We start from the raw sequence: 144,179 nt of genomic DNA, 5'->3' as shown, positions 1-144,179 counted from the left end.
TGATAGTATACCTAGAAAACCCGATAAACTCCACTAAAAGACTACTCGATATAATAAGTAAATTTGGCAAAATAGCAGGGTACAAAATAAATATGCAGAAATTGAAGGCATTTCTGTACACCAACAATAAAATATCAGAGACAGAGACAAAAAAGAAAATATCATTTACTATAGCAACAAGAAAAATAAAGTACCTAGGAATAAACTTAACCAAAGAGATAAAAGACCTGTACTCTGAAAACTATGTAACATTGAAGAAAGAAATTAAGGAAGATACAAATAAATGGAAGCAAATACCATGTTCTTGGATGGGAAGAATCAACATCATCAAAATAGTCATACTACCCAAAGCAATTAACAGATTCAGTGCAATCCCTATTAAAATACCAATGACATATTTCACAGACCTAGAACAAATACTCCATAAATTCATCTGGAACCAAAAAATACCCCGAATAGCTACAGCAATTTTGAGGAAGAAGAACACAGTAAGAGGAATCACAATACCAGACATCAAACAATACTACAAAGCCACTGTAATCAAAAGAGTCTGGTACTGGCATAAGAACGGACATATAGATCAATGAAACAGAATAGAGAGACCAGAAATAAATCCTGGACTATACAGTCAACTAATATTTGATAAAGGAGGAAGAAACATAAAATAGAGTGAAAAGAGCCTCTTCAACAAATGGTGTTAGGAGAAATGGACAGGGACGTGCAAAAAAATGAAATTAGACCACCAACTTACACCCTACACCAAGAATAAATTCAAGATTGATCAAAGACTTAAATGTAAGTCATGACACCATAAAAGTCCTAGAGGAAACATAGGCAGGAAAATCTCAGATATCCCACATAGCAATATTTTCACCGATATATCTCCTAAGGCAAGGGAAATAAAGAAAAGTATAAACAAATGGGACTACATCAAACTAAAGAGTTTCTGCTCAGCAAAAGAAAACATCAGCAAGATGAAAAGGGAATCAACCATATGGAAATATATACTTGCCAATGATTCTTCAGACAAAAGATTGAGCTCCAAAATATGTAAAGAACTTATATGACTCAACACCAAGAAGACAAACAGCCCAATTAAAAAATGGGCAAAGGACCTGAACAAACACTTCCACAAGGAGGATACACAGAGGGTCCATAGACATATTAAAGTATGTTCAACATCACTAGCTAACAGAGAGATGCTAATAAAAACCACAATGAGATACCACTTTACACCAATCAGAATGGCCATCTCCAACAAATCAACAAGCAAGTGCTGGTGAGGATACAGAGAAAAGGGAACCCCCAGTGCATTGCTGGTGGGAATGCAGTCTGGTGCAGCCACTATGGTAAACAGTATGGAATTTCTTCAAAATACTAAAAATGGAACTGCCTTTGACCCAGGAATTCCACTGTTAGGATTATACTGGAAGAATCCTGAAACACCAATTCAAAAGAACCTATGCACCCCACTATCATAGCAGTGCTACATTTATGGAAAAGAGTGATAAAAACAATTAGTTAATTATTCACCTGTGATTACCTGGAATGGCAGACTTTAGGAACAAAAAATCCACTAATCTAGGACAAGGATTGCGGATTAGGTTGGTTGTTTTTAAGTCCATTGAAGAACATATAGAAATTAACATGCTCAACATCCAAAATTCTTCTCTTGTTGCATTCAAGAGTAGAATATTTTCTTCATCATGCAAAATGATCTCTAAAAATTTTTGTTAATGGAACTGTTATAGTTGAAAATCAAATTCAGACTTTTATACTGAGAGTTACCAAATTGCAAACTCAGTTTAACTTGTGATCTGTTCTCATGTAAAAGTTAGGGCATTTTGGGTAAAATGGAAAACTATGTATCAAAAGAGGCCTAAATGAGAAGAATCGGGTTATTAGAGCATATAAGCTCCCAAGTTTTGCAGAATGTCCTCTATCAGTAGACATCTATTTTTCTTCTTTCTGTCATTTATTTTTCCTTGGCTTGCCTGGAGGCTTGTAACAATCTTAACTAAGACAGTAGCCTTGCAAAGTGAAGCTGCTTTTTCTCAAGACTGCTGTACAACCTCTCACTGATGTTAGTATAACTAGAGTCATATATTGGCATGTTCTAGCCTGTCAACTTTCAAATAAAACAGGGAAGGGAAAGTTTATATGCTAGATAATGTGGCAGAATACATAAATGCTGTGCTTGCCTCTTCCCACAATCACATCGATATTATAACTAAACTATAGAACAATAACCCTTGAGAACCATCTGAACACTAGCTGGACAGAGCTCCTATAACTAAGGATATGAAGAAAAAGCCACATGAAGACTACTAGGAAGGGCAGAGACCAAAATAGATTCATCCCTCACCCACATGGGCAGTTAAGAATCTAGAGAAATATCTCAGCTGAAGAGATTCCCCCTTGAGTAGAAAAGGGTCCCAGCCCCACACTGAGCTGCCCAACCCTTGCACCAGTGCCAGGAAGAGGAGTCCCCACAATATCTTCTGTGAAGATCAGCAGGGATTTCAACCTGGTAAGATAAAGTGTTGCTCTAGACCCACACATCTTAAAGCTTTGAGCACAGACTCACCCACTCACAAGCACTTGTCCTAAGCTCCAGTGAAGAGATAATTGTTTGAAAAGCACCAGGGACTTATGAAGAGGAACTGAATATCTGGTTTTATCACAGGGCCTGCAGGGGCTGTTCTTTCCAAGACAGATTTATTGTCAGGTACCACCATTTCTTTGTTGAGCTCTTACCCTGCATAGCATGCAGGCACAGGCAGGCCCCAAATATGCGTCTCCATTAACCTGAGTAACATGCTAGCTTCACTCTGGTGATTCTATTGACCCCTGACCCTATTGACTCAAACACCAGCCCAAACCTCTTTCAGAAGCTGTTTCTCAAAAGTGGCCAGCCTCAGCTGCACTGAGGAATTTCCTAAAATTTCTTAAAGATCCACAGATCCCAAACAAGCAGTGGTTGGCCTTGGCATGCCCTATACCTCTTGCTAAGCAGCCCCAAGTCTAACATTAGTGGCAGGCAACCTTGATTCACAACATAACCTCTTTCAGGCGTCTCCAAGCCCAGGACAAGAAATTACTAACGGCATATCACTTTATAGCTCCTACAAGGTGGCCCTGGGCCAGGCACAGGAAGTGGTTGACCTTGGCCTTTACAGAAGCCCTTTGCAACAGAGCTGGTAGCTGGCTTTAGAACACTCCAGAGCATAACACAATTAGCTTCACAAATTACACTGCCCAAAGGTGAAGTTGGCAGACATTAGAGTTCTGATAAAAAGCAAATTCCACTCTGTGGGGTCAGATGCTGCACAACAGCTCATCTTTTGTGGTCATGGCCAATCTTTACAGTCTGCTTGAGGGTCAGTCTCATCCACTTATATAACAACAGCAATCAAGTCTCAACTATAATAAGATGGTGCACACTGCCCACACAAGGGATACCCCTTGAGCACCAGGCTCAGGTGACAGGGGAGACTATACCACAGGGTCCCAAAGAGTATCTACTGTATAAGTTAACTCTGCCAAGACTGGGATATATAGCAGATATGTATATAATACATAGAATAAACACAAGGAAGCAATGAAAATGAGGAATAAAGAAACATGCTCCAAATCAAAGAATAGGACAAAACTCCTGAAAAAGAACTAAACTAAGTGGACACAAGCAATCTACCAGATACAGAGTTCAAAATACTAGTTATAAGGATGCTCAATGAACTTTGAAAAAAAAATAGATGAACTCAGTGTAAATTGACACCAAGACATAGAAATAAAAAAAACTGTGGTACATTTACACAATGGAATACTATGCAGTAGAAAGAAAAAAGGAACTCCTACCATTTGCAACAACATGGATGGAACTAGAGAGAATTATGCTTAGTGAAATAAGCCAGGCAGTGAAAGACAAAGACCACAGGATCTCACCTAATACAGGAATCTAATGAACAAAATAAACAAATCAGCAAAATAGAACCAGAGACATGAAAATGAGAAACAGACTGACAATGACAAGAAGGGAAGGGGGAGGAAGATGAGGAGGAAAACAAGGAGAAGGGTTTAGTCAAAGAACTAGTATAAATGACCCATGGACATGGGCAACAACGTGGGGATTGACTGTAAGAGAGGGGCTGAGGTGGGTGGAGCAGGGGAGAGCAATGGGGGAAAAAAATGGGATGACTGTAATAGAACAACAATAAAAAAAATTGTGACAGGCACAAAGGAAGCACACAATAAATAGTATTTATCATTATTTAATAAAAAAATAACTAAATAAATCATAGCTGGAATACTGGAAAAAAAGAAGATAGAAACCATGAAAACATCAGAAATAAAGAATAACTTGAAATCAACAAGATTAGATGAAGTAGAAGATCTACTGTGATTTGGAAGACAAGGTAGCAGAAGACACTCAATGGGGAAACAGAAAAAAGAATGCTTGCCAAATAAGAATAGTTTAAGGAACCTCTGGGACAATATTAAGTGTAGCAACATTTGCATAATAGAGTTATCAGAAGAAGAGAAAGAGCAAGGAACTAAAAATATATTTGAGGAAATAATGACAGAAAATTTTCATAATCTGATGAAGAAAATAGAAATACAAACCCAGGAAATGAAGAGACTGCCAAAAAAGATGAGCCAAGAGAAGTCCACACCAGGTCTCACCATAATTAAAATCCTAAAAACTGAAGACAAAGCAGCAAGAGAAAAGCAGTTACTTACTTACAAAGAAGCTCTTATAGGACTGTCAGCTGATTTCTTAACATAAACTTTTCAGACACAAAATATTAAGTGTGATCAAAAGTAAGGACCTACAACCAAGATTACTTTCCCCAGCAAAGCTATCATTTAGAATCAAAGGACAAATAAAGAGCTTTCTAGACAATAAAAAGCTAAAGGAATTCATTACCACCAAACCAGTATTATAAGAAATGTTAAAGGGACTTTCTTAAGAAGGATAATTTTTTAAAAATCAAAAACATAAATAATAAAATGGCAATACCTACATAGACCTATCAATAATCACTTTAAATGTAAATGAATTAAGTACTCCAATCAAAAGACATAGTATTGATAAATGAATTATTTTTTTTTTTAATCACTGTGTGGTTGCCTCTCACTCACACCCCCAACTGGAAACCTGATGTGCAACCTAGTAATGTGCCGTGACTAGGAATCGAACCTGAATTTAAAATTTTTTAAAAGATTCATACATATGCTGCTACCTACAAGAAATTCACTTCTGATTGAAAGACCCATACAGACTAAAAAGTAAAAGGATGGAAAAATATATTTCATGTGGGCGGAAATAAAAAAGCTGGGATAGCAATACTTAGATTCAGAAAACACAGACTTTAAAACAAAAGATAAAACAGGAGACAATAAAGGACATTTCATAATAATGTAGGGCTCAATTCAACAGGAGAATATAATCCTTGTAAACATTTACACACCCAACACAAGAGCAACTAAATGCGTAAAGCAAATATTTGATGGACATAAGGGAGATATTATTGATAGTAATACAGTAATAGCAGGGAACTTTAACTAACACTTTATTTACATCAATGGATAGAGCAACTTGATAGAAAATCAACAAGGAAATAGCCACTTTAAATGATACATTAGATAAGATGGCTTTAATTGATATTTTAAGAGTATTTTACTCCAAATCAGCAAAATATACATTATTTACAAGGTCAAATGGAAAAAAAATTTTAGGATAGATCACATGTTAGGCCTCAAAACAAGTCTCAATAAATTTAAAAAGACTAAAATTATTGCAAGCATTTTCTCTGATCACAGTGGTATAAAACTAGACATCAATTTCAAGAAGAAAGCTGATAAAACAAACAAATAGAAGCCACCAAACATGCTTCTAAACAATTAATAGGTTAACAAGAAAATCAAGTAAGAAATAAAAAGATACCTTGAAGCAAATTAAAAGGAAAATATTATGATCTGAAATCATAGGACAGAGACAATGACATTGTAAAAGGTAAATTTAAAACAATACAGGCCTAGCCCAAGAAATAAAAACAAAAAACCTCAAATAAACAATATAACCGTATACCTAATGGAACTTGAAAAAAGGAAAGCAAACAAAGCCGAATGTAATTGAAGGAAGGAAATAATAAAGGTCCCAGAAAAATAAATAAAATAGAGTTTAAAAGTACAAAATATCAATGAAACCAATAGCTGGTTCTTTGAAAAGATTAACAAAATTGATAAACCTTTAACCAGATTCATAAAGAAAAAAGAGAGAGAGAACCCAAATAAAATCTAAATAAAAGAGAAGTGACACTCACACCACAAAAATATAAAGGATTATAAGTAAATACCATGAACAACTATATGACAAAAAATTGGACAACATGGAATAAATTGATAATTCCTAGAAACCTATAATTTTCAATACTAAATCTAGATGAAAAAGAGACTCTGAACAGACCAATAACTTCTAACAAAATTAAATCAGTAATAATAAATAAAACTTCCAAGAAACAAAAATCCTGGACCAGATGGCTCACAGCTAAATTTTGCTAAACAATAAAAGAAGAATTAACACCTACCCTTCTCAAAATATTGCAAAAATTGAAGAAGAAGAAAGGTTTCAATTTCATTTGAGGTCCCCATTATCCTGATTTTATAAACAGACTAAGATGTTAGAAGGAAGTAAATTATAGGCCAGTATCCTTGATAAACACAGGTACAAAATCCTCAACAAAACATTAGCAAACTGAGGTTAGTAATACACTGAAAAGATTATACACTATGATCAAGTGGGATTTATTCCTGGAATGCAATGTTGGTTTTAAATCTGAAAATCAATTGGCATGATACAACACATAAAATTAAGCATACAAATTATATAATCATATCAATAAATGCAGAAAAAGATTTAACAAAGTCTAGTACTAATTTATGAAAACATTCTAGACAAAATGAGAATAGAAGGAACATATGTCAGTATAATATGTACTCTGTATGACAAACCCACAAATAAATTATACTCAAGTGGGAAAATCTAATATTGTTTTCCTTCAGATCAGGAACAATGCAAAGATGTCAGTTTTTACCACTTTTATTCAACATAGTACTGGAAGTTTTAGCCACAGAACCAGACAGGAAGGAAAAATAAAAAGCATTCACATTGTAAAGGAAGAAGTAAAACTATCATTATATGCAGATGGTAAGATACTGTATATAGAGAACTCTAAAGATTTCACCAAAAAGCTATTAAACATAATAAGTGAATCCAGTAAATAGCAGCATAAAAATTAATATTCAGAAATTGGTTGTATTTTTATACACCAATCGCAAACTATCAGAATAAGAAAGCAAGAAAGCAATTGCATTTACAGTTGCATAAGAAGTGAAAATATCTAGAAGTAAATTTTAACCAAGGAGGTAGGAAACCTGTGCACTTGAACAATTATGACAATGAAGAAAAAAATTGAAGAAGATACTAATAAATAGAAGCATATACCATATTCATGGATAGGAAGAATTAACATCATTAAAATGTCCATACTACCCAAAGCAATTATCAGAGAAGGAAAACTCTGATTCCAAAAAACCTCCGCTGCCTTGCGGCATACCTCTTCAGGGGAAAGGCTAAGGGAGTAAACCCCGACAGAAAATCCGGAGCCGGAGTCCCTAAGGCGGTTTGACGTTGTAGTCAACACCGGCAACTCCTGCGGCGCACCTGAAACCAAGCTGTATTGACTCCGTCTTTCCCTTGGACCCTTCAGCTGCGAAGAGAGGGGGGGTCTGCTGCATGGGCAACAGCAGACCCTCCATATCACCCTGCCCAGGCTCTGTAGCTTCAGCTTCACTGGAGAGGACACTCCAGCATCATCGCAAGATGTCGATTCAACACGGGAGGAGACAGATACCGTGTCACTCCCGAGTCGGACTGCACAACCATTCTTGGCGGTGCAGATAGACTCTTAAGAAGCTACACCATCGTCTCTCGAGACGGACGGCTGCCGACGACGACCCAAAGCAATTTATAGTTTCAATGTAATCCCTATCAAATTACCAGTGACATTTTTCACAGAACTAGAACAAATAATCCTAAAATTGATATGGAATCACAAATGACCCCAAATATCCGAAGCCATCTTAAGAAAGAACAAAGTTTGGGTTATCATATTACACCATGTCAAACTATATAGATCAATAGAACAGAACAGAGAGCCCAGAAATAAACCCACACCTATATCACCAATTTATCTGTGACATAGGAGGCAAGAACATACAATTGGGCAAAGATAGTTTATTCAATAAACAGTGTTGGGAAAACGGGGCAGATGCATGAAAAAAAAATGAAACTAGACAACTTTCTTACAGCATATACAAGAATAAATTCAAAATAAATTAAAGACTTAAATGTAAGAACCAAAAACATGAAACACCTAGAGGAAAGAAGAAAAGATAAGCAGTAAACTCTTTGACATAGTTGTTAGTAATTTCTTTTTCTTTTTTCTTTTTTAATTCCTTTTGGATATAACTCCTCAGGCCAGGGGAAATAAATAAATAAACAAACCAACAAATGGGACTACATCAACTTGAAAAGTTTTTGCACAGCAAAAAAAAAAAAAAACCATCAACAAAACGAAAAGATAACCTACTGAATGAGAGAAGATATTTGCCAATGATATATCTGTTAGGGGTTAATATTCAAAATATATAAAGAACCCATGCAATTTAACACCCTCCCTCCAAAATAACCCAAACAAAATTCAATTAAAAAATGAGCAGGGGGCCTAAATAGACATTTTTCTAAAAAGGACATACATAGGAAAAGATGTTCAATGTCGATAATTGCCACAGAATGCTAATTAAAACCACAATGAACTATTACCTCACATCCATCAAGATGGCTATCATCAATAAATTAACAAACAAGTGCGGCAAGGATGTGAAGAAAAAGGGACCCTCATGTGCTGTAGGTGGGATTGCAAACTGGTGCAGCCACTATGGGAAACATTATGCATGTTCCTCAAAAAATTAAAAATAAAACCACCATATGACCCACTAACCCAACTTTTGAATGGGATCCAAAAAATTTGAAAAGACATATACATTTTTATGTTCATTGCAACGTTACAACAGCCAAATATGGAACCAACCTAAGTGTCCATTGATAGAAGATTGGATAAAGAAAAGGTGGGATATATATGTATATATATATATATATATATATATAATGAAATAGTACTCAGCTGTGAAAAAAATAAAATGTTATCATTTGCAACGTTATATGTGGACCTAGAATGTATTTTGCTAAATGAAATGTCAGACAGAGAAAGACAAATGGTTTATATTTTATTAATATGTAGAATCTGAAAAACCAAAAGAAATAAAAAAACAAAACAGAAACAAACTCACAGAGAAGAAACTGGTGATTGCCAGAGTGGGGAAGGGTTATGGAGGCTGAGTGAAGAAGGTGAATGGATCAACACATACAAATTGGCATTTACAAAATAGTCACAGAGATGTAAAGTACAGCATAGGCAATATAATCAATAATGTTACTATTCCTATGTATAGTGACAGGTGAGTACTAGACTTATTGGAAGGATCACCTTGTAAGTTATAATGTCTAACCACTATGCTGTACACCTGAAAGTAATATAATAATGAATATCAACTATAATTGAAAAAAAATTTTAAATACTTTATTAATTCATGTTTGCAAAAATCTGGCAGTTATATCTGGGAATGAATTCTGAAGGGCCTAGTTTCATGTGTGTTCATTTTGCAAAAGTCCATTGAGCTGTTCGTTTATTATATATCTCCTTTATTTTATGCATATTTTATGCATATTTTATTTCAATAAGGTTTTAAAAGATCAATTAATCTGCTGTTCAATCAAATCTGAACATGATGCTAACCCAACTAAAGCTTTGTCACAGATAACCTCTGACTCTCCCCAGGTCTCCTTCCCTCCTGGGAGTCTGATACATTGATTGCTGATGCCACTGTTACATTCCAACTTGTTACCACCTGACTCCAGCACAGAAAAACCATTTCAGTTGCTTCCACTTAGAAAAATTGACAGGCTGTATTTTCAAAATAAAATAAATTCCAATAAGTAGGAATAAAGAAGTACAAATAGAAATCTAGAGAAAAAAAAAAGACAATTAAAATAGTTGAGTTTCCAGTATGTATTTCTGATCCTATCACAACTCACTTATTAGACCCCTCCATCACTCCCATTTTCCTACTATTTCATGGCTGGAAGGTTAGGTGGTAGCTAACCTTAGTAAAGTCCATAGCTTACAAAATATACAGACAGAGTCACGATGGAACTAGAGGGATAATGAATATTTCCGAGGACTCCTGACTTGGAATGAAATGTAGTAAATAATGAGATTTGAATTGTCTCATTTAACATAGAGTGAAAGCATTATAGTCACATGATAATTACTGACAATATTGATTGAGAAAATAGTGTTTTGCAAGTTTAAGTAAACAGGGGTAATTGTTGACATTAGGCAGCAAAAGATAATGGACATGCCTCACGTTTGTGGCTGACCTACTATTTTTTTGAATACCCTTGTATACTTTAGGAAGCCATAACTTTATTTCCCAGTCTCCTTTGCATCTAGGATTTAGGTATGTGATTCAATCAGATGCATTTATAAAAGTAATTAGGTGAATTGAAAACATCGCTTTAAGGCAAAAAGAAATAGAGGAATCTTTTATTTTCTCATGAAATACATCGGTTCTGATTTTAGAGTGTGGTCTCAACCTAGAATCTGTATAAACCAAAAGATAGGTATGGAGCTGGGAGGAAATGAAGCTAAATTTTATCAATTTCTGAAGCTGTACCAACTTATGAAAAAATCCATATGGGCACAAGTTCTGCTTTATATTTATCCTCTATTGCACTTCCAGTTTTAGAGGTACTAGAGGTTCAGCGAGGATTGTATGTATTATTATTTTAAAAATCAACCTAGTATATTGGAAGATACTCCATGTCAATGTTAGTTTAATACAATATATGTTAATATATGTTAAACAAAAATATACCAAGGGATTTAGTAACATTTGTAGTTTTAATTCCATAATAGTGGGGTAAAGAGAGAGAATGTAAGGGGGGGGAATCCTACTCTGGAACTGGGAAATATTTTGAATATGACATCACAATTAATATGAAGAGAAAATAAAATTTTCCCAAAGCATGAATTCAAAATTTTACAGTTTCTTGCCATGCAGCAGCAGGCCTTGGTCCAGCTGCAATTGTCGTATTAGAGCCACACTCTAAGGTAGAAGAGATAAGAGTAACACAGGAACCAAATATATAATTTAGAAAAAGTGGAGGCTTTTTAAAGGAAAACTGTGAGGTGCCCTAGAAGTCACATTTATCAGAATGATATTTGACATTCTAATAAATTGAAATCTCACCTGTCTACAAGTAATAAAAGATCAGAAGTTATTTCAAAGCCTGTGCCCTTCCTAGTAAGCCATTAATCAAAATCTCCAAATGGATACTCGGAAAGTCACATACCTTTTAATTTCAATTAAATTTTATGCTTGAATAAATACATATGAATATCAGACTTTAAAAATATATATACTCATTTCTCATATTATTGTGATGAACAATTTTTTCTTGTCAGCTTAGAGATGGAGAGAAATGGTCATTCTTGAAATAATGTTATGGGAACTATTTGATAAATTTAAGTTAAGGTAAAGTATGTGGGGACTGAGACTAATAACTTATGGATTTCTTTGCTTCTCTTGTTCACATCCTTTTCATGAATTTCAATGAGATTAGTTAGTAAAGGTTTTGAAAATAAAAACCTACCTTAACCATTCATTTTTATTTTTCTACAAATCAAAGAGTGGTATTTGCCTCATTGTTGTTACGATTTGGAGAAAAAGCTTTTTATGAAATGGTATATTTTATTTGATTCATAAAAGTTGGTGAAAAACACCATTCTCTCTAGTTGACACATGCAATCTCTTCGTCATACTTGTGGTTTAGTTACTTGGCAAAAGTGTCAGAAAAATAGCCTATTGTTACCCATTCATTCATCACCCATCAAAGGAGGCTTACATGCTCAGTAGTAGTGAGTGTGTGAGTCAATTGCTTAAATGAAAAGCATGCACTGTGTCACCATCAGTTCTACTTCCAGACGTTTCTGAAAAGCTTTAAAGTACCACTAAGCCCTTTGAGCTATTGCTGGTAGTATTGGAATAAACAATTTTGCTCCACAGTTGTTTAAGGTTAGACCCAAGCATGGTAGTCATTTTACCTAGTCACAGTTTGGGCCTTGCTAGTATATGTTCAGAAACACTAAAGTCATGTTTGCAATTGAATTTTATTTTTCTAAAATTCTCTTACTACCTGCTCCAATTGCTCAATCATCTCTGTGCTTGATCTGGTTGTGATTGCTAACAAGACACCTGGCAGCTAGCGGTGGTCTGCTCTAGGTCTGAATCATTCAGCAAATATTTATGAGCAACTGCAAGAAGCCAGACCCTGTGCTTGTTGCTAAGGATGCAGAGCTAAATAACATCCACCTCAACCCTCTTGAGTAACCCACAGTTTACTGGTGTGGAAACAGTGATCTCTTCCTTTCTCTTGACAAATTTCTTTATGTCTAGAAGGTTTAAATATAATTATAGCAATTAACTGAAGTGAACAAATTCAAAGCAAAAGACACCCTAAAAATCACACTTCTGAGCTGGCCTGGAAGGCTTTTAAAAGGCAAAATTTTACATTAAGTTAGATTTGGGTCAATAGAACCTGTAGAATTTTGAGTTCTAACCAAAATCTGAGACCAGTTTTATCACTTAGTGAAGATTTCCCACCTGGTCCTAAGTGATGTTACATCTTCATTCTCTGTGGTTCTTGCCCTAGTTCCAGCATAAAATGACATCATCCTCTTTTGCTTCTGAGTATTTTTCCTTTGTGTTTTACAATACATTTAAATGACCTTGTGATGTTTTCTCTTCTCTTACAGAACCTTCCCTACCACCCATAGATAGCCTTTTGCTCTTCTGGCTTATTCTTACAGGTTGTCTCCTACTTTCTTAAAGCCAACTCTATCCAATAAAGTTTGGCTTTTCCACCTACTGCTTCAAAGCCATAGTGCTAAAATACCAATTTTTTTTCTTTATTCATATTCTTTTCTTAGGAAAAATGTTTCCCAATTACAAGCCCCCAAGGGGTGCATCTTCATTATCACTTGGACCATGATAATAACTGATTATACCAGGAATGGGCAAATCGGAGTGTGCAATGTTAGGAATTTGACATTGAGACACACCTGTGTCAGGTAACAGTGAAAAGCTCATAGCAAGGTCATAAAAAGTCCAAGCTGGAAACAAAGCCATAGTGAGCCAAAAGTACATATGAAAATTAAAATAGTGAGGGAAGCAGGGGAACCATGATGAAGGCCATGTTGGAGAATCTTCCGACAAGGGGGTTAGGGGGTAGGCTTTAACATAAAATGTAAGGAAATAGGAAGACATTTGAGTAGGAATCCTATGGTTTCAATTGTCAGATTTTTCCTTGACCTTCACAAATCATTTGTTTCTTTTGTGCTCTGAGTCCTCTGGGAGAAAGTAAATTTAAGAAATGGCGAGCTAACTATAGGTTTCTATTTATATTTTTGCACACTAAAATTAATACATAATTCATAGAATTAACTTAAAGAATTTCCTCAGTGTATATGAAATCTGATGATAGAAAGATTAAAAATTACTCCAGCTGTCTATTTACTAATGTGTAAACTGCTTAAGTTGCTCAGTGTCTCTAAGCCTCCATATTTCCATCGCAAAGTGAGGATAAATTAAATAAAAATTAAACTAAAAATTAAACTAAACTATATATATATATATGGGCTTATTAGTGCTTGGCTCTTGGTTAAGCACCCTAGAAATTCTGGTCATTGTTGGTAGTAGCATGATCAACAGTGGTATTACCAACATCATTTTTATCATCAAGTCTACTTCCATCACCATTTCTTCACATCTTTTCTGTATCCTGACACACAATGTCTCTCAGACATCTAAGCTGATGATGGGCTCCTGGATCAGCTCTCTCTCGGTGTCATATTCTAAAATTATCTTTGTTCATTATTTCACCTTCCCTTAGCCCTCTACTCTCCATCTACAGTGCATTGTTTGAAAACTCAGAGCCTTGGATGGGATTAATCCAATTAAAGTAATTCATATTAAAGCTAGGATATCTAAGCTACTCAGGAGGATTGGCATTTTAAAAATAATACTTGTTGAGGAATTCTTAAACTGGAAAAACTTCAGAGAGTATAAAGAAAGAATGAATTGTTTCTGGAAGATTTTAAAGAAACAGAAGAAGATTAGAAATAACTGAATCTAAACTGTTTTAAAAATGAGTTGAAATACATGTAATGGCCTATTTTATAGTAATGTATTTATAACATTTATGAGAAATGCAATGTTCTGGACCAGAAAATTGAATAATTTCTGAGACCTGCTATTTCAATCTAAAACTTAAAAAATAAAATGGAGCCCTGGCTGCTGTGGCTCAGTGGATTGAGCATCAGCCTGTGAGCCAAATGTTGCTGGTTCGATTCCCAGTCAGGGCACATGACTAGGTTGCATGTCAGGTTTCCAGTTGGGAGTGTGAGTGAGAGGCAACCACGCAGTGATATTTCTCTCCCTCTCTTTCTCCTTTCCCCTCTCTCTAAAAATAAAACAAACAAACAAATAAATAATTTAAAAATAAAAAAGAAAGGGCAAGAGAATTCCAGTGCCATTTAAAAAAAAATTAAAAATAAAATAAAATGGGGGGGAACCCCTTTATATTTTTATGTAAGCGTTTCTAAATTGCCAGGTAGGTGGGAAGGAGGTATTGTGATGGAGTGGAAAAGATGAAATATGTCACCCCAATAGTTTACAATATGGTCTTAGGTACTTAAAGTCTTTCCCCGCAGTTCCTCATATGCAAAATAGTGACAATATTTTTTACTCAATGTGGTATTTTATTAATATTTTAATTTTATTATTAATATAAATAATGGAAAATACCATAGCAGTTAATTGTCATTATTGAAGTAGTCAATTATTATAATTTTGAAAGTATGTATATTGAGTAACTAGAGTTAGTGGGTTATTTTTCAGAATTTCTATGAGCAGCCCAGATATGATATCACTACATTCTACATTTTGAAATTTCAAGATGCTTGGTGATATTTGTGTCTAAAACAGTGCTGGAAGTATAGCCTACATTTAGTAAATGCTTTCTAACTTATGGATATTAACGTGATAACTTTTTCATTTGCCAATAGTGTTTATAATCTGGCACCTTCATTAATGGTAATAAGATTTTACTATAAAATTGTTAATGGCAATCAAAGGGAATATGTTTTTAGTATTGTATAATAAAATACAAATTCAAATTCAAATGTTGAAAGCTTTATAAAGCATATTGCATTTGATTTAATTCCTGGCTTTGTGGGTTACAAAAACACAAACTGCAAAGCAGTATAGGAGATTTTCACATTTTTATTACAGTCTTTTAAACAATTCAGACATCAGAATATGCTCATTGTAAAGTCTAATTTGTTGAGAAGTATACCATCAGTACTCCTTAAGCATCCCCTACCCAGTTCCTTGTGCCTTCTCAAAGTATATTATAAAATAGTTTGTGGTATATACTTCCAAAGCCCTTTTTAGGTATGTATGCACATTTTTACAAATGAGTCAGACTTTATGTATTGTTTTGGAACCCCATTAAAACATTTTTAGTGTCTTATGGATCTCACATGTCAGTACATAAATCTTACTTATAATTATTGCATAATATTTCATAACTTAGTTAACCCTTAAGTGACTAGCATTTTGATAACTGCCTATTTTTTGCTCTTAAAACAAGGTTCCATGAACACTTATGTTCTTTTTATCCTGGAACTTGTTCTGACATTTATTCAATTTTCATGTACCAGAAGTCTCAAAAAAAGAAAGTGAGCCCAAATCTTTTAAAATTACTTTAACAGCTTTATTGAAGTATAATGATATACAAAGAACTGTATATATTTAAGGTGCACAGTTTGATGAGTTTGACCATATGCAAATACTTGTGATACCATCACCACAATCAAGGTAATAGACTTAAGCAACACCCCACAGAATTTCTTTGTGTCTTTTTGGGGATGAGGGGCTCTTGTAAGAACACTTAACATGAGATCTACAGGCTTAACAAGCCTGAAGTGCACAGTACCATATTTTTAATGCTCATGTATAAATGTTTTTCTAGGATAGATATTTGTAGGTAGAACTGCTGGCCCAAAGGGTATGAAAATTTTATTTTATTTTATTTTATTTTTATTTTTATCTTTATTTTTTATCCTCATCCAAGGATATGCTTATTGATTTTAGAAAGAGGGGACAGGAGACAGAGAGAGAAGGAAAGAGGGAGAGAAACATCTATGTGAGAGAGAAACATTGATTGGTTGCTTCACATGCGCCTGTCCAGGGACCAAATCTGCAACGTAGGCATGTGTCCTGACCCAGAATTGAACACATGACCTTTTGGTTTACCAGATGACATTCCAACCAACTGAACCACGCAGGCCAAGACCCAAAGGGTATGACTGCTTTAAGTTTGCATAAGTCCAGTCAACTTGGGGGTGCCATTTTTGTACTCCACTTCCAGTTTTTTAACATATTTGAAATAAGTCAGAACACCCTCAAAATCTTTGACTGCCTTGCTGAACATATTCCTAGCATAATGTGGGCTTTGCAAAGTTCTAATATGTTGCAAGGGCTCTGGGGAGTCATCTAGGGTCACAGCATTGAACAACTCTGCTGTTTCCATTGTTTTTATATACACATATGGACTCATAAGACCTGGGGAAAAAATCAGATGTGTTGCTTCTGTTACTGGGGAGATTCAAGTCAGGGGGCTTCCCCTCCTCAGTTCTTGCCTTGATCACAAGAGGAGAATTCAGGTGAGAGACAAACACATATAGTGGAACAGAGATAGCAAGTTTATTTATGAAATATACATGAGCACAAAACCACAGACAGGCACCCAGATAGTCTGAATGCCCTCTTCATAACTAGTTTAATGACTTACCTATAGAGGAATAAAGTTGTTAATAAGTTTGTTACTAAGTTTGTTTTATATACTTGAGCCAGAAGATACAAGCAGGCACTCACTGAGCTAATCTGAGTGCCTCATGTACATTGGAAAATGAAGCTACAAGTTTGTCTATACACTTGAGCAAAAAAGCTGCAAGCGGGCACCCAGCTAATCTGAATGCATCAACTATCAAGACACCAGGAGTTACATACATATTATACTTTAGTCACCTTCTAGGTTCTCCCTCCTTCTCCTCCTTCCAGACCTTTGGATTAATATATAGTTACAAAGACTTTCTTTCCTAGCTAGAGAAATTGTTACAAATGCTTTTTCCTCATGGAACCAATATATATAGCAAATTTCAAGGGCTCCCCTCTTCCTTGATTTAGCTTACTGTCTATACTACGTAATATTCCCCCCTCAAGCATTTGGTGGAAGGAAGTGTTTGTCTATCAGCCCATGATAGATGTCCAGAGCCTGGGGTCTCAGGAGTTGATTATTGTATCTACTTCAGGTTGATTAAGCTCATAGAGTAGATTCTGGGACAGTGTTACTTGTTCCCTCTCTGGGCAGGTAAGGTTTAGGGCTTTGTATGAAACATGCCAGCAGCCTGATCTAAGGCAGATAAGGAAATGGGATTTGAGACACTGAGACAAAGAGACTGTTGGCTAGTTCTCTCAAAGTAGGGATGGGCTGGAATCTCAGAAGAGTCATCATCCTGACATGGAATTGTTGTATCCTAGAGGCAACAAATTTGATGAGATTAAAAAGGTATAGTCCAAAGATGAGTAGAAGAATTATAATTGTTTCCAAGGAGCAGTAAAAATCAGGTAATGGGGGGAAAGCAGACTTTACATCATCCCAGATTGAACTGGTAATAGGGTTCCATTTTCTAAAGTTAGAGAGCCAGGTAGCCTTGTCATGGATCCTTTTGATGTCCTCCTCTAGTTGACTCAAAGAGTTGATATAAGTGTAGCAGGTTTTGTTTATGACTGCACATGCCCCTCTCTCTGATGCTAACAGATAATTGAGGGTTAGTCTGTTATCTAGCACAATATTAGCAAGAGAATCTAGAGACTGTTGTAAGTTTTTGAGGGTATTGCCAGTACTTTTTTCTAGAGTAGCTTTACTGTCTGTTAAATTTCTTAAGGTGGCCTCATGGTAGACAATTCTCCCCATGGAGCTCCTAGGCCAATGGCTGCCTCTATGCTGGCTATAATGAAACCAATAGCCCTTTTATTTGAGGTTAAGTGGCATTGTGTATAGTGACAGTAACCCTTCGGGGACTAAGGAAACCTAAGGTGCATTGACCTTGAAATTGTGTACTTTCAATACATGGGCAGGGTAGAACAGATAACAGTTTGTGGAACCTAGTATAAAGCCTGCCATTGTAAGGTAAGCTATTTTGAGGGTGTCTGCAGAGATAGAGGCATCCAGGAGAAGCACATACCTGCCAGGAATAAGTTGTTGAAAACCAGGCTTGTAAGGTAAGACCATGGAGGAGTTTCCCTTGTAGTCAGGGAGAGAGGTCCTCCTTTTAAGAGAGGGTCCCTTGGCCCTGTGGGTGCTCTATGTGTTGTGGAGACTTGGTAAACAAGTTTCCACTTAATATTAATTTCTCCCTGCCAATAGCTGCAGGTCTTCTGGGGGTTATTTAGAGAATTAATATCCTAGATACCTGGTTGACCCCTGTGACTTAGTGGACACCAGTGGGTCAGATTAGGGGTATAAGAAGTATTGCCTTAAAAAGTCATTGGCTATATTAGAGATGGGACAAAATTATCTAGTTCAAGCTTATTGATGCGTTTATTTGATGTAAAATAATGACAATAGGATTATTTTAGGGTCTTGCAGAAAAGCCTCAATGCTGACCAGTTATGGGTCTGATTAATGATCAGGGTGAGATTGGTGCAAGAGAAGCCACATAGAACTGGAGGGGGGTCTACTAAGAAAGGACTGAGTTTACTAAAAATTTTGGGGCACCCTGACAATAGAGGGTTGCAAGTTGAAACTGGGGTGGGGGTGGGGGGCTCATTGCAAGTGGCTGTCTATGGCAGATCCAGCAATTCAAAAGTTGATTTCCAGTAGCAATGATTTTGGAAAAGTTTACTAATATATTTGCTCCTTATTCTCCTTGTAGAGGTACTGAGTACAGTAGGGATATGAAAACAAGAAAAGCAAACATTGTTAGTTAATGGAGAGGGGTCTAGGACCTTATCTGAAATATGATAGAGATAATTATACTAAAGTCCTAATTATTATTTTACTTATCTATAATAGATTTTTGTTTTTTTGAAGAGGAATTTGAGGTTCTCTACTGGCTCACAGAAGTAGATAGTATTGTCCTGCTGTTTTGGAGGTGCCTTTGGAGTAGAGCAGTCAGACACTCTGGGACTAAGAGAAAAAAATATGTAAAAGAATATCCATCCCAGAAGTGTCCCGAAGGAGGAGTGCGAATTCCTGGTTGTAGGCTTTCCTGCTGCTCTTAGGATGGTGTAGAATTGTAAGGAGAGGGTTCCACAAAAGGAAGTAAAGAGACAGTAGGTGGCTCCAGTACCTAGTGAGAAAGTTACTGTGCTACCTGCCACATCCATGAGCACCCTGAGCTCCAGTCCGGTAAGGACGACCTCTCTGAGGTGGGGCTGACTGAAACAGGCAGCTTCAGTCTTGAGTTACTATAAGCAAGGCAGTGGGGACTTAAGCCTGTGGGCCTTTTGGCCTGAGGGTAGAATGTCACCAAGTGGCATGCCTTCTTGCACTTATGGCATAGTGCCTAAGGTGGCTTTTCACTAGCTGGACATTCCTTGGTCCAGTGTTCACTCTTTTGATATATCAAATACTAAAATGTCCTTGGTAGTAGACTTGGAAGACCTAGTGGGATGTGGCTGTCCCACAAGGGTGGCTGAAATTTGGGTATGTCTAACCTCATTCCTTTTTTCCTTCTCCTCAGGCCTTCCTCTCCTGATATCAGCTGGATGAGCTTCTGGAGTTTTCTTCTAATATTAGAGGCAGATTGGGTTAGAAACTTATCTTTTAGTATGACCTGGCTTTCAAATAATTCTAAATCTAGGTTGGTATGCTTGATAAGTGCCTCTCTTAGCCTTTTTAAAAATGTTGTGGCATTCTCATCTAGGCGTTTGCTGATGGCGGAGACCTTGGAATAGTTAACAGCCTTTTGCCTGCCTGCCTTGAGGCACACTTTAATACAAATTAGAAAGTGATTCCTTTGCTATCTTTGGGAGGAGTTATTGTATTCCCACTCAGGGTCTGCCATGGAACTGCTGGCTCGCCTATGGACTATTTGCTATCTGATAGGTATAAATTGTTGGCAAATTTCCTGGATTCCTTTATTAATCTTTTCCTGTTCAAGATCTGATAAGGTCTGTCCCAAGATAACCATAATATCCTTCCAGGTTAACTCATAAGCTAGGGTAAGGTGTAGGAATGTATTTATGTACTTATGTGGGTTGTTGAAGTAGCTTTTCAAGTCTACCATAATCTGTTTAAGTTAGTTTGTGGAGGGAGAGGGAAGAGGGGAGAGGAGACAGAGAGGGAGAGAGAAGGGTTTATGTACTAGCTGAGGGCTACTCTCTCCTGTGGCCTCAATAAATGGTAAAAGCTTAATGGGTGGAGAGGGCCTAAGGCCGGAAGGTGTGAGGGTTGCTAATTGAGTTGGAGGTTCCGAATATGGCAATAGTGATAAAAATGTTGAGGGTGCCTCTTTTAAAGTGGTTTTTCCTAAAACTGGGGGTGTGGATGGAGAGGTGCATATGGAATGACCACTAGATGGCATTGTGGTAGGAGTTAGCTTCTATTTGAAACATAGGTTCCTCTGCCCCTAAAATAGAATGCTTGTAATAGGGGATTCCTTACTACTTGCCTAGGCATTTGAAAAAGAGATCAAGCTGGAAGCTTTCGTGTAGTGGCCAGGATTTCCTGTTAACTAACTGATATTGAGGCCAAGCAGTATGGCAAAAAAAAATACGTCTTTTCTTCTTTAGAGTTTGGAGGTCAAATTGTGACCAGTTTGAAAGGATATAGCCCAGTGAGGTCCTCCTCGAATGGACTCCTGATTTCCCATCTGGAAGGAAGAAACACCAGAAGGTTAAATAGCTCAGCATCCTGGAGTCATAACCTGATAACCTGAGGGCTCAGTGTCCCAAGGGCCTGAGTATCCAGAACTGACATCTCCATTATGGATAGATGTAGAGCAAGGAGTTCAGTTCCTGTCTGGAAGGAGGAAAGAAGGTTAGAGAGCCCAGTGTCCTGGAGTCATAACCTGAGGGCTTGGTATCCCTGGACCCAAGACCTCAGTATCCAGAACAGGCATCTCTGTTATGGATGGGATACCTCCAGGGGATGAGAGTGTTTGTCCCTATTTTCCTTTGACCAATGAGAAGGAGCTTACTAATCAGTGGGATCCCTGAAGTTTAATGGTCACTTTTGGGAGCTAGAGAAGCTCAACCAAGGGGAAGAGGAGAGGGTAATGGTTGGAATATAAGGAAATACTAGTGGTCGAAGGCATGGCACCAGTTTTAAGATATCCCTCCTTTGTTCTACTCATGGTTATGTTAGAAATTAGAGACATGGTTTGAAAAAGTGTGCAGGAGGCCCCCTGAGGAGAATAACTTTATGAGATTTTTAAAGGCATCCCCTCTCAGACACTAAGTTTCCAGAATAGTTAGCCTTACTGTGTAACCTATACCTGGCCTGCCTTGGTTCAGGAAACCTCCTTCTCCTTTACCTAGTCTTCCCCTGGAGCAGATTTTAAAGAGAACTTCTATGTCCTCTGGGTGTGCTCCTTCCTTACATAGGTGGTAGATCTTTATATTATTGGCCCTGATTTACTGCTAGAACCCCTGGCAGATATATGTGATGTTGAGTATAATGGCCAACTAACTTATTAGTATAAGCCCTAGCAGCCCATATGTGCTGCTTTTTATTTATAATGTTAACAGTAGTAGAGAACAATTTGTACATCACTCCAAGTTAGGTCACAAATCAGTGATTATAATTCAATAGACAATAGAATTTGTTTTTTGTAACAATATTTTGAATTAATTAATTTGTTTCCCACTGTCTAATTGTACCCAGGGTTTCTTTTGGGAAATGACAATTGGCTTTGGAAAATCAAAGGAGCTCTTGGTTTTTTCATTTGTTATTAAAATTATCTTTACTATGTGTCTTTCATTTTCCTTCTTTCTTCCTAGTTCTCCTTGTTTCTATTTCCCTTCTTGAGTTTCCTATTCCAATGTCTTTTCTTACTATATGTCTCTTTCCTTTATCCTTCATCCTTTCTCTACTTATTTTTACTTCCTCAATTCCTTTATTTCCTCCTTCCCTCTACACAATCCCTTTTAACTTGTATAGACCCTCTGCAATGTACCCTGCAACTTTTCTAGTCCCTTCTGCAAGAAACAACATTCTAAAATAACCATCAGAATTATAAAAGAAAGTATATTAGAACTTTATAGATTCTTGGAGGTCTTTATATAATTTCTTTATTTGACAAAGCTTCCTATGCATTTTAACTACATTAAATAAGCCTGATTAGTCTAAAATTTCTCTTTTGTGAGAAGAAAGAATAAATCCTTGAGATAATTCAGGGACCCTTTGAAATATCTCAAAGCCATTTCTAGGTTAAGAAAAAGTCTTTTAAAATTTAAACCCTGGAAAGCTTGTCAATCATAATTGACCTAGGGATATATTATAAAATGATATTTGACTATTTAAGGTGATAATAAAAGGTATGAAACATCAATATAGGCTGATAAAACTTCAGTTCTATAATTAACCTTTATTACTAAAACCATATATTCTTTCCCAAACTGATTAGAATTTTTAATTATAGTGACAGTGAAGAGTATTCTTTAGCATTCTTTACATTAATACATTTATGACTATATTTCATAACTTTCAGAAACAGTTCTTTTCTCCATTGGCAGTTACACACAGAGCTCAAACGTGAGCTTTTTTATTATCTAGTGACTTCGAGAACTGCAGGAAGGCTGGAGAAGGTGAAGTAAATATCAGACTTGGATAACTTTCAGCCACTTCAGTTTTAAAAGTACCAGTTTTTCTTTTGCAGCTTGAGGGAGGGGGAGGTATTGCTTCTGGGGACAGTGAAAAAAAGGAAAGACTTAGGGTGGAGGAAGTAACAGGAGAGAGCCTAGGCAGCCTTCCTTGGAGCCTTAGAAAAGTTATAGGAAAGGAGTGAGCCAAGGCGGTGCTGCCTTGGTTCACCTGTAAGTCAAAGGAAAAGGGGCTCCTGAAGACAGGATCAAGGGGTAAGCCTGGGTCAAGCTGCTGCTGCCCGCTACTCCCTGGCTGCAAGTCTCCTTAGGACCCTTAGAATTTAAGAGAAGATAAAATGTTTATGCCCAAGAAGGGGTAAGGCTGTTCCTCAAAAGGGAGAGAGCAAGACACTGACCTGGCAAAAACAACACTGCTCCTTGGGGGAGAAATGCAGTGGGTTTACAACTGGTCAGTGATTTAAACTTATTATTCCCTGGTCATGGAAAATGAGGCATAAAAGACGAGGGGATTTTGTAGTAGGTCAAAAGCATGCTATTTTGTGAGAGGGGCTCCCAAAGGCCATTACACCTTTGGTCATCCCCAGCTCTCTTACATGCCTGTTTCTTCTCTGGTTGTCTCTAACAGCCACAGGGGCTAAGAGCGCTGGGTGAATAACCCTTATTTTGCATGTCCCTGTAAGAGTCAAAGTTATATTACAGTGATGGGTGTTCCCTATGAGGCCCCTGCACATCTTAGGGATTGACTCCAGACACCTCTGCAAGGCCTCCAATCATGTACAGATGCCTGAGAACTTGGACCGGAGGGAGGAAGTGCCTCTTCAGTCTTTGGAGCCCAGGCGAATGGGAGCACTCATTTTAGATTTTATCCTTTTTTTAACCTCCATAAACAGGACCAGCATGTCTGAATATCCCTCCTCCACAGCACTGCTGTGTCTCTTTTAACCTCAAAAGTGCAACAAGCAATAAAACATTGCTGGTGAGACTGTTACTCACTGTGTTCTGGGCAGCTGTAGACAAAGGGTAGAACCTGAGTTACAGCACTACAAGATGTTACTAGGGAGACCTGAGTCAAGGGGGCTTCCTCTCCTCAGTTCTTGCCTCACTCACAAGAGAATAATTCAGGTGAGAGACAAAACATATTGGAAATGAGATAGCAAGTTTATTTATGAAACACAAATAAGCATGAAACTACAGGCAGGCACCCAGCTGAATGCCCTTTGTAACTAGTTTTAATGTTCTATATATAGAGGAAATAATGTTGTTAATAAGTTTGTTAGAAAGTTTATTTTATACACTTGGGATAGAAGTTACAAGTAGGCACTCAGCTAATCTGAGTGCCTCACGTATATTGGAAAATGAAGCAGCAAGTTTGTCTATATGTACGCTTGAGCAAAAAGCTGCAATCTGAATGCAGACTATTGGAACTCCAGGAGTTACATACATACTTCAGTCAGTTTCTAGGTCCCCTCTCCTCCACCTTCCAGACCTTGTTATTAATATACAGTCACAAAACCTTTCTTTCCCAGCCAGAGATATTGTTACAAAGACTTTCTTTTCCATGGAAGCAACATACATATAATTTCAAGGGCTCTCCTCCTCCTCCCTGCCTCAGTTTATGATCTATCCTACCTAACGCTTCCATTGATAAACATAAAGAATTTCACACTGTTTCTTCTATTTTCTTGGAACTCGCCATAGACTTTAAATGTAAAGAAGATACTTTGTCTTTTCTGATAAATATTTTTTTGAAAAAAATCCTTTTACCTTATATTTGGCTATAGATATGAATAATACAGATGTGGTGAAAAACTTACCTTCCTTAAGAGAATGCAGATTTCTTTCAAAATCATGGACCCTTTATTAAAATGCTAAAATTATTTTTAAGGTAACAAAAATATTCAAAAATCCCTCCCCCAAAAAAGAAAGGAAGGCAAGGGATGCTATTACTATATTGACATGTTTATTAAAGTTAAAGATGATACATTTTTATACACTGTTACCTGGCCTTGAAATACATTTTTTCAATTTGTTAGAAATAGAAAAGAAGTTCTAAAGGCAAATTTTATACAAATTCCAAGGCAGATTTTTACACAAATATCCTTGGTAGATTCAGAAGATTAAAGTTAAATGAGTACAACTTTTCTTGAATAAGTTGGACATAGTAGAGCAACTGTATTCTTTTCCTTTAGTCCTTTAAGTTCAAGTTCAGTGAATTCTTTCCCCACTGATGAATGATATCTCAGACTTTTTTAAAAAGTATTCAAATGGAAGTGCAACTTTAATCATTGAATCACACTGGTACTGGGGTGTTAGCAGTTACCAATCCATACACAATATTTAGATCTAATTTTTACTTTGGCATTTTGCTCAAATTTCCTCATGATGGTATAAACCTTTTTGTAATATAAACACTAATGTAGAAAAAATAAGTATATACAAAAAAAGAGATCTAGACTGATACTTTAGATGAATGTTATTTTATATTATTTAATAACATTTAAAAAACAAGGGACATTAACAAGATTAATGCTGTGTAATACTTAAGTAAAGTTAGAAGAAAGTATCAAGAGGTACTGGAAAACTATTTCAAATCATAAATTATGTAACAATGATTCTTTCATTTGTACTAACCTTTCTACTTTCATTTTGATGTGAATGATGTGATAATTTCCTTAAGTTTACTCCCATACTGTTCTCAGTAGCTGTTACATGAAATCTTATTTCCTAACGTGTTAGAAAGAGAGATAGATGAGTCAGTCTGGCCTCAAAGTGACATGTGCTATTCCCATTCCTAAACCATTAATTATAACTGGTCATGTGACCCAACCGTAACTTTAAGGGAGGATGGCAGATGGAGGGAGCATTAACAGCCCCTGCCACACTTGGGGTAGTTGAAAATGCATAGGTCTTGGTGTCCAGAAAATCTGTATTACAATCACCTTAAACTCAGCAAGAAAAAATAAAAGCACTTTTGATTTTTCCCTATCACATTTCTAGTAATGCTACCACACCTAGCATTTAAATGGACACTTTTTGCAGAAGAACATATAAGCCTTTCATTTTTATCTTGTTTGAGAGCATTGATATGGTATTCCATTTCAATGGATAACATTTCCAACAGAATTAGACACACACATAAGAACAAAAAGTAGGAGAATCATTTATTTTATAATTTATTCTTCTCTGGGTTATATATGACAAAGCCACAGCCAACATCATATTCAATATGCAAAAACTAAAAGCATTTCCATTAAGATGAGGAACAAGACAGGATGTCTGCATTCACAAATTTTTTTCAACATACTACTGGAAAGCCTAGCTACAGCACTCACAATTTTGACAACAACAACAAAATAACAAAAGGCATCCAAATTGAAAAGGAAGATGACATGATACTGTATATAGAGAACCCTAAAGATTTCACCAAAAAAAACCCCTAGAAATTATGGATGAATTCAGAAAAGTAACCAGATACAAAATAAATACTCAAAAAATGGTTGTATTTTAGACATTAATAATGAACTATCAAAAAAGGAAACTAAGGAGATCCAAGATGGCGGAGGAGTAAGTGGAAGCTACACTAACCTCCTCCAAGGACCAGTCTGGATTTACAACTTAATTTTGGAGATATCATCTGGAATAACCAATGGAACACTAGCTGGAAAGAAGTCTTATAACCACGGAGAGACAGAAAGGGCCGCTACATCACAACTTGACCGGTAGGGAGTGCGGAGACGCGGAAGGGCTGGCTGGACTCACATGGGTGGCAGCTGAAGGGACTGAGAAACAGCTCAGCAGCTGGGGATTCCCCCTGAGAAGGGCAGGGTCTAAACCCCCAGCTGGGCTGCCCAGCCTACAGCAACAGAGTGGAAAGTAAAATAGTATCAGCTGTGAAAAGCGAAAAGCCACAGGGTTTCTTGCTAGCCAGAGAGAAACAGCAGGAGAAAAAGAGCTCTTAAGTGGATCACATACGAAAATATTTTGGCCACCACTTACCCTGGGCTCAAGCAGAGGGAAGGCAGAGAGGACTGGAGACACTTGGGGAGAGTTTGGCACGGTGGCTTTGAGGGGAGAACTGGAGGAGCACCCGACAGGGTCCCAGTGCTGACTCATCCTCAGTACTGCGGGTAGACCATTCCCCTCCAAGTGGCGTCAGCCTGAGGGGAAGCAAAAGCCCTGCCTACAGGAATTAAGCTGCCACACCCACAGTCCTTAAGCCTGACAGCTAATCACAGATTGAGTAGATTAACAATCAAAGAAGACAGACAACAGCAGTAGATCCCTGGAAGTCTCCAACAGGCTGCCTAGGGCCAGACTGGTACATGATCTGACACCACCAGAGGCAGATCCAGGAAGTGCAGATCATTCTAAGAAGCACCAACAAACAATAGGAGTCAAAAAAATGGGGAGACAGAGAAACAACCTCCCATCAAAAGGAAAGGTAGAATCCCCAGAAAGAGTGCTAAATGAAATAGAGGGGAGCAAACTATCAGATATGGAATTCAAAACATGGATTATGGAGAAGCTGAATTAGCTCAGCGGAAACTACAAAGAACTCCAGAAAAACTACAAGGAACTCACAGAAAATTACGTGAGCATGAAAAAGGACATAGAAGCTATCAATAAGAGCCAGGAGGAAATGAAGAATACGATCTCTGAATTGAAGAACACAGTAGAAGGAATTAAAAGCAGGCTAGAGGAAGCAGAAGATCGGATCAGCGAGCTGGAGGACAACCTACACAAAAACTCCCAGACAATGCAACAAAATGAAAAAAGACTGAACAAGACTGAAGAGGTTCTAAGACAGCTGCAGGACAACATGAAACGTAATAACACCCGTATCATAGGAATTCCAGAAGGAGAAGAAGAAGAGCAAGGGATAGAAAACCTCTTTGAAAAACTAATGACAGAAAACTTCCCTCACATTAGGAGAGAAAGAGTCAGGCAAGTCCAGGAAGAACAGAGGGTCCCAATGAAGATGAACTCCAACAGGCCCACCTCAAGACACATCATAATTAAAATGGCAACATTCAAAGACAAAGAGAGGATCCTAAAAGCAGCAAGAGAAGAACAACTAATAACATACAAGGGTACTCCAATAAGGCTATCATCAGATTTCTCAGCAGAAACACTACAAGCCAGAAGGGAATGGCAAAAAATATTCCAAGCAATGAAAAACAAAGGCCTACAACCTAGAATACTATACCCAGCAAAGCTCTCATTCAAAATGGAGGGTGAAATAAGGAGCTTCCAAGACAAAAGAAGGCTAAAAGAATACATCTCCACCAAACCAGCAATGCAAGAGATGCTAAAGGGTCTGCTCTAAGAAGATAAAGAAACAGAGAGAGACAGAGAAGAACACGAGTACAAAGGGGAAAAATGACAATGAATAAGTACTTATCGGTAATAACCTTAAATGTAAATGGATTAAATGCTCCAATTAAAAGACATAGGGTAGCTGAATGGATTAGAAAGAATGACCCACATATATGCTGTCTACAAGAGACCCACCTTAGAACAAAAGATCTACACAGACTGAAAGTAAAGGGATGGAAAAAAGTATTTCAAGCAAATGGGCATTAAAAAAAGCCGGGGTAGCAATACTTATATCAGACAAAACAGATTTCACAGCAAAGTCCATAAAAAGAGACAAAGAAGGGCATTTCATAATACTTAAGGGAAAAATCCATCAAGAAGATATAACCCTTATAAATATATATGCACCCAACTTAGGAGCACCCAAATATATAAGGAAACTTTTGAAAGACTCCAAGAAAGATATAGACAACAACACACTCATAGTAGGGGACTTTAACACCCCATTGTCAACAATGGACAGATCTTTGAAGCAAAGAAACACCAAAGATATTGAGGCACTGAACAACACTCTAGATCAAATGGACTTAGTCGATATATATAGAAGTTTTCACCCCAAAGAAGCAAAATATACATACTTCTCAAGTGCACATGGAACATTTTCAAAGATAGACCACATGGTAGGAAACAAAACAAGCCTTAACAAATTCAAGAAAATTGAAATTATATCAAGCATCTTCTCAGATCACAATGGCTTAAAATTGGAAATCAACCTCAAGGAAAAAACTCAAAAACATTCAAACTCATGGAGAATGAATAACATGCTATTAAATAATGAATGGGTTAACAATGACATCAAGGAAGAAATCAAAAAGTTTCTGGAAACTAATGATAATGAACAAACAACAACCCAAAACCTATGGAAGACAGCGAAAGCAGTCCTAAGAGGAAAGTTCATAGCAATACAGGCCTACCTAAAAAAGATAGAGGAATATCTAATAAAAAATTTAACCCTACAGCTACAAGATTTGGAGGAAGAACAACAAGCAAAGCCCAGATCAAGTAGAAGGAAGGAAATCGTCAAGATCAGAGCAGAATTAAATGACATAGAGTCTAAACTAACAATTCAAAAGATCAACAAAAGTAGGAGCTGGTTCTTTGAAAAAATAAACAAAATTGACAAGCCTTTAACCAGGCTCATCAAGGAAAAAAGAGAGAGGACCCAAATAAATAAAATCAGAAACGAAAGAAGAGAAATCACAACTGATACCACAGAAATACAAAGAATTATAAGAAATTATTATGAACAACTGTATGGCAAGAAATTTGACAACCTAGAGGAAATGGACAAATTCCTGGAAACCTATAGTCTTCCCAAACTAAATCAAGAAGAAGCAGAAAGTCTGAATAGACCAATAGCAGCTAGTGAAATTGAAGCAGTAATCAAAAAGTTCCCAGCACACAAAAGCCCTGGACCGGATGGCTTCACAAGTGAATTCTACAAAACATTTAGGAAAGAAGTAACTCCTATCCTTCTCAGACTATTCCAAAAGATACAAGAAGAGGGAAGACTCCCGAACTCGTTCTATGAAGCCAGTATAACCCTAATTCCAAAACCACGTCAAGACACAGCAAAGAAAGAAAACGACAGGCCAATATCGCTGATGAACATAGATGCTAAAATCCTCAACAAAATATTGGCAAACCAGATCCAGCAACACATTAGAAAGATCATACACCATGATCAAGTACGATTCATCCCAGGGATGCAAGGATGGTTTAACATTCGCAAATCAATAAATGTAATACACCACATAAACAAAATGAAAGACAAAAACCACATGATAATATCAATAGATGCAGAAAAAGCATTTGATAAAGTATAACACCCATTTATGATGAAAACTCTCAGCAAAATGGGAATAGAGGGAGCATACCTCAACATAATAAAGGCCATATATGAGAAACCTGAAGCCAACATCATACTCAATGGGCAAAAACTGAGAGCATTCCCCCTGAGATCAGGAACAAGACAAGGATGTCCGCTCTCCCCACTCCTATTCAACATATTCTTGGAAGTTCTAGCCACCGCAATCAGACAAGAAAGAGAAATAAAAGGCATCCAAATTGGAAAAGAGGAAGTAAAACTGTCATTATTTGCAGATGACATGATAGTGTACATAGAAAACCCTACAGACTCCACAAAGAAACTACTCTACCTAATAAGTGAATTCGGCAAAATAGGAGGATACAAAGTCAATATTAAGAAATCAAAGGCATTTTTATACACCAACAATAAAAACCCAGAGATAGAAACTGAAAGAAAAATTCAATTTACCATAGCAACCAGAAAAATAAAAAACCTAGGAATAAACTTAACCAAGGTGGTAAAAGACCTGTACTCAGAAAACTACATAACACTGAAGAAAGAAATTAAAGAAGATACAAATAAATGGAAGCATATACCATGCTCATGGATGGGAAGAATCAACATCATTAAAATGTCCATACTACCCAAAGCAATTTATAGATTCAATACAATCCCTATTAAAATACCAGCAAAATATTTCACAGACCTAGAACAAATACTGCAAAAATGTATATGGAACCAAAAAAGAGCCCGAATAGCCACAGCAATTTTGAGGAAGAACACAGTAGGAGGAATCACAATACCTGATATCAAACTATACTACAAGGCCACGGTAATCAAAACAGTCTGGTACTGGCATAAAAACAGACATATAGATCAATGGAACAGAATAGAGAGCCCAGAAATAAACCCAGGTTCATATGGTCAACTAATATTTGACAAAGGGGGAAAGAACATCAAATGGAGTGAAAAGAGCCTCTTCAACAAATGGTGTTGGGAAAACTAGACAGGGACATGCAAAAAAATGAAACTAGACCACCAACTTACACCATACACCAGAATAAACTCAAAATGGGACAAAGACTTAAATTTAAGCCGTGATACCATAAAAGTCCTAGAGGAAAAAATTGGCAGGAAAATTTCAGATATCCCACATAGCAACATTTTCACTGATATATCTCCTAAGGCAAGGGAAATAAAGGAAAGAATAAACAAATGGGACTACATCAAACTAAAAAGTTTCTGCTCAGCAAAAGAAAACATCAGCAAGATGAAAAGGACACCAACCATATGGGAAAATATATTCGCCAATGACATCTCAGACAAGGGATTGATCTCCAAAATATATAAAGAACTCATACGACTCAACACCAAGAAGACAGACAACCCAATTAAAAAATGGGCAAAGGACCTGAACAAACACTTCTCCAAAGAAGACATACAGAGGGCCCATAGACATATGAAAATATGCTCAACATCACTAGCCATCAGAGAGATGCAAATAAAAACCACAATGAGATACCACCTCACACCAGTCAGAATGGCCATAATCAACAAATCAACAAACAACTTGTGCTGGAGAGGATGCGGAGAAACGGGAACCCTGGTGCATTGCTGGTGGGAATGCTGACTGGTGCAGCTACTATGGAAAACAGTTTGGAATTTCCTCAAAAAACTAAAAATGGAACTGCCTTTTGAACCAGCAATTCCATTACTGGGATTATATCTGAAAAATCCTGAAACACCAATTCAAAAGAACCTATGCACTCCAATGTTCATAGCAGCACTATTTACAATAGCCAAGTGCTGGAAAAAGCCTAAGTTCCCACCTGTAGATGAGTGGATCAAAAAACTGTGGTACATTTACACAATGGAGTTCTATGTAGCAGAAAGAAAGAAGGAACTTCTACCATTTGCAACAACATGGATGGAACTAGAGAGAATTATGCTTAGCAAAATAAGCCAGGGAACGAAATAAAAATACCTTATGCTGTCACCTATTACAGGAAACTAATGAACAACACAAACAAATGAGCAAAATTGAACCAGAGGTATGTAAACAAGAAGTAGACTAACAGTAACAAGGGGGGAGGTGGGAGGGAGAAAAGGGGGTAATAAGGGGAAGTGTCAAATCAAAGAACATGTATAAATGACCCACAGACATGGGCAACTGAGTGGGGACTGAATGTGGGGGAAGGGAGGGGCAGGATACAGGGAAGCAAGAGGGGAAAAAAAAAGTGAGACAACTGTAATGGAAAAACAAAAAAAAATTTTTTTTTAGTGGGGGAAAGTGAAAATATGAAGAATGGAAATGCCAGTTCAGTGAATATTAGGACAAAGTTTTTCCTTCACGTTGTATATTTTTCTCCCTTTTTGATCTCTCCAGAGTTTGGCATTCTAAACAAGTAAGTAATGACTTAAGTTTCTTTGCATAGAACTAATAAGACCAGTTGTTAATAGAGGTTCCTTTTTCTGACCAAGCCTTTGACTGGAATGTCAAGCCTAAAGGAGACATGCTTGGGCTCAGGTTGTTACCAAAAAGCCCTAAGGAACTGGGAATGACTTTCAAAGGTAATAAAAGCCCGCGAAATAAAAGGCCTGCTGCCATGGTTGGTTGTGCGGTCCACAGCAATCTCTCCAGGGAAGGAACAAAAGTTGTTTTCCTGAAAGATGGCTAGAAGGGACCTTAAGGCACAATGGAAAACCAGAAAGACTTGGAAAGGACAGGTGTGTACAGGCAAGGATGAATGCCAGGTATGTGGCCCAGCTTCTGTGCCCTGAAGAGCAGACTGAGGGCCACCCTAAATGTTCCTTGGGTAAGTTCCAGCAAAACAGAACTAAAAATCATAAGTGATCATTTGCTGCTCTTGTTATGTTTATGCAAATGAACAGGATAAATTAAAAATGGACTTAATGTAGTCCCTTTAAAGACAAGGAGAGTAATCTTAGGGAGAAAAATCATTATTCAAGGAAAATCACAATGATCAGTGGCAGACTGTAAAGTAGGGCAGCTAACCGTCTTAAAAGTTTCTTCTCATTTAAAAAATGGTTTCACTTGAAAATTAAACCATATCTGTGATATCACCAAAGAGATTCAAGTTGCAGGCAAGTAGAATGTCAAGTGCCTTGCAACTGGATGTCTTCCCAATAAGACAGTCTTACAGATTTAGAGACTTGTTTGTTGGTTATGTTACATAAATTAACATGTGTTTTCTGTTTTCAAAGAGCATAAGCCTATGACCGCATTACCTGAGTGATTGTCTGTACACATAAGCCTCACTTAATCCTTTCTGCAGCGCTGCCTCCTGAGACTCAACAGTTTGGCTGAACTAAATGGCTGGGTTGGTGAAGAATGGGGTGGTCTGTGGGCTTCACTTTAAAACTGAATTCTCTTTTCTATCCTAATGGCTTGGACCAAAAGGGCCCCGAGGTCTGAGAGGGGGGAAACATAAACTATTTCCCTCAGCCCAAACTAAGTATAATGGAAAAAGGGTTTTGGACAGCTGAGATGTGCCTAGCACACCTTCCTCCAAAGAAGCCCTTTTTTTTTTTTTTTTTTTCCTCCTAATGTGGAACATTGAAAAATTAATCCCTGCCTTTTGTCACCTAGTAGTTATGGATTGAATGATGCTTTTTAACCCTTTTTGCCAAATCTGTTGCCCCCAGAACACAACAAGGATGCCAGCCTGCTAAACCAAGCACGCCGTTGTCCGGAGACAGCCAACTGACCTGGAGTCTGCACAATCCTTCCCCATGTGGGAAGGCCACTCTCCCCTCCACACCCCCACTATTATTAGGGATTTCTGGACCCAAGGGTAGGCAGGACGACGACCATGTCCAGCTTGAAGCAGCTGGAGGAGCTTGAGACCTTCGCCCATTGTCCTTTACAAGATTACAAAGGGTCTTAATATCTGAGAGGGAGGGATATTTATTTTTTATGAACCATGGGTATGGACTTGGGGGGGGATGCTGGGGGAGAGAGATACTGGGTGGAGGGGAGTAAAGTGGAAAAAATTGGAACTACTGTAACAACATAATCAATAAAATATACTTTAAAAAAAAAGAATAAAATGGGGAAAGCAATAGGACATATAACTGAGGACTCTGGGGAGGATCGATGGTCAGTTCCCGATACAGCAGATGGCAGAAAGTAAATGCTTAATAAATAGAAGATAATATTATTTTAAAAAAAAAGGAAACTAAGAAAACAATCTAATTTAAAATTGCATAAAAATTACCTGGGAATAAATTTAATCAAGGAGGTAAAAGATGTGTACTCAGAAAACTACAAGACACTGAAGAAAAAAAAAATTGAAGAAGATACTAATGAGTGGAAGCATATACTGTGTTCATGAATTAGAAGATTTAGCATCATTAAAATGTCCTTATTACCCAAAGCAATCTATATATTTAATGCAATTCCTATCAAAATACCAATGGTGTATTATACAGTACTAGAACAAAAATCATAAAATTTATATAAAATCATGAATGACCCTCAATAGTAACAGCAATCTTGAAAAAAATAGAATAAACTGTCAGGTATCACACTGCCTGATATTAAAAAATACTACAAGGCTATATTAATCAAAACAGCATGGTACTGGTATAAAAAAAGACACATTGATAAATGATATAGCACAGAGATTCCCACACTTATATGGTCGATTAATCTATGACAGAAGAAACAAGACCATACACTGAGATAAAGACAATCTATTCAATAAATGGTGTTGGGAAAATTGTACAGATACATGCAAAAAATGTAGCTAAACCATCTTATTATACCAAAACCATGAATAAACTCAAAATGTATTAGAGACTTAAATGTAAGACCTGAAACCATAAAGTCCTAGAAGAAAACAGGCAGTAAAATCTCAGACATTTCTTATAGCAATATGTTTTCTGATATATCTCCTAGGGCAAAGGAAACAAAAGAAAAAAATGAACAAATTGAACTATAGCAAACTAAAAAGTTTTTGAACAGCAAGGGAAACCATCAACAAAATGAAAAATAAAAATCTATTTAATGGAAGAACATAAGGGGTTAATATCCAGAATTTATAAAAAATTGCATGTAACTCAACACCAGAAAAAAAAGCAACCAAATTAAAAAATGATAAGCAAACACACAATACAATGTACAGATGATGTATTGTAGAATTTGCTCTTAAAACCTATAATTTTATTAACCAATGTCACCCCAATAAATTCAATAAATAAAAAAAAAAAGTGGGAAGATGGCCTGAATAGACACGTCTCAAAAGAAGACATACAGATGGCCAATAAACATATGAAAAGTTACTCAGCATCACTAATCATCAGAGAAATGCAAATCAAAACCACAATGAGATACCATCTCACACCTGTCAGGATGGCTATCATCAATAAATCAACAAACAACAAGTGTTGATGAGAATGTGCAGAAAGAGGAAAACTTGTGCACTGTTGGTGGGAATGCAGACTGGTACAATCACTGTGTAAATTCCTCAAAAATTAAAAATAAAATTGCCTATCACCCAGTAATTCCACTTCTGAAAACATATGCAAAGAAGCCCAAAACACTAATTTTAAAGAACATACATAACCCTTGATTATAACAATGTTATTTACAATAGCTAAGACATGGAAGCAACCCAAGTGTCCCTCAGTAGATGAGTGGATTAAAAAACTGTGTGGTATGTATATACAATGGAATACTACTCAGCCATAAAAAATAATAAATCTTACCTTTGCAACAGCATAGATGGACCAAGAGGGTATTATGCTAAGTGAAATAACTCAGTCAAAGAAAGCAAATACCATGACATATGATTTTACTTAACATCTGGAATCTAAAAAACAAAATAAACAAACAAGAAAGAAATAGACCCAGATACAGAGAATAGACTGATAGTTGCCAGAGGGGAGGAGTTTTGGAGCACTGGGTGAAAAAGGTGAAGGGATTAAGAAGCAAACATTGATAGTTAGAGACTAGTCACAGAGATGTAAAGTACAGCATAGGGATATAGTTAATAACATTATAATAACTATGTATGGGGCCAGGTGGGTGCTTGAAATATTGGGGGTCCACTCTGTAAAGTATATGATTGTCTTACCACTATGCTGTATATTGACACTAATGCAGAATAATATTGAATGTAAACTGTACTTGAAAAATTTAAAAAATTTTCTGCTCTGCTTAAATTTGATTAAAGAAAATATACATATAGTATAATATCATTAGTGTGCAGTTTAATGAATTTTCACAAACTGACCATAGCTGGGTTATCAGCCCTCAGTTCTATTAGCAGGAACTCAAAACCCTGTTTTAGTCTATAACCTCCTAAGGGTCACCACTATCGTGCCTTCCAACACCATAAATGAATTTGTACTTTACATAAATGGAATCATACAATATATATTTTTTGTGTCATGCTTTCTTCACTTAGTATTATCTTGAGTTTTATGTTATTATGTTATGCTATTAGATTGTTTCCTTTATTGCCATTTATTCCACTGTGTGAATATTGCCATGCTATTAGACTTTTAAAGTAAACATTAACAATGTTTGCTACTTTGAGTTATTTTCTGACCACCAATTCCTATTGGCTGAAGAGCTGAAAAATATTTTCATGTGTAATTGATGTCCTGACACCTTGATTTCAGACTCTGGCCTCCAGAACTGCAAGAGAATAAATTTCTATTGTTTTAAGCCACCATGTTTGCGGTAATTTGTACAGCAGCCAAAGGAAACTAATATGCAAGCACCTTGTCCACAGTAGGCAGTGGGGACTTGGGAGCTGGTTACTGAAGTGAATGGGATTCACTGGCTGCGTCTTATCTCTGTGGAATGGCTGGAGTGGCTATTGTGCATGGGGCTCCCTGCTGGTCTGGACCACAAAAGGCCTCCAGCTGGCTGCCCAGATGTGCCTCTGCCGCTTGGGCCTTGGGAGCTGCCCCAGGGATAAAGTGGACCTGATATTGTAACACATCCGTTGAGCCCTGTTGTTGTTGTTTTTTCACAAACAAGTTTACATTTATTATTTATTTTTTAATCCTAACCTGAGGATATGTTTATTGATTTTAGAAAGAGAGACAGAGGGAGAAACAGAAATATCAAATGGTTGCCTCCCGTATGTACCCAGACTTGGGATCAAACCTACATACAACCTATGTAAGTGCCCTGACAGGGAATCTAACCCACAGCCTTTTGGTGTACAGGGACCAAACTCCAACCAACTGAGGCATCCAGTAAGGGGAGAGCTGTTGAGCCCCTCTTGACACGCTGTTCCAGGGGCAGCCACATGGGGATGCTATTAGCATTTAACTTATTCTCTGTTTGTGATGCAGTTTCTTCTCACTAGGGTTACTGACAATTTGCGGTGTAAATAAAATAATTTTATTTTTTATAAAAAATATACATAGTTATGGTAGGAAAAGTATAGGTTCATGGTGATTCAGTAATCAGTACTAGTAAAACCACCCATCAGAAAATATTTCTAACTTAAAAAAAATTTATTGTAGTGACATTGATTAATAAAATTATATAGGATTCAGGGTATAATTCTATAACACATCATCTGTATATTGTATTGTGTGTTCACCATTCCAAGTCTAATTTCCTTCCATTTCTATTTATCCCCATTTTACCCCTCCTTCCTCCCTCCCAGTCCCCTTTCACTTTGGTAATCACCATACTGTTGTCTGTTTATGAGGTGGTGTTTTTTTAATCTTAATCCCTTCATTTTTTTCATCTTATTTTGATTTTCATTAAAGCATTCCACAGGATAATGCAAAAGACTCTGAAGAGGTGGTAGACGGTGGTATAATACAAATAATTCACTGCTTCCTATATTTGAGTTTAGAATTACTCTAAATTCATGTTAGTCTATTTGAGCTTTATTTTGCATTAATTTTCTGACACATTCCTTTTTTGAGAGGTAACAGAAGTTCTGAGTGTTTTCTTCAACCCAAAGGTCACAGTTTACTTTTTGCAGTTCCTTTGCACCAACCTTTGTCTGCCCTACTATATGCTTCTCTTCAGGTAATACTCTCTGTCTCTTCTAACTGCCTTTGTGCCAACTTTCCTAAACATCATATTGGGCTAAAGATATTTTTCCAAGATGGTCTATGGGTAGAATTTATTGAAGAATTTTACAAAGAAAATACCAAAATAGACTGCTTGATAATTCAAAACTAGTAGTAGTTAGCTTTTGGAGCTGCTGAATCATACTGATGGGCTTATAAAGTTCACAGTTCTTGCCTGGGGAAGACAGGTAAAGAAGAAAGGTGAATTGCCTTCTTCTAGGCCAGGACATGGAATGTTAAACAAACATAGGCTAAGCATGAGCAGTAGCTATAGTCGCTTCTAGAAGCTTCCTAGGGTAATGATAGAAATGACAGTGGTCACAGGAGCAGCAGAGAGGGCATTTGTTTCTGGAATTGCCAGTGTATGAAGAGTGCTAATGGAGTCCTCTCATCCCAAGAAATACTGAGTTGTAGTTGAGAAGTAATAGGACTCACCCTTTGAATAAGAGTAAGCACCCTTACAGCTTCTTGATGATACTTGAAATGGGCACCCAAGAGGAAGGTGAACCCTCTCTGTTCATCTAGGCAGGTGGGATTCATTTTACTCTTTGGCCAATATGGCACCAAAACTCTACTGTCATTGCTTCATTCTATAGATAGGAAAACAAGGCTCAAAGAGCCTCAAAACCTTGTTTAAGTTCACAGTTAACAAGAGGCAGTCAAAATCATACCCAGGCAGTCTGGCTAGACACTCTGATTGGTACTCAATCCAATAAAGAGAGTTCCAGGATGATTCTGCTATTATTCATATAATTGCTCCAGGAAATAAAAAGAAATTGTGAGTAAGATACTTACATGTTAATGTGAGTTGGTGTCACAGCATGATGTGAAGGTATCTCTGGCATTTTACAACAGGCAAGAGCCACACAAGAATATCTTGCAACTACCTTGTGTACACAACATTGAGATAATATTTATTTCAGAAAAATATTTTGAGCCTGTTCATTTTTATACTCCAAGTTTTGACAAACCTGACGTTTTCTTAGCCTAGCAAGCGTAATCTATTTTAATCAATTTTCTAATAAAATTAGAGTTAGGTTAAAGGAAAGTATTTATTAAAGCAAACATTGTTTTAACTGTAATGTTGTTTAACTTACCCAAACTAGTAATTCAGGTGCCCCTGGAACAAGCTCTGCAGATTGTGAAGTTTAGGAAGGTTAAAACATAATGACTGGCATTCTTGAGGAATCATAAAATTGCAACTAATATGTTATCAATTTTTGCTAACATATACAGAATCTACTTTATTACTGTGAATGTCTAGGGAGCTAAATTGTGGCTATTGATCCCTAATATCCACTGAGAATCGAGTATTGAATATAATGTGCCTGAATTGTTCTTCTAAACTTAAATGTAAGCAAGTCATTTATGTTGGTATCTTTTGGGGGAGTGTCTAGTTCAACAAAAAGGTGGTAAATTTTCATATATTATATTTAGAGATTAAAGATTAGGCCCAAGCAAAAGTTATAAATTTGTTCTGGCTCAACTAAATTTGTTTGAATGAAGAGAGATGCTGTCATTTAATTTAAGAACACCAGCAGATGGAGACAATCTCATGTAAAGATGCCTTCAAAACCTCAGACTCGTGTCTCCTATTTCCAGAACTTCAGGAACATCTTCCCAGGCATGTCTGACAGGATTTTAAACATGCCCTGAACAGAACTCACTATCTTTCTCTCTCAAGTCTGGTCCTTCCCAGCTTATATGCTGAACTGAAGCTAGAAACTGCAGAATCATCATTGATTTATATTTTGCACCTGTTGGTTTTGCAGATGGAATTGCTAAGCTATTTTTTAAACTTTTTATTTTGCAATAATTTCAAATGTACAGAAAAGTTGTAAAACAATACTAAGAATTTCATATGCCCTTTACCTGGATTGGTCACCAACTGTAAATGTTAACCTTGTCTAAAGTTTGCATTATTATTCATGTTTTCCTTCTCTATGTATATGCGTACACCTATACACTATAATTTTTTTCTGTTCTGTTTGAGAGTAAATTAAAGACCCCATACTCATTTCCCTCTAATTATTTTAGTGTTATTCACTAATAATAAGAACATTCTCCTAAATAACCACACTGAAACTCTTGGAATCATAAAAATTAACATTGGGCACCATATATATGGTGACAGAAGATGATTTATTTGACTTTGGGTAGTGGGCACCAATGCAATATACAGATCATGTATCCTATAAATCCACACCTGAAATTTATCTAATCTTACTAACCAATAATTAAACTTAAAAAAAGTTAAAAAGAAAAAGATTGGTGGATGATTAGAGGTGGGGGGAGGGGTATCAAAATGGGTGAGGAGGGTCAAAGGGTACAAACTTCCACTTATTAAAAAAAATTGACATTGATACAATGCTATTATTTAATTCATGTTACCTACTCAAATTATTCTAATAATCTCTTTAATGTCTTTTATAGCATATTTTTTGCTGGTCCAAGGTGGAATTAGAATCACACCTTCACTTAGTTTTCATATTTATTGATCTGGTACGGTTTTTCAGACTTTGTCTTTCACGGCATAGATATTTTTGGAGAGTAGAGTTTTTAAGTTTTATGTCTATAAATTTGGTTTTATCTGATATTTTCTCAATATTAATTTCAATTTATGCATTGTTGTCAGAAATATAATGTAAGTGATACTGTGTCCTTCTCAGTACATCACATCAGCAGGCACAGGGTATCAATCTATCTCAATTGGCTGATGTTACCTTTATTACTTGGTTAAGTGTTTATTGTTTTCTTCTCATTCACTTCTTCACTCCTAACCCTTTGGTGCTGTCATTTCTGAAAATCTCCCAAATTCATACTTTCTCCTCCATTCCATGGCCTTTGCTTAGATTGTTGCATTAGCTTCCCAATCCATTTTCCTAACTCTCTCTCTCTTCTAATCCTTCTTCTCTGATCTTGCCAAAGTTGTGTTTCTGAAATACAAATTTGGCAATGAATCTCCATGACTTTCAACAAATAAGACCCTAATTCCATGCAACTGTTTACAATAGCATTTTCAAACTTCCTAATGTGGAACACTGGTTCTTCAAAATAACTTGCTTTAAAAAAAAATTCTATTGTCGAGAAATGTGAGAAATTCTTAGTTACCATGTCTTGTATAGCCATGTAGATTAACGTACTGAAGATTCTGAGAAGTTCTGCAGAAGTAAGTCCAGAATTTCTCAAACTTACATGAACGCAAAACCATTTGTTTGCCATAGTTCACTATATATTCTCCAAGAAACAAGTGGTCTATTGAGTTAATATTTCATAAAATACCTTTGGAAGATATTGCTATATAGTTCATACTCCTTACAATGACACTCATACCTTGCCTGTTTTCACCAGGCCAAAGTCTATCACTTTCCTTATAAACATTTTTTCTTTCATCAATCAAAACTACTACTGTGACCTCATTACACCTCATACTCACTTGTCTGGTTACTACACAAACAATGCACTCTATCTAGAAAGCCCTTTACTACTCCATCTGTTATGGAAACACACACACACACACACACACACACACACCCCTCCTGTGTGTCTCTTATTAATCACAGAGAACACTTGTGACCAGATGTGCATTTCTTTACTCTCACACTACAATTCTGGCATTTCTGATCATTAAATTTGTGATAGATTTTCCCACACTAAACAATTTTGTGACACCAGGTGGGCGTCCTGCAGTTTAACTTAATTCTGATGCTATCTACTGGAAGATAACATCAGATCCAACAGATTAAAGGCTCAGACCTACAAGATTGCCTTCCCACCACTTCAGAAACCAATTTCAAGTCCAGGTTGTTACCTGTACTTCTGAAAGACTGGATATCATTCTGAGGTTCCTACAACTCTTGGCTTCAATTAATTTGCTGAAGTGACTCACAGAACCCAGGAAACAGTTTATTTACTAGATTATTGGTTTATTAGAAAATGGTGTAACTTGGGAACAGCTAGATGAAAGAGATGCAGAGGATAAGGTATGGAGAAGGAGTGAGGTGCTTCCATGCCTTCTCTAAGCATGCCACTTTTCTAGCAACTCCATGTGTTCACCAACACTTAAACTCCCTCAAACCTTGTCCTTTGAGGGTTTTGGAAACTTCATTACTTAGGCATAACTGATTGGCCATTGGTGACCTCAGTCTCCAGTCCCTCTCCCTTCCCCAGAGGTCAGGGAGTGGTGCTGGAAGCTTCAACCCTCCAATCTGGCAAACTCAGATATGATTGAAAGAGACTTGTTATGAATAACTACAGACACCTTTAGCTCTCTCATCATTTAGGAAATTCTAAGGGTTTTATGAGCTCCATGCCACTAGAACACTCACTGTAGTGTGTCACTTACACTCTTGTTAATGACCCAGTTCAAATGTTGGCCTTCCTCCCTAAAGTATGAATTGCTCTCATTCCTACTCCCTTCCTGCAGCCCTCTGTTGAGGGCTCAACACACTCTACACTAATGACTTGTTTGCATGTCTTTCTTTCTCCCCACATGGTGAGCTTCTTGAGCCCCATCAGCTTCTTGTACACCTCATAAACACCACAGTTTTGGTAAGCTCTAACTGATTGATTGTTGAATAAGTGAATGAACACAAGCTTAATATTTTGTACATGTTGATAAGACTATTATCTGGTAAATTTGCTGACATCAGCTATACCTAGTGACCATATCAGATTCTAGATACTGAAGGGACTTTTGTATCAAGCCAAAATGATAAGTATTCAAAATCGATTATTCATTTTTCATTCCTCTTTTCTCACATCACTTACTTATGTTTGGAAATATATTTTACAAGGTATATGAGGTAAATAACTTGACTTGTTTCTTTGATATTAATCAAAATCAACAAGTATCTTAATTCATTTTGCCAGATAAGTGCCTATCACTGATAAGCAAATGGATCTTATTGTGAATAAATGAAAAAACAGTATGAGGGGAAACAGTATTCTTACATTTGTTCTGACTTTTATAAACACACCTATATTGGAATTTTCTTTAACCTTCTTTTTTAAAAAATTTATACCCAAGGATACATTCACTGGAAACATTGATTGGCTGCCTCCAGTATGTGCCTGACCAGGGATTTAACCTGCAACATTGTTGTGGATGGACAATGCTCCAACCAACTGAGCCACCAGGCCAGGTCAGCCTTCTTCTTGCCATTAAATATGGAGTCCATCATATTTTACAGTTTTTCCAGAGTTGATAAAAGCCTTTGTCTGTGGCAACTGTGTATTCTTAATACACATCCTTTCATTTCAGCTCACCAAAAGAGGGTCTACTTTTATTACCCAAACAGGAAAGCTAGGTCATCTAACAGGGTCACCAAACAGACTTTCCTAATCAGAGACCTTGGAGCCCAAACATGTGCAACTTGGTTTCTATCGCTTTGGAGACAATCTGATGGGAGTAAAATTTTCCATAGCAGGAGAGATGCTGTGATTTTTCCTTATCGCACTCCAATTTCTTGAGAATGTGCATGAAGTCAGATGTTGAACTAAATTCTAGATTTCTGTCTTCTATTTCAAATACATTCCATATGATTGTGGCACAAATGTAGATTATACCACTCAACTTCCCTACACACTATGATTCATAAGGAAACCTCTTCTACTGGTTGCCAACAAATCAAGGGTTTGGGATAGTAGAATTGGAGAGCATGTATTCAGAATGGGCTTGGGCTGGGAAGGAATGCAGTGCGCATTCCAGTTTGGCAAAAGTGTAGGGTTTACAACTGCAAGGTGAAGCTGAGCTGTTGATGAGGAAGAGTCAAGGAGGCTGTAAATACTCAGTAAATGAGGCCAAAAAATAAATAAGGTCATAATTCTCTCTGTCTCTGCCTTTCTTTCTTTCTCTTTTTCATTTTTCTAGAGTGTTTTGTAAGCTAAAACATTAATTATAAGTTTTCCAAATTCTCTTATTCTTTGTGTAATGAGCAAACCAAATTGTTATTATATTTAGCTATTTCTGCAACTACACTGTAATCCATCCCTAAAGTCACTGCTAAACTTGTAACGCTGAAGTATGTGCTAGTTTGAGTCAGCATTACCTTCCAACGCAGCTTTGAATTCCCCGGGTTAACCTTTTATTTCTTTTTTCAAGTTTTCCAAGCATTTCCAAGCATCTTCAACTTTGTGAAATGATTATAAAATGTATAAACATAAATCTCTGATTCCACTTTGAACCTGTTTAAGAATGCCAAAATTATATTAACAATGCCCATTTCAAATGAAAGACCTGGAATATCATTTTGATTACTTTGACCTTAGAAAACATTTGTTGATATCACTGGACAATTGATAAACAGACATCGCAACAGCTTTGCTGGTTTCCAAGAAGATTATAAAACTCAGAAACAAAGTTCAGTTGTTTGCAAATGCCTGACATTTAGAAAGCTGCCGCTTTAAAATCTCCAAAACATTTGCTAGAAACACGTCATGATGTAAGTATGTTTCCTTTGGCACCTCAGCAGGGCAATTCTTATTTTCAGCTCAGAATATGAGAGACTTCGTTGAGAAACAAAAAAGTTTTGTCTTTAGCAAGCTGACATGGGACTACTGCTGGTTGCATGGCCCAGAATCAAGGTGATATGGAGTAACTCCTTAATGAGGGAAGACCACTCTTTACAGGAGGAGCTAATGCTGCTGGAAGATGCACAGGTGCATGGGAGAATCTCTGTAGAAGGGCAAACAAGCAAAAGAAAACTATTGTTATGTGGTCTTGACATAGTTTCTATGAAGGGGAAGAGACATGTACACAGTCTGGCAATGTGGTAAAATAAATAAGAATCCAGACTTTAGAGCCAGATTGCCTGAGTTTGAATTCCAGTTCTTATGCTTTCTTCCTTAGTAGCTTTAGTCAAATTGCATAATCCCAATGTCCCCAGTATCCTTACCTATAAAAATGATACAATAAAAGTACTTACCTCCAAGTGTTGTCTAGAGGATTAAGTGAGTGTATATGTATAAAGCATTTAGAACAGTGACTAGCTCTGCTCTTCAAAAGAATATTACAGCAACTTTAAAAAGGAGAGAGAGACTAAGAATGAACTTTTGTTATAGAAACAGAGGAGTCCAAAAACAAACCCGAGTTTGTGGCTGGGAGATAGGGAAAAGGAAGCAGCTCTCAGGATGCCTTTGCATGCCTGGGGCTAGTGGCTGGAAACATTGTTGCACAAAGATCCCTTTACTTCCAGGGCTCAGGAAGATGGGAGGGGTCTTAGAATGTGGGATGGTACGGAAGGAGCCTACAGAGCCTGCATACGGTTCTGTAAATGATCAGAACTGTTTGCGACACCACTGCATGAGAGGACACAGTCAGGGAGATTTAAGCAGCTGTGGACATTTTAGCTCGCTCTCTGGCTCTCTTGGGCTCTCTGGCTCTCTGGGGCTCGCTCTCTCTCTGGCTCTCGCTCTCATGGGCTCCCTCCATGTGGCTTGGAGGAGCAGGTCTCTCCAGGCTGCTTTAAGAAGAGGCTCTTGCCAGGCTGCTTTGAGAAGGAGAGGAGATCCATGCGGCTTGCAGGAAGAAGGCAGTTTACAAGGAGGCTGAGAATCCAGGCAGTTCTGCATTGAGAGCTGGAGTGCACCACAGCACAGAAAGGACCTCTCCAATCAGAATTGAGTGATTGGCAGCTACTGGTAAAGCTGAACGGTGTCTAGAAAGTAGGGAAATGATATTTCTGACTTTCCTAAGACTGACCAGGTCAGGGAGGGAGGAGGCAGAACTATGTGCAAATAAACAATTCTTTTTCTTTTCACCAAACTCTGGTATTGAGAGTTATAATTCTGGCGGTGGGAAATCAGGCCCCTAACTAAACAGCCCGTGGGTTCTGTTTCAATCGGAGCAGTCCAGGGGTTCTGTTACACTTTGTTTTTAAAAAATGTTCAGCCAGTGGATCGACGCAGGGGGGGAAGCAAAAGCAAGCACCGTGGCAACCAGGTAACGTCGTGCATAGGCCAAGCAATAAACATATCCTTGGATGAGGATTAAGAAAAAACTGAGGGATCCAAGATGGAGGAGGAGTAAGTGGAAGCTACACTAATCCCCTGCCAGGACCAGTCTCAATTTACAACTTAATTTTGGAGAAATCATCTGGAATAACCAACCAAACACTAGCTGAAAAGAAGTCTTATAAACATGGAGAGACAGTAAAGGTCGCTACATCACAACTTGACTGGTAGGGAGTGCGAAGATGTGGAAGGGCTGGCTGGGCTCCCACAGGTGGCAGCTGAAGGGACTGAGAAACAGCTTAGCAGCCAGGGGGTTCCCCCTGAGAAGGGTAGGGTCTAAACCCCCAGCTGGGCTTCCCAGCCTACAGCAACAGAGTGGACAGTAAAAGAGTATCAGCTGGGAAAAATGAAAAGCCACAGGGTTTCTTGCTAGCCAGAGAGAAACAGTGGATCACATACGAAAATATTTTGGCCCCCACTTACCCTGGGCTCAAGCAGAGGGAAGGCAGAGAGGACTGGAGACACTTGGGGAGAGTTTGGCATGCTGGCTTTGAGGGGAGAACTGGGGGAGAAGCTGACCGGGTCCAAGTGCTGACTCATACCCAGTACTGCAGGCAGACCATTCCCCTCCAAGTGGTGTCAGCCTGAGGGGAAGCAAAAGCCCTGCCTACAGGAATTAAGCTGCCACACCCATGTTCCTTAAGCCGGATGGCTAATCACAGATTGAATAGATTAACAACTAAAGAAGATAGACAAAGGCAATAGATCCCTGGAAGTCTCCAACAGGCTGCCTAGGGCCAGACTGGTACATGATCTGATGCCACCAGAGGCAGATCCAGGAAGTGCAGATCATTCTAAGAAGCACCAACAAAAAATAGGAGTCACAAAAAAGGGGAGACAGAGAAACAACCCCCCATTGAAAGGAAAGGTAGAATCCCCAGAAAGAGTGTTAAATGAAATAGAGTGGAGCAAACTATCAGATATGGAATTCAAACCATGGATTATGGAGAACCTGAATGAGCTCAGCGGAAACTACAAAAAACTCCAGGGAAACTACAAGGAACTCCAGAAGAACTACAAGAAACTGACTGAGAATTGAACCAGCATGAAAAAGGACATAGAAGCTATCAATAAGAGCCAGGAGAAAATGAAGAATACAATCTCTGAATTGAAGAACACAGTAGAAGGAATTGCAACCAGGCTAGAGGAAGCAAAAGATCGGATCAGTGCGCTGGAGGACAATGTAGACAGAAACTCCCAGACAGTGCAACAAAATGAAAAAAGACTGAACAAGACTGAAGAGGTTCTAAGACAGCTGCAGGACAACATGAAACATAATAATATTCATATCCTAGGAATTCCAGAAGGAGAAAAAGAAGAGCAAGGAATAGAAAACCTTTTTGAAAAACTACTGACAGAAAACTTCCCTAACATGAGGAGAGAAAGAGTCACGCAAGTCCAGGAAGCACAAAGGGTCCCAATGAAGATGAACCCCAACGGGCCCACTTCAGGACACATCATAATTAATATGGCAACATTCAAAGACAAAGAGAGGATCCTAAAAGCAGCAAGAGAGAAACAACTAATAACATCCAAGGGAGCACCAATAAGGCTATCATCAGATTTCTCAGCAGAAACACTACAAGCCAGAAGGAAATGGCAAAAAATATTCCAAGCGATAAAAAGCAAAGGCCTACAACCAAGAATACACTACCAGCAAGGCTCTCATTCAAAATGAAAGGTGAAATAAGGAGTTTCCAAGACAAAAGAAGGCTAAAAGAATACATCTCCACCAAACCAGCATTGCAAGAGATGCTAAAGGGTCTGCTTTAAGAAGATGAAGAAACAGAGAGAGACAGAGAGGAACACGAGTACAAAAGGGGAAAATGACAATGAATAAGTACTTATTGGCAATAACCTTTAATATAAATGAATTAAATGCTCCATTCAAAAGACATAAGGTAGCTGAATGGATTAGAAAGAATGACCCACATATATGCTGTCTACAAGAGACCCACCTTAGAACAAAAGATCTACACAGACTGAAAGTGAAAGGATGGAAAAAAGTATTTCAAGCAAATGGACATGAAAAAAAAGCTGGGGTAGCAATACTTATATCAGACAAAACAGATTTCACAGCAAAGGCCATAAAAAGAGACAAAGAAGGGCATTTCATAATACTTAAGGGAAAAATCAATCAAGAATATATGACCCTTGTAAATATATATGCACCCAACTTAGGAGCATCCAAATATATAAGGAAACTTTTGAAAGACTCCAAGAAAGATATAGATAGCAACACACTCATACTAGGGGACTTTAACACCCCATTGTCAACAATGGACAGAACTTCGAAGCAAAGAAACACCAAAGATATTGAGGCACTGGACAACACTCTAGATCAAATGGACTTAGTCAAAATATATAGAACTTTTCACCCCAAAGAAGCAAAATATACATTCTTCTCAAGTGCACATGGAACATTTTCTAAAACGGACCACAAGGAAGGACACAAAACAAGCCTCAACAAATTCAAGGAAATTGAAATTATATCAAGCATCTTCTCAGATTCACAAAGGCTTAAAATTGGAAATCAACCTCAAGGAGAAAACTCAAAAACATTCAAACTCATGGAGAATGAATAACATGCTATTAAATGATGAATGGGTTAACAATGACATCAAAGAAAAAATCAAAAAGTTTCTGGAAAATAATTATAATGAACACACAACAACCCAAAACCTATGGGAGACAGCGAAAGCAGTCCTAAGAGGAAAGTTCATAGCAATACAGGCCTATGTAAAAAAGCTAGAAGAGTCTCTAATAAAAAATTTAACCCTACAGCTACAAGAACTAGAGGGAGAACAACAAGCAAAGCCCAGATCAAGTAGAAGGAAGGATATCATCAAGATCAGAGCACAATTAAATAACGTAGAGACTAAACTAACAATTCAAAAGATCAACATAAGTGGGAGCTGGTTCTTTGAAAAGATAAACAAACTTGACAAGCCTTTAACCAGGATCATCAAGAAAAAAAGAGAGAGGGCCCAAATAAAAAAAATCAAAAACGAAAGAGGAGAAATCACAACCGATACCACAGAAATACAAAGGATTGTAAGAAATTATTACGAACAACTGTATGGCAAGAAATTTGACAACCTAGAGGAAATGGACAAATTCCTGGAAACATATAGTCTTCCAAAACTGAATCAAGAAGAAGCAGAAAGCCTGAATAGACCAATAACAACTAGTGAAATTGAAGCAGTAATCAAAAAACTCCCAGCACACAAAAGCCCTGGACCAGATGGCTTCACAGGTAAATTCTACAAAACATTTAGGAAATAACTAATTACCATCTTCCTCAGACTCTTCTAAAAGATCCAAGAAGAGGGAAGACTCCCAAACTCGTTCTATGAAGCCAGTATAACCCTAATTCCAAAACCACGTCAAGACACAACGAAGAAAGAAAACTACAGGCCAATATCACTGATGAACATAGATGCTAAAATCTTCAATAAAATATTGGCAAACAGGATCCAGCAATACATCAAAAAGATCATACACCACAATCAAGTGGGATTCATCCCCGGGATGCAAGGATGATTTAAGATTTGCAAATAAATAATGTAATACACCACATAAACAAAATGAAAGGCAAAAAACACACTATTATATCAATAGATGCAGAAAAAGCATTTGATAAAGTATAACACCCATTTATGATGAAAACTCTCAGCAAAATGGGAATAGAGGGAGCATACCTCAACATAATAAAGACCATATACGAGAAACCTGAAGCCAACATCATACTCAATGGGCAAAAACTGAGAGCATTACCCCTGAGGTCAGGAACAAGACAAGGATGTCTGCTCTCTCCACTCCTATTCAACATAGTCTTGGAAGTTCTAGCCACAGCAATCAGACAAGAAAGAGAAATAAAAGGCATCCAAATTGGAAAAGAGGAAGTAAAACTGTCATTATTTGCAGATGACATGATAGTATACCTAGAAAACCCTATAGACTCCACAAAAAAACTACTCGAACTAATAAGTGAATTCGGCAAAATAGCAGGGAACAAAGTCAATATTCAGAAATCAAAGGCATTTTTATACACCAACAATAAAATCTCAGAGATAGACACTGAAATAAAAATCCCATTACCATAGCAACAAGAAAATAAAGTACTTAGGAATAAACTTAACCAAGGAGGTAAAAGACTTGTACTCAGAAAACTACATAACACTGAAGAAAGAAATTAAAGAAGATACAAATAAATGGAAGCGTATACCATGCTCATGGATGGGAAGAATCAACATCATTAAAATGTCCATACTACGCAAAGCAATTGATATATTCAATACAATCCTGATTAAAATACCAGCAACATATTTCACAGACCTAGAAAAAATACTTCAAAAATGTATATGGAACCAAAAAAGAGCCCGAATAGCCACAGCAATTTTGAGGAAGAAGAAGAACACAGTAGGAGGAATCACAATACCTGATATCAAACTATACTACAAGGCCACAGTAATCAAAACAGTCTGGTACTGGCATAAGAACAGACATATAGATCAATGGAACAGACTAGAGAGCCCAGAAATAAACCCAGGTCTATAAGGTCAACTAATATTTGACTAAGGGGGAAGGAACATCAAATGGAGTGAAAAGAGCCTCTTCAACAAATGGTGTTGGGAGAACTAGACCGGGACATGCAAAAATATGAAACTAGACCATCAACTTACACCATACACCAGAATAAACTCAAGATGAATCAAAGACTTAAATGTAAGCCGTGATACCATAAAAGTCCTAGAGGAAAAAATAGGCAGGAAAATTTCAGATATCCCACATAGCAACATTTTCACTGATATATCTCCTAACGCAAGGGAAATAAAGGAAAGAATAAACAAATGGGACTACATCAAACTAAAAAGTTTCTGCTCAGCTAAAGAAAACACCAGCAAGATGAAAAGGAAACCAACCATATGAGAAAATATATTTGCCAATGACATCTCAGACAAGAGATTGATCTCCAAAATATATAAAGAACTCATACGACTCAACACCAAGAAGACAGACAACCCAATTAAAAAATGGGCAAAGGACCTGAACAAACACTTCTCTAAAGAGGACATACAGAGGGTCCATAGACATATGAAAGAATGCTCAACGTCAGTAGCCATCAGACAGATGCAAATGAAAACCACAATGAGATACCACCTCACACCAGTCAGAATGGCCATCATCAACAAATCAACAAACAACTTGTGCTGGAGAGGATGCAGAGAAATGGGAACCCTGGTGTGCTGCTGGTGGAAATGCAGACTGGTGCAGCCACTGTGGAAAACAGTTTGGAATTTCCTCAAAAAACTAAAAATGGAACTACCTTTCTACCAGCAATTCCATTGCTAGAATTATATCCGAAAAATCCTGAAACACCAATTCAAAAGAACCTATGCACCCCTATGTTCATAGCAGCACTATTTACAATAGCCAAGTGCTGGAAACAACTTAAGTGCCCATCTGTAGATGAGTGGATCAAAAATCTGGTACATTTACACAATGGAGTACTATGTAGTAGAATGAAAGGAGGAACTTCTGCCATTTGCAACAACATGGATGTAACCAGAGAGAATTATACTTAGCGAAATAAGCCAGGCAACCAAAGGGAAATACCTTATGCTGTCACCTATTACAGGAAACTAATGAACAACACAAACCAATGAGCAAAATTGACCCAGAGGTATGTAAACAAGGAGTAGACTAACAGTAACAAGGGGGGAGGTTGGAGGGAGAGAAGGGGGTAAGAAGGGGAAGGGTCTAGTCAAAGAACATGTATAAATGACCCACGGACAGGGACAACTGAGTGGGGACTAAATGTTGGAGAAGGAGGAGACAGGGTGCAAGTAAGCAAGAGGGGGGGAAAAAGTGAGACAACTGTAATGGAAAAACAAACAAAAAATTTTTAGTGGGGGAAAAATGAAAAGATGAAGAAAGGAAGTGCCAGTTCAGTGAATATTAGAAGGACAAGGATTTTCCTTCACACTGTATATTTTTCTCCCTATCTGATCCCTCCAGAGTTTGGCATTCTAAAGAAGTAAGTAATGACATAAGGTTCTTTGCATAAAACTAATAAGACCAATTGTTGATAGAGAGTTTTTTTTGACCAAGACTTTGACTGGAATGTCATGCCTAAAGGAGATATGCTTGGGCTCTGGTTGTTACCAAAAAGCCCTGAGGAACTGGGAATGACTTTCAAAGGTAATAAAAGCCCATGAGATAAAAGGCCTGGTACCGTGGTTGGTTGTGCGGCTCACAGCAATCTTTCCAGGGAAGGAATGAAGGTTGTTTTCCTGAAAGATGTCTAGAAGGGACCTTAAGGCACAATGGAAACCCAGGAAGACTTGGAAAAGACAGGTCTATACAGACAAGGCTGAATGTCAGGTATATGGTTCTGCTCCTGTGCCCTGAAGGACAGACTGAAGGTCACCCTAAATGTTCCGTGGGTAAGTTCCAGCAAAGCAGAGCTAAAGATCATAAGTGATCATTTGCTGCTCTTGTTGTGTTAATGCAAATGAACAGGATAAATTAAAAATGGACTTAATGCAGTCCCTTTAATGACAAGGAGGATAATCTTAGGGAGAAAAATCATTATTCAAGGAAAATCACAATGCTCAGTGGTGGACTATAAAGTAATGCAGCTAACCATCTTTAAAGTTTATTTTCATTTAAAATATGTTTTCACTTGAAAGTTAAACTATGTCTGTGGTATCATCAAAGATATTTATGTTACAGGCAAGAAGAATGTCAAATGCCTTGCAACTGGATATCTTTCCAATAAGACAGTCTTACAGATTTAGAGACTTGTTTGTGGGTTATGCTACATAAATTAACATGTGTTTTCTGTTTTCAAAGGGCATAAGCTTATGATCTCACTACCTGAGTGATTATCTGTATGTATAGGCCTCACTTAATCCTGTCTACATCGCTGCCTCCTGAGACTCAACCATTTGGCTGAACTAAGTGTCTGGGTTAGTGAAGAATGGGGTGGTCTGTGGGCTTCACTTTAAAACTGGTTTCTCTTTTCTATCCTAATGGCTTGGACCAAAAGGGCCCCGAGGTCTGGGTTGGGTGGGGGGATACCTAAAATATTTCCCTCAGCCCAAACTAAGTATATTGGGCAAAAGGGTTTTGGACAGATGAGATGTGCCTGGCACACTTTCGTCCAAAGAAGCCCCCCCCCTTTTTTTTCCCCAATGTGGGACATTGAAAAATTAATACCTGTCTTTTGTCATCTAGTAGTTATGGATTGAATGATGTCTTTTAACCCTTTTGCCAAATTGTTGCCCCCAGAATACAACAAGGATGCCAGCCTGTTAAACCAAGCACTCCGTTGTTCGGGGACAGTCAACTGACCTGGAGTCTGCACGATCCTTCCCCATGTGGGAAGGCCACCCTCCCCTGCACACCCCTACTCTTATTAGGGATGTCTGGACCCAAGGGTAGGTAGGACGACGACCATGTCCAGCTTGAAGCAGCTAGAGGAGCTCGAGACCATTGCCCATTTTCCTGTATAAGATTATAAAGGGTCTTAATATCTGAGAGGGAGGGATTGTTAATTTTTATTGTTAAAATAATTAATTAATCATTTATTTATTTAAAAAAAGAAAAAATATATGAAAGGGTGAAGCAGGAGAGCTTGTATGTACGAGCCATGGGCATGGAGTTGGTGGGGGATTGCTGGGGGAGGGGAGGTGCTGGATAGAGGGGAGCAAAGGGGAAAAGATTGGAATTATTGTAACAATATAACCAATAAAATATAATTTAAAAAAATAAAAAGAAAAATATAAAAGAAGAAAATGTTCAGCCAAAATTTTCACATATGATAATGTTTGACCTAACACATACACATACAAGAAAGATCATTCTAAAGATTAACTTCTTCTTCGGTAAAATCCATATTAAATATTCTGATAAAGGCTTTATGGTTATTCCCCAAAGACCTTTTGTCTGGAGATAAGTAATGGAAATTCCCATATTTCTTTTATAAGTAAAGAAGAATTATTTTCAGCCTTTGATGGGAATACTGCACCCTCCTGCTGGGATGCAGCTCCTTGCCACAGGAGCTCTGCATGCCTGCTTGCTCTGTCTTATGTTGCCACAGTATTGGGCAGAGAGGAATCCTTAATAAATATTCAGTGGTGATGATGATCTCACAATAGTGTCTCACCATTACTTCGTTGGTTTTACAAAACCCTACAGGGTATTTCCTGACATTGGAAAATACTGGGTGCAGTGCTATTTGGTGGAAAGTTAATTCAGAATGAAAGTACTGTATGTCACTGTGGATCTATGTTGTCTTCCAGCTTCTCTCTTCTCTGCCTCCCTAGCCCTCATTTCAAGCCATTAGCAGAAATTCATTTGGAACAAGGAGGAGGAAAATGTGTATGGAAATAAAATAACGTACTACATGCTTTTGTCAAGCAGGACTCCCAACACTCTCACATGCTTCCTTGCTAGTCACTCTGTCATATACTTAATAGTTTGAAGGTATGATCCCTGTTATATAAATTCATTTTTAATTTAAAAACTTAAAGCAATAGGGCAAATCACTGATTATGTATAGTATCACATGCCATTATTCTTTGGTAAAACATAAGTATTAACAAACTGAACTAATCTCAAGATTTTATCTCCTCTATTTGGTTTGCCACAATGGATTGACAGTTTGTTTAAATATGTGTCTCCTTTATAAGATATGAGATTGTAAACTTCTTGAGGGCAAGAACCATAGTGAATATCGTTTTATACCCGTAGTACTTGGGAGCTTGTGCAAGATAAATAAATATCTCCTCAATTTTTCTTAAATAATTTATTATTTCATAGATTATGGAGAATAAAGATGACCCTGTATTCTAAGTTCTTTCCCCTTGAATCTTTAGCAGCACTAAAGGTATTTATCTCACCTTGGCAACTGGAGTACTGAGGATTCCATTTGTCCAGAAAAACAATTCAAAATATGGAGACTCACCATGGGAATATAAGCCTCCTGCTCTCTCCTAGACCATGATCCTATCCCCTGGAAAGTACTGTGTTGAAAATAGCGTTCACCAGGTTTTCTGAGTCTAGACTATTATAAATGTTCTTGATGTTTTTAAACTCTACAGATAGTTTATTGACATGTTTATTAAAAATATACAACTGTATAAATCCTTAAGCAAAGGGAGAGGAAATATAGATAAAAGAATAAAAGCTAATATCTTAAGTAGTACATTTGTATAAGTAACATTTTGTAGCATGCAGAGTAAATTCATGTTTTGCAAGAATTTTCCTGTATGCATTGAATAATTCTGTTAGATAGGTATTACAGATATCAAGGCTACATAGCAAATTATTCCAAAATTTTGTGGCATAAAGCAACCATTCATGTAATTTTATGGACTCCATGTATTGGGAATTTGGAGGACACTCTGGGTTCAACTTGTCTCTGCCGATGTCAAGGCCTTCAACTGGAAGACATGAGGCTGGGGAATGGAATCATTTGAGGAGTCATTTATTCATCTGTCTGACAGTTGATGCTGGTATTGGACATGGAGCCTCAGTTCCTCTTCACATGGAGTCTCCAAGTGAGCTACTTTGGGCTTCCTCACAGTGCGATAACTGGGGTTCATCCCTTGGGACAGAGAGCCTGAAGAGGTCATATCTCTTGTTACAGTCTAAGCTAGGAAAGCATGTATGCCACATTTTGTTCATCCAGGTAGTCATAAAGTGCCTCTCAGATTCAGGGGAGAAAACATAGACTCCAGATAGTGAATGGCAAAGTTCTGGAAGAGCATGTGGGACCAGAAATATTACTATGGCTATTTTTTAAAATGCAGTCTGCCGAAAGTAATTGATATTCCCATTTTGTAGGTGAAAAATTGAGATAGAGAGGTTAAGTGGTTGTTCAGAACTTTCAATGTCTATTGTGTAAGTACTAAAACTACTAGTAAATTTTTATTTCTTCAGAAGAGAGAAAATATATTGAACCTGTCTTAATTTTACCCTGGAGAATAATAGGGTAGCATGAAAATCATTTCAAAAGTATCATTGACATATAGCCACATTTCATAAGAAGAAAAGGATTCTTTTTGTAAGTTAATATGAGATTATGAGATGCTAACAATTTTATCCACTGACTTCTTTATTGACACTTCCAACCAGAGAGTTTTTTTGTTTTGTTTTGTTTTGTTTTTGGATGTAAATATCAGTTTCCAAACTGTAACCCTTCGCCTGCCTCAAACTTAACATATTTCAAAGCAAACGCATCATTTTTTCTCATCCTAGCCCCTCCATAAGAGGATTTCCTGTGCTAAGCACTCAGTTGGGTTCCAGGGAAACATACATGAATAAAATTGTATTCCTTTTTGAGCACAGACAATGGGTCACAAACTAGGGGAGGTTCGAGAGTGTTGTGGATCCACATCTTTGAGGTAGCTACCTTTGTAAAGTCATGGAGGTATGAAAGAAGTTACTAACTTCCAGAAACTTGAAACTGCATCTTTTTATGGTGAAGTAGTATCTCATTGTGTGTAAGTCCCATGGTTGTTTTATCCATTCATTTACTGATAGACACTTGGGCTGCTTCCATATCTTGGAAGTTGTAAATAACACTGCAATGAACATAAGGGTGCTATGTTGTTTTGAATTATTATTTCAGGTTTCTTCAGATAAATTCCAAGAAATGAAATCACTGGGTCATATGGCAGTTCCATTTTTAATTTTTTGAGGTATCTCATACTGCTTTCCACAGTAGCTGCACCAATCTGTATTCCCACCAACAGTGCAAAAGTGGTGCACCCAACTCTGCAGACTCGTGAATAAATGCCTTGTTTTGCTGCTCAAGTCCTGTGTCCCGGTGTTTTATTGTGAGTGTTTCTTACAATTTGGGGGCTTGTGTGGGATCCTCCAGCTGTGGGCTCTGAGCTGAGGCAGGGAGACGCGTCCTACCCTATTTTGTGTGGCCCACTCAACCCAGGGCCCACCTGCCTCACAGAGTCTGGAAATGGGCCCTTTTCCACATCCTTGCCAGAAGTTGTTTGTTGATTTACTGATGATAGCCATTTTGATGGTTGTAAAGTGTTGTCTCTATCTCATTGTGGTTTTAATTTGCATTTCTTTGATGATTAGTGATGTTGAGTGTCTTTTCATTTGTCTACTGGCTGGCTATCTGCATGTCTTCTTGGAGAAGTGTCTATTCAGGTCCTTTGCCTATTTTTTAATTGGATTGCTTTTTTCTTTTTTTTTTTTTTTTTTGGTGTTGTTTTATAAGTTCTTTATAAATTTTTGATATTAGCCCTTTATTAGATGTATCTGAGAATATGTTGTTCCATTCAATGGGTTGTCTTTTCATTTTGTCAATGGTTTCCTTTGCAAAACCTTTTTAGTTTGATGTAGTCCCATTTATTTATTTTTTGTTTGTTTCCCTTGCCTGAGGAGATTTATCAGAAAAAATATTGCTATGAGAAATGTTGGAGATTTTACTGCCTATGTTTTCTTCTAGAAATTTTATGGTTTTGGGGTAACATTTAACTCTTTAATCTACTTTGAATTTATTTCTGTGTGTGGTATAAGAAGATGGTCTAGTTTCATTTTTTTGTACATATCTGTTCAATTTTCCCAACATCATTTATTGAATAAACTATTTTAGCTGATTGTATGTGTTTGCTTCCTCTGTCAAATATTAATTAACTATAAATGTGTGGGTTCTGGGCTCTCTATTCTGTTTCATTGATCTATGTGTCTGTTTTTATGCCACTACCAGACTGTTTTGATTACTGTGGCCTTATAGATGGGCTTGGGGAACATTATGCAAAGTGAAATAAGCCAGTCAAAGAAAGACAAATACCATATATGATTTCATTCATAAGTGGAATCTAATGAACAAACTGAACTAACAAGCAAAATAGAAACAGACTCATAGAGAGTAGGCTGACAGCTTTTGGTGGGAGGTGTGAATTTAGAGGGTGGGGGTATTAAGCAAAAAGGAAAAAAAGACTCATGGGCATGAATGGACAACAGCGTGGTGATTTTGGGGGGCTTGTATAAAGGGGGTAAATGGTAATGAAAAAGATACAATAAAAAAAAGAAACTGCAAGCATTTGTGTATGGCTAGATAACAATGTGTAGGTATGTAGGATTGGAAAAGTAGCCTGGTCATTGTTAAAGAGTTTTAGAAAAATGTAGAATGAATTAGGACAATATCTCTCAAAGTGTGGACCCAGACATCAATTAGCATCAGCATTCCTGGGAACTTGTAAGGAATGCAAATAATCAGGCCCCACCCAAGACCAACTGAATCAGAAACTGAGGAGTCTGTATTTAACAAACTCTCCAGGTGATTTGTTGCATACTAGAGCTTGAGAATCACTGAATTAGAATGAAGGTGAGAGGATGAGACTATAGATAGGAAGGCCTGATCGGAATTTAAACATCCCTGGTCAGAAAAAATAAAGTTATCAGCTGAAGTGTTGTTTATAGTATTGGAGAGGCAGGCATGAACAAATTCCAAGAAGCATTTCAGATAGCTAAGTAAGTCAGCATGGTAAGGGCATGATGGAATAAGTTTTAGGTTTTGGGGAAGAATGGAAGAGAGGGATTGAGAGAAGTAAAAATTACTTATGATTTGAAAATGGATCAGATAATAATAAGAATGAGATAGTGAGGGGAGCAAGCCAAACAAAACCCAGAACCAGTTACCCCAAGGACTTCATAGTGTCTCTTGCTCTTCCTCCATATCATCATGGGCTATGTAAGTGGGATCCTGCCTAAGAAAGATGTTCCCAAATGAAGCCCGTCTATCTCACAAGTCAAGAAAACCCCACGCTTCAGAACTAAGCAGCTGCCTGGTAATCCCATATCTTCTAGCTAAAGACTGAATTCTAAACAATTATTCACCATAGTAGTCCCTGTCATTGCCAATGCAACAGCTCTTTCCTTCCCTCCTATGTCAAAAAATTATTTTTCTGGGTAGCCATGTGCCCAGCCCTCAGAGTATGAATTATGATTAGGTAAATCAACCATAAATGCTGCTTCCCTTTTCTTCTGAGCATGGGACCTAGTTCTAGCCAAAAGAGTGAAACAGTAGGTCAATCTACTGGGGCCTCCTGAGAAAGATTTTTCTTCTTGTTAAGAGAGTAAAATGCCCTTTTGCTACCTCTCTGCTTTATACTTTGGGTGCTGTTAATGTGAGAAAGTGGTGTTTGAATAAAAGGGCTAATCTGAAGATGGAAGGCAATACATACAGGTTGGCAGAGGAGTTTTTTAAAAAAGCTTCTTCTGAGCTGAATTTGTGCTAGCCTGTGTTTTGTCTTTAAGGCACTCTTAGCAGTGTTTTTGTAGTTACTTATAGCCAAAAGCATTCCTAACTGATTACTCATCCTTCTCTAGCAAATTAATAGGGCTAACCTTGGTATGCCTTGCAGCCTTCTTTACCTGAGGCATTTGTTATTTTTTGGCCTCATTTGGAAACCTGATATCCATTCTGCTTTGTTAATCCCCTAATCTGGCCACATCCCTTCTTACATTCCCTGACTTTACCACTGTGCCCTCTTGAAGTCCACTTTCTGTGAATTGCAAACTTCCTTGTACTCTCAACCACGTCATCTCCTTGCTCTACTTGATGCTCATTATGCTTCAAGGTCTGTTTCTTCCGTAGTACTCTAAACTGAGACCAGTTATTTTTTCCCTATATGAGCTCTTTACAGTGCTTGTGGGATAGCTGTCTTACTCAATCTCCATTGATATTTCTACCTAATTCCTTTTTGCTTCATAACAATCAAAGCTCTTTGAAGTACAGTACATGGCCTCAGACCTTTCCACTCATTTCTTCACTGAGTTGACATCTCCTATCAAATTCTAGGATACTCCATGTTTTTGGTAACTTTAGTCTCTGGCTCACTTTACTTTCTACCACTTTCCCTGTTGTTATTCTTGGTGACTTCAACATATTCACCAATGTCCATGATACAGCTGGGCTGGTTATTTCCTACTCTTCAAATCTAACAATCTTTTCCTCCATCCTACTCAGCTGTAACTCTGAGGAGGAGAGAATCAATGGGATTTTACCAGATCTCTAGACTCCTAAAACCAGCTTCCTTTTCTGAACTATGCTGCAATGCCTTTACAATCAACATTTCTGGTGCCATCAACTCAAATGTCTCTGCATTTGATAATGGCTGACTCTAGTAAAGATACCTGAGTATAAAGTTTTGTTATTGTTGCTATTGTCTGAAGGTCAAGATATCCTGAGGAAAATTATTGTTGAAGAAAAATTAATAGTAGCTTTCATAAATGTCAGCATAAAATGCCATTCAAAACAAGTATAAAAGATGAATGATATCTTGTTTTAAGTGTTTTAACATACATTATCATTTTAAATAGAAGCTACAATGGCATGTTGCTTCCCATGAAGAAACAAAATAATTAGCTAAAACTATTTAAGAATTGAGTAAATATATGAAAAAAAGATTCTATTAGTCAAGGAAGAATGTGTTTCAGGTTGTATATTCAAAATGTTAGGGATGAAGAAGCAAGCCAGTGACTCGCAAACCAGTAAGGGATAATTAACAGGTGAATCATGGAAAAGGGGCAAGGAAATGACATTCCGCAGTACTCACACATATCTCTGGGATCAAAAGGAGGAATATTGTTGTCACCAAACACAGAGAAATGGGAAGATGTAGCCAGATAACTTTGCAAATAAGTTGGAGATAGACCTATAACCAGGTTACCCTTAGTTAATCACACCCTGAGGTGTTAAGATTGTGAACCCAGATTAACCAGTAATGGAGAAACTGGGGAGAAGGAAGGGGAAGCTAACCGCATTACTGTAAAACCAGTTTTCTTTGTCTACTTTGTGTGTGCATGCTCCTGGCTGGTGGTGTGCCCAACTCTGCAGACTCGTGAATAAATGCCTCGCTTTGCTGCTCAAGTCCTGTGCCCCAGTGTTTTATTGTCAGCATTTCTCACAAAAATGCACCCATGTATTCCAACACAATGAGTCCTTTTCAAATATGTGAACATTCAATATAATCATCGAAGTTGTCATTGAACACAATTCAGAAGAGGTCAGAGAGGGGCAGAGAGAATCTAGTATAAATTTGCAGTAAAGTGCTCTTTTATGGAGACATTAACGGAGTCACTAGTTTTCTGAGAAAGTAAGTGAACATCCAGAAGACAAGTTCAGATATGCCAGGGCAGCTTGAGGCAAAGGCTGATGACTGATCTTGGGTGGTGGTGTCTTTTTGGTAACCATGGTGATGTTGGATGATCTCAAACATTGCTTGTTAGAAATTACTTAAGAATGAGTCAATAATAAATCTTTTGCCTTTGGTAAAATTTGTCTTGTGATACTTCACAGTTAGATTTGGAGATCTGTGCTTAAAGACTTCAGTCATAGAAGTTTCACCTAATGTTGATTAAAGAAAAAACAACCCTTAGCTATTCACTCCTAATAAAAAAATAATAATAAAAAAAAGATACAACAAATATGAAGACCAGTGAGTCTCTTGAGCAACTGGTATCTCTTAATGCGATTAAATAATCCCAGTCTATTGATTCCTCAAAACTATAACTGTACCCAAGGGTTCCAAGCAAAATTCACCTCCTTAGAGATTAATATAATGTGTGTACATTCTGTGAATTAGTTCATGATTAATCATTTTAATATAGTCTGTTCCAATAAGATGGTAAATGTATTACCTCAATATACTTCAGCATATGATGATGTGTCAAAATCTTCTTTAGAAGTCCCTGGGTGTCAGGGATAAAAATCTCTCTCCTCTCTCTCATCTAACCATTCTATTCTCAAGTATCTACTACTGATTAGGGGATAAGAATCAGAAATCATCATTATACCTTCTAATATGCCCTGGCTGGTTTGGCTCAGTGGATTGAGCGTCGGCCTGCGAGCTAAGTGTCGCTGGTTCGATCTTCCAGTCAGGGCACATCAGAGAAGGAAAACTCTGACTCCAAAAAACCTCCGCTGCCTTGCGGCATACCTCTTCAAGGGAAAGGCTAAGGGAGTAAACCCCGACAGAAAATCCGGAGCCGGAGTCCCTAAGGCGGTTTGACGTTGTAGTCAACACCGGCAACTCCTGCGGCGCACCTGAAGCCAAGCTGTATTGACTCCGTCTTTCCCTTGGACCCTTCAGCTGCGAAGAGAGGGGGGGTCTGCTGCATGGGCAACAGCAGACCCTCCATATCACCCTGCCCAGGCTCTGTAGCCTCAGCTCCACTGGAGAGGACACTCCAGCGTCATCGCAAGATGTCGATTCAACACGGGAGGAGACAGATACCGTGTCACTCCCGAGTCGGACTGCACAGCCATTCTCGGCGGTGCAGATAGACTCTTAAGAAGCTACACCATCGTCTCTCGAGACGGACGGCTGCCGACCTTCTAATATACAAGATGTTGGCTTCTGCTGAAGGGGAAAACACATCTCTTTTCTTACTCTCTGTGGTACCTTTAACATGTTTCATATTCTGGTATTCTTACCCTCCCAATCTAGTTCCTTTCAGGGTTAGGGTCTCTACTGCTAACTGCACAAATGTGGTTAAGTGCCTGCTATGTTGAGTACAAAAGGATAAGCTATGTCTCTGAAAAACAGAACTAAACAGGATTTGCATGATGAGATTTCCACTTATTGTCCAATAGAAAATAAGTAGAACAAAAGGTTATTCTTCATTATCTACTTTCGAAGAAAAGAATGCATGAATCTAGATAAAAATTTTTATCACTTCCCTTTTTTCCTCACCACAAGAGATGGATTTAACTAATCCATTTACTTATTCTCTTATTACGTGTTCACAGGACAAAATATTCAAAAGAATTTTTTAAACCCGATTAACAATTTAAAATGGTAGGGAACTTTGAAATCTCTCCCACAGAGTTCATTCAAGGTCAAATTAAAAATAGATGAGAATAAAGAATCAAACCCAGTGGCTCTGAATCTCCCAAAGTAGTTCATTCTTCTAAGGCTGATTAGGTAGACATATGAAGAATGGCCATTTCAGTATGCAGGGAAATTGTTTTAATGTTTTTCCCACTTAGCCATGTTGGGGGCTGGCGGTTGAATTTAAGAAGAAGCACTACCAGCGAAACAAACAGGAACTGAAAAAAAAAATCATAACCAAATTATTCTGCATGTGTCAGATAAACTTAAAGCAAATACTTCACACTGAGGGGGGGAAAAATCTCATGATTCGCTAATATGAGGAGAAATGAACCTACCACTATTCCACATTTGCTTCTCACAATAGGTTACCATGAAAAAATTTGTAGAAAAACAAATAGAGTTGCAATTCAAGTATAAGAGTAATCCTTATCAGTCACCTCAAGAGAAGTTTTCCCAAACTTCAATTAAAGTGACATTTTCTCTTTTTTTCTGAAAAAGACTCCAACATGACTTGAAAACGAATGACCTAAGTTCCTTGATTTTAAAATTTCATTAAAGATATTTATCATAATGAAAAGCCTTTCTGTTCTGTTTTGTCAGAAGCAGCCTTTGTTTGGGTAATTTTTAATCCTTGGAAACAGCGCCCCCTGCTCTAACAAGTGCTTAACTGCATAAGAATTTTTTTTTTTCTCTAATGAAAAGGATATGAAGGGCCCATGGACATGGGCAACAGGGTGGGGATTGACTGTAAGAGAGGGGCTGTGGTGGGTGGAGCAGGGGAGAGCAATGGGTGAAAAATGGGATGACTGTAATAGAACAATAAAATAAAAAATTTAAAATAGGAATAAAGGTACAATTATTAAAATGAAATTTTATTTTGATACATATCATTAATTTCATTTGATTTTCATAGTGCATAGTGTATATAACTCTACAGAAAAAAAATTAGGAATACTTAAGGACGGAAGTATATATGGATGAAGAAGGCATTTGATATACCCATGAACAGGCTTTAGAAGCATCATAGGACAGTATCCATAGAAAAGAATAAAAACTATGCAAAAAAATACATCCAAATCATGGCAGGCGAGTGCAATCAGTACAAATTATAGTTTCTTGGGTACAAAGTATACATATTCTTTGGAGTGAAAACATAATACAAATGAGGGTCTTTTAAGTTCAAGCTAAAAATCATCAATAGAAAGTGTGGATGCCACATGTGACAATAAAATATTCAAGGCCACATATGAAGGTCACCAGCTTACAAAGAGAATACTGAGAGGTAGGAAAAAAAATTGTTAAAGAGAAATGCAATAAAACCACCTCTGCCTAAATCAGGAAATAACAAATGCATCAGCATTAAAATAATAGCTCTCTATATTATGCTGCATTTTTTTGCTTCTTCTGTCAGAAGAATTTACTGTGTATCACTACAAAACTCAGTGAATATGGTGAGGCAATAAATGTAGAGCTTTGGCATTAGGGCAAGTTTCATTTCCTTTTTATTTTACATTAGAGGGAAACAAGAATATAGAACTAGAAATGCTCATGTCTCCATTCATCACATTAACTTTTAAGTGTTTCATATATACTGTTTGGCACAAGGGAGATAGGGATAAAAAAATTAATTAAACCCAACCTTCCAACTCAGTGATTTTACATCCGGAAAGCTAAAGAAATATAATAGCATCCTTTACATTTAAAAATCAAATGCTTAAAGCAGATTTTAAATGTTAAGATGAAAAAAAATGCTAAGGGAAATACAGCAAAGAAAGCTAGTTAACAAAATCTTCTGGTATCCTTTATAGTTTCTTTTTTTCCATTTATTTTTCCAAATTGCATTTTACAGTAGAAATGCAGACCACTTTGGATAGCTACGGCTCAATACTGCTTGGTGCTCTCCTCTTAAGACATCATCTTCTTACACTCCACTGAACAGAAAACCATGCCTTCTACTGGCATGAACTTCTGCCCAATGAGACACTTGCTGCAGCAGGAACACAGGAAGCACTCTGTGGATGCATGCCAGCTGAAACTGTTGTAGGTCACCCGCTGTACTTCAGGATCAATGGCATTGTGGCATCCTTGACATACCTGTAAGTTAAAGATACAAATAAAAAGAAAATGAGAGTGACCTTCATATTAATCTTTTTTAGCCAACAACTGTTACTGTAGCCTATACGCTGAACACTGTGAGAAGTAATAGCTGAAGGTCAAACAGGTAATTTGATGCTTGTAAAATATCCCCACGGTATTCAAGGCAGAAAGTCTTGATGGTGAGTTCCAAAGCAATGCATTTGGTTCCAGCATATTCTAACAAACTGTAGATCAGTACTTATAAAAAAGTTTATGATTTTTCCTACAACACCAAATTCTAGGGAGGATATAGAGCAATAGGAACTGTTATTGCTGGTGGGAGTGCAAAATGAGAGTCTGGAAGACAGCTGGTTGTTTCTTATAAAACTAAACACTCTTACCACACTATCCAATAATCATGTTCTTTGGTATTTACCCAAGAGCGTTGATAACTTATATCTACTCAAAATCCTGCTCCTGCATGTTGCCTTATTCATAACTGCCAAAACTTGGAAGTAATCAAGATTTCCTTCATAGATAAACAGTGGCACATTCAGACAATGAAATGTTATGCAGTGCTAAAAACAAATGAGCTACCAAGTCATAAAAAGACACGGAGAAAACTTAAATGCAAATTACTAAGTGAAAGTAGTCCATGTGAAAAGCTACATACTGTATGATTCCAATTACGATATTCTAGGAAAGGCAAAATTATGACTACAATAAAAAAGCCAAGGGTTGCCAGAGTTGGGGCATGGGGCGGGGAGGTGGGAGAAATAAAGGACAAATATGCAGAGCACAGGGGATGTTTAGGACAGTGAAAATACTCTGTATGACAGTATCATGATGGATATGTATACATGTATATATAATATATATTATATGTGTATATAATTTGTCTATTCTATACATTGTCTAAACCCATCGAATATACACCAAGAGTGAACCCTAAGGTAAACTATGTACTTTTGCTGGTTAGGATGTGTCAATGTAGATTCAGCCTTGGTGAAAAAAATGCACCATTCTAATGAGTGATATTGATATGAGCAAGGCTATGTATATGTGTGGGGATAAGAGGTTTATGGAAATTTCTATCTTCCTTTCAATTTTGTTGTAAACATAAAACTGCTCTAAAAATATTCTTAATAAAAGACTTTCCTCATTCATTAAAGCTTTGAAGCAGTAATTTTATCAGTCTTACCTATGACATATGAGATTATTAACAGCACTAATTTCTAGACAGTAATAAGTGAAAATCATGTTCAAAGTAATTGAGGACTTAATTAAAAATACTGAAATTATTTAAGAATATTTAGATTACACTAAAAATATAACATAGTTAATTGGCTTCAGTTCTGTCGTAAGTCATAATTTATGTATAATCTAATATTATAGAATATTAATGCTTATATCCTCTATACCATTCAGTGTACATGTATGTTATATACAAATATATGATATCCATAAATCCAAAGCCACAAACATATATAACACACAAAATTTTCCTCTTTAGCTGAATATGCATATAAAGAAAATAAATGAATAACCTTTATTATACCAGAAAGCAAACTACTCATTTGAGACCTCCAAAACCCTAGACAGTTCACATGCCTATTTGTTGATGCATGTTCTGAATGAATGTGACTACCTAACGTTGCTGTTTTTAGTATTTTATAACAAGTGACAAAATCAACAAGGTAGTCCAAAACTGCACGGAAGTGATTTTAACTTCAGCATTCTTGGTCTCTTAAATGTGATTGTCAGGAATTACTGAGAGATGAAGGGTGGGTGGGTTGAGGAAGGTCATTTAGCTTAAGCTCCCTCACTTGAAAAGATCTCAAAATGTGGCTGCTCCTCAGTGGGTTAGCCTTGTTACAGATATCCATTTCAGGCCTGCAATATACTTTCCATATTTTTTAGAGCTCCATGGCTTCTATTTACAGAGATTGTAGTTGCTAATACCTACATTATGTCATCCCAGTTGGTCTGAGAAGCAAGGAAGAGAATTTCTGCATAATTAATACAGTATTCCTGAATATAACAGAAATGAGTGTCTTAATTACAAACACCCTCCTATTTTGTAGCTGTACCATGCAAGCAATTGTTTTGTATACATTCATTTTTTTTTACTGCAGTCTATTTTTTTGAAAATTACACAAACTTTTTTAAGTTTGTTTGTTTGTTTATTTTTTATTTGTAGAGAGGGGGGAAAGGAGAAAGAGAGGGAGAGCAACATCACTGTGTGGTTGCCTCTCACTCGTGCCCCCAACTGGGGACCTGAGATGCAACCTAGTCTTGTGCCCTGACTGGGAATCGAACCAGAGACACTTGGCTTGCAGGCCGATGCTCAATCCACTGAGCCACAGCAGCCAGGTATATATTCATTTTTATAGCTTTATAATTAATTTACAATGTTCTCCTTTGTAGCTTTCTATTTTAATTAATTTTTCAATACTTTAAAAATTGTTTATGTAAAATAGAAGCACTTCACACTCAATTTTTTATTCCATTCCTTTTAGACCATCAACTACCTTCTTAGCATTGTAATATTTGTGGATTTTTAAAAAATAAGTCTTTTAAAACACATGTTTTAATCTGCTATTTATGAAAGATAACTACTGTTCAACTATACATAAAATTAAAGAAGTTATTTAGGTTAAAACATAACTAAGGGCCACATTGAATTTAGGGTTTATGGTTTCATAAAATACAGTTTTATTTGATTGCCATTCCTCCCATGTTCTGTCATGTATACTAGGTAAAAACCTACTGATCCTGAATTCTTCCTAAACCTAGAAGTGTCTGGGGAATACGGAACCTTTCAGGGAGACCATGTGCTTCCTGTTCTTAAACCTCAAATATTTCAGAGTTCTTCCTTCCTTCAAGCCCTTCTACTTCTTTTATTTGTATATACAATGTGAAATAATGACATTTGTTATAATGAGCTCTCTGGCAGCAGGGAAATCTTGTAGATGTGAACTCTGGAGGTGGCAATTTGATACTGGAATTCCAGAGACCATGCAGAGATAAACTCAGTGCATTTTCCATTATCTTCCTTCCTTTTTTTTCCCTCAGAAATGCCTTGTTCTGAGCTGAGTTCTTGGCTTCAGGTTAAAAATAATTTGAATCTCTTTCCTTTTTATAAAAAATTTTTTTTAAGATTTAAGTAGATATATGCTCTAAATGAAATAACCGTCTTCAAAATTTTGCATCCTTTAGCATGTTGCATGCTTTATCTAGCACCAGCTGGAATTTGTTTAGGTGATGATATGTTCATTTGGATATTACGGAAATACAATAGTATATCTTACAGAAAACTAAACCTTTAAAAGAAGTCATGCCATATTATAAAGCTAAATATTAATTTAGAGATTATCTTTTTTCTCACAGCATTATTATTTACAATACCCAAGTGCTGGAAACAGCCTAAGTGCCCATCAGTAAATGAGTGGATCAAAAAACTGTGGTACATTTACACAATGGAATACTATGTAGCAGAAAGAAAGAAAGGACTCCTACCCTTCACGACAGCATGGATGGAAATAGAGGGTATTATGCTAAGTGAAATAAGCCAGGTGGCAGAAGACAAATACCATATGATCTCACCTATAAGTGGAACCTAATGAACAAAAACAAACAAGTGACCAAAACAGAACCAGAGGAGTGGAAATAAGGAACAAACTGACAATGACCAGAGGGGAGGGAGACAGAGGTTACCAGGGGAAAGGCGAAGAAGGGTCTAGTCAAGGAACAAGTATAAATGACCCATGGACATGGACAACAGAGTGGAGATTGACTATGGGAGTGGAGGGATGAGTGAGGCAGGGGAGAGCAATGGGGGAAAAATTGGGACAACTGTAATTGAACAACAATAAAATAAAATAATATATATAAAAAATAAAAAATCGTATTTGTAGTTATAATCCTCCCCATGGATTTGATATAATGTAATGGAGAGAAGCTTATAAAAGTTAAATAAAGTAGCTTCATCTATTTAAAGCTTTACTCAGTAAGTATTTACTGAGTATCTAATGTGTTGTTCTAGTATTGGAAATACAACAGAAAACAAAGCAGACAAAAATCTCTGACTTCACGGAGTTTGCATTCTAGTCCTTGAGACCACGGTCACACACTCCACAATAAAATACACATTATGCTATCCCTCTTCTGTAGAGAAACTGTTGCAACAATATTCAGAAAAGCAGTTCTTTGGTTAAATTATGTATCAGGCCACATGGTGATTCAGCATCTTTTCCCCAGGTATAAGAAAGGTCCATGTAGACCTCAAAACAAATGACAAATCTTAAAGAGTAAAAGTCTGTCATTCAAATGTTTCCTAGATGCAGACATTGAGGATAAGGAAGTAAAAAGGCAAACTCTATTCTCCAGCTGCTTACAGTCTAGAGGAGGAGAGAGATGAGTGATATTAACAACTGTATGCACGTGGGCAAACACACATGCAAGGACCCATGAGAAAAGAGAGACATCAGCCCTAGCCAGAAAAAAAGGGGTGGAGCTTGAGGTAGGATATGAGGAATAGTGTTCTGAAAAATGTTAAGCCTAAACCGAGCCTGAAAAAATGTGTATACATGGTCAGGTAAAACAAGAAAAGAGGGTATATCAGACAAAGGAATAAGTGTGAGAAGACAAAGAACAGTGTATAAACTGGAAAATACTGGTAAATTGTGGAAATGTATGATTTGGGTTAGATTAATAGTAGAAGCAGCTAGATAGGAAAGAAAAGCCCCAGCTGACGTGGTTCAGTTGGTTGGAGCGTCACCCCTTAGTGTGAAATGTTGCCAGTTTGACCCCAGTCAGGGCATATGCCTAGATTGTGGTTCCGGTTCCCTATTCTGGGTGCGTATGAGAGGCAACATATCAATTTATCTCTCTCACATTGATGTTTCTTTCTCTCTCTCTTTCCCTCTCCCTTCCCCTCTCTCTAAAATCAATAAGCATGTCCTCAGGTAAGGATTAAAAATAAATATATAAAAATAGGCAAAAAGAGACTGGTGGATCTATTAAGCAAAGGCTTAAGGATTAGATTTGCATTTTAGAAAGATTATCTTCCATTATTATGGAAGGTGGCTATGAACGAGGCCCAAGAATGGATGTGGGGAGACCACATTTGAGGCCACTGCAATAATCCAAGTAACAAAAAAATAAAGGTCTGAAGTAGAGTAGCTGTAAACGTGAGGACCTGAGATATACTGACAAGGCAGAGTTGATTAAAAAAAATAACTAATTATATCTGGGGGCAATGGGTAAGGGTTGAAAACTAGCATTGACACCAAAACTTGTTACCTTATTTTCATAGTATTATACTCCTAGAACTACATAAATGTCATTTTATTTCTTAGCCAGAAGTCTCCTCTACTTGATGGCTCAGGGAAATCTTTACCTAGTATGTATTTTCTGCATACAAAGAAGTAAATGTCTGTGCTTTTAATATCCCCTGACTTACAAGATTTACTGTATGTGGTTAACTTTTTAAATTTATTAAATTATCTAAATTACCTCTTGGCCATCGTGCAATGGCAGCTTTGTATAAGTAGGGTAGATCCAAGAAAAAAATAATATACTCTTGTATTAAATGCTTGTTTGGCCCATGCAAATAAATCACTCCAAGCAGCAAACACAAAGCCCTAGTAATGGTCTAATAACATGAACAGAACTCATAAAATAGAGCTAAAGAATATGAACAACCCCTAGAAACCTTAATTTAAATGGAATTTGATCTGTATGAGACTCAATTAATTTCATCCTCATTAAGAAACTTTTTTGAAAATAGGGATTTGATAATCGAGTAGTATTTATAATCTACCTTGTGAACTGCACAGGTTGAAATCTTGAGGTGGTCCACAGTTAACACATGTATTGCTTTTGAATTATCTGGATTTTAACACCCTGTGGTAGGAATCACATGTTTCCTATCTGAGAGTAGTACTTTCTATTTCTCACTTGTAAGAGGCTTAAAGGTATAAAGTCAAACCATAAAGCAGGTTGAGGCAACCATATCCCTAGACTGCTTCTTACCACAGCATGATTCTTCACATAGCAGGGCTTGCACACGGGCTTGTCACTGATCATCACATATATTTCCCCAGCTAGTATGTTGTCACAGTCAAAGCAGCAAAAGTGTTTCAGATGCCAATTTTGGTTTTCTGCCTGGGTATACTCATTGCTGAATATTAGCTGGAAAGAGGATAAAAGTAAAATGAATCATATATTTTTGTTACAAATAACAAAGCTAGGTTCTTTAGACAATAAGGGAATTAGATCCACAAATAAATCAACTTATTTCCTTGTCTGAAAATAACCTAAAGCTTGAACTTGGGTTATTTAGTTTAGTCCAAATTGATTTTTTTATGTTTATGGACAATCTTTCCTTAGTCGATACAATTAATACAGTACTCAGAATGACTAAAATTAAAAGTTTTTTTCATTCAACTTCTTTGGATATAAATAAAGCAACTAATGATGTCTGGCTAATTCACACTTCCTTCTCATTAAGAGTCGCCTTAGGGTGGTAAGGGAACCATGCAGGGGTACAAAAATGAGCTTGCATTCAGGTGGCCTTAGAGAACATACCTCATCACAGCCAGCACATCGGGGTTTCTCACTGTCACAGTAATGTCTGCCACAGTATAGCTTCCCATTCTTCCAGAAATAAATCATGTCAACCAAGAGTTCGTGGCAGGTATTGCAGACAAAACAAGCTGGGTGCCACAGTTTATCGTAGCCAGCCCTTTCAGCATAGATGGCTGGATCACCTTCCTTCATACTCAGTTTGCAGCAGTAGCAGGACTGAAAAGAAATCCATCCAAAATAATGTAGTTATCATAAGACTGGAATTTCTCATCAGCAGCTTTAGTAAAAATTCAGAGAAACAATTTTCAAGAGAAAGAATTTCTACTGAAATTAATAGTTTGTCCATGTAGATAATAAGGTGTTAGTAACTCTGTGAAACAGAATCTCTTGGCTTTCTCCAGGCCATTCAAACCTCATTGTTGTACCCTGTGTATAAGAGTATTGGTTCCTGAATTAAAGTGACTTATGAAAAATGGCTAATAGTAATTTTCACCTAAATTTTAAGTGGATCTCTAAAACATGATTACCTTAGAGCTTATTAGTACTTTTTGAAAATGATTTTTTTTATAAAACTAAGTCTTATTGGTTGATGTGCTAATAGAATCTATGAGAGATGTGTTACATTAAGTTTAGTTCTCATTTTTTGTTCATCTGTGTCACAATTTTCTTCAAGCCATTAAAAGAAAAAGACTTCAAATTCCCTCTCTAGGAGGGAGTTCAAAAAATATGATTGAACATATATTCACATAAATTTATGTTTGAATTTTAGGTACGATGTCACAAGCAAAATGTATTAACCTAACCACACATTATTCTTATTTACAGGAAGAGATAAACAACACCAAAATTATGTTTAGAAACAGTTTCTAGATTAGTATACTGTATTCTAGCATTACACCAATGCTAACTACCATGTTTACCTAAAACTCACAATTATTCTTGGCAACAAGTAATAAGAAAACTTGGTTTTAGGCAGAGGTTTCAAACATGATAATTCCCTAAAATCAGAGTAAACTGAATTTTAATTCAATTTATTTGCCTCACCTACTCCCTTTTGGAAACAGAGGAATGGCTTTCAAAGAGGTTTAAAAAAAAGAGAAAGTATCTGTAAACTACACCAGCTAGGCCAATGGTGTGACCACTCTACTCACATACTGAGTTCTTTTGTGTTCGGTTGATTTGTCCTCCACAGTCCCCACTGCTATCATGGTGCTTCTGTCTCCACCAGGGATGTACATTCTTTTGGAGCTTTGAGCCTCCATCTCGCGGGGAAGTTTGACATCTCCTACTCCCAGAGCCTCGCTTTTGTATTTTTTTACAAACTGCTCCATCTCTTTCACCTCTCTGGGAGACAACTCATGGCACTTTGAAGGATCCTGGTCATGGGCAGGGAGCTGCTTGGCCAGCTGCTTCTTCCGGTACTGTGCCCCCTCTGAGCCTGCCACTGGCTGCTTCTCCTTGGGCAGCATCTGCATGTACTGCCTAGCCTGAACCACAAGGAGACCAGTGTTAACTGAGAGATGCCTTGGCCATTAGGCAGGCAATACTATCTTACAGCACATATTAGAAGCAAATGAATTAATAAAGAGGTTGGTTTTATCTATTACCATTAATTACCTTCATTATATAAATATCCTGAGATATTAACATATTAAAAAAAATGGTACACCAAATAGATTTAGTTCAATAAAAATAAACACATATTTCTCCATGAAATTAAAACTTACCTTTTCAATTTATAAAAATATTCAGATTACTAATGTTTACTTGTGCTAAACATACAATATACAATTGTAAGAGAATACAAGTTTTTAGGCAGCATTAGAATGGCCTATGGATCAACGGCATTTTCATTATAAAAATTATCATCACAAGATTCACTCTGGTGATTTAACTAACCTTCTTAAAAGTCTTCCACATGTCTCATCTAGCTTAAACAGGAGTGTCACATAATATGTAATACCTTTTTTTTTTTGGCCATACATAGTAAAATAAACAGAGGTGAACATGTTCGGAGTTCTAAATAATGACAGAAATTTTATTCTTTAGGTATTATTTACCATCTTAAGAGAAATATTCTCAAGCACAAGCTAGAAGAGTCACTAGATTTGTACAAAACATCTGTTTTGTATCTAATGATTAAGCATTTTAGGCCATTTCCTTATAAATGTCAACATATTTGATAGAAAAATTCTATGAGGTATCTAATCTTACTTTCAAAAGATTGTAATAGAAGTTGAACATCAAAGTAATGTAAATCCCAGAAAAACAACTGACCTGAGGTTGATTGGGTAACTAAAGGAACTGCCCTAAAGAAGTAGTTCAGGAACTTTGATAAAGGGACTCCCCTCCCATTTATTATTTACCAATGCCTGATTCTGGACAGGAGGAGCCCATTCATAGGTCACTGTATTGATGGAGACATTCTTCTTGGCAGCAACTGGACTGGTCAATATCATAACATTGCGTTTATACATGGGAATTCCATCTGTTTTTAGCTTTGCAATCAGGGTGGTATACTTGGTGTCTTCAAAAAGTTTCCCCACTTTTCTATCCTCTTCAGTGCTCAATAGGACATCATGCTCTTCTTGGCCACACTTGCAGTTACGACATATTTTTCTATAATTTTGGAAAAAATGTAGGCAATGATTAACTATACCTAATCAGTAATAATTATGTGCATACATTTATAATTCATAAAATACTTTTACACATATTCCATTTAATAGTATCAAATGAAAATCTTTTTTTGTAGGGGGATGAATATTAATAAGCTACCCATAAATTTAAGTAAAAAAACAAAAATGTACCTTCACTTTATGAGTAACCCCATCTGGTATTCTTTAGTCTCTCAAATAAATAATTGATCAACAATTACTCTAGCAAGAAAACCTATCCAAGCCAATAGGTTTCTTTTTTTTTTTTGATAATCATATTTTCAAGTCTGTTTTTTTTAAAGTGAGAGATGGGGAGATTAATATAAGTTTTGTTATGAAGGACTATAATTCTAGATTTAGGTTTAACTTTTCTGCTCCCTTTCCAATTTCCTTTCCTCTCCTTTCTCATTTTCCATTTTCCCATTTCTTCTCTCCTTTCTTCAAAAACTTAATCATCACCTACCATGTGCTCCATTATGTATAAAAAAAGATAAATGAAAGTTTCTGCTCTTCTTATAGTTTAAGTACACCATCAACTTCCCCAATCTTGTCTAGCATATAATCACTCATTCATTCATGCAACATATATATGTGCCCATGTGCCAAGCAATGCCCTTGATAGTAGGACATAATGGTGACAAAAATAGGCCCACTCTCTGACTTTCTAGAAATTACCACCCCATGGGAGGCAGACATTAAACAAAAACATACACACATTCACACACACCCTATAATTGCCTTTCTGATAGAAAAGTACAGGATGCTTTGAGAAGGTATAATTTTCACTTGGAAATGATGAGGAAAGAACTCATTAAGAACATTACTCCATAAGAAAATGGCATTTAGGTTGAGATCTGGGATGCTGAAAATATAGGTGTGAATTGGGCATGTATATGTATATATGGAATGGGAGTCTCCAAACATTCTGGAGTAGAAAGAATATTTGTAGTGGTTCTAAATTAGGAGGAGATTGTTCCTATAGGGTCCATGACCAAAGAAGGCTGGTATGACTGTAGTGAAGTAAGAAATAGGGCAGTGACAAGGATGGGAGGTAGCTATGAATTAAGCAGGGACTAGTAGGACACCTTAAGGAATTTGGTCTTCATTATAAAAGAAGTCAGGAGGTATTATAGGATTTTAGGTAATGTAATTATATGATTAGATCTACCATTTTCAAATACTGTAACACCCATCATGTGGAGAGAAGTTGAGGGATACAAATAATTGGAAGTAAGGAAACCAATTAACATGTCAAAGGTGCATCCAGTTTGCAGTGGCACGATTATAAGTAACAGGGATTCTACTACTTTACAGTGTAATGAATTTGTAGTGGTCCAGGTAAGATGTGTTAGAGCTTGGACTAGAGTATATGACATCAGCGTGTAAATAAAAGAACAAACTTAAGAATCTATGCACCCCTATGTTCATATCAGCACTATTTACAATAGCCAAGTGCTGAAAACAACCTAAGTGCCCATCTGTAGATGAGTGGATCAAAAAACTGTGGCACATTTACACAATGGAGTACTACATAGCAGAAAGAAAGAAGGAACTTCTGCCATTTGCAACAAGATTGATGGAACTAAAGAGAATTATGCTTAGCAAAATAAGCCAGGCAATGAAGAATGCCACATGGTATCACATAATACATAAGACTCGTCGTCGTCGTCGTCGTCGGCAGCTGTCCGTCTCGAGAGACGATGGCGTAGCTTCTTGAGAGTCTATCTGCACCGCCGAGAATGGCTGTGCAGTCCGACTCGGGAGTGACAATCCCTGCCACACTTGTTACAGGTGAAGGCAGATGGCCGTTGTTGCTGCTGTTGACGCTGCTTCCGCCTCGATCTTTTCTGGACCGCCTCCTCGTTGCGCGCAGCCTCTGCACGTGACGTACCTTGCCTGACCGCGAGCCTCCAGGCTAGGCGGTCGTCTGCTTGAACTTCCCATGTGTTGAGATTGATGGAGCATTGTGTCATGTCCTTTTTGCAGATGTCTTTGAACTGCAGTTTTGGGCGCCCTGTCATCCTCTTGCCTTCTGCTAGCTCGCCGTAGAGGAGGTCTTTGGGGATACGGCCTGCATCCATTCTTTTGACATGGCCGAGACACCTGAGGCGTCTCTCGCTAAGAACTGCATGCAAACTGCTCATATTGGCTCGCTTCAGCACCTCGGTGTTGGGGACCTTATCCTGCCAGGCGACATGCAGGACGCGTCGCAGGCACCTCATGTGGAAGCTGTTGAGTTTCCTTTCGTGCCTTGCGTAGGTGGTCCACGTCTCACTGCCATAGAGGAGAGTGCTGAGTACGCAGGCTTGGTAGATGCGCAGTCTGGTTTTCTCAGTGAGGCTGGAATTGTTCCACGCTCGCCGGTTCAGTCTGACCATAACTGTGGCTGCCCTGGCGATTCTCCGGTTGACCTCCAAGTCGACTGACAGAGAGCTCGAGATGGTGGACCCGAGGTAAGTGAAGTCGTTGACAACCTCCAGGGTGTACCCATCGATGGTGATGCATGGGGGAGTCCCCGTGCCTTGAGCCATAACATTCGTCTTCGTCAGGCTGATGGCTAGTCCGAACTCCTTGCATGCGTGGGAAAGGCAAGTGACTAGCTGCTGGAGTCCCTCTTCGGAGTGTGATGTCAAAGCTGCGTCGTCGGCGAAGAGCATCTCACGGATGAGCACCTCTTTGACTTTGGTCTTGGCTCGTAGACGGGCCAGGTTGTAGAGCTTGCCATCGGATCTTGTGTGAATGAAGACACCCTCGCTGCAGTCCTTAAAGGCGTATTGGAGGAGCATGGAGAAGAAGATTCCGAACAGCGTAGGCGCGAGGACGCAGCCCTGCTTTACTCCGCTGCTGACTGGGAAGGCCTCAGAGGTTGCGCCGTTGTAGGACACCGTGCTGTGCATGTTGTCGTGAAAGGACATGACCACAGCAAGCAGATGTGGTGGACAGCCAATCTTCCGTAGCAAGCTGAAGAGACCGCTTCGACTGACCAGATCAAACGCCTTCGTAAGGTCGATAAAGGCGAGGTAGAGTGGTTTATGCTGCTCGTGACACTTCTCCTGCAGCTGGCGTAGGGAGAAGATCATGTCCACTGTTGATCGGCCAGCTCTGAAGCCACACTGGGACTCTGGGTAGACGCGGGAAGCAAGGGTCTGCAGGCGGGCAAGAGCGACCCGGGCGAATACTTTGCCGACGACGCTGAGGAGAGAGATGCCCCGGTAGTTGTTGCAGTCGCTGCGGTCTCCTTTGTTCTTGTACATGGTGATAATGTTGGCATCTCTCATATCCTGGGGGATGTAACCCTCCTTCCAGCAGCGACAGAGTAGATGGTGGAGCGGCTGTAGCAGGACTGGTTTCCTGCTCTTTAGGATTTCTGGAGGGATTCCGTCGCTTCCTGGTGCTTTCCCGCAAGCGAGGCGGTCGATGGCTTTGCTGAGCTCTGCCGCAGTAGGTGGGGTGTCTAGCTCCTCCATAACTGGTAGGTCTGGGATGGCGTTAAGAGCAGTGTCTGTTACGGTGTTCTTCGTCGCGTACAGCTCGAGGTAGTGCTCGGTCCACCGCCGCATTTGCTGTTCCTGGTCAGTGATGACCTCACCTGTCTTGGACTTAAGGGGGGCGATCTTGGAGGGGATTGGGCCTGTTGCCTTCTTGATACCCTCATACATTCCTCGTGCGTTGCCTATATCGGCGGCTTCCTGAATGCTTCTGCACAGGTTTAGCCAATAGGTGTTGGCACAGTGGTGGGCGGTCTTCTGGACTTTGTTCCTGGCAGCCCGTAGAGCTTGAAGTGTACTGGGAGTGGGCGTGACCTTGTAAGCCAGTAGGGCCTTCCTCTTAGCCTCGATCACGGGTTCCATTTCTTCCCAGTGAGCCTCGTACCAGTCAGCGTTCTTCCGCTCTTTCTTCCCGTAAGCAATAATGGCGGAGTTGTATATGGCGTCGCGGAGACGTGGCCAATTGGATTCGATAATGTCATCTGCCGCCACTCCCTTGCCGAGTGCATCTTCCATCTTGTTGATGAATTGCTGGGTCTTAACTGGGTTGCTGGCACAACTGGTGTTGATGCGTGGGCGACCCTTCATCTTGGAGTGGTGCAACCTCTTCGGCATTATGCGCACCTTGCTTACCACGAGGGCATGGTCCGTGTCGCAGTCTGCACTGTGGTAGCTGCGGGTGAGGAGGGTGCTGCCAATATCCGTTCTTTTGGTGATGACGAGGTCAAGCTGGTGCCAATGGCGGGAGCGGGGGTGCCTCCATGACACCTGGTGGATCTCTTTGCACTTGAAGAATGTGTTTGTCACGCACAGGCCGTGGTGACACGAAAGCTCAAGCAGTCGCTGACCATTCTCATTGATCTTTCCTCTCCCAAAGTTTCCGAGGCAGGTGGGCCAGGCCATGTGGTCGGCTCCTACTCTTGCGTTGAAGTCTCCAAGGAGATAGAGAGCGTTACTTCTGGGGATCTTGGATAACGCTTCGTCCAGTGCATGGTAGAACTGTTCTTTCTCTTCGATGGTGGCGCAGAGGGTTGGGGCGTACGCGCTAAGAATGCTGACTGGGCCGAAAGTTGTTGACAATCGGTGGGTAAGTAATCTCTCTGTGCCTCCTGTGGGTGGCTCTATGGAGTTAACAAGCGTGTTCTTCACAGCGAACCCAACACCGTGCTGTCTTGGTTGGTCCGGAGACTTCCCTTGCCAGTAGAAGGTGTAGTTGGTTTCTCTGATAGTTCCGTTGTCGGCCAACCGGGTCTCCTGTAGAGCCGCAATGTCGATGTTTAGTCGTGCCAGTTCCCTATCGATGACGGCGGTTTTCCTGGCACCCTTGATCCACGGAAGGTCTGCAGTAAGTCCGGGGCACATGGTCCTGATGTTCCAGCTAGCGAGGCGAAGAGCCGGAGGCTTCTTTCTTGTTGTTTGCTTGGAATTAACTGGTGCGGGTGTTTTGTGGCCCACTTTTCGAGAGGCGCCTCTCTGATCCCCACGCACCCAGTGGGGCAGGCGAGCCATGGCGAGACGGCACCTAATTGGCTGGGGCTGCCCAGCTTGAGGCAGGCGGTAGCTGTCCAGTGAGGTGCGATGACCTCTCCCACCGTCAGAGGAGACCCCTGGCGCTCGTTTCCTTCGCCAATCGGATGAGCTTATAACCGGTATCTGTCTCCTCCCGTGTTGAGTCGACATCTTGCGATGACGCTGGAGTGTCCTCTCCAGTGAAACTGAAGCTACAGAGCCTGGGCAGGGTGATATGGAGGGTCTGCTGTTGCCCATGCAGCAGACCCCCCCTCTCTTCGCAGCTGAAGGGTCCAAGGGAAAGACAAAGTCAATACAGCTTGGCTTCAGGTGCGCCGCAGGAGTTGCCGGTGTTGACTACAATGTCAAACCGCCTTAGGGACTCCGGCTCCGGATTTTCTGTCGGGGTTTACTCCCTTAGCCTTTCCCCTGAAGAGGTATGCCGCAAGGCAGCGGAGGTTTTTTGGAGTCAGAGTTTTCCTTCTCTGATTTTAGAGATGTCCTTCCTCTTTCCTCCTTTACAGGAGTAGAGATGGCCACTTGGTGTCTGAGCCACCTGCCCCTTCCAGGACCTGATTCCCTGATTCTGATCAGAGGGGGATGGGTGGAAGGCTTGGGCTTGATCAGCTCTCAGGAGTCAAGGTGGTGGTTGTATGAGGTCTCCTGGCCCCAGAGGGCATAGGTGATTCCAAAGTGCACAGAGTTCCCTTCCCACTTTCCTTGCCTGCCTTATCCAAATCATATTCCTATTTATCTGTGGCTTCTGCCTTCCTTTCTTCATAATCTGCGTAACTGCAAGAAGGTATGGGAAAGGGGTAAGCGTAGGAGGGATGCCAGGGCAGGGCACAGATTAGGGCGGCAGTGCCAGGACCCCGGCGGCCGACCGGCGGGGACGGAGGTTCGCGCCTTTTGTCCGGATTTTTCAGGCAGGGCGCCTGCCGCCGTTTCCTCTGCCCGAGTTTTCGTTTTCCGTCCAAGATTATACCTTTTCTCACACCACCTTCATGCACAGCAGTAGGTCCTGGTCTCTCTCCGCCTAGCGGTTCCTGCCGCTTCTGCCGCCTCCCTGGACCGTTAGATGTTCAATGTACATTTCTTCTATCTGGTTAAAAACTGTTGTTGGACTCTTTCGGAACACAGTTTTTCTTCAGTTCAAAGAGCCACATCTGTACTTCCCGTAGTATATGCGCTACTCTCCCAGAATACAGCTTTTGCCAGCTCCTTCTCATTATCCACAATACCTTTTTTGTTAACTCCTTATTGATATCTTTGACTTGTTCAAGTTTGGAGCTAGGAGTTTGGGAGAGAGAAGTAGGAGCTCAATCAGTCTTACTTAGCTGGCAGTGTTCTCTCTGAAAAACCTTCCCAAAACAAACAAAAAACTCGAAGCCATAAAACAGTAACCAGACTCAGGCTCAGATGCTTGCCCCAAATACATAAGACTAATGAACAACAAACAAGCAAAACTGAACAAGAGGCATGTAAACAAGGAACAGATTAACAGTGACAAGTGTGGAGGGGCGAGGGAGAGAAAGGGGTAAGAAAGGGAAGGGTCTAGTCAAAGAACATGTATAAATGACCCACGGACATGGACAAAGGGATGGGATTGACTGTGGGAGAAGGAGGGGGCAGGGTGTGGGGAAGCAATGGGGAAAATATTGGTACAACTGTAACAGAAAAGCAAACAAAAAACTTTTAGTGGGGGAAAAAACTGAAAGCAAAATAAATAAATAAATGAGCCAGGAAACCGCACCCCCCCCCCAAAAAAACCCTCACATTTAGGAAAATGAACAGAAGAAAATTTAAAGTAAGGAAATGCAATTTTAGTGAATATTAGAAGGACAAGGATTTTCCTTCACACTGTATATTTTTCTCCCTACCTGATCCCTCCAGAATTTGGCATTCTAAAGAAGTAAGTAATGACATAATGTTCTTTGCATAAAACTAATAAGACCAGTTGTTGATAGAGGTTTTGTTAACCAAGACTTTGACTGGAATGTCATGCCTAAAGGAGGCATGCTTGGGCTCTGGTTGTTACCAAGAAGCCCTGAGGAACTGGGATTGACTCTCTTAAGGTAACAAAAGCCCATGAGAAAAAAGGCCTGGTACCTTGGTTGGTTGTGTGGTTCGTGGCAATCTTTCCAGGGAAGGAACAAAGGTTGCTATCCAAAAAAGATGGCTAGAAGGAACCTTATGGCACAATGGAAAACCTGAAGGACTTGGGAAAGACAGGTGTGTACAGGCAAGGCTGAATGGCACATATGTGGCTCACCTTTTGTGCTTTGGAGGGCAGACTGAATGTCACCCTAAAGGTTCCTTGTGTAAGTTCCAGCAAAGCAGAACTAAAGATCATAAGTGATCATTCGCTGCTCTTGTTGTGTTTATGCAAACAAACAGGATAAATCAAAACTGGACTTAATGCAGTACCTTTAATGACAAGGAGGGTAATCTTAAGGAGAAAAATTGTGATTCAAGGAAAATCACAATGCTCAGTGGTAGATTATAAAGTAGTGCAGCTGTCTTTAAAGTTTATTTTCATTTAAAGTTTGTTTTCATTTGAAAGTTAAACTAGGTCTGTGATATCATCAAAGATGCTTAATTTAGAGGCAAGAAGAATGTTAAATGCCTTGCAACTGGAAGTCTTCCCTCTAATACAGTCTCGCAGATTTAGAGACTGGTTTGTGGGTTATGTTGCATAAATTTACATGCTTTCATAGGGCATAAGCCTATGATCTCATTAACTGAGATCAGAGTTGACAGATATGCTGGAACATGGCAGACATACAAGGGAAGAAGTGAAGGCTAGACTAAATGAAACAAAAAAAAGTCCACATGAAACCGATGGTAAAGGGAAGGAAACCATGGTTCAAATCAATGGTTTGGAATATAAGGAATAAATAGTCAACCAGTACAGAATGGAGAAACAAGAACTGAATAAAATGAGGAGAGGCTTAGGAACCTCTGGGACAACTTTAAACATACCAACATCCAAATCATAGGGGTGCCAGAAGGAAAAGAAGTAGAGCAAGAAATTGAAAACTTATGTGAAAAAATAATGAAGGAAAACTTCCCAAAGCTGGTGAAGGAAATAAATACACAAGTCCAGGAAGCACTGAGAGTCCCAAACAAGCTGGACCCAGAGAGGACCACACCAAGACACATCATCATTAAAATGCCAAAGGTTAAAGATAATGAGAGAATCTTAAAAGCAGCAAGATAAAAGAAGAGAATTACCTATAAAGGGATTCCTATAAGACTATCAGCTAATTTCTCAAAAGAAACTGCAGGCAAGAAGGGACCCGTAAGAAGTATCCGAAGTGATGAAAAAAAGGAAGTACCTACAACCAAGATCACTCTATCCAGCAATTTTATCATTTAGAATGGAAGGGAAGATAAAGTGCTTCCCAGACAAGGTAAAGCTAAAGGAGTTCATATCACCAAGCCATTATTATATGAAATGTTAAAGGGACTTATTTAAGAAAAAGAGGATCAAAACTATAAACATTGAAATGATAACAAACTCACAACTATCAACAACAGAATCTAAAATAATAAAAACAAAAACAAACTAAGCAAACAACCAGAACAGGAACAGAATTATAGGTATGGGGATCATTTGGAGGTTTACTAGATGGAAGGGGGTAGGGGAAGAAATGGGGAAACAGTGCAAGGATTAACAAGCATAATTTATAAGTACAAAATAGACAGGGGGAAGTTTAGAATAATATAGGAAAGGGTGAATCCAAAGAACTTATATGCACAACCAATGGACATGAATAAAGGGGGCAAGATTGTTGGAGGGAAGGTGGGTACTGGGCAAAAAGGAGCAAAGGGAAAGGAAACTGGGACAACTGTAACAGCATAGTCAATAAAATATACTTAAAAAAAGAAACAAATAGACAAACCCATCATTATAGGAAAGCTAAAAAAATTAGAAATAATGATTCAGGTAAGACAATTACCTTGATCTAAGAGACATAGTGACTATAGAATACATATTTATTTTTAATGAGCATTTGAAACACTGTAAAAACTGAGCACAACAATGCCGTAGAGCAAGTCAAAAGAAAAGCCCAAGGACTAATCAGTAACCATATCATCTGAAGAGAATGTAATTATATTAAAAATCAACAATAAAAAAAAAAAACAGAGAATGCTTCTTTAAAAAAAATTAAAAACTCAGTGTTGAAAGAAACAATCACAATAGACATTAAAACAAAAATATTTTCAGAAAAAAGAAAATATCTTGAAACTTGTACAGCAAATATAAAGGGATGTTTAGAAGGAAATTTATAACTTAAATACTCATTTAAAAAGAAGCTATGTGTTTAATACAAGAAGTTGGGAAAAATGTAAATTACACTAAAATATAAGAGAGGAAAATAAAGATAGTACCAGAAACTAATCAAGTAAATGTTTATTTCTCATTAGATGCAGAAAAACCATTCATTAACACATTTCAGCATCTCTTCTGATTATATTTTGTTCATTAATTTCAGCTATAGAAGAGAACTTAAAATAATTTTAGAAACGATTTCTGGAAAAAAAACCCACAAACACTCAACACACATTATACTGAGTACATTCATTTTAGGATCTGAAGCAAGAAAGCAACCTTGCTACCACCACTTCATTCATATTGTCCTATGGCTATTAATCAGAGCATTAAAGAAAAATTAAAGAAACAGAAGTTATAACGAGTCATCAGAAAGAAATTATACTATTGTTATTCAAAGATGCTATTTATGACTAATCATATAATAATGCAATGTATTAGCTTTAATAAGAATTGAATAAAAATTTTTTGAATTTAAAATTAATATCATTGGGTTAATCTACATCAGAAAGTTAAAAGAAACAGAACTCTTAAATGAACTTCTTTGCCAAATAACAGATTATTAATATTAAATAATTATAGATTTTTGTGTTCTGAGTTTTCTTGAGGTGAGTTTTGCAAACTGAAGATATTAAATCTCACTTGTACAGTTCCAGAAAGAGAGAGACAGAAACAGAAAGACAGAGATAGAGACGCAGAAATATGAAGGGCAAGAAGGCAAACTACCTTCCTTGTACATGCTTTGGTCAGAAATATTTATTTGGTAAGAATTTGCTGAAGAGTTTGCATATTCTGATTAAAGACTTACATCTGGTTATCTCACACTCCTATCTAGAGGAAGGGAACATACTATTCTATTACAGTACTTTCTTGTCATTCTTGTTAACAAAAATATATACATAATTAGTCATAAAACCATCACACTGATTTTGGATCAAGTTTAATATCATATATTCCTGAGGGAAAGAGGTGAGGTGGGAATTTAGTTCTTAATATAAATAAAAAGACCTTTCTATGCTGTGAATTGTGGTATGCATCCTAATCATTGGCAGTGATTGACTAAAAAAGTAATAATGTTTCAAAGATATGTGGTGAATACTAGACTTCCTTTGGGAATGTTTATGATCCAGTTATACAGCTGAATAACATATCACAAAATAAGGGGAGTTAGATTTTTAGAAATTTCTACATAGTAAAAGAGTAAGTGAAGTAAAGCATAAACTTTGACAAACTGTACCATGGTTAAATAAATTATATATACTATGAAAGTGTTATATATAAAAAGGTATATTAAGCCATGATGTAAGAGCTTACCTGTATACATTTTCTTATTAATTTGTCTTGGTTATTATTGGAAGATTCATATTCTGAGGAAATCTGCTTTCCCTACTGACCCCTTCACGCACCCAACATACCTTTATTAAGGAAGTAAAAATCAGATTAACGCAGTACACCAATAGCAACAGTGATGAGGGAAAAGAAGTAGCTACAGGAGTCATATGGTGCTTGATTGTTAGTTTTCTGAGTGAGGAAAAACCTAGAATTGATTAATTATAGTTTTTAGAATCACAAATACAAGGCTCATCTGGATCCTTGCTCCAAAAGGTGAACTGCAGTAACAGAGCACTTAACAGGAATGTGACACAAGGGAGGTGGAATGGTTCTTTTGGCTCAAGTTGTCATGACTCTGACTGGCTTATTTCACTTACCATGATAATCTCCAGGTCTAGCCATGTTGTTGCAAAAATTGAATTCCTTCTTTTTTATCCACTCATCTGCTGATGGGTATTCAGGCTGTTTCGAGATCTTGGCTATTGTAAATAATGCTGCTATGAACATAGGGGTGCGTATAAATTTTCTAATTACTGTTTTGGGATTCTTAGGATATATTGCCAGAAGTGGGATCACTGAGTCAAACGGCAGTTTCCATTTTCAGTTTTTTGAGGAAGCTCGATACTCTTTCCCACAGTGGCCACACCAGTCTGCATCCCAACAGTGCACTAGGTTCCCTTTTCTCCATATCCTCACAAACACATGTTTATTGACTTATTGATGGTAGCGATTCTGGAAGGTGTGAGGTGATATTTCATTGTGGTTTTAATATGCATCTCCCTGATGATTAGTGAAATTGAGCATTTTTCCATATGTCTATTGGCCATCTGTATGTCCTCTTTGGAGAGTGTCTATTCAGATCCTTTGCTCAGTTTTTAAGTTGGATTGTTTATCCTTCTGATGTCAAACTGTATAAATTCTTCATATATTCTGGACTAACCCCTTACCAGTAGAGTCTTTGGCGAATATGTTCTCCCATAGAGTGGGTTCCTTTTTTATTTTGCTGATAGTTTCTTTTGCTGTGTAGAAGCTTTTTATTTTGTAGTCCCATTTGCTTATTTTTTCCTTCGTTTTCCTTGCCCTAAGAGACATATCAGCAAAAAAATTGCTACAAGAGATGTCTGAGATTTTACTGCTTATGTTTTCTTCTAGAATTTTCATTGTTTCGTGACATATTTGTCTCTTGTATTTTGAGTTTATTCTTGTGTTTAGTATAAGTTAATTTATTTTTGGCATGGACCTGTACAATTTTTCCATTTATTGAAGAGATTTTTTAATTTTTATTGATTAATCTATTATGGTTGTCCCAATTTCTTTTTTTCCCCTTGTGCCCCTTCCACCTAGCCCACCCCTCCTGCCCACAGTCAATCCCCTCTCCATTGTCCATGTCCATAAGTCATTCACACATGACTTTGACTAGTCTCTTCCCCTTTCTTCCACCATTCCTGCCCTCCCACCTCCTCTCCTATAGCTATCAGTCTGTTCCATGTTTCCATCTCTCTGGTTTTATTTTTCTCATTAGTTTATTTTGTTCATTAGTTCCAGTTATAAGTAAGGTCATATGGTATTTGTCTTTCACCAACTGGCTCACTTCACTTGGCATAAGAGTCTCCAGTTCCATCCATGCTATTACAAAAGGTGGGACTTCCTTTTTTCTTTCTTCTATGTAGTATTCCAGTGTGTAAATGTACCACAGTTTTTTAATCCACTCATCTACTGATGGGCACTTGGGCTGTTTCCAACACTTAGCTATTATAAATAGTGCTGCAAAGAACACAGGGGTGCAGTGTTCTTTTGAATTGGTGTTTCGGGATTCTTAGGGTATATTCACAGCAGTGTAATCACTGGGTCAAAAGGCCATTCCATATTTAATTTTTTGAGGAAATTCCATACTGTTTTCCACAGTGACTATATCAGACTGCATTTCCACTGACAGTGTACTAGGACTCCCTTTTCTCCACACCCTCGCCAGCACTTGGTGTGAGGTGATATCTCATGGTGGTTTTAATTTGCATCTCTCTGGTGGCTAGTGATATTGATCATTTTTTCATATGTCTATAGGCCACTTGTATATCCTTGGAGAAGTATATATTTAGGTTCTTTGCCCATTTTTTAAATTGAGTTGTCTTCCCTAGTTGAGTTGTGTGTGTTCTTCATATATTTTGGAGATTAAGCCCTTGTCTGATGTATCATTGGCAAATATGTTCTCCCATACAGTTGGTTCCCTTTTCATTTTGATGATGGTTTCTTTATCCATGTTGAAATTTTAATTTGATGCTGTTCCACTTGTTCATTTTTTAATTTCCATTGCCCTAGGAGATATACCAGCAAAAAATGTTGCGATGTGGGATGTCTGAAATTTTACTGTCTTTTTCCACTAGGACTTTTATGGTATCATGACTTATATCTTAGCCCTTTATCCATTTTGAGTTTATTCTGTCTGATGTATGGTATATGTTGGTGGTCTAGTTTCATTTTTTTGCATGTACCAGTCCAGTTCTCCCAACACCATTTATTGAAGAGTTTTCCACGCACACCACCTCACCAAAAGGTCAAACGTTTCTTGTTTGACCCAGGTACAGCCTCTGATCTACTTGGGAGATAGAGTCCCTCTCTCTCTCTGGCCCTCTCCCGGTTGGCACTTGGTGCTGCAGCTTTGGATGTGTTGCTTGCTGTGTGTGTGTAGCCTGGATCTTGCCAACTCTATATCCTCCCAAGTCACTCCTAGCCCAGGTCTTGGGGTTCCCTACCCTAGGAAGGGGAAGGAGCTGCAAAGCTAAGGTTTCTGACAAGTTGCTCTGCGGCTACAGGTGCCATGCCTGGGGTGTTTCCCCTTTAACCTATAAAATCTCCTTACTACCCATTGTGAAGCATCTTCTGTACTCCTTGGTTTCCAAACTTCGTATAAACCAAGACTCTGTTGAGTGTTGAGGTTATTTGTCAGAAGATCAGCCAGGAATCCGAATTGGGGACAAAAGCAAGTCGACTCAGCTTCCACCTACTTGACCACCGTCTTTTCCTCTGAAGAGACTGTTTTTTACTCCATTTTATGTTCTTGTATCCTCTGTCAAGTATTACTTGACTGTTAAGGTGTGGGTTGATTTCTGGGCTCTCTGTTCTGTTCCATAGACCTATACGGCCTGTTCTTATGCCAGTACAACTCTGTTTTGATTACAGTGGCCTGTAGCATTGTTTAATATCAGGTATTGTGATACAGCCAACTTTTTTCTTCTTTCTCAAAATTGCTGAACTATTCAAGTTTTTTGGTTCCATATAAAGTTTTGAAATATTCGTTCTAGATCTGTGAAATACGCCATTGTTATTCTAATAGGAATTTTGTTGAAATTATAGATTGCTTTTGGTAGTATGAACATTTTAATGATGTTAATTCTTCCAGTTCATGAACATGGTATATGCTTCCACTTATTTGTATCTTCCACAATTTCTTTCTTCAATGTCCTATAGTTTTCTACGCATAGGTCTTTTATCTCCTTGGTTAAATTTATTCCTAGGTATCTTTTTTTGTTTGTTTGTTTTTACTGTAATAGTAAATGGCTTTTTTCTTAGTTTCTCTTTCTGATACTTCATTGTTGGTGTATAAGAATGCCATTGATTTCAGAATACTGACTTTATCCTCCTACTTTGCCAAATTCACTTATTTTTTGGTGGAGGCTATAGGGTTTTCTATATACACTATCATGTCACCTGCGAATAATGCCAGATTTATGTCCTCCTTTCCAATTGGGATGCCTTTTATTTCTTCTTGTTGTCTGATTGCCATGCCCTAGGACTTCCAATACTATGTTGAATAAGAGTGGTGAAAGCAGACATCCCTGTCTCGTTCTAGATTATAAGGGGAAACACTTTTAGTTTTTGCCCATTGAGTATGATGTTGGTTGTGGGTTTGTCATATATGGCCTTTATCATGTTGAAGTATATTCTCTCTATTCCCTCTTTGCTGGAAGTTTTTATATGAAATAGGTGCTGGATTTTATCGAGTGCTTTTTCTTCATCTATTGATATGATTATGTGCTTTTTATCCTTCATTTTGTTTATGTGGTGGATCACATTTATTGATTTGCAGATACTCTGGTTTCTCTTCAGATTACATAAATCGCCTTTTACTACTAATCTAGCTTAAATATTGTTCTAAATCCTTTACAACTGTTTTATATTTGAATCTCCCATATTTAAACTGGGAAATGTTATATTTGGGAGCATCTTTTTAAAAAGTTTTAAAGTCACTTGGAAGATATCTGATAAACTTATTGAAAGGAAGACCTTACTGAGGAATTGAGGTAAAAAAGGATACTGTTATCTTGGTATACAAAAGAAGGCATGAGAATGAGTGAGGCATTTAACACATATTTAATTTCAGTCTATAACCCAGATTACACCCTTCTTAAGAAAATGAAGCACTTTAGAAAAACGGTTTTATACCAAATAAAAAGAGAAACAAAACCAGGACATGAGTGAGCAGAGCACATGTGCTAGGGGCTATGCCTGTATGGTTGGTATTGTATCTTTCCTCAGATGAGTCATAAGTAATTTTTGATGATGTATGTAGACTTATATAGTTTATGTTTCTTAAATTCATTTGAGTTATTCTATTATGCTAGCAGTTTTTCGGGGGCACATATATCAATTCCCATACTTAAGCACAGTTGCCAAACTTCTAAATCTTCTACACTGTCCTGTAGAACAATTCTCACTAAACTCTTCATAAGATTTTAATAGAAGTTGTGGGAGAAAAAGGAGAAAGATTCAGAGTTTAGTTTAAATCAGCCTTTTTATGACTTTACAAGATGGAAAGGAGACTGTTAGGCTGGGAAGCTCCAAGGTGCTGGGGGAGGAGGACTGTTTGTACTAAGAAGTTCATCATACAAAAATGTTCAGCACGTTACATATATACATAGGAACATTAATATGCATAACAAATCAAAACTGTATATTGTGAGTACAATTTACGTTACAACTTCAGAGTTCTTGTGCTAAATCCAAGAGAGTAACAAACTTTATCAAAAGCACTGCCTCAGAAAAATACAGATTTACAGTTTCAAGCTGAAGGCAGTCAAACTATCCCTCAACCTCCCAAAAGAAAAATGTTTTTTATATCCCTATTTGTAAAAATGATTATTTTTCCAAAGCGAGTAGTAACAAGTAGAGTGCTTTGACATGCTGCCAGCCTTCACAGTGATTTAAAACATGGTCATGACCCTGCTACAAACCATAATTTTAACAGGGTTCGAGGCTGCCTTTTTATAACAGGCATACACATATATGGACTTAAGCATGGGCCTCTGTTATAGAATTCAAAGCAGGCATTAATCCATTTATGGTGCAGAATTTTTAGTTTCAGCCAGCTCTACACCAATCAGAAACTCCATGAACAGATGCATGCTGTATTCAAGTAATGTTTTTCTCATAAAATGCAACTGTTTTACTGGAAGGATTTATCAAAGATAAGACTAGAATAATTCCATTATGTGTATGATAAATGCCCTGTGGGTCCAAAGATGTTACTGTGCTTTCAATATGAAATAATTGGCTATAAACTTCTTGAAATCTTGAGTTTGTCTTACATTTCATAAGTAGTTATTATCTCCAAATATTACTTGAAAGTGTGCCCAGAAGGCAGTAGTTGTTATTTAGTGTTATTCAGTCTTCTATTTTCTCCTAGTCTTGTAATCATTGGTGCATTAGAGAAGGGGTGAACTGTTCATAGTTAAAGGACACCAATGTCCACAAAGATGTCAATATCACAAAGTACCACACTTTACAGAAGACAGCCTGGTGCAGTCTGACGTTCACTGGTCGTAAGAGAGTAAGCCTGGGTTCTGCTCTGAAATGTAGAAAGGTGGTGATGATGAAGGTTTTGGCAAGCTTTTAATCCAAATTCCAGCTCTATCTCTAAACCATGTCTTTGGTTAGTTATGTGACTTTCTTAAGTCTTTCATTTCTCATATATAAGTAGGAAAACTACCACTTATCTCAAAGGTATAATCAGGTACATAACATGATGTGGTAAGAAGAATTTTAAGATGGTCCTTATCACCTTTACCCCCTGGTGTTACTTTCATGATTATGTTACTTTATATAGCAAAGGGACATTACCTAGGTTTCCCTAATCTAATCACATAGGCCCTTAAAAAGCAATGAGTTTTCTTTGGCTGAGAGAAGAAGAGGAAATCAAAAGGGATTTGAGGTGCAGAAAAAAGTCTAAGCACTGTTGTTGCCTTTGAAGGTGAAGATGGCTCTGTGCAAAGGAATGTGAGTGGCTTCTAAAGGATGACAGCCAACTCCTGGCTGACAGACAGCAAGGAAACTGAGATATCAAGCCTATACTCACAAGGAAATTGATTCTACCAATATCAGGAATGAGTCTGAAAGCAGAATTTTTCCCTCAGAGTTTCTAAATAAGAGCCCAACCTGGCCAACACTTTGATTTTAGCCTTTTGAGACCCTAAACAGACTCCAGATAAGCCTGCCCAGACTTCTGACCTAAAGCATAAACAGACATTAAATTAATTTTTAGATGTTTTAACCTGCTAAATTTGTAGTAATTTATTGAGCAGCAATAAAAAGCTATTATAAGTGTTTATTGGTGTGCAGCACATAGGAAATAATCATAAATTATATTTATTAGTAACTCAAAAGCTCAAATAAGTCATTTTAACTTCTTTGTGTTTTTGTTCTTTGATCTGTAAAGTGAGGTGTGGCTAGCTAAGTGACAAGTTCCACTCCAAACCTCCTTAAGCTGAAAATTCATTTTTAGCTTTTTGCAACTGTTGTTATATCTGCTGGATCTCCTCTATTCTCTCTTCAGATCCACTAAACACCCTTCATTACCTCATGCTGTGCCTCAGGAGGCTGACTCCCAAGGAATGCAGCAGTGGACTACCTTGTCCCTGCAATGGAAGGTATCAGCAAGATATTCAAGTGATGAACAGTCAGGTCTGAGTATTTATTTCCTGGCTTCCAACAAGTGTAAAAGTGCTAAGGGGAAAAATAATCCCTTACTTGGAAGTGTGTGGAAGCAGGGAAAGAGGGTGCTATAAACTGAACTGTGCCCCTCCCAAGTCAATTCGTATGTTGAAACCCTAACCTCCAATGTGACTATATTTGGACACAGAGTTTTCAGGAGGTAATTAAAATTATAGGAGGTCATAAAGGTAGGGTCTTAATCTAATAGAACTGGTGGCCTTATAACAAGAGGAAGAGAGAGAGATGTCTTTCTTTCCATGTGCACATGCTAAGGAAAGGCCATGTGAGGACACAATTAGAAGGTGGCCACCTACAAATCAGGAAGAGGTTCCTCACCAGAACCCAACCATGCTGGCATCCATATCTTGGGCTTCTAGCCTCCAGAAATAAAAGAAAATAAATTTCTGTTGTTTAAACCACACAGTCTATTTTATTTTGTTATAGAAGCCTGAGCAGACTAATACTGGGAGCAAGGAGGACTTCTCAGAGGTATTGCTTCAGCTGAGACATGAAGAATAGGAAGGACTTCTGTTTCTAGGTAAAGGAAATGTGCAAAAAGGCACAGAAATTTTAGATAGCAGCATCTACCTAAGCTGTTGGAGCACAAGGCGATTGGAAGGGAAATGAGAGAGGAGGCGAGAAAAGCAAGCTGAGGCTAGTCACTGAGGTTTAACATCAAAGGCCAAAGACTTTGACTAAAGGATCAAATGCAGCGGGATAGCACCAAAGATTCTGAAGCTGCTGGAAAGTATATAATAGTATCCAGTTTCAAAAGACTATTCTTGTAACTGTATGGAAGGACAGACTGATAAAAGGTGGAGAATAATTTAGCTCTGACTTTCATATAGTGCCTCACGAAGCTCCAACGGTCCTAAAAGTCAAGGGTCATCCAAAAGATGGAGAAGGAGATAAGAGGGCAGTGTCCTGGGACCCCATGCCCACTTTAATCACAGCAGTTGTATGGCCCTAGACTGGACCTGAAATCTTCAATACACTCAGGACAACCAGCCTAGAATATTTTACTTCAAAGACTACTGAAAATGGCTCATCTGAAGGTCAAAGACACTGCCCTCAAAGCCTTCCAGTTGTGGCAGAAGAGTCAGGGAATTATCAAGGATTTTGAGAAAAATGTGTCTGGACTCCTGCTAGGAAGAAGACAGTGCTAGTATGTGGAGGGGCCGAAGCTAGATTGGAGGTCATGCCAAAGACATCGTTCTTCATGGCTCTTAACATATTTTCTGACTATACCTAGTCAAGTTTATGATTCTGTGTGGAAAAAATAAAATTTTAAGTGATTTTCATGCCACAGAGATCTACTCTTGTCTGACATACTTTTATCTCATGATATCAGATTATAGTGACCTGCAATAGAAAAATAATATAGAACAAACAAAAATTACTATAAACTAACCTCTGGCTTGAAGAAAAGATGCTGTCACTTAGGAATGAGGTTTAAAAATCTCATAGTAGTTTTTGACAACTGTATAGCAGAACTAAAAAGACTATTTTAAGATTGTAGAAACAGAGGCATAAATACATGGAACAGACTGACAGCTATAGGGAAAGAAGGGGGAAGGAGCACTGGATGAAAGGTGAAGGGATGAGCCAAAGAACATGTATGCATGATTCACAGACACAGACAACAGTATGGGAATTGCTGAGGGGGGACCTGGGTAGAGGTGGGCAAAGGGGGGAAAATTGGGGAAAACTGTAATAGCATAAACAATAAAATATAGTAATAATAATTTTAAAAGATTGTAAAGTAAGAACTATGACCAGCAGAGGGCAGTGCAGCTCTCCACAAAGACACAATACAACAGACTGGTATGCAGATTAGGAGCTGAAATATACTAATTCATGAAAACTACTTTGTGTCTAGTGACTTTATTTTTCTAAAACATGCCAAACATTGCCCAACCGCTACGTCCCTTGAAAAGGGTACAGCTATTAAAAACTTATAATTTAAAAACTCCCTGGAAAATTTTAGCTCACTACAAACAGAGAACTGTATCTTCTTCATTTCTGGGAGGGCTGAAATTTCTGTTGCCTTCACTATCCGAAACAACTGCCTTTGTTTCCTAAAACTTACTAAATAAGTTAGCTTTTAAAAGAGCCTAACATCCCAATTTTATGTTTCCACATTCTTCTTTAACTTATCCTGTACACAGCCTCAATAGCTGATGAAATCTTTTACTCTATACAGTTTCCTATAGACACAGTCTGTACATAAGTGGTTCTCAGGAGAGATTCATTCTGACAGGCAGCTGCCATCCTAATTATGTACAATCGATTATATTTATTTTTTCCTTTTAACAATAATGTGCTGATTCTAATTTGAACAGACTTATGGACTACCATTACAGTCTTGACTGCCACTGATAAACCGCATTGATTAGGTTAGAACAGATTTTAAATACAATTTTAGTTTTATATAATATACAATATTACTTTTAAAAACATGCAAATAAAATCTATACAAAATTCATATTTTTGATCTAATAACATTTGTTCTCCATATATCAACATGATTCAAATAAGATACTGGCTTTGAATTGTTATTTTATTATTATTATAAATACAAGTGTTTCAAAGTTTTTCAGCAGTAAATTTGTAGCTGAAAATTTTGAAGAGACTCAGATTCAAGTTTCCTGATAATCTGCACCTGAATGCTCATTTCACTATTCATAGTTATTGCTTATTGCAAATATACAGACAAGATGTGCAAAGTTATGAATAATTATTAAAAGATTAATAATTAATAAACAGTCCTGGGAGATTACCATAAACTTATCTGTCATTCAAAAAAAGAGACATACTCAGTATTCTATACTCATAGGAAATCTGAAGGACAGTAAACAAATCAAAAATTCCAAATGTAATTACTATAGCCCAGTTAGCTCAAACTTAATGACAGAAAAACAGAATAGCTTTATTTTTTATTTATTTCTTAGAAAAGAATGTAACATATCTGCAGTTTAGCAACCAGGTTAGAGAACTTGTAAGAGATTTGAACTCTCTGAGGAAGCAGTGCCAAATAGCAGAAATTCCTAATGTGATAGTTTTCAAAATATTACCTCCAGAAGTGCAGTTCAAAGCCTTCACATTTTTCTTTGCATTTTAAACAGGAGGCTCCAAATCCTTGCTCATGACCTAAGCCCATCTGTTAAAAAGAAAACAATATATTTATTATTATATGTTTGAAATCTCTAAAAAATTAAATGAATTGCAGGTTTAATTCCACTTACCACTCCTGTTTACAAAACTTTCAAACAAATCTTTTGAGTATCACACTGTTCACGATGACACCCAGGTATGTATATGGTGACTCCACATGCATACATATTTTGTATTCTTATTTCTTTTTTTCATAAAAATAAAAGCATCAGAATAAAACTATATAGAAGACTACAGATATTGTAATTTGCAAAAACTCATGAATTGATATCTTTGGTCACTATATATATGCCCTGTGTACAATAGGTACAGGGAGCTTAGAAAGTAAGGCTGGCTCCAAATGACATATTTTGGAGCAAATAAGAAATGCGTAGAAGATTTTAGGCATTACAATAAAAATATTATTTTATATTGTGATAAATATAATAATAACAACAAACATATTGAATGCCATGGAATTGAGATAAGCACAAATCTGATAACCTCATAAAATGCTTAAAAAGTAGACATTATTCTCCACTTTAGAGATAAGCAACTCTGAAGCCTGTGCTTTTATGTCTGGGTGGGGGTAAGGGGTTACTATTGCTGTTTTTATAGCAAAACAATTTTTATTTACCATATTAAATAATAATTCTTAAGAACTTACTGATACATGACCTGAGGTGGGAAAGAAGACATGAGGGAAGGACATAAGAAGGCAATATAAGCTCTTTTACACAACTATTGACATGGTAAAAAAAGCTCAATTGGCTTTGCATTAGCACATTGGCAAAAAAAATTAGCTTATTTTGTGTTTTAAATATCACATCAGTGACTACTGAAAAATTCATTATCTGCTACGGCCTGGAGTAATACTTCAAGACAGACAATTAACATATATTTTTTTCAATGGCACCCTTTTGTAACTTTACCAAGTTGTATTTGTAACTAAGCATTCAAAACCACATTATAACTTGTTCCTTAAAAGATCAGCCTGACCACGCCCTATAATTTAATAATTCAATTAATAAACAGAAAGCCCTTCCTTTTTTTTTTTTTTTTTCCTGAAGAAAACCACCACATCCTCTTACCATAACAAAGGGTATATTCAAAACCAACTGGTCCACTCAACCGCTTAGGCGAACCATGTTATTTTAAGTCAGACTATCTTGGCATGCTTTTTAAAGGTGATAAAAATCCATCCAACATTAACTAAACTTCATTACTTTTGCCATGTCTACATTACCAATTTTAAAAAACAATTATAATTCTCTGAATCATATATTTAACTTTAACACTAGAATACACTTTTTTTTTTTTTTTTGAGGAATCAAATTGTTTCCTTGTCACTGATGATCAATCACATTCACAATACAGAAATAAAATGGGCTAAGCAAAAACCAGAGAGTGATTGCTATTTGAGGTTTCTAGTCTTTTGTAAGGCACATAATTAAAGAGTTTTCTCCATTACAATACCCATAGTAAAATGAACAGCAAATCTAAAAAGGTGTATTCTTTTTCAAGCCCTTTCTAGTTTTCCATTCAGGAGAGTTAACAATCCTGGATTCACCTGCTATATGAATCTGCTTCATACTGTGTTCCTAAAAACTCCAATACCAAATGAAAACTAAGATTATATTATTAAGGCTGAATCACATAACTCCACTTAAATCAACTGCTTTTAAACTCTCTTATGTGTAATTCACAGTAAGAAATATATTTTGTCTTGTGAAACAGAACATACATACAAACTTATACGTGTAAAAATATGTTTAAATCCTAAAACAAAGATTTACTGGCTTAGATAATAACTGGGGCTAAGTGTGCTTCCGCGCCTCTAAATTAAATCACCACCTAAACAAATTCCTGCCTGCTTTTAAAGCTGAATCCTCTGGTCTGAGCAATGTTGGGCTTAATAAAATATTACAAACCTACTGAAACAATATCACTGTGTTCTTTTATTTCTGAATGAAGCTTGGAAGCTCAGCTAATATCACTAAAACCTCAAGGAGTCAGCACTTTACTCTATGGCCTCAGTAGCTCTCTGTTGATTTACAAAGTCAGCCTTGAAAAGGAACAGGTTGTTTCTTTCCTACCTGCTTTTTATCTTCTTAAAACAGTTATCAAATTATTCATTAGTTATTAAAACTGATAATATTCCATGAACATCTGCTTTTATAAAGTGCCCCACATGTTCTGAGTGCTGGACAAGCCTAGGCATCCCCCTGGTATAAGAGACAAGGAAGCTAAAATTCAGACTTGTCACACAGCTAGTCTACAGCAAGCTAACCTAAAACTCAGCGTCTGACTCATGTTCCACTGAGCTGCAGTCTTCAGTGTTCCAAAGAGATTCCCTCTGCTGCTCACTTCGGCTACAAGGAACAGGATTGCAAGCCCCCAAAGTTTCATGCAATACCTCTAAATGTAGAAGACTTTCAGAGAACTTTATAAAGGTAAGATCTGAATCTGTCATGAGGTTGAGAAAGCTCTTTTGAACAAGTGATACTTGAATGGTAATCAAAAGGATGGGTAGCATCTCAGTCAGCAAAGAGGAGACAGCACATTCAAGACAAAGGGGACACCATATGGAAAGGCCTGTGGCTGAAGACATGGGAAGAGCCACAGACATCTTAGAGCAGTTGAAAGATGACTAGGTTAGTCTTGTAGTGGCAAATATCTGGCACCATGTCTTGATCCATCAGGTTTAACAGAGGAAAATATATTCCCAGAGAGAGGATGAGACTGGCAAGGAGGAAGTACTAGAAAAAAAGCCAGGCAATGGGGCTGAGTGTGGGAGGACAAGAACCCCTCTCATCTTTGCTACCCAAACCGCAGAGGGAGGACCCTCAGGGGGACTAAAAGACCTGGCTGAGAAAAGCAGTAATTTGAGAAAATGGCTCTCTATAGCCTGCCCTGGAAAGCTCAGAAAGCACTGTTCCAGTGTTCTTCCACCTACTGACTTGCCTGGAAGGCTAACTTAATCTTTATATAGGCTCCCTCCAGCACAGTTTGTGGAACCACCTAAAAAAGTAGACCTCCCTATGTTTCTTATTCTGCACATGCTCAGACATAAGGAGTAAGGAGACTCTGTAAATATCCCAGAGAGAGAACAAATAAATGAAAGAGAGTGGAATGAGGTCATGGCAATATAATACACTCTCTTGTGATAACCCAAACGGAAACAGTTCTAATTAAAAATAAACACCCAAACAAAAAAAGACACCTCATTTTCAAAACCATTGTTAGCAACTAAACTGACTAAAGAGAGTTACAGACTGGCAATGAACTTATTTTCCTTGGGGAGTTTCACTTAGAGAAATCATCATCATCACCACCATCATCATCTTATCCTTACTCAAGAACAATTTTTTCATTGCTTTTAGAGAGAGAGGAAGGGACAGAAGAAGGGAGAAAGAAATGTCGATGTGAGAGAGAGAAGCAGTAATTGGTTGCCTCCTGCACACAACCAGACGGGGGATTGAACCCATAACCTAGGTATTTGTCCTGGCCAGGAACTGAAACTTCAACCCTTTGGCCACCTTCGGTCACGGGCAATGCTCCAACCAAGCCACACCGGCAAGGGCTATGGAAATTATTTTATAACTACAAATTATAGCTATAAACTTAAAACTAACTGACACTCAGCACCGAGGATCTCTAAATAATGTCACATTACTGGGAAGATATTTCTTCCATATCCTTATCCTTTTTAGCAACCTGTTAGGATAAAAAGCACAATGTCATTCCAACACCAAAGATGTGTTTTCTCCACTTAATGGATTGCATGTTTCAGGCTGATTATAATCGAGTGCTATTACATTCTCTTACCCTGGCTGGTTTGGCTCAGTGGATTGAGCGTCGGCCTGCGAGCTAAGTGTCGCTGGTTCGATCTTCCAGTCAGGGCACATCAGAGAAGGAAAACTCTGACTCCAAAAAACCTCTGCTGCCTTGCGGCATACCTCTTCAGGGGAAAGGCTAGGGGAGTAAACCCCGACAGAAAATCCGGAGCCGGAGTCCCTAAGGCGGTTTGACGTTGTAGTCAACACCGGCAACTCCTGCGGCACACCTGAAGCCAAGCTGTATTGACTCCGTCTTTCCCTTGGATCCTTCAGCTGCGAAGAGAGGGGGGGTCTGCTGCATGGGCAACAGCAGACCCTCCATATCACCCTGCCCAGGCTCTGTAGCTTCATCGCAAGATGTCGATTCAACACGGGAGGAGACAGATACCGTGTCACTCCCGAGTCGGACTGCACAGCCATTCTCGGCGGTGCAGATAGACTCTTAAGAAGCTACACCATCGTCTCTCGAGACGGACGGCTGCCGACGACGATTACATTCTCTAATCTGTTAAATCCAATTTATATGCTAGAACTGCACCAGAGTAGATATATCTCTACTAGCGTGAGGCAAATTTCTTGTTTCTGGTCCCACCCCAATGTAGGCATCTAGGCATCTGCTATTCTCCCCTTCACAAGTCAAACATATATCAGATAAATGAAAGCATACAAATTCTACTCTATAATAAAATGTATTTCAGAGCCAGAGCTTCCCCAGGCAGTTTGTCAAGGTTGATTACCAGTCCTTATGGAGCAGAGGTTCACAGGAGTTGGAATTCCCTAACTTTTCCTAGTTTCAGTTCAAGATCTGAAACCTCATCAGACCCAAGAGTTCAGCCAATTTTCCACCCTCCTTCACTTTGTGTTCAGGGTTCCCTCAAGCCCAGGACTCAGAATTCTTCTCACTATACGTCCTCCCTCTTTACCAGCAACATAAACCATACCCCCCAGTCAGGTTCTTTCTCCTTTCCTCAAGAACAATGACTGTTCCTCTTGGACAGCTGTACCTTGCAGGTTAGTTCTGCAAAGGTGTCTGGACTAGAGAATTCTTAGTGAGGGGGTAAGAACAGAGAAGGTATGTGGGCGGGGCTGGCAGAGGAAGGGGAGCCCAGAAAGCTTCTGACTGGAAAGTGCCATGATCAAGAATTACATAGCAATAAGTTAATTATGTCTCAATTTTAAAAATTACATGGTTATATATACTAGAGAACTAACACAACAGAGAACTGTGAAAATGTAGAAGAATCACTGGAAGAGTCAGGAAAACTGGGATCTGGCCCCAGGGTGTCACTGCCAAGTTCAGTGACTTCGGAAGTCATTTTTTTCTTCTCTGGGCTTCATCTAGATAATTATGAATCAGCTATATCAACACCAAGACACCTCTTAATTCTATAATTATGACTGCAAATCCTGTTCCAAAGTAACTACAACTTAGTTTGTTACTCAACATGGTCATTTGCTCCATATTTTAAACACTCAGTAGAAAATAATTATTCAAGAAAGCGATTATATTATGGACTCTTTATAAGTCAGAATTGTCTAAACTTAGTTTGGAAACAAAAAATTTAAGTTCTGAGGAAAAAGACTCATTTCTGTTGCATGTAATTATTTCAACAGCAAATGTGATATGGTATTCCCTGCAGAGTCAACACTTGGTGCCTAAAAGCACATGTTTTTCATAAGCACACAATTCCCAAAGCTGTCTACGTCATTTAATTTTAGTAACACATTCTGGCCAGCATCAATACAAGGATATGAGAGATTAATTTTTCTTTTTCAGTATCTAAGAAAACACATCTTTTGGACTGACTATATTAGAAAAAACTACAGTAAGATTTTGGGGCTACCTATCAAGGTCCTTTAAAAATATAAAAAATGACCGTATTTATCCTGAAACACTAGTCACAAAAAAATAAAAGTTTTTAAATATCCTTAACTATAGGCTCCAGATACTGAACTTCTATCCACATAATCTGTGCCTCCAAACATCTTCTTATCCTCTGCTTATTTTAGAGTAATAAGTGGAATGTAACCAGTATCCCCATATTCATAATTTCAGGCAACAAGATACACTGGCAACATTTTAGGTGACTGTACTGACCTAGAAAAGGGCCTTGCATATCAGATACTTTAAAGAAAAAGAACATATAGTTTTTCAAACATGGTCCAAGTTGATTTGGAGATGATTTGGATCTGGAAGATATTATGCAGTATTCTGGGTGAGATCATCTGACCATGCTGTTTTCATAACCAAATTTCCTTATGGAGCAAGGAATCATATATCATTACTAAAAAAGCTAGCATTACCAGGACCTCTTTAATCACCTTAGAATGAAGCTGGTCAAAGTAGAGTATATGAAATATACAATCTGTCTGTGTGTACATGTACAGGTTTATCTACTTACCATGTATGTATGTATACATACACATATTTATGTAACATATTCACATACTAATTTTATTATACTCTTAAAGAGCACAAATGAATATTCTGGACTATGGAACTACATTTCTAAATAAATAATTCCTTTCAGCACATAGCTCTCTTAGAGACCTAGTGAAATCTGTGAAATCTCCTCTCATGAATCAATATATTTTGATTAATCTCTGATTCAAGGTTTCAAGTTGTTTTAGATTTTTATTTTATTGCCTCTTTCCAACCTCTACTGAGACTTACGATACCAAAAAAAGGGAAGCTACATAGAAAATCAGACTTAAATATAAAAACAGGAACCTTTCAACTTGTTTTTAACTTGCCAACTTTCTTGGGTGAGAATAAAAACTATTTTGATTAAGAGCTCCTATTAATCATTCTAATAAAATTGCTGTATCTTTTACTTTGTTTATGAGAACAAAATTCCCTATCTTTCCCTTCCTCAAGTCTGAAATACATGAAAGGAAGAATGAAGGACAAGTCTGGGGCTGTGTAGCCATGCTAACTATGCTCCCATTTTGCTGATCTCTTCTCTAAAGATGACACAATTGGTTATTTCATCTCCACTCCAGGACCACTATCTCCTAACTGTTCCTTTTGTATAAAGTCATGCTGTTGCTCCCATAATATTTTAATAAAACCTAAAGATGATGATAATAATCCCTTGTTAGGTATTTTAATGAGTTCAGTGAACTTCATATGTCTTAGCATGGCAGTGAAGGGCCTTTTCAACCTGGCACCACCCTCGCTCCCACCACCCACTTCCTCACAATTCCCCTCCAGATGCGCTCTGCTTCTAGGGGAGCTTTACACTTTACCTGGATCTCACTCCCTCTGTCCTCCATCTGGCAAAATACTACTCTCCATAGGCCCAGTTCGAAAGTCAGTTACTCTGTGATACCTTTCTTCATCTATGCTCTGATATGTTCTTCTGAATTCTTATTTGGTCTTCATACAAATTTTGTTATTTAGTTCTTTTTAACTATGGCTGTTTACACATCAGTTTACACTATTAGACTGAGTTTTTTGTTCCTTTTTGAATTCCTGATGCCTGCCATAGAGCCTGAGATTTACAGAAATAAGGACAGTTTTACTTATTACTGTTTTAATTACAACTGATCTTTCACATAAAACACCTTTACCTCAATGCACCCTTTTCCCCCAACACACAAAAAGGCTCTGGCAGTGATGGTAATGATTATAATAGCAGCAGCAAATATTTATTTTTTTCTTTCTTTAAATTGACGTACAGTATTAGATTAGCTTAAGATATACAATATGATGATTCAATATTTGTATACATTGAGAAATGAGCACCACAATAAGTCTAGTTAACATCTATCACATTAGATTTAAAATAACTTTTTTTTCTTGTGATGAGAACTTTTAGGATCTACTCTCTTAAGCAACTTTCAAATATGCTGTCGTGTTAGGGTGACCATAGCCAGGATCCACACCTCCATGTGCATGTATTTTCATTTTCTTAGGTCACTCTTATCTAAGAGAATTCTTTCTGAGTATTACACAGCTCAGGTCAGATGCATGCCACCTTTGTTCACTCCATGTATATATATGAGCCCCTGCTGTTCAGGTGGCATGGATGCTTTGTCCCTGGTCATGGCCTGCTGCCATGAGTCTGAAAGCAGATCCTCGCCTACTGCTGCGAAACTGAAGGTGGATGATCCTTTGGCTCCTGTCCTCACCCACTTCCGCAAGACTAGACTGAAAGGCAGATTTAATTGTTGTTCTCACCCACTGCTGCAAGAAGAAATTGGTATGAATTCCCTCTCCAAATGCACCACCGTCATTTTTTGGTCTTGATGAATACAAAGTAAACCTGCCTGGAGCTGGGCTCCTGTGCTACATATGCAAAACAGTTTTATTTATCGAGCATTTAAATTGCCAGGCATAATTCTTAAGTTTTTATATGGATCCTCAAATTTTACCCTCATAACAGTCCTATGAGAGTCTGAGGTATTAATTATTACATGCATTTTCATACAGCTGAAGAAATTTCAGCAGAGACTTTTTAGCTTGCCTAAGGTGACCTCATTGCAAATGACCATTCTTAACTACCAGTGCCTAAACACAGGTCATGAACATGGAAAGACCCTGGGTTAGACAAATATTTAGTAAATTAGTTTTTTAAATTTTATTTAAGTACATATATTTTCTTGATTATGTTCTTACAGTAGTTCCAATTGTTTCCCCTTTGCTCCCTTCTGCCCAGTACCCTCGTTCCCGCCAGCAATCCCACCCCCCTTAGTTCATGTCCATGAGTCGTGCATATAAGTTCTTTGGCTTCACCCTTTCCTATATTATTAACATACCCCTGTCTATTTTGTACCAACTGATTATGTTTCTTAGTCCCTGCACCATTTTCCCATTTCTCCTCTTCTCCCCTCCCAGCTGATAACCTTCCAAATGATGCCCATACCTATGATTCTGTTCCTATTCTGGTTTGCTTAGTTGGATCTTGTTTTTATTACTTAGATTCAGTTGTTGATAGTTGTGAGTTTGTTGTCATTTTAGTGTTCATAGTTTTGATCTTCTTCTTCTTAAGTAAGTCTCTTTGACATTTCATATAGTAATGGCTTGGTGATGATGAACTCCTTTAGCTTTTTCTTGTTTGGGAAGCACTTCATCTGCCCTTCCATTCCAAATGGTAGCTTTGCTGGACAGAGTAATCTCGGTTGTAGGCTGCTTTTCATCACATTGAATACTGCTTGCAAGTCCCTTCCTGCCTGCAAAGTGTCCTCTGAGAAATCAGCTGAAAGTCCTATAGGCACCCCACTGTAGGCAACTCTCCACCTCTCTCTTGCTGCCCCCAGGACTCTGTCTTTATCTTTCACTTTTGGCATCTCAGTCATGATGCATCCTGGTGTGGTCCCCTCTGGGTCCATCTCGCATGAGATCCTCCGTGTTTCCCGGACCTGTATGTCCATCTCCTTCGCAAAATTTGGGAAGTTTTCCTTATTGTTTTCGATTCTTGCTTCCTCAAGCTGCACTGGTTGACTGTTTTTCTTCCTTATGTTCCAAATCAATGATTTGAACCCTGGTTTCCTTCCCTTCACCATTTGTTTGGTGTGGATTTTCTTCATTTCACTTAGCATAGCCTTCATTTCTTCTCTTATGCGTTTGCCATACTCAAGCATATCTGTCAAGCCTGTGAGCATCTTTATCACCAGTGTTTGGAATTCTGCATTTGTTAGCTTGTCTATCTCCTCATCTGTTAGGTTGGCTATCTCCTCGTTGCTTAGTTCTCCCACTGGAACTTGATCTGTTTCCCTTTTTGGGCCATACTTCTCTGTCTCCTCATTCTGACAGGCTCCTGTGTTTGTTTGCCTCTGCGTCCCAGGTAGAGCTGTCACTCCTGTTACGTTGTAAGGGGCGAAGCCTTAAGGATTCATCAGTACATGGCGACCTGTTTCACCACGTTGTGGTGCTGTATGTGGGGGAGGGGTCCGAGAGGGAACAATGCAGTCTGCCCAGCACTTTCCCCTTTTGGAGGCACCTCTCCCACTTCCGCACCAGACTGGCGCCCCTCTAGCTGCTGCCCTCGATGTCATTTCCAGAGTGGGTGGGTCTGTGGACATTCTAAGACCGTGGGGGCCCTTTAAACAAGCGGACTCTGCTGAGACCGGCAGTTTCTGCCTCCACCCCAACCCCCACTGGTTTGCACCATCAGAAGCAATGAGGCTTGATTCTCCCCGATGCTGGGACTGTGGGCTTTGAGGTCCGGTGAGGAGCTGAGATCGCTCCCCAGGTGTCCCTCCTGACTTTTTAAAACGTGTGACTGCACTTTCTGCCAGCCTGCCACTGCTGCCACCACCACACCATATCCTCTCCGCCCCTGCTCCACCCCTCCTACCTGTCTGGATGAATATTTCTTCTTTATATCTTTGTTTGCTGGACTTCCATGCAGTTTGATTTTCTGGAACTTCTGGTTGTTTCTAGTTTTGAGGTAGTTGTATTCCTTCTTAGTTGTGGAGGGAGACACAGCCTGTCTGTCTACGCCTCCATCTTGGCCAGAAGTCTCAGTAAATTAGTTTTTTTTAAATATAGAAATAGATTTTTTAATTTAGGACCAAAGGATTACAGCTCATGAATGGAATAATCAATTAAAGGCCTTTAGTTGTCAATATCACTTATTCAGAAGCAAAGGAAAACAAAAGCAGATTCTAGGTTTCATTTCCACATTCCTTCAACTTTTCAGTGCAAGAAGTACGAAACCAGAGCCCTATATGACTCTATATCATCAAATTCACTGTGAGCCAAATGGGCATCTTTTTGCTCACATACACTAGTAAATAATCACATCAACTATTCTGTTTTGAAAGAAAAGAAAACAGTGATCTTTCAGCCTCAATAGTTTATAATAAATTCTAATCTGGAGGTACTGGGTATTTCTGGAACTTTAACAAATGAAAAAAATGACTCCCACCAAATCTGCCTCTACATTTCTTAAGGCAGTACAGTGACACAGGGACCATCACAAAGGCAATTTATTTATACTGCAGTGTGAGATGTAATCAGGTTGTAGCAGATTACCTAAGACATCCATACAACTTCAATCAATATGGTAATATGGTTGACAAAGATCAGCGGTAGATCCTGGTGTTTTTTTATAGTAAACAATAATTAATTTTAGTTTGGTAGGATATCTTGAAGCACTTCTGATTGTGCTTTTTCTTAATGAGCATTGGTGGTTGTGATGATGCAGGTGGTAGTAAAAATACCTCAACCACCATTTGATAAGATATTACTACCGGCCAGGAACAGTACATACATCATCTCATTTATTTCTCAAACAACATAGTCTATGGGAAAGGGTCAACATCCCTATTTCACAAATAAGGAAACTGAGACTTGGTAGATTAAGTAATTTGTGCAACATTGCCAGTTAGCAAGGGGCAAAGCTGAAGTTTCAATCTTGGCTTTCTAACTTCAAATTCTGAGCTCTTAACTACAAAGTCACTGTGTCTTTTTATCCAAAATGAGACTCTGAACATAGGTAATAATTTAAATGAGTAATATTCCTCATCTCTAGCACAATAAGTTTTGATCTGAAAGACTATTTGTCACTATCCAGGAGCTCCTCCTTCCTAGAAAAATTTGAGACGATTATAAGGAATAAGAATGTCTACACACCAACTGCACTAACATTGAAGGTCCTGAGGTGATTAATTCACACACACACACACACACACACCTTCAAAACAATGGTGTGTGAGTCAGGGAAAATCCAGCGTCCTGATGCAAAATACGTTTTTTCCAATGTTATAGCAAGAGAAAAATGTTTTAAAAGAAACAACCACATATAAATAAACAAATTAAATCTCAGAGTTGAAAGATCTTTATTTAAAATGTATAGACTTACCACTAGTACTGAAAATAATTTGCTATATTATATAGTAGATGATTCTGTACATTGTTACTACAGCAAGGATAATATGATGAGGCAAAAACTGAAATATCCTTCTGTTCATTAAAAAAAAAAAATCACTAGTTTTCTAGATTTATAATGCAAAATCTCTGTATTAGTTACAAATTACCCCAAAACTCAGGGGCTAAAAATAACGAATATTTATCATCTCACAGTTTCTGTGGGTCAGGCAAATGGGAGTGGCTTACCTATGTGGGCTGGCTCAGGGTCTTGCAAGGTTGCAATAAGGGGTCAGTTAGGGCTGCAACCATCTCAAGGATCAATTGCCAGGGTGGCTCACTTTTAAGCTCTCTCACACAATGAGTCTTGTGATAAGGCAGCTGGTTCTCCCAAGGCAAGTGATCCCAGAGAGTGAGATCACCCAAGAGGGAAATTGAGGTCTTTAATCTTGGAAGTAATAGCACTTCTGACATATTCAGCAATCTGCCCATGTCCCGCCAGCACTCAAGGGCAGGGAAATACACAGGGTCTGAATGAATTCTAAGAGGTAGGAATCAGTGTGGCCATCTTAGAGGCTACCTACCACAATTCTTTTCTGTTTAACTTTAAATCCAATGACTAAGTGATTTGTGATGAGACAGACATATCACAAAGGGAGGAGGTAGTATAAGAGAATAATTTTCTTCCCCCCTTGCCTTTATTTTTCCAGTTCAAATATTTCAGTATCTCTTCATCCAGATGGGCATAGTAAAATAGAACTTTGAGTTTCTTTCTTATAAATATTCTTTTTTTTTTCAGATTTAATGTGTTTTATTGATTAAAATATTACATTTGTGCCAATTTCCCTTCCCTCTGCTCCTCTCCACCCGGTGGCCCCCCTCCCTCCAGTTGTCCCCCCCTTTTAGATTATGTCCATTAGTTGTGCATACAGTTCCTCCCAACCTCTCTCCGTCTATTCCATTCCCTCCTACCATGATCCCCAATTCCTATATCATCTCCCTCCCTCTCCCCACTCCCCCTCCCTGTTGACCTCCCCCCAATATGCTTCCCGTACCCACAGTTCCTTTTCCACTCTCGTTGCCTGTTTAGTTTGCCTTTGTTTCATCTCCCTAGCTTCTGTTTTTTAAACCAGTCCCTTTAACATCTCATATAACAGTGGTTTGGATCTAATGAACTCTTTCAGTTTTATTTTGTCCTGGAAATACTTTCTCTGTCCTTCTATTCTGAATGACAGTTTCGCTGGATAGAGTATTCGTGGTTGTAGGTTTTGGATTTTCATTACTTTGAATATTTCTTGCCAGTCCCTTCTTGCCTGTAGGGTCTCCCTTGAGAAGTCAGCTGATAGTCTAATTGGGACCCCTTTGTACATAATTCTTTTCTTCTCTCTTGCTGCTTTTAAGATTCTCTCTTTATCTTTAATTTTTGACATTTTGATTATAATGTGTCTTGGAGTGGTTCTCCCTGGGTCCAGTCTCTTGGGAACTCTCCTTGCTTCCTGGACCTGCAAGTCTATTCCCTTCCCCAAGTCTGGGAAGTTCTCCTTTATTATATTTTCACTCAATTTTTCAAGTTCTAGTTCATCTTCCTCACTCTCTGGCAAACCAATGATTCTTATGTTGGGCCTTTTATAGCTGTCCCAGAGGTTTCTGATCCTCTCATTGTTGCTTCCCATTTCCTCTCTCTGCATTGGTTGACTGCTTGTTCCTTCTCCATATTCCAGTTTGTTGAAATGAACTCTGGATTTTTTTTCCTCACCATCTGTCTCGTATGTGGTTTTGTTCCTTTCGTTATGAATGTTTTTCGCTTCTTTCTTATCTTTTTCCTGCTCTTTTGTGAATTCTGTAAGCCACCTGATAACAATGGCCCAGAACTGAGCCTCTGACAGGTTTCTTATCTGTTCATCTGTCAGGTTCTCTATCTGTTGTCTGGTGAGCTGTGTCACCGGGATTTCTATAGTTGTCTGCCTCATTTTGACAGATGCTTTTTGTTTTCTTGGGCCGGCTGTAGGGGGCAGTGCCTGTGTACGCGTCACAATTCAGCGACCGGCGCCTGTCCGCGACCTATTTCGCAGCCCTGTGGTGCTTTCTTTGGGGGCGGGGGTCCAAGATGGATTCACACAGTTATTCAGCTAGGAGACCGGGATCCGTCCTCCCGCCCCCCTGGGCCTCACTGTTCAAGGCGATGCGGTGGCTGCTTTCCCCCGGGGCTGGGGTCGCGCACTGCCAGGGGCTTGACTGCCTCCGGGCTTTTTCGCCGCCCCGCCGCTGACCGCAAACAGCGCTGCCCGCTTTAACTCTTACCTGCCCAAATGGCACCGCTGGTTTATAACTTCATATGTTGGGCTTCCGTGTAGTTTTATTTTCTGGAATTTCTAGTTATTCTTTGTTTTGAAGTAGTTGTATTCCTCTCTAGTTGTAGAGGGAGACCTAGCGTGTCCGTCTAAGCCTCCATCTTCATAAATATTCTTATTCCCTTCTATTTGTTAGTATTCAGTCAGTTAGGACCAGGGAATAGTCTTTCAGAAGACAGGATAGAATATAACTTTTAATCTTTAACCCTTATGCTCTACCCATCTTAACATACAAGGGGAGACCCAAAAGAAACCAGAATTTATTTATAAAAAATTGTGTTATTCGTTCTTACATGTTTAAACTTCAGTCACCTTCAAAGTACTCTCCATCTGAGGCAATACACCTATTGAGACATGTTCTTTCACTGCTCAAAATAAATTTTGAACTCATTGATTTTGATGCCTTTTAGTGCTTCTGCCATATTTTTTTTTTCACCTCTTCTACATTGGCAAAGTGTTTCCTATTAAGGACTTTTTTCATCCAAGGAAACAAACAAACAAAAAACAATAGGCAGAGTGGAGCACAGGGTCATGACATTTTGGGTCAACAACTGCTGAACATTCAATGCAGTGTGGGCAGGTGCATTCATAAATCACCCATGATGAAATGGGCAAACGAGTTGAGTCTTCAAAAATAAAAATTCAGTGAAGCTGAACACAGCCTCTCACAACAATGCCAGCTGGTACACTGATACAGAGGGGTTCCTAGAACACTCAAGTAGCAGAGGAAGCCTGTACTACAAGCAGACCACCCTCCAGAAGATACTTCTGGGTTTTTCTGAGTCCCCCCTCCTATATACTTGTGTATACACTTATATACAAACATACTTGTGTTATAGAACTCAATCACAAACCAGAACATAAAAAATCAGGTTTAACTAGCAAAAAAATTCTAGAAATATATTTAAGAGAAAAATTCCACAATTTTTATAATATGCCCTAGTTCTCCTTAATGAACACAGAATAAAAATAAAATGGAAAAATATTTATATAAACTTTATGCTATTACATAAATCTACATGGTGATGGAATTATGTAAAATAAAACAAATACAGCATTACTTTGTGATATCAAGACACAAATTACTTGCTTCAAATTATATAGTATTATAATCACCAGTTCATAACTATTTTTCCACTACTGCTTACTTATTCAAAACCTAATGTATTCTTACAGTATTGTTATGGCAAAATAGTTAATTTTTTAAAAAAGATCTGCACTTTGGGTAAGCAAATGATAATAAAAGTATATTCTGTCTATTCAGTTTATGTTGGTTCCTTATAAAAACATGCTCCAGACTGACTACTATCAAATTATTTTCATACTATTGAATAAAGTAAGTTGCTTGAAATGTTCAAAAGAATACCTTTCCTGTGGAGTCTACTCCTAAAAGGCCTCCTCCTGAATATGTGACCTTGAGAAAGATAATGCAGGCTATAAAAATGTCAGAATTAACAGGCTAAGACTGTTGCTGAAATTGCTTTCTAATTAGGATTGGTTAAGATCTGGCTCCACGGAAGGACACTATAATGGCACATGCTTTTATACACAAGTCCTCCCAGCCTCTGATTTTTAGCTATAAGAGAAATTTAAAATACCTGGTTCCAAAAGGCATCTGTAGGAATCCTTTAACAAAATTAAAAAAATGACAAACATTCCTAGTTTGGTCTTGTGTCACTACTTCCAACTGACTCTAAAAAGATCTCACAGCTAAATATTGAGAGGCTTGAATTAAGATTCCATGTATCAAAAACACTTGAATATTGCCATCACTTGCACCAGGCCTGAGGGCTGTAGTGTTATTTCTTTAGGAGTAACCTGTTATAAAAGTTTGGTGAGGGCAAGGGGAGGGTGACTGTACAATTATGTGACTTATGCCACTAATTCCCTAACTATCTAATCAGAGCACATGCAGGAAGAGAGGACAGTACATACAGGTGTATTCTTCACAGAGCAGAGAATGAAGGAAATTGACTTGAAATCTATTCTAGGATGCTATCCAGGGGAGTAGAAGGATGCAAGGGAACCTGGAGAGTAAAACCCAATGAAGAGAAGATACAGAAAACCAGGACTGTGGGAGGGGTGTGCAAAAAGACAACCTCATTTTCCACTTTTGCCCAAGATTTGCATTAAGGGACATTTACAACAAAAACAAAATCTTACAGCACAGATGGGGTCTTGTAAATGGAGAAAATGGGAGAAATACAGGAATTCTCCTGCCAAATGCAGTAACCTAATTACTTATTGCCTAGCTATTTCACCCCATCTCTTAATTACAAAAAATCAATTGTGTTTACATGGTATAGTGTGTAAACATAAGAACCTTAACTAATTTTTGAGTCACCTCTTGATTTTTCATCTATTAGAGAAGTGGTTTGATTTCACATGCTTTTTGTTCTATGTTTAGACCAAAGCCCAAGGATTTCCTAACTACAAAAGATAAAGAGACTTCTTTTTAGACTTGTCTATATGACTCAGGGAAGACAGACAACTTTCAAAGCACATACCTATACCACTTTTTAACAATTAGGGTCAAATTTCAGTTGCATATTAATTTAATTTTCCTTTATCTTGATGGAACAACAAGCAAATAAATCAAAATTAGATTTGACTAGATTGAAAAGAGGGTCCATTCTCAAAGAGACAAATGATGTCAAGGAAGCTATATTCTTTATTCTTTCATATGCACACAGGGCTCAGAGGGTAATTCAGAGTAGGAAAACCCTTTCCATAGCTCACTATGGGAGGCTGAGAAGATCTGCATCCTAGTAACAAATGAGGTACAAATTATAATTTGTTACCTAAAAAAAAAAAAAATCACCCTTGAACATAGTGGCTTGTTACAACTATTTATTCTATAGTTTCTGATCCTGATATTCCACTCATGCTTCTGAAGTTTGGCACCTTGGACTGGATTCAGCTAGGCTCACTGCATCTGCAGTCACCTTGGGACAGCTGATCTAGAGGAACCTCAGCTGAGATATTTCATCTGTTCCATGTGGTCTGCCATCCTCCAGCAGGATACTTCACATGGTAGCAGTAGGGTTCCAAGAAAGTAGTTAGAAAGCAAAAGGTCTCCTGAGGTCCAAGCTTGGAGTGCACATAACATTACTTCCACCACAGTCTATTGGAAGCCCAGATTCAAAGGGTAGGAAAATAGACTTCATTTCTCAATGGGAGGTCTGTAAAAAAATAGTAGCCATTTTTGCAATTTACCACAAAAACTCTGAGGCAGTTTCTGTACAGGAAACATACCCATTTCCTATGCTGGACCAGAATATCTGATAATGTTAAATCAAATGATCTCTCTAGAGAACCTAATTAATATAGCTTTTGTATGTATTCAGACAAATGCTGGAAACGATTGTTTATAAATGTTTCCTTTATCATAAAAATTAAAATCAAAATAATTTGCAAATAATAAAAGAAAAATTAAATTCAATAATTTAATACATCCAAAGTATTGAACTTTAAATAATCATTCCTCTGTGCCCAACAAAACACCAAGTATCCAGTTTCCTGAAAGCATGTTCTCATAAAATGCTTGATAATATATTCAGGTGCCTATTAAATGGTTTGAAGATCTATGAAGGCTTTTCCTCCCTCTACATTGATTTCCTGATAATGATTATAATATATCTGTTTACTGTTGATGTTCAGACACCATATTTTGTGCTTTAAAACATTTATCTCCATTATCCTAATACACCTGGTGAGATAAACGGCTGCAACCCATTTTCCGATAAGAATCCTGAGGTTTAGAGGGTTAAGTAACTTTGCCAAATTCACACAACTAATAAGAACCAGGGCTAACAACTGAACCCAGGATTCTGAAGCTGATAATCAACCTTGATGCAATGTCCGCTAGTGCTCCAACCTTTTGCTTAAGGTATGCAGTGATCTAAGGAAGCTGAAAAACATGTGGAATCAATAAGGTCCCAAGCCACAAGGGGAGCCAAGCACTCATCAGCTAAGATCCCAGTGTGACATTTCCTCCTCTATCTCAAGAGATGATAGAATGTATTATATAAGAATCAAAATTAGGATAGAGGTATAGATCCTCAACCATAGGCTAGGTTCCTATACTAGCTCAGTGACTCACTTAATTCAAATCTGTGACCTGGAAAAATGACAAATTAATGTTGATTATGTACCTTGATTTTATTTTAGAAAAGTCAAAACTAAAAATGTAATAGTGTAAATAGAAAGGATTTACTGACTTTTTGCAGCCATGTTCTTTTGATTCATGCTATTTATTCTCCTGCAATGCCTTTTTTTGCTTAATGAAACTGAATTTATCCTATAGGAGTTAGTTTGAATGTATCTTCCTCCATAAAGTACTCTCAATTCACACAATTAAAGTTTATTACTTCTGCTTCTGAGACTTCATAATAGTGGTTTGTATTTCTATTACTGCAGCACTACTCAAAGTGTGATGGTCCATGACGAGAAACATAAAGAAACAGAATAAGCAACTAGAAATTATTAAGCAATTTGATGCATGTAATAATTTTTTTAAATTGGCCTTGGGTCTATCTGTTTCTTTAGTAATTCATTTTTATTGTGTTTTTAAAAATATAGGCTTATAATAGATTGTTTTTTTTTTAATGGTTCTGCACCACAGATATTTTGAGAAACATCATATAACAGCATTTATTTCATTCTCTCCAGCCTTGTAGTTAATTTACATGTCTGTCCTGCCCACCTGCTAGCTTGACTGCCTGCCTTTTTTATCTGCCAAAGCTTAGATACCACCAGCGTTGTGGGGAGCTAAAAGCTCAATAGGTAATACTGATAGAACTAAGAGCTGAGATTCTACTGTAGTCTCACATTTAAACTACCCATTTAGTATTCTCTATGAAAAACCAAAGGTAACTTTCTTTTGTTTAGCCCCTAACTATTTTTATTGTAGGCCAGTACTCCATAAGGAAAAAATAACAGATTTTTTACCTTTACTTTGTGACTCATTCTATCAAGGCTTTCATAATGTTACTCATAGAAACAAACAAAAAGTCCACCTAACACTGCATGATGAGTCTGCAAGGGCAAAGTTCAATGTGGCTATAGACTTATTAATAGACTCAGCACCAAGGCATTTGTCTGAGGCTTTCAACCTCTTTCCCTAGGCTCACTGGTCAGATAAAAAGCTGGACACATGAAAACCCCCTTTTACAATTTTACATGGTGGCCAGAATGTTACCATAATAAAGACGAACTGAATCATTTATGATTTGAGGATAATTCAGCATTTCAGAGATTAAATATACGTACATAATAGTAACCTTATTGTTATTTAGTAGATGAGATCTCAGCAATTCTCATTGCCTGGCTTCTCATACAGCTCCTCCCTTTAAGCTTTGCTTAAACCTGAGCAGTCCCCTATTCTTAGCAGGCTACCTAAGGATCAGAGAAATCGGCAATCTTAAACTATGCTCTTATCCTTTTTTGAATATGTCTAAAATAAAGGTAGTGATACCTGAGATCAAGCAGTTTTTATAGCCATGATCTCAGTGTAACAAACATGAAATACTTCCACAGCACTGTTCCCAATTACACTGAGTTCGTTTTCTTGTGGTTTTTATCCTGTATCACCTTCTGTTGTTTCCTAATATTTCTGGCAATGAGTAGTGATTATACTGGTTGTTTGAGAAAGAAGAAAGAGAAAAGCAACTGAAGTCATTTTAGGATCACAGCATCAACTTGCATTAGAAAATTATAGTTATACATACCCTTATCTCTTTAATTCCTCATTATATAAGTAGGGAATTGAGTAGATCAGATGCTTAGAAAAAACAAACCAGTAGAACTAATCTAAATTTGATTGGAGCTCTTTTATAAGACAGTCACAGATTGGAACTGGAGAGCTAAAAAGCATAACATCTAAATTTAAATATCTACTAACAGTGCTTAAGACAATTTTTTTTTATCCTCACCCGAGGACATATGTATTGATTTTAGTGAGGGAAAAATAGAAGGAAAGAGGGAGAGAAACATCCATGTGAGAAACCTCTTGTAGGTGCCCAAACCCCTGACCAGACCCAGGAAGGAACAAAGCCCTCAACCCAGGCATGTGCCCTGACTGGGAATTGAACCATGGACCTTTTAGTTTACAGGGCCATGCTTTAACTACTTGAGCCACATTGGTCATGGCACTTTAGGCAAATTTTAATACACGAATATTCACTGAAAGAACAGGGGCGAACTTATCTATTATCACCATTTGTAAAAAGCAAAATAATTTCCTGTATGTACTGTATATTAATGATCTAATAAACAGATTTTTAAAAATCATTGTTTGTTACCACAGTAGTTAACTATGAAACAAAAATTAGTAATGACTGCAAACAGGAAACACAACCCAAGAACGACTCCTTAGTAATCAGGAACAAGACTTAGTTTATATTTATATGGGTGGAAGTAATTGTAATTATTACAGCCTTATTCATATATGAGCTTTTTCACATTTTAGTACATAAAAGCTGCTTTCTCATTTCTTTTTCATTCGTCATTACTTAAAATAAATGAAATAAGAATCCCTACTTACAACTTTGCAAAACCAGGAATGAACACTAAGAATCACCACTAAAACTACCCATTCTCTCTGTGTGTTAGAGGTCTAGTACATGGCTGACATGTACAGAATTCACCAACGGGAGATATCTAAGTTGTGCTTACTTTCTATCATTTACTTTTCATTTACTCTTTTTTATTCTATCATTCTCCTTAACAGTGTTAACTTTTGTGTTACAAGGTATATTGTCCTTTCTGTTCATACCATACCCCACAGTCTACAACAGTGCTAACTAAGCACAGAGTACTCACAGTTTTTAAATGAATCATTGTATTTGGAGAGTGATAACTTTTAAAGATATAAAACAAAAACAAATCTCCATTATTTTTCATTTTCCTGTAAGTAAGTATCAAGGAAAGTAATCCGTCACTTCTAGGCTTACTAGACCCAGGTTAAAAGATCAGTCTATGTGCTCCTGAAGCTTCATACAACAGACTTATATTAATTAAATTTAACATCTTCAAATACCCCACAAATATTAAAAAGAACTCATTAAGTAAAAACAAGTTGAAAAATAGATAAGATTTGAGAAAAAATTATTCAGTTTAGGACACTATCGCATTTCATTCAAAGCATACATATATTTATATATTCTTGGCTTGTGTGATTTCTGAGCATTGTGGAACTTTATTATACTTATAAATTATTGATAATATTTTCTGCAGACAAAAAGTTATAGGATTTGGAGAAACCTTGGAAATCACTTTGGCTCCCCATTGATTTTTATAGATATGGAAATAGATCCAAAGTAGCTAACATTACAAAAACTAGAGTGGACCCAGATCTACTAACTCAGTCCAGAGTGATTTTAACAATATATTGATAAACAGAAGTGAGAGAGCTGATATAGCACAGAACTTTTCATACACTAAAGCTCTTTACATATACTGGGTACTTTCTGACCTTTTCTAATTTTTTAACATACTGTGGTGATTTAGTTTGTAAAAAAAAAAAAAAAAAATTCAAATTAGCTTCAGACCAAACTGTATTCCTACTTCTGGTTCTCAGGAAAAGAACATAGTAAATAGCTGTATTTTATCACTTATCACTCAATAAAAACTTGAGAATCATCACCAATATATCATTCTTTTTCTACTAAGTAGGGCCCTCGGAGCAACCTTTGTTGCTCTCTGATGGTCCACAATGTAAATTTGATGTGCATAATGCTGGTATAATCTTGTAGCTCAGTGAAAGCCTCATAAAAAAGTTGACCATTTTGGTGTTTCTCACTGCTTCTTTATGGATACTTTTGTATGGAGAATGGGAAATTTTAAACAATGACAACAACAAAAAAATAGTTTTCCTCCTATCTAGCATTGTTCTTAGCTGTCTGGTCTGCCATTCCAGTGGCACTTTGAGCATTTTGCTGCTAGGGAAATGAGAGGTTTAGCCTACCATGCTATGTGAATCCTTTTCTCAATAAGGCTTTCTATAAACTCTGTAGTTCAGTAGGTAGTACACGTGCTTCTATAGCCCAACCACTGAGTATGCTATACAGTTTCAGATGTCACTAATTGAAATTCCAAAGCAGAGAGCCATATGTGGGGTCATTATAGTTCAGTAGTATATTAAATAAGTAGGAGGCAATACTACCTACTGCAGCTCCCCAGAAAAGTTGGGAAGTTGGAAGAATCCTATAAGATATGATTCCTACACCTGTAAAACTCTCCCAAAGTTCTTTTTCATGCTACTTCTACTTTATCTAGACTCTGTCTCAGTCCAAAGAAGGTCAACGGCAACTTACACAAAAAGGCATACATAAAATATGGATAAAGTGTAAATAAAATATTTTTTAAAAGTAGGGTGGTAATTTTATTGGAATAGAAATCACTTCCTCCAATATAATTCTTTTAAACAAATAAAAACGTTAAAATGTACCTTATATTATTTCTCTTTCCATAGTAAGGTAATTCATTCACCATATATTTTGTGAACAAGACAGTGACATAAGAAGACTTACAGACTATGTGGCATGATGGAAGGAGCATAAATTCAAAGACTATGGTTAAGATCATAGTTAGGTTCTGCCAGTTTCAGATTAACCTATCTAAATCTCAGTTTCTTTATCTTTAAAATGAGGCTATAGTCTGCTTCATAAGATTTCTTTGAACAGCATACAAAATAACTATGCAAGTATAAATATGAATCTTTTTCTCAATAAGCTTGGGGTCTAGCTAAGAAAACTATAATCTAGGGCAGTAATTTTCAAACAGTGTGCCACAAGAATTTTTAAAATATGCAGTGCCTGACTACTTAGTCAGGGGCATTGACCTCTTTTCCCTTAGATTTTGGAATTTAAAAAAATGACAATAATCAGCACAACAACAATAGCCATCTAGTACAAATGAATTAAAATTATACCTATTTTTTGTCAGATCAACAAAAAAGATATTTTTTGGTGCGCCACAGAATTTTAGTAATTAGTTTGTGTGTGCCATGAGATGAAAAGGGTTAAAAATTACTAATCTAGAGGGAGAAAGTGATGAGTGCCCTAAGTTATAGGTAACATGGGAATTCAGAAGAAAGAGATTTTGCATCTAGCTTAGGAACAATGAGAAAGATTTCATGGAAGATGGTACACAGAAGGGGAGATGCCTCGAAGGATGAGTAAGATTTAGTATTGAAGACAGGAAAGCAAAGTCAAGAGGTGAGACAATGGTACACAGTTAATGGCCAGTTGAGATATAAATCCCCAATTCTACTTTATAGAATAGCATAATGGAACAAAATCAATAGAAAAATCGTCTATAATTCTATCCCCCCCAAAAAAAATTCAGGGCAAGTTAGAGAAACTGACTTTCCATATCCAATCAATGTAATGAATCACATCATTGGTTAGAAGAGAGAAAAGCTGCGATGAGACCAATTTACTTCCTTCTGTACTTGTTCTGAGAGACAGAGTAACTGCCTCTATGGCAAAGCCCTGGAAGTACCTTGCCCTGCCCTCCCATTCCCCCCAGCCCTGCCAATGATTCTTGCAGCAAGAATGGTTTCAAGCAGAAATCCAACTACAGATTTGAGCATTGGGGTCACTTTATATTTGCCATTTCCACTTCAGTCAGAGGCCACCTAAGAGAAAGTGGTCATTCAGATTTCTAATAGAAATAATATCTGTGGTTCAATACTCTTTCCAACTGGAACCACCTAGTTTCACTTTTTTTTTTTTTCTAATGACAGAAGCTTTTAAAACAAATTTGTATACTAAGAAAGGAGATCTTTCAGTGACCTGTAATCTTTAAAGTGTATCTCATCGTTTAAAAATAAAATGAAAGAAACAAAGGGTACTAGAAAAAATGCAAGATGTTAGGAAGAATCAAAATATAGAAGTTAGAAGGATAAATAAATAAGGTATGAAATTAAAAGCCCTGAAACAATTCCAGGCAGCATATGGAAATTACTTGAGTTCTTTTTCCTTCTGGTATGGTTCTTTTTCTCTCTGCTACATTTTTAAAGAAAAAAAAAAATTATTCTCATGGGAGAGCAACACAGAAATAAAAGAGGAAAACAGCTGGCTGTGGTCCATGATTTACCATTCACCCCAAAATAAGACTCTGTTTCTGCTTTTCAAAGGCCATTGTTTTTTCCAAGTATACACAGGCTCTACTTACACAGTCAATTATAATGAAGAGACTGAAGACACAGGAAGAGATCTAGATGCATCGTTCAGGAGACAGGGCAAAGATGTAAAAGTCAAATTCTATTCTATTAAAACAAATAGCTCACTTACTTCAAGCAAAACAAAATAAAGCAAAATCTTATTATAAAACCCCCTTGTCTTAAGTAGTAATTAATCCAAATACGTGCAAATGATAGGCACACCAACAACTTCTTCTGTAAAACAAAAGTGGAATGAAGACAACCCTCTTTAGTTCTTCTTACACAAAACGTTAATGTAAGAAAATAAATAACACCTTTCATCTGCCTGGGGAAAATTTCTTAAGAAATCAACAGTATAAGGGTTTTAGAAGAAAAAAAAAAAATGCCACATACTTTAAAACAGAATTCAAATTTTAGTTTTACTTCAATGGTTGGCTGTGTCTTTGTTCCAACTTCCAGTCTGGCTTTTCAAAAGTTACATTCAAACTATTATTTTTCCTGTATGCCCAAGCCTAAAAGAAGGGAGATATGAAAACTAGTACCAAAATAGGGTGAGAAGGCTCTGCCAGTAGATCGGAGATAATTTTGTAATGTTTCCTTCTTCTAGTGTGTTAGAAAAGAATTTCTAAAGGGAATGAAAGGATTTCTTTTTCTTTTCATTATTTTTGTTTGTCTCTTTTTAGATTACACGTAACACTATAAAATGTATTCCTGGGATCCCCAACCTCTGGCCTGGGAAACTTTGTGGAATCCACAGAACATCACTTCTTTCAAGGGGCCTGACTACAAAGGTACAGAGAGGGTATGGTTATCAGTCAAGTAACTGGACATCTTTGGGGTCTTTTAGTAGTTTCCAACATACTGGTTGAGGACAAGGTAGTGAAACAAAAATGTATTATTGTCATGGGATTATCTGTAAAAGTTTTAAATTTATGGTATCCTTTTCCTTGGGGAAGGAAAGGAGGAGGATTAGAGAAGGATATGATTCTCAGTTGAAAAGAGAATCTTTTAAAGTAAAGGGGAGATGAAGGAAAATAATTACACCATACATCAAGGGCATTATTTTTCATAATCCAGATTTTAAAATTGTTTATAAATAATGCCTGAATTTTTCCCTTGGAAGCACAAAGTTAATTCTTAACTTTGAAGTTTTGTTCTTGGAATTACTTCTTCTTTGTCTCAAATACTTTTTTAAATTAAGTTTATTGGGTTACATTGGTGATATATAGGTTTCAAGCACTTGTATAGTGCATTGTGTGCCCCCCACCAAAAGTCAAATCTTCCATCACCATATTCAATTACTTTCAAACTTACTTTTGGATGTTGACTTTCTTTTCTTCTTTAAGTAGACTTTATTTTTCAGAGCAGTGTTAAGTTCAAGCAAAATTGAGCAGAAGGCAGTTTCCATATATCCATCTTACACATAGCTTTCCCCAGTATCAATATCCTCCTATACCAGTGTGGTATATTTCTAACAACTGAGGAAGCTACAGTGACACATCATTATCCACCAAAGGCCATAGCTTTTACTAGGGTTCATTCTTGGTGTTGTTTATTCTATGGGTTTTGGCAAATATATAATGACATGCATCCACCATTATATTATCATACAAAACGATTTCACTGACCTAATAAATATTCTCTGCTTCACCTTTTCTGCCCTCCCTCCCCCACCAAAGGATGTTGACTTTTAAAAGTAGTTTTTGAATCAATATTTATAAGCATGGACGAGAGCCCTCCCCACCCCCACCCCATTTTAGGCAACTACTAAATTAGGTAACTGTTACCCACTTAAAAAGCAAAATAAACAATGTTCATCAACAGAAAGAGCAACCAAAATGCTTTCTTAGTGGTAAGCAAAATTAACATAAATATTAGTGTCATTTAAAATCAAACAAAAGAATTAAGAAACTAAGTGGAAAAAGACTCGAATGTCATCACACTACTCTTTAAATTTACATTATTATCACCCTGACTCATGTGGCTCAGAGGATTGGGCACAGTCTCACAAACCAAACTTTACATTATCTTTTCCTGTCTTTGGATTCCTTTTTCTGATGGTTCTTATAAGGCATAAACTGTTTTCCCATTGAAAATTTTTATTTTTCAACAGCTCCCTTACCTAATATTTTGCATTTTCATACATTTTCAAAAATCCAATTTTGAGCATGAACAGAATTAATGCTCAAGTCAGGAATTTTGTCTTTAGAAGATAAAATGGTAGCAATATTGGTAACCATAGTGGGCAAGAAAAGAAAATTAAGTTCTCTTCTCTCTCTGCAAAACTTCCTTCCCTATTTGATAAGAGAGAGCTGGCTTAAATTTACCGCAAAGTAAATATGAGCAATTCCTTGCAAAGAGACTTTACACACAAACATCATACCGGAATGACATCCGTTGAATCTGACATCAGCATTCCATTTGTGTCACAGTTTGGTCCCCACCCCCTCCTCCCAGGAAGCGTGAAGCTCAGGTAACCAGGGCGCAGCTCCGGTAGTCCCTTGAGTCCCGAGGACCAAGGCAACTAAGCAGGAAACGTCTGGGCGCTAAAAGCACTGGTGACAATCACTGTTTGGGACTAGCTGCCAACAAGGGAGAACATTTTTCTTTCTTTGAGAGATAACTTCTAAGAGGGAGGCAGTGCTCTGGAAGTAAATAAATGAATGGCAACAATCAAACAAACATCATTTTTCACGATATCATTAGCCGCGGGTGAGAAGGAAGTACATTAAATCAGCACTCACTTTGAAGAGCTTCTGACAGTCAAGCTAGAGGGAAGGAGGTCTGAGCTGTCAGTCACAGCAGTGCCCTTAAACCACAGATGCTTGATAAAGTTAAACTTCCTGACACAGGAAGAAGTGGTGTCACAGTATCGCCTGAACCATCGCTAACCTCATTCTTTTCTTTTTGGGAGGCAAGGAGCAGCTGGGACATCTTACGGAAAGTCTCAAACACTTCCCACCGTTGTCTGTGGTTAGACTGGAGTGAGGCCCCGCGCCCGTCCTTGCTCTAGCTCCTGACTCTCCGTCATTCAGGGACTTCAGGAGTTAATGTGGACACGGGACATCCCCTCTGCACCCAGGGGCGGGCACCTTTGTCGGGGAAAGGGTCTAGCGAGGGATCACTCCCAGAGGCCTGTGCGCCCCAACCACCAACTGCGACCAGGGGGCGGAGCCCCGTGCAGGTGAAGCAGCCATCACCCGTGCCCCCCTACCTTCTTCACTTTGGCCTCCAGGTCCATATTTGTGTGTCAGAAAGGTTCCTTCCTCCTGTCCAGGATCTCACATCCAGGTTCGCCTGGCCTCCGACTACGCCGCAGCGTACCAGGGTCGGGAGGAGACACCTGCTCGGAACGGGGTGCCACTGCAGCCGCCGCTCATCCGGCGCCGTCCAACTCCCGCTGCCCAGTCTACGGAAGCTGTCCTGTGGCGGGGCTGGAACAAAGAGGCCTCGGCAGCCAATTGCAGCAGGGCAGCACCGGCCACCGCCAATCACCGAGCTCCGCCAGCGCCTTCGCTGCCTGAGTGAGGCGACGTGAAGGTGAGGCGTGGAGCCCTGTCCTGGGCGGTGTCCTAGGAAAGCGGTCCCGCAGTCGGGACCTGCGAGTTCCTTTGTGTCTGTCCACTCATTTGTAAAATATTGGGCGCCTAGCCGTATCCCAGCTGAAGATGAGGAAGATTCCCTTTCCATCTGGCAGCTTGTACAGTATTGTGTTTGCCTTGAACTGTATCCTGAGGAGTACTTAACACACTACTAGCTTCTTGATTTATTTTCAGGACAAGGAGATAGACAAGATATTGCAGAGATTGTTAGGGCTCCCTGTGATAGGTACTGCACCCTAATTTCACTGTCGAATTGTGGAAAGAGCCTTCTCTCAAATGCTTCTCTCCGCAACCCCAAGCACTGGCAAGGAACCTATTACAGAATTGTACACTCGAAACATATATTATTTTCTTAACCAATGACACTGATAAATCCAATAAATAATTTTTTAAAAAAAATAAGGACTTGGGGTTTGGTTCTAGAGTGGAGTGAAAGAGACTTAGGGTTTTCAGTGGGAACCCTGGGAGCATGGTTTAAAAACAAAAGGAACCTCATCTCATAGTCTTACAAAACACTAGAGCACAGGATCCATTTCATGGCCTCATTTAGGAACAATTGCAATGAACACCGTCAGATTGGTGGAGCTGGAAGGGATCCCAGAGATGATTAAGTCTGGTTTTCTCATTTTACAGGAAACTGAGGATACCGGAGGTGCAGAGACCTGCTCAATTTCTGAGTCTCTTGGGGCATACTTAGGGCTCCTCTTTAAGCAATGTCTCCAGCATATTTGGAAATGTAAACACAGCATTCTGACTAAGTAAAAGAGACAACTCCAGGGGGTTTTTTTGTTTGTTTGTTTGTTTGTTTTTCCAGCTTGCTGTGGCTGAACAGCAGATGATTTTCTAATCTGGCCCCTACTTGTACAATGAAAAAGTCCCAAATAAAGTAGATGTTTGGGTCCAGATGTCTCTCTCCTTTGCCTCCAAAAATTTGGTATGGAAACATCCAAAATTTATTTTAGCCAACAGTTTCAATCCTTTGTTTACTTGGCTGTTTATTAACATAATTCAACAGAACATTGATTTATAGTGTGCATGTTTTCCCAGGCCTATTAATAAACTAAAAGTGGAGTGACTGAAATGGATCATGAATTTTTCTTTTCATTCAGTTGAAGTAAAACTTCCACATCCCATTTTCCCAAACTATCCTAACACTTTTAATGTTTACCCCTGTGTAAGATCCAATGAACATGAGGTTCATGACAAGGTAATTTTATCTCTTTCAGGGAGATTAACAGATGGAAAATGTCCACCAAACAAATGTTGCAGCATAAATCCTGGGTTTAGTTGGTGGGATTTCAGAGATAACACAAAGAAAAAGATCTGGATCCATTTATTTTTTTAACCATGAAATTCTGCCCTTCCTTCCAGCATCACTTGGTACATGTATCATTGGCAAGAATGGAAGTTAAAATTCAGTGATTTTTATCTGGACTCATTACTATACCAATTATATAGAAAATAAAATTGAGGTAGATAAGTGCTAAATTAGGAGGCTTAGATCGTGAGTCCCTATTTAGCTACTAAAATGTTAATCTAGGTATTAAAGGGTTAGAATTGCCACTATTTGGTGACTAGGTGTAGTTGATGACAGAGGAATGAATAGAAGATAATAGACATGCTTCTGACTTGATCACATATGCAGATGGTTCAGGAAAAGAGAAAATATAGGATAAGGGGCAAGCTTTTGTTTAGTTTTGCTTTGTTTGGATGATGGTAGAGATAAAGGGTATAGTTTTAAATATATTGGGTTTGAGGTTTGCATATTGAAGTAAAGTACAGTATTTGAATATAAGTATTAGAGAAGAGACCTGAACTGGAAAGGTGATTTAGGAGTCATCTTATATACTTAAATAACTGAAGACCATGGAAGGAAAAAGATTAGCATGGGAGATTGCAAAATAAGAATATCAGTGACTACAAATGAGCAAAACTGAGCAGGAAAAGCACAAGAAAGGGGATGAGGCTAGTCAGAGGGTAAGAAAAAAAAAATTGACATGGAGTTCAAGTAACCAAGAGAGGAAATTCAAGAAGTAATTGGTCAATAATGTCAAATTCTAGAGGAGGATTAAATGCCCATTGGGTTTAACAAAAAGGAAATCATTGGTAAGCTTGGGAAATGCTGGCTGTATCCTACCTGAAATAGGATGATGGCCAAAGTAAGGTAGTAGCAATGGGTGTGGAGAGTTAGAAGCAGTAACCAGTGATATTAAAGAACTAGAAAATATTGGAATTGATTGATTGGTTTGAAGGGAGGGAAGGTAAGTCTAGAATAACTTTCAAGAATCTATACTTGATGATTGATATTGTAACAGAACCCCTGGGCTGCTCCGATTGAAACAGAACCCACAGGCTGTTTAGTTAGGGGTCCGATTGCCCACCGCCAGAATCATAACTCTGAATACCAGAGTTTGGTGAAAAGGAAAAGAATTGTTTATTTACACAAAGTCCTGCCTCCCCCTCCCAGACCTGGCCAGTCTTATGGAAGTCAGAAACACCGTTTCCCTACTTCCTAGGCACAGTTCAGCTTTACCAGTAGCTGCCAATCACTCAGTTCTGTTTGGGGAGGTCCTTTCTGTGCTGTGGTGCCCTCCAGCTCTCAATGTAGGACTGCCTGGATTCTCAGCCTCCTTGCAAACTGCCTTCTTCCTGCAAACTGCATGGATCTCCTCTCCTTCTCCAAGCAGCCTGGCAAGAGCCTCTTCTTAAAGCCGCCTGGAGACCCCCTGCTCCAAGCCAGATGGAGGGAGGCCACAAGAGCCAGAGAGTGAGGGCGTGAGGGCCAGAGAGAGCCTGAGAGAGAGAGCCCCCTAGAGCCAGAGCCAGCCCAAAATGTCCACAGCTCCTTCTCTCTTCCTCCCTGCCTCCTCTCTCCCCCTACATCCTCTCACGCAGTGGGCGTTGCAAACAATTCTGACCATTCACAGAACCCTAAGTAGGCTCTGTCTGCTTCTTCCCTACCAGCCCACAGTCCAAGAACCCTCCCATCTTCCTGAGTCTTGGAAGTAAAGCGGATCTTTGCAACAATGTATCCAGCCACTAGCTCCAGGCATGCAAGGGCATCCTGAAAGCTGCTTCCTGCTGCCTATCTCCCAGCCGAAAACTCTGGGGTTTGTTTCTGGACTCCCCTGTTTCTGTAACTATATGATGGATATACCTCACTCAATGTAAAAAACAAAAGAAGGAAGATTGAGAAAGATTAATGGGTTTAGTGTTGTATGTATTGATTTGGCAAAGGCAATTTGATCTGAGTTTGGTGGTCAAAAGAAAGATCTGGGCTAGAGATACAGATAATTGATTATAAATACACTGGCACCTACATATAAACAAATACATATGTACATATAAACGCAGACACAATAAACATACTGAAAGCACAAGGGAAAGGAAACACCAACAAGAAAGATTTCTACAGCAGGTGAGGTAAATTTTCAAGATAAAAACAACTACACCTGTCTCAATTATTAATGTGTTCCCAGGAGTTCTCTTTAAAGATGTTAATCATTTATTAATGCCCATTAGAGGCACACCTGAACTACTAATATAGCTATTGCTATTAACATCTTGTACAGGATTACACATTTCTCTATAGAGATACACCAGTGTATCACAGAGCAAACTATTACCTGTAAAAAAAAGTTTAGTTGACCAAACTTTAGGGATTGGCTAAGTAAATAATGGATGATCTATATGCCAGGTTTATGATAGCATAAGTATTGTTCTGCACAATAAGAACTTTTATAATAGTAAACAATAAACTGTTATGGAAAGAAAACAAAATATAGAATTGTGTATACATTATACTCACCTCTCTGCAAAATACCATGCATAGAAAACAGCATAAGGAAAATACACTCGAATGTCAGGAATGGATTGCCTTTGATAGGTGGGTCCATGGGGATTCCTTTCTTCATTTAAAGAAATATTCCATGATAAGCATGAAACATTTCTTAATGGAAAAACCTTATTTAAAAATATATTATTCAAAGCATTTTAGGAAGATGTAGAAATGGCAGTGTAATTTTTAATCTCTTTCAAAACCCACATTAAAAACAAAACAAACAAAAAACAGATCAACTAGTTAGCAAAACCAAAAACCCACAAGTAACCTTTACAGTGAAACTAGGTGACAAGATATCTCTATAAACCCCAAAACAAAAGCAGTGAGGAAAAATCACCAAAAGCAACAAGACATGGATGTATAAACAATTATATGGGGGGCGGGGGGAGGAAGCAATAGGGCAGTATCTGATGCACAAAAGAACTTAAGATGTTCTTCAGTTACTCATTTTTAAACACTGCAGGCCAATTTTCTAGAAGAGACTGAAACAGTAAAAATGATTGAAGGGGCAAAAGCAATCTCATTCTTGTGATATCTTAAAACTGATGCCCCTGGACTCCCTTCTAGGAAAGGGTCACGCAATAAGAAACATCATGGAGGGAAATCTAAATTGAGTAGGATGGGGCAGAAGAGGCAGTGCAAAGTGAAAGGCTAGAGGAGCATTCTCTAAAACGATAGCTAGTAACCATATGTTGTTATTTAAATTTTAATTAAATAACTTAATTACCTAACATTGATTAAAATTTAAAATTTAGCTTCTCAGTCACACTAGCCATATTTCAAGTGCTCAAACAGCCAGAGGGGAGAGAGTCAGCAAATCCTGAAAATACAGTATATTTTTAAACACTTCATAAAAACAAGGGAAGATGGAGTTCTCTAATTTAGGACATGATTTTCTGAACCTGATCTCACTGTAAAAGGTCAGGAAATTAATAGCACATAAAAATGGACAACAACAAATTATTGTGGTCAAATTCAATACAAAATCATCAAAAGAAAAAAAATGGAGCACAATAACTTCCCTACAGATACTGAAATAATGTCAAAAAGTCGTATCCATAAAACAGAACAAAACTGTAAAGTATTATTTTAAAACAAGCTAAGCGATATTAAAAAGTTAATACATGCAAGAAAAGAACCAAAGGAGAATTTAAAAAGAAAAACTCAGAAGTGAGGTAACAGACCTCAGGAAAGAATTAGAAGTGAAGAAAACAGTATTACATAAATAGAGATTAAAACTTAAAAAAATGCAAGGTTAAAAACTGATAATGCTTAAGAACAATAGAAGGAAAAAAATAATGAAATTTTTTTCTAAGACATCAAAAAGAAATGAAGAAATAAATATAAAATATTATAGGTAAAGTAACAAATATTGAAAATAGGATAAGAAGATCAAATACGTGGACAATAGGAATACCTGAAGACAAAAAAAAACAAAAACAAAAAATAAAAAACAGAGGAACAAATAAATACTAAAAACTATGATTCAAGAAAACTTTTCTGAATTATATTAAATGATCTGAAACTACATATTAAAAGATCATCTGCATACCTGAGAATATTGACTCAAAAAAAAAAAAAAAACCACCAACAACAACAAAAAAAAAACACAAGACATATTCTAGTAAAATTATTGGACATTGAAGAATAGGGGGAAAAAAATCCTTTGGGTATTCCTCTAGTTTCAGGGAGGGATATGACTTACAAGGGGAAGAAAGTTACATTATCATAAGACTTTTCTACAGTAATCCTTAGATCAGAAGAAAGAAGAGTAACATATTAAATTTATTCAAGAAAGCTTGTTCGAGTCAAAGATTTTATATCAAGTGACTTTCAAGAATAAAGGACAAAGGCAAAGTTTTGTGAAGATAGAATTCAGGAAAGATAGTTCTCATGAGCCCTTTCTAAGAAGTCTTCACAGGGGTACTTTTGTGTGTCTTCATGTGTTCGTGTGTTCATGTGTGTGTGTGTGTGTGTGTGTGTGTGTGTGTCTGAATCTTTCTTTCCTTTCTCTCATGAAGACAGCAGTCATTGGATTTAGAGACCATCCCTAATCCAATATGACAGTTATATCTACAAAACCCCTACTTCTAAGTAAGGTCATATGCTGAGGTTTCACATAGATATGAATTTGGGGGGGCCACTAATCAACCCACTACAGTGAAGAAACAAAAGCAACATAGCACAATGAAAGTCCTACGATGAAAAACAGAAGCAATTATTGTCCATTGTTCCACAGAAAACACTGTATCTTGCAGAACCTACTTTATTGGTAGTGTTAGTTCCTTCATCTTCCATTTTAGGTGTATTGGATTGTTACTTTTGAGAGGCTCTTCCTAATTCCAAGAAAGGCATTGGTTGAGATTTTTCTTCTAGAGAGTTGTGCTATCATAAAAGCACCTTTGGGAGGATTGCAGAATTTGAGATAACAAGGAAATAAACTGTAGGTCACTTTTGCTAGGCTTGAGATTTAAGGTAACTATATGCCTCTCACTTTCATTTCAGGGGAAATTTAAATCAGTATTTCTCAACCATAACAGCAATGACATATTTAGCCAGAAAATTCTTTGTTGTAGGAGGCTCTGTTCTGCATATTATAGGATGTTTAACAGCATATCTAGTCTTGACTTACTAGATGCCAGTAGCACCCTGCCCCAGTTGTGACAAACAAAAATGTCTGCAGATTGTCTTCTGAGAGAAAAATTGTTCCCAGCTGAGAGCCATTGCTTTAAATGATTCCAGAAATCTATAATCTATTGTTGTGTAATAAATCACCTCCAAACGTACTGGCTTTAAATGACAAAAACATTAATTTTCCTCACAAAGCTGCAGTTTGAGCAGAAAAGGCATGAATTCTTTGTTCCTCTTGCATTCAACATCAGCTGAGATGCCTGAACTGAAATACTGCAAGATGGCTTCACATGGCTGTCGCGTTGATGCCAACTGTTTGATGGAACTTCAGTGATGTTTGCAGGTGAAAGGCCTCAGTTGTTCTCTAGCATGGTCTCTCCAAGTTGCTTTGACTTCTTTATAGCATGGTGACTGGGTTGCCAAAGCCAAGTGTTCTAAGACAGTGAAGTGGAATTCATGGCATTTTAATGATCTGTCTTTAAGAGTCACATACTGTCACTCCTATCATGCTCTATTGTTTCAGATAATAATAAATTTCTTCTCAAGCATAAGGGGAGGAGACATTGAACCCATTTGGATGAAAGGAGTGTCAAGTCACAATTTAAGAAGAGTACATATATAGGATGGGAGATATTGTTGCAATCTTCTTTGGAAAGTAAACTACCATATGCCCTATTGTAATAAAAGTTTACATCCCTTGCACAGGCTAAATAGAATTATTTCACCTTATAAGATCTTCAAGTCTACTCAGTTCAAAGTCTGGTATCTGTCATCTAAATGTCTAGTTACTGAATAATTGGCTACAGCACTTTGAGTATCATTCCTCTTTATCTGAGAGACTGAGATAAAGGAACATGATGCCTGTCCTTCACACACACTCAACATATAGTGGGAGAGTCTTAGCCTATCTGCTATAAACAATCCCTTTTGAAAATTGGTAAAACAGGAAGCACATAACAATCCCTGTTTTATAGCAATTCTGACATCCAACGAGGAACTCATCATTTTCTTGATTAGGATTCATTCCTACTCCTTGGACATTGTTCATTTATCTTGGCTCTATTCTCTGAGGTCTTGGTTCTGCTTTCTGAGGCATTCTATCTTTTCCATCAGAAGTGCTCTATGTTTGCATTAGAGTCATTTTCTCAACCTGCTCCCCGCCATGCAAAAGTTGGGAGTCCAAAGGCCTCTTTCCATTTTGAATTGACTCTGTTCCTGTCCATCCAAGCTGTTCTAGTTATTTAATTAGCTTTGTGTGTTTTTTATGTATCAATGATGATCCATTCTATTAGGCCAATGCCATGCCCACAAATCTCTTTGAAAGTATTTTTTTCTCCATTTTGTGCTCCCAGTGTGAGATTTCCATGTGATAGCACATTTAGTATTCCTAGAAATTCTTTTAAATGCAGACTTATTCTTAAGACTCTTAAGGAGACTTTTATCTGTCTGAAAGGTTTTATGTGAGTCACTGTGTTACTTATTTCTGAAGTCTTAACAAATGCTCTTATGCACAATTCTGGATTTTTTCTTTACCCAGAAATCATTTCTTAATTTAAAAAAAATGCCACATGAAAATGCAGGGTATAAGAAACAGCTTTACTTTGAACCCAGAAAGTACTAATTCATTTTTTTTTAGTAGAAATTACTTTTTAAAAAAATTTATTTACCGTTTCTTTCTATTACAGTTGTCCCACTTTTTCCCCTATTCCTCCCCGGCACCATGCCCACTCCTTCTCCCACAGTCCATCCCCAACCCATTACCTCGTTGTCCATGTTCATGGGTCATTTATACTAGTTCCTTGACTAGACCCTTCTCCTTTTACCCCTCCTTCTCCCCTCCCGTCTCCACCCTGGTCATTGTCAGTCTGCTCCTTGTACTTGCCCCTGGTTCTATTTTGCTTATTTGTTTGTATTGTTCATTAGTATCCCGTGCTAGGTGATATCATATGGTATTTGTCTTTCGCTGCCTGGCTGATTTCACTATGGATAATTATCTTTAGTTCCATCCATGTTTTCACAAATAATAGGAGTTTCTTCTTTCTTTCTGCTGCATGGTATTCCATTGTGTAAATGTACCATAGTTTTTTAATCCACTCATCTACAGATTGGCACTTAGGCTGTTTCCAGCACTTGGCTGTTGTAAACAGTGCTGCTATGAACATAGGTTCTTTTGAATTGGTGTTTCAGGATTCTTTGGGTATAATACTAGCAATGGAATTGCTGGTTCAAAAGGCAGTTCCATTTTTAGTTTTTTGAGGAAATTCGTACTGTGTTCCAGAGTGGCTGCACCACTCTGCATTCCCACCAATGGTACATTAGGGTTCCCTTTTCTCCACATCCTCATCAGCACTTGTTGTTTGTTGATTTGTTGATGATGGCCATTCTGACCGGTGTGAGGTGGTATCTCATTGTGGTTTTTATTTGCATCTCTCTGATGGCTAGTGATGTTGAGCATCCTTTTATATGCCTATGGACCCTCCATATGTCCTCTTGGGTGAGGTGTTTGTTCAGATCCTTTGCCCATTTTTTAATTGAGTTGTCTGTCATCTTGGTGTTGAGTTGTATAAGTTCTTTATATATTTTGGAGATCAAACACTTGTGTGAGGTGTCATTGGCAATTATGCTTTCCCATACTGTTGGTTCCCTTTTCATCTTACTAATGTCTTCTTTTGCTGAGCAGAAACTCTTTAGTTTGATGTGGTCCCATTTGTTTATTCTTTCCTTGATTTCCTTCACTATAGAAGACATATCAGTGAAAATATTGCTACATGGGATATATGAGATTTTCCTGTCTATGTTTTCCTCTAGGACTTTTATTCTGTCACAACTTAGATTTAAGTCTTTGATCCATCTTGAGTTTATCCTAGTGTATGGTGTAAGTTGGTGGTCTAGTTTCATTTTTTTGCATGTCCCTCACCAGCTCTCCCAGCACCATTTGTTCAAGAGGCTCTTCTCATTCCATTTTATGTTCCTTCTCCCTTTGTCAATATTAGTTGTCCATAGAGACCTGAGTTTATTTCTGGGCTCTCTATTCTGTTCCATTGAGCTATATGGATTCAGTTTGCCAATATTTTGTTGAGGATTTTAGCATCTATGTTCATCAGCAATATTGGCCTATAGTTTACTTTCTTTGTTGTTTCTTGACCTGGTTTTAGAATTAGGGCAACACTGGCTTCATTGAAAGAGTTTGGGAGTCTGCCCTCTTTTTTAATTTTGGGATGGTTAACAGCTAGTTCTTCCTTAAATGTTTTGTAAAATTCACCTGTGAAGCCATCTGGTCCAGGGCTTTTGCAGGCGGGGAGTTTTTTGATTACTACTTCAATTTCACTAGTTGTTATTGGTCTACCCAGGCTTTCTGCTTCTTCCTGATTCAGTTTTGGAATATTATATATTTCCAGAAATTTTTCCATTTCATCCAGGTTGTCAAATCTCTTGTCATATAGTTGTTTGTAGTAATTTCTTACAGTCCTTTGTATTTCTGTGGTATCGGTTATGGTTTCTCCTCTTTTATTTCTGATTTTTTTAAATTTGTGTCTTTTTTTTTATTAATAAGCCTGGTTTAAAGGCTTGTCAATTTTGTTTATCTTTTCAAAGAACCAGCTCCTGGTTTTACTGATCTTTTGAATTGTTTGTTTAGTCTCTATGTTATTTAATTCTACCTTGATCTTGATGATTTTCTTCCTTCTACTCTCTCTGAGCTTTGTTTGTTGTCATTCATCTGGCTCTTGTAGCTGTTGGGTTAGATTTTTTATTTTAGATTCTTCTATACTTTTTAGGTAGGTCTGTATTGCTATGAAATTCCCTCTCAGGACTGCCTTTGCTGTGTTCCATAGGTTTTGGGCTGTTGAGTGTTCATTATCATTTGTTTCCAGAAACATTTTTTCTTTCTTCCTTTATGTCATTGTTGAGCCATTCATTATTTAATAGCATGTTATTCTTTCTCCATAAATTTTAATGTTTTTGAGTTTTTTCCTTGAGGTTGATTTCCAGTTTCAAGTCATTGTGTTCTTAGAAAATGCTTGATATAATTTTAATTTTCTTGAATTTGTTGAGGTTTGTTTTGTGTCCTACCATGTGGTCCGTCTTTGAATATTTTCCATGTGCACTTGAAAAGAATGTATATTTTGCTTCTCTGGGATGAGAGGTTTCATATATATCAATTAAGTCCATTTGATCTAGAGTGTTGTTCAATGCCTCAATACCCTTGCTGTTTCTTTGCTTTGAAGACATGTCCATTGTTTATAATGGGGTGTTAAAATCCCCTACCATGTGTTGCTGTTGAGATCCTTCCTGTAGTCTTCCCAGATTTTCTTTATATATTTGGGTGCTCCTATGTTGGGTGCATTTATGTTTATCAGGGTTATATCTTCTTGGTTGATTGTTCCCTTAAGTATTATGAAATGTCCTTCTTTGTCTCCTTTTATGGCATTGTTGTTAAATCTATTTTGTCTGATATAAGTGTTGCTACCCCAGCTTTTTTTTTTTTTAAGTTCATTTGCTTGAAATACTTTTTTGCATCCCTTCACTTTCAGTCTGTGTAGATCTTTGTTCTGAGGTGGTTCTCTTTTACACAACATATATGTGGGTCATATTTTCTATTCCATTCAGCTACTCTATGCCTTTTTATTGGAGCATTTAATCCAGTTACATTTAAGGTTATTATTGATAGGTATTTATTCATTGTGATTTTTTTCCTTTGTACCTGTGTTGTTGTTGTTCTTCTTCTTTTTCTTCTTCTTCTTCTTCTTCTTCTTCTTCTTCTTCTTCTTCTTCTTTAATTGGAGCATTTAATCCATTTATATTTAAGATTATTATTGACATGTATTTATTCATTTCCCTTTGTACCTGTGTTTCTCTCCTCTTTTTTTCTTCTTTTTTCTTAGAACATTCCCTTTAGCATCTCTTGCAATGCTGGTTTGGTGGAGATGTATTCTTTTAGTCTTCCTTTGTCTGTGAAACTCCTTATTTCACCTTCCATTTTAAATGAGAGCCTTGCTGGGTAGAGTATTCTTGGTTGTAGGTCTTTGTTTCTAATTGCTTGAAATATTTTTTGCCATTCCTTTCTGGCTTGCAGTGCTTCTGTTAAGAAATCAGTTGATAGCCTTATTGGAGCTCCCTTGAATGTTATTTGCTGTTTTTCTCTTGATGCATTTAGGAGTCTCTCTTTGTCTTTCAATGTTGCCATTTTAATTATGATGTGTCTTGAAGTGGGCCTCTTTGGGTTTATCTTCATTGGGACCCTCTCTTCTTCCTGGATCTGTGTAACTTTTTCTCTCCTCAGGTCAGAAAATTTTTCTGTCAATACTTTTTCAAACAGGTTTTTTATTCCTCGATCCCCTTCTTTTCCCAGCTCTCTTAAACCCTCTTCATAGGATAGTTGTAACTTCCTCACAGCAAAGTAGATGGATTTTAAGAATGACTATCCCAGAGAGCAAGGTGAAAGAGCATGACATCTTTCTCAACTAGCCTTTTATCCCCTGGAAGGTTAACTCAGCAGAGCTGGATTGTTCAAACCCTGCACATACTAAATAGAGACTGGCTCTGACTGGGTCCTAGGAGATAACCTCTAAACCCTTGGAATATACTTCCTGATAAGAATGTTATTGTATACCTTGAAACTTAGAGCACACACCAAAAATGTGACTTGTGGTAAGGACCATAAGCCATGCTGTATCAGTTTGAGGAGCTATAGATTGACTAACAAAGGTCAGCCAAACAGGCACTCAATACTTATATGAATGACCACCAAAACAACACTGATACCAATGCTCAGATAAGCTTCTCTGGTTGACAATAATTCATGGGTTTTGCCACACGTAATTACTGGGAGAATTCAGTGCTGTACTTAAACTACACTGAAAGAAAACAACTAGAAACTCATGTCAGATCTCTCCCAGATTCTGCCCTGTGTTCTTTTTCTTTGCTGATTTTAATTATTATAGTTATTTAATTTAATTATTTTTTATTTAACTAAAACATAACCATGAGTAAAATAGCTTTTCTGACTTCTATGAATCCTACTTAATTATTGAAACTGAGAGTAAGCTTGGAGATGTCAGATATAGGTAAAGGTTGTTTTTGTTCCACATGTCTGAAACTTTAACTGGAAGACTTGAAACATGGTTGGGAGATAGCATCATCAGAAGCTGCTTTCATGTGTCTATCATGTGGACTCTCAGAAAGAACAACGATAAATGGCCTCTGCTTGTGTTCTTTCTGCATGGGCTACTTTGAACTTCTTCACACCTGGTAGCTGGGTTTTAAGAACAAATATCCCAAGAAAGCAAGATGGAAGAGCATGGCATATTTCTAAAGTAGCCTCACAAGCCTCATGGCATCATTTTCACTGAATTCTGTTGGTCAAGACAGTCACAAAGATTTTCTCAAGATCAAGGATACATGAATATTATACAATAGGAAGAATATCAATATCACATAGTAAGAAGGTGGTATGGGGGATATTTTAGTGGCATCTTTGGAATATATGCCATGCTTATCAGTAAAATCTTTGTATCTCTAGCCTATAGCCATAGATTTTATCTATTAGTAACATTTTTGGGGTGTCTGTCTACCCCTCCTACATTCAATTTAATGCCTGCTCTAAGCCGGTGTCTTAGAACAGCCATAGATAAAGATTCACTTTGCTACTTGGCTGATCCCAGGTTACTATATTTTGAAATGAGGTTTTAGAGACAGAGTAAATCAGGGAATACACAGGATATAATTTGGTGAATTACGAGAGAGTAAGCCTTCCCCATTTCTCTGACTCTTTCAAAAGGTACTACTCCAAGCCAATGCATTATGTTTGGTATAGGAAGAAGTTTTCAGTCTTTGTAATTCAGTAGGTCACAAGATTTTTTGACCTTCCACTACTTTAGATTTCTGATGACAGGTGGAAAAGACTTCTTTTGACAAAACTGTTGATTGATCTCAATGGTCAGTTTCTTCTTTCTGATGAGCTAGCTGGGATCCTAGCTTGTCTCTGTCTTGTACTTACTGAAGATTTCAAGGAGTCGCTAGTATCCTCCAACTATGATATTGTTATGAAATCTTCTTAAGAAACAGCTTTGGTATCATGGCTTGTGTCCTAACAGGAAACTGGAGATAAATGTAACCAATTCTCTTAATATCATTTATAAAGCATTGCTATCCCATCAAACCTCCCTCTCCCAATAGAATCACATTTTTCCATTGCAATACCCCACTTTCTTAATGTCTTTCAATTACCTAATTTTATAGGATAAAACACAATTTGAACTTGTTTAAGGCAATTTGGATGTATTAGCTGAATTAGAATCCTCTCTCCCTCTCTCTTTCTCCCTTCCTTACAGCATTTCAGATTCATTTTCTCAAACCAGTTTGTCCATGTCATAAAGACAAAGCTACAGATACTTCCAGGTCTTATCTCTCATAACCAGATGAAAGGTGGCTCTTATTTACAAATTCAAGTCTGAAAAATTCCTAGGAATGATCTGTGAACAACAGGTTTTCTCTTCCCATTAAAATGAGGAGTCACAAAGTGTTATTATCCATTTCTGTTCCTTATAACCTTAATGCAAATACTGGCACAAAATACCCATTTTCCTACTTGAGAAACAAAACTTCAAAAAATTATTTTGATTGAGGAAACTCCACACTATTGCAAAAGAAATATGGTAAGATTTATTTTTAACCTAAACCCATAGCAGTGAAGAATACCTTTCGAGTTACTGGATGAATTTAGAAATGATATAAAAAGAAGATAGGAAAGATATCATCTGCTTCTCCCACAAGTCCATCTTAAATGTCAACAATGATGCTAAGTACATGCTCACTACTTTCTTAAGCAAACAAGAAAAATGTGATGTAAAAGGATTGTAAAATAAAAGTATGAGACATTATAGCTTTAGAATTTATTGAGGTAACTGGTGAGGAATCCCTGTGTCTTGAAATGGAGAATGTTATATAATTTTGAAAATGAATATTGCTTTGCAGGCCAATGCAGGGAGTACTGAGTGGTATTTATGGAATTACCATCTATGGCAACATGCTCCCTTGGTAGAATAATACCTTTTAGCAATAAGCAATGAAGATATTTTTAGCTTTACTCAGTAATAAAAGCAGCTGTGGAAACGTTCTATGAATAAAGAACCATGATCACTGCCATCGACTACATGTTTGTGTGCCGCTAAAATTTGTATGTGGAAACTTAATTATGTTATTAGGAGCTGTAGCTTTTGGGAGGTGATTAAGTCATGAGGGCAGTGCCTTCAAGAACAGGATTAATGTGCTTATAAAAGAGATCTCAGAGACCTCCGGTGCTCCTTTTGCTATGTGAAGCCACTGTAAGAAGACTGCAGACTGAACCAGGAAGCAGGCTCTCACCAGACAACTAATTTGCAGGTGCTTTGTTCTTAGAGATCTGTCGAGAAATAAATGTTTGTTGTTCAAGTCACCCAGTCTATCGTATTTTTATTATAGCAACTGAACAGACCAAGAATAGTGCCATGCAAAAGTTAAACAAATATTGTCTTAAATTCTTTTAATGACAGTAACAATTTATTTTCCAAAGAACATAATTATGACTTTTCTAGTAGGTAGTCAGTACAGTGTTTTAGTGCAGAAAAAGAAAAGTTGGCTTGTATGTGAAATAAAGTGCTAAGTGCAGTTCTACAAGCCTCAAAGCTCACAGACATTTTAATTTCACATTAATTTTTCCATAACACTTTTCCTTAATGAGGTATTACTACTTAATAGTAAAACCATAATTTTACTTTATAGTAGAAGATTCCTCTAGCTAACATATTGTTACTTAACAATTTTTTTTTACTTAAAAAATTTACACAAGGTCTCATTTTTTAAATTGCTTTTCCTTGGATATACTATTTCCCAAGAGCTCAATATGTTATGGCTAATGGAAACGTGAACGTTGAAGACTGGCTCTTAACTCTGACATGAATACAAGTTTCTGGTAAGCCTCAGTGTGAACAAAGGTTACTATTTTACTTTTCATAAATTGAATCAGTCCTAAAAAGTGATGGAACCAGCCTATAGGTGACTATTTTAGTGTACAGCTGTTGTAATAGCTGGATAAGGAAGAAAATCAATCACAATTTTGAAAAAGAGGTAGATATTGTTCATTAAAAACTCAGACTTTTAAACCCTGCATAAAAATCTAGTCTGGAATGCATTCTGAAAGGCTTCTACCATAAGAGGATGTAGTAACAACTTTAGATGTCTATTAGTTTTAAAAAATGGATTAGTTAAAATAATGACATGAGGGATATGCCAAATAAGGCCAACTTACTCTTTTTGGATATCCCTGGCTGGTTTAGCTCAGTGGATTGAGCGTCGGCCTGTGAGCTAAGTGTCGCTGGTTCGATCTTCCAGTCAGGGTACATCAGAGAAGGAAAACTCTGACTCCAAAAAACCTCCGCTGCCTTGCGGCATACCTCTTCTGGGGAAAGGCTAAGGGAGTAAACCCCGACAGAAAATCCGGAGCCGGAGTCCCTAAGGCGGTTTGACGTTGTAGTCAACACTGGCAACTCCTGCGGCGCACCTGAAGCCAAGCTGTATTGACTCCGTCTTTCCCTTGGACCCTTCAGCTGCGAAGAGAGGGGGGGTCTGCTGCATGGGCAACAGCAGACCCTCCATATCACCCTGCCCAGGCTCTGTAGCTTCAGCGTCATCACAAGATGTCGATTCAACATGGGAGGAGACAGATACCGTGTCACTCCCGAGTCGGACTGCACAGCCATTCTCGGCGGTGCAGATACACTCTTAAGAAGCTACACCATCGTCTCTCGAGACGGACGGCTGCCGATACATAGTTAAAATATGTAAAGTTAATTTTATCCTGTTGCTTCTGCTTTTGGTGAATTAACAGAAAATGAACTATTATACCTGTCACATTCACTGCTTACAGCAGGCTACTAATTACATTCAATTTAATTGAAATCAATCCAATTTATTTCTCACTGAGAGCTCATTCCTCTCTTAGTCAATATGGTATACAGCCCAAAGTGCAAGATTATTTTCTTTCTCTCAAGTTCTAGTGTGAAAAGAGTGAATAATAGGAAGTAGTTAAATAGTAACTCATTCATTCAGTTGATGCAAGTTATAAGTGACAGGTAGTTATGGCTACAGGCTTTAAAAATAAAATATGTATAAGCATGTTTACAACAGCCCTGTTCATAATTGCAAAACACTGGAAGTAAGCAAAATGCTCATTATCATTGGAGAAGTTATATAAGTTGTTTATTGTCACACAATGGAATATAATGCTTAAAATAAATGAACTATAGCTATATGCATGAACAATGCTGAATCTTCTACATAATACTGTGTTAGAACAACCAGGTAGCTCCACTTAGGAAAAGATATAGTTAGATCTAGCCTTTCTACTATACACTGATAAAAGACCAAAGATTTAAATAAAATCATTTAACTACTGAGAGAAACATAAGAAAATTTCATTATGAAACTGGATTAGGAAAGCACATTTCAACTTGATTAAAAATTCAAAACTATTTTAAAATTTACAAATTATTTACATTAAAAACTCTTATTCGTGGCACAACTATTACATGCAAAGACAAATGACAAATCAGAGAGAATAAGTCTTAGTTGTGTAATTCTAATAATTAATATGCTAGAAATTGACTGTTTAAAGTATCACTAATCTAAGAGAAAAATGTGCAAAGGAAATGAAAATCTAGTGCACAGAAAAACAGACAAATTACCATAAACATAATAAAAACTTACATAACATTACTCCTAATAAAAATAATTGCAAATTAAAATACAATTAGATTTATTTTTTACTTATTAGATTATCAAAATCTAAGCTTAACAAAGCAGAGAAAAAATAGGCACTCATACATCATTGATATGAGTATAAAAATGTACATCCTTTATGAAGTGCATTTTGGCAAATGCATGTCAAAATTATAAATGTATTTCCCTTTTGATTTAGGAGACCCACTCACAGAAATTTATCTTATAGATATACATGCACACATAAAAAATGACATGTTATTATCAGTAACAATGTATTAGGAAAATATTAGAGAATTTCCAAGTGTTCACTAAAAACTATAATAGATGTTCTTTAAGGAATGTTATGCAAATATAGAGTGAGAAAATGCTCTCATACATACAGATATTGAAAGGTCTATATGTAATAACTACACTTTAGTTTTAAAAGAGGGAAGTAAGAATGTATTGGGAAGATTCAAACTAAATTAATAAGAGTGATTATTTATGGGAAGAAGGTTGAGGGGGACATAGGGTGGCTGCAACAGGGGAAGAAGTAAGACTTTTCAATATATTGTAGTGTTTTGACTTTTAAACCATGTATATAATACTCACTCAGATTAACTAACAGACCCATGATGATAGCAAGAAGAAACAAAGTACAGAATAAATACAATATGAATGCTTTTATGTGAAGTTGAAAGAAAGCAAAATATTACAGTTTATTATTTCAAGATATATAGATAAATGACAAATACTGTCAAATAAACCAAGAAATGATGAGCACAGAATGCAGAATAGTAGTTAATAGGTATTAGAAATGCAGGATTGAGGTACAGAGCAAGGAGAATACAATTTTAGAAGGAAGGAAGGAAGACATGAAGGAAAAAAGGAAGGAAGGAAGGAAGGAAGGGAGGGAAGGAGGGAGGGAAGAAGAAATAAAATACAGAAAGGAAAAAAAGAAATTCATGAGGGCTTCCTGGAAGGAGGTGGACTTAAACTTGTACTTGAAGGGTGTAAATCTCAGTAAATGTAGTTAAAATTCATGTATTGTTTTATATAATAGTTTACAAAATGTAGCCTATACACGATTTGATATTGAATCTGGACAGGCAGAGAGAGTTGAGAGAAGACATTCAAAATGAGTAAAATAGCATAGCCAAGGCACAGAAGGTGTATAGGTACATCCTGTGTTATGAGACTTTGAGGATCAAACCAGATAGGCAGTTGGATTGGACAGTAATGACTAATAGATCAATAGATTCATGACACTTGATTATAATGAGGTCAGGAGTTTTTTAGGAAAGACATTAAATATGTATTTGTTTATAGAAAAAGACGAGTTCAAGAAATATTCAAGAGTTCAACACATCAGCATTTCTTAGGCCCTGCCTACCACTGGCTCTAGCCTTGAGACTCATCACCAATAATCATCTACAGAGCTAACACTGCCCAATCCAGCTGCCCAGGTCAATCCATTGATTATTTAGAAGTTTGTTGTTTAACTTCCATACATTTGTGAATTTCCCAAACTTCCTTCTGTTGTTATTTTATAATTTTATTCCTTTAAAGCTGGAGAACACACTGTATAGTTCCAACTCTTTTAAATTTAGTGATACATGTTTTATGAACTAAAATATGATCTTTCCTGAAGAAGGTTCCATGGGCACTTGAGAAAAATATATATTCTAATGTTGGGGGAGTCTTCTATAGTTGATTTATGTCAGTTACTATATTTATAACATTGATTAAGTTTCTTTTTCCTTGTTGATCTGCTTGTTATATCTATTATTTAAAATGAGGCATTGAAGATGAAGTGTTCAACAATTTTTGTTGAACCATCTATCTCTCCCTTCAATTCTGTTAGGTTTTGTTTCCTGTATTTTGGAGCTCTGTTTTTAGGTACATATATGTTATAATTGTTTTATATCCTTAAAGAATTGTTCTTTTTATAATGATAAAATAGTCTTTCTGTCTCTAAAAAGAATTTTTATCTTAAAGTTTATTTTTTTCTGACAGTAGAACTTCTGGGTTTCTGTTGACAGTTGTCTTCTGAGACAAAGCAGCAATGGGAAAGAAAGCGAAACTAATGTTTAAAAAACTTCTAAAATTTTCTATACTACCCAGGAAATTTTCCATACTATGCAGGAAATTTTCCATACAAGTAATATTCTTTAACTGAGGATGACAATGCTTTTGTAATGACTACTTTCTGGCTTACCTCTATGTTGCTGTTATATAATAAAGTGCTAAGTTTTGTAGACAAGGCATGGGGTATTTGAAAAACCAAGAAATATTATTCTATAACATGAAAGCTTGTAAAAATAATTCCACAGTATACCTACACAGATTCTGATTGGTTATGATTGTGTTTATAGTTTGATACAATAGACTAGATATAGCTTTCAGGAACACATAATTTGAAATAATTGACATAGAAAATACATACATTCTCTCATTCATACCCCTTAATAAATAATTGACTTAGGTAGGCATATTATTTTTCTATTGCTGCTAAAATAAGTTGCTACAAATTTGATGGTTTAAAAATACGAATGTATTATGTTACAATTCTGTAGATCAGAAGGTTTACAAGAATCTCACTGGACTAAAAATCAGGGTGTAAGCAGGATGCATTTTTTTCTGGAATGTCTAAAGAAGAATTTCTTTCTTTGCCTGTTTTATCTCCTAGAGGCTGCCTGAATTCCTTGGGTCATGGCTTCCTTGTACCATCTAAAGCCAGTAACTTGGCATCTCTGATTGCTTTCATCATCACAGTTCTTTCTCTAACCACAGCCAGGAAATGTTCTCTGCTTTTCTTAGATGATTAGATTGGGCTCACCTAGATAAGGACTCCATCTCAAAGTCTCTTAATCTTGATCACATCCCAAAACTCCTCTCTTTGTTTGTGTGTAATGTAATATGTTCATAGGTTTTGGGGATTAAGATGTGGAGATTTTTGTCAGGGCTTTATTCTCCCCATCCTAGTCGGGATAATTACTTGATTCTAAAACCATTAAGTAAAAGGTTGATGGGGAACACACTATATGCAGGTCTCAAAGGAAAAAAATATGTAACTTTAAAACAAAATATTAGCTTGTCTCCACTTTAATACAGAAATCATATTTACTATCACTTATAATGGGACATCAAACATGTGATGCACAATGTTCGACATAGTTATCATCTAGGAATTATTCTTATTAAAAATGTGTAACTAGACTATATTTCAGCCTGTAGTTTTAACTTCCAGTTAAAGAAGATTAATTTAAATGATATCACAGGAAATGTGCAGACAAATCAAGGATATATAATATTCTACAAGACAACTTTTCTCTTTGAGAAGCTTATATAATGAAAGAAAAAAGAAGAGGGAATGGAAATTGCTTTAGATTAAGAGAGACATAACAATGAAAGATAATACATGGTCCTTGATTAGGTCTTGGTTTGAAAATAAAAACAGCTATAAAATATGTTTTGGAGACAAGTGGCAATATATAAATATAGATGCAGAAATAGATGGCATTAAGGAGTTTCCTGATTTTAGAGACTTCTGTCCAAGATGGAGGCTTAGACTGACATTCTCCATCTCCCTCCACAACTAAGAAGTATACATCTACCACAAAACCAGAAATAGCGAGAAGTTCCAAAAAATAAAGCTACATGGAAGTCCATCGTATGAAGTTATAAACAAGTGGTGCTTGTCCAGACAGGTAGGAGGGGTGAAGCCAGGGCAGAGAGGTCAAGCTGTGATGCTGGCGGCATCTGTGGCGAAGGTGG

At 37.6% G+C, this 144,179-nt stretch overlaps 1 protein-coding gene across 2 annotated transcripts; it reads right to left on the bottom strand.

Annotated features, from left to right (window-relative positions):
- Window positions 1–65,075: 65,075 nt before the first annotated feature.
- TES (testin LIM domain protein) lies at window positions 65,076–123,016 on the bottom strand. 2 transcript variants are annotated; one of them, XM_090287392.1, is made up of 7 exons: window positions 122,806–123,016; window positions 95,339–95,424; window positions 74,325–74,577; window positions 73,110–73,445; window positions 71,959–72,174; window positions 71,404–71,562; window positions 65,076–65,385 (listed from the first exon to the last, which is right to left on the bottom strand). In XM_090287392.1, the coding sequence occupies exons 1-7, from the start codon at window positions 122,830–122,832 to the stop codon at window positions 65,197–65,199; spliced, it is 1,266 nt and encodes a 421-aa protein (XP_090143518.1). In that variant the 5' UTR covers window positions 122,833–123,016; the 3' UTR covers window positions 65,076–65,196. The 2 variants fall into 2 exon arrangements, with proteins under 2 accessions (XP_090143518.1, XP_090143519.1); XM_090287393.1 differs by lacking the exon at window positions 122,806–123,016 and adding an exon at window positions 122,336–122,371.
- Between the last annotated feature and the right edge of the window lie 21,163 nt (window positions 123,017–144,179).

The sequence above is a fragment of the Furipterus horrens genome, unplaced genomic scaffold (assembly GCF_987537825.1).
Source record: "Furipterus horrens unplaced genomic scaffold, mFurHor1.1.pri manual_scaffold_9, whole genome shotgun sequence".
In the NCBI taxonomy this organism is placed as follows: domain Eukaryota; kingdom Metazoa; phylum Chordata; class Mammalia; order Chiroptera; family Furipteridae; genus Furipterus; species Furipterus horrens.
The sequence above is the reverse complement of the archived record's forward strand: the minus strand, read 5'-3'. Positions and strand labels throughout refer to the sequence as shown.

Coding starts and splice junctions, on each gene's coding strand:
- TES (XM_090287392.1), bottom strand. CDS start 122,832: ATGGACCTGGAGGCCAAAGTGAAGAAG. Junction 95,425..122,805: donor TGGAGGCCAAAGTGAAGAAG/GTAGGGGGGCAC, acceptor TCTTTTTAACAG/ATGGGCTTAGGTCATGAGCA. Junction 72,175..73,109: donor AACACAAAAGAACTCAGTAT/GTGAGTAGAGTG, acceptor ATTTCTTTTCAG/TCCTGCTACTGCTGCAAACT.